Below are 108,328 nucleotides of genomic sequence, written 5' to 3' on the forward strand. Positions count from 1 at the left end.
AGGAAAAAAAATATATACTCTTTTATAAATAGTATATTGATTGAAATTCTTAACTATGATTAGCTAATTAATAATGATGATTGTGTGCTTTTAATGTGACTTTTTTTGTGGAAAAAAAAAAATTCAAGAATGTTAAGAAATTAGCTACACTTTTAGAATAGTATAGATATAGATATATAAATATATAATTATAAACCCCCCTTGTTTCCTTTACTCAAAGGTGGTATTAAAATCGAAAAGTTAAGATTGGTAATTTAAGCAATAAGGGCAAAATTGGAAAAAGTTTAATTTTGAACTTATTTGAAAATAAATTTTAAAATTAAGACTTTTTTGTTTTAATGATAATTTGAGCTTTCTTGTACAAGATAATCTTTCGAGACAACAAACTTAAGAAATGAAACAAAACCAAGTTTTGTAATCCACATGAGCATGTAAACTAAAAAGAACAAAGAATATATGTCAAAAATACTCTTAGAAAGCTCTCAATAGCAAAAATAATTTTTTTTTTAAAAACTAATTAATTAAGATAGAAAGAGAGTTTAAAATCTCCCACACGATTTTAGAGAGTAATCGCACAAGTAAAAAGAGGTTTTAAAATCGTACAAGGATAGACCTAGAAGTTTGGGTAAAAATAGGAAATAAAAAAATTACCAAAATCTATTTTTTCACATATTTAGAAAAAATGCAACCGGTTGGACTTCAGAGTGCAACCGGTTGGACTTTTATTGAGTCCTGTTTTCTCTCAGGAAGTTCAACCGGTTAGATTTACAAGTGCAACTGGTTGGACTTTTTCCGAGAGCAAATTTCATGCAAAAAACATGTAGTTGGTTCAAGTATAAAGTGCAATCGGTTGGACTTTGTTGAGTATTATTTCTAACCTATGCTCTCCTGCCTAACTTTAAACATACTCACAATTGTTCCTCACTGACATACCTATTCTAAATGATATTCTCATCGAATCGAAGTATGCGTGCACTTGTTGTTTCGCTTCCAACATCGAGACTCATAAGTAAATACAAAATTACAAATTGATCGAGGTTTTAACATCAAAACTTGCCAATTACAAAATTTATATCTCACAATTACCAAAGATGCTTCCGAATGGTACTAAACACAATTCAAATCAACAATGTTGTTTCTGTTTTGGATTAAAACAAAACTACGAAGCAAAAACAATTGCCAAAAAAATCCTAAGTGAACCATTTCCCAAAGTGTTTAAAAGACTCTTCTCTGTTAGGAGGAAGGAGTTCAAAAAGTTCACCTTCAATTCACTGTAGCCTTATTATCAAAAGAGTAAAGGAGGATCTCCTAAAAAAAAAGCTTATATGCTTTGCAACCAAGACTTTAAAGACATGGACATAATTAGGCCTAGTTTGGTATACATGAATGTAATGCTTATTCCTACCATTCATTTTTTTTTTTGTATGAAATTTAAGGTGGGAATGAGTATTGCCTTAGAATGAAAATTCATTCCACACCTAAACCGATGGAATGAAATTCTTGGTCATCACCACCGCCATTGTCGCCGCCTTCCACCACCATCGCCATTACCGCCTTTCGCCACCACTACCGTCCTCGATCGCCTTCCACCACCACCTCCGTCACCGCCATCATCTTCCGCCACTGCCACCACTTTCCACCACCTTCCACTACCGCTACTGCCTTCTCCCACTACTATTGCCCCCTTCTACCACCACCACCGCCGCCACCTTCCATCACCATTGTTGCCTTCCAACACTTCCACCACCACTACTTATTATTTCATTCTCACATCATTTCATATTTGCAACTAAACAATATAATTCCATTTCAATATTCTATTTTATTCATGCGTACCAAACTAGGCCAATGTTTTCCTTGCTCCTTCCATCTCCCCATGAATTAAAGTCACTTGTTACCTTAATCATAGGTTGGATCTAATTAGAGATTTTATTTCTTTAAATATAGTTTAAATGATAAGGTTAATTTAATAAAACATATCTTAGCAAACCTTAATTACTAAAATATAAATACTAAAAATAACCTCATAAAAAAACAGTTTAGGCAAAAGTAATTATAAATATGTTAATTTTTACTGTTAATGAATACATGGAGACCAAATTAATCTTTACTACACTCATGTAAAACGTTAATTGCACTAATATAAAATCTATATTTAATAATGTAAAATTTTTACTTAAGCAAATTAAGCATGGACTATGGAGCATGGAACTATTCAACTAATGCCCATAATTTTGAATATGAACAGCCGCCCCCGGATCCTATTCTTATTTTGTGACCGGAGCCCTTTACAAAATGGAATCTAAAAATGAGTTGCTAATCCATTGAAATGGGGAAGCTAAAGACCTCACTATAGAAGTGATTTTTGAAGTCCAGCGTTGTTTTTAGCTCTACGCGCTTCTTGAAAATAGGATAGCAAAATCAGTTTCTAATCTTCTCCGGGATGAGTTGTTGGGCACTAAAGAGCATTGAACATTTTACTTTGTTTAAGTGAGAGTTTTACATTCTTTAAGTGAGAGGTTTACATTAAATTAGTGTACTAAAGGGTAATTTGGTCTCTATGAACCGTTTAAATTAACATATTTGTAATTACTTTTGCCTAAATTATTTTTTGGTACAATTATTTTTGAGTGTTTATATTTTAGTAATTAAGGTTTTTTAAGATGTTGCAAATATCTTTTTTCTTGGGCATGGCAAAAAATTAAATCCTTCATATTAGACATTGAATATGTATCAATCTAATAGTTTCTTAACTAGTTTGTGTGATAATTTGAAACAAGAAATTAGACATTTGTTTTTAAGGCAAGAATGTTAGATTAGAAGTTAGAAGTATCAAGGTTCGAAGCCAGACTCCTAAGAACAACATGAGCAACTCAATCACTGTGCTAAAAAAGCATTGGTAGAAATTAAATATTCTGAAAAAAAAAAAAAAAAAAATATCAGTGACAGGGATGTTAGAATCACAGGTCTGTTAATGGGATATATGGTTAATTTTTTCATTTTCTTGTGCCTTTGAGCCTCTCCGCGAGAACAAATATCATTTTAGTTCAGATTAAGCAATGCCTCTTACATGTTCTCATTGCTAGTGCGAAATGGTACATTTTCAAATTATGAGGCATCGTTTAATTTTTTTGATAAACCCTGCATGAAAACAAAACGGTACTCATTATTGGTTTTTTATATACCATTTGAGTTCAAATTTTTTTAAAAAAGAGAAAAATTTTGACCTAAATTTTGATTGGTTTCAAACTAGTTGGGTTATTCAATAATGGAGATATGTCATATACAAACAAAAACCTCTTAGCTACATGAGTTAATTTTTGGTTTCCTGAGATTTAGATTAGATGAAGTTTTTAAGCAAAATGCATATTATTAGTATTTTTCTTATAAACTCTCATATTTTGTAAATTATATATTTTTCTTACGAATTAACAAGGTGTAAGTTGAACATGGTTCACTAACTATGCTGATATGTTGATATATTATAATTAGGAACATTGTAATTCTATTTAGGAAGGGTATAAATAATATATTCAGTGATTTAGAAATAAAATAGAATTGTTTTTATATGATTTATTGGTTCTTAAGAAAATTTATAAGACTTTTTATTGGAGAAACATAAAAGATGATAATAATTTTTCGTTTAAAATATTACTTAAAATACTCAAAAATTAATAATTATTATTTTGAAAATTGACAAATTTGCCCTCGTATACCAGTCTGAAAAGTCCGAAGAAAACGTGACTGTCTTCAAACATCTCTCTGCGACTTCTCTCCCCAAGAAACCTCCAATTGCAGCGTCAATGGTTCCTCCACCAAATCCCAGTAGTTCGTTTTAACGCAATAGAGAATCGAAAGGTTTTTTTTTTGCATAACGCCTTTTAACGACGAAATTGAAAGCTAGGGTAAGTTTCATTTTCAATTTTTGCTTTCAATTTTCTTGCGATCTTTTTTGTTTGAAACTTGTATTGGGTCTTCCAGTTTTTGATTATCAATTCCAGTTTCCAAGCTTAAAATTTGCAGCATATTAATAAATGAGACTTGTCCTCCTTTGCGTTAATTTGCAATGCAATACTTTATATGTTCTTTTAATGAAAACATTAAACGCGCGCGCACACACAATCAGTAGAAAATTTAAAGCCATGTTTTTTTAATCAAATTTTTATGGCAACAGATGGGCGAGAGACATTTCTTTAACCCTTTTTTACAGAGAGAGAGAGATTGGATTTTGTGGGTTTTTGTATGAAGTCATGTATAGGTTTTAGTAGAACTATCAGTTAAGGCTCCCGTTATGTGAATAGTGAGTACGCTGCATTGTCGCAATCTTGTAGCATGGTTTCTCTGGTGCCGATGTGTTCAATTAATTGCAAATATGTTAGCTTCCTCAAACTTTTTGGTTAGTGTAGCCAGACTTGAGTATTAGCTTAAAATTTAGTTTGTAAATTAATTTCATACAGTCATCTTGGCATACAAGAACACCAAGTTCTACTAAAGAATTATAGAGATGTCTCCCATTTTTATCCAATAATTCCGTAATTGGAATCAGATTATTAGTAATTTAATTCTTTATAAATTGTATTTGTTGATTTTTCTGAAATGGTGCTAAATTGTTTCAACTTTGGACATCTGAATTTTAATTTTTTTTATTTTTATTTATTACTGTTGCCTTGTGTTTTTTTTTTTTTCTGAAATGGTGCTAAATTGTTTTTACTTTGGACATCTGAATTTCAGTATTCATGTGTAATGGATTGAACTAGGAGAACTGTCAAGTTTTATGTTGCATATTCCTTTTGACTTTGATGGTTTCCTTCACAGAAACCAGAACATTTTGTTTTGTAGGAGATTCTTCATGTAGGAAACACAAGCTTCCCGGCCCCTGAAAAGACATTTTTTTTTTCCGCCTTTCTTATGACATAGGTCAGTTGCTTTGGTCTAGTGGAAAGCCCCGAAAATAAGCTTCTTCTATGGGCTGGACAGAGTAGGGTTCGGTTGGACAATTGTTATGTTGTGGTTTGGTTGAGGTATTGATCCCTTGGATTGTGGCATGTCCTCCCATAAGATTAGAACTGAAATAATATAAGGAGCTACAAGCATAGTAATCACTAATCAAGTTGTCAAACACCTTTGTATGGAAGAGTCACTTTGTTTAACTTATAAAAAATTTAGTTTTTCATATTCTGTAGACAATTTCATGTCAAAGATGGACCACTTTTTGAGTAGAATGAAATCTAAATGAAAGTACATATTCATTAGTATTATTCCAAAATATAACTACTAGAGTTATTGAAACCAACAAACTATAGGTTCTGATTTTCTGGGCAAGACAAGAATTTCTCTACTTCAAATTAGCATTTGCTATTTATTAGCAAATCGCTATTGTTTGCATTTTATAAAAAAAAGTCACTACTGCTTGCATTTTAGTCATGTATTTGATGTTACGATAAAAATATTTGTGTAGGTATCATTACTAATGATACTAGTAGAGTTAATTGTAAGGATCCGGAATTAAATAAGCTCTTCTTTGATTTGTGCTTTGAAGAAGCAAATAAACGACGGATAGTGTGGTGGAAGTCTTAAGAAAGAATCACGGGACAAGATAAAGAAATTATTGGCTAATTTGGCTGAGAAAAAAAAAAATGATGAAAAAGTACTCGAAATGGATTAAGTTGATGAGAAATATTGAATAGGGGGATGACCCAGTAACTGACACCAAGAACTGGTCTTTAAGTTTCCATTTTGGGCTTACCTTATATCCATTGTTTGAGGATGATAGCAAGTATTTAAAGGGTTATTCCCACCCCAGAAGAGGGAGGGAACTTTCCATTACGTGTGTGTAAAAGAATGGAAGAAGGCATCTCCCCTGGTACATGTTAGTCTAGAATCCAACAAAAGTCTCCATGCCCAGCAGCATATTGTGTGGAAGTGAAAATAAGAAGCGGCATAGGTACAAGATTTCAAGGTTTCCTGTTGGTTTCTCCAAAATTGATATAGTTCTAACTCTTAACTCTATTTACTTGTGACCGCCATGTGCCATGAGTTGTTGGCCTTGATGGGTGAGTTAGATCATTACTCAAGGCTCGAATATGTCAGAGTATGAGCAGTGACTGACCTAGAAGGAGGAGAATAGATCTTATGAATGTTATTTTGCACTTAACTAACTTTCAAAATTAACATGTATTTTTATTTGAAATTTTGTTAGTCAATTGTGATGATTGATATTTGAATATTCCTAAAAATATATATATATATATATTTGAATTATCTTTATTCCTATTTATCTTTAATTTCTATTAGTCGTACCACAATCATGCATGAATAGAAAAGTAAAGTAAACTAGAGAAGAGACAAAATTTTACATGAAAAATCCAAATAGGAAAAACAATGGGACCTAGTCCAGACAAGTACATCTATTATTTGAGAAAGAAGTTACAACTTACAACTAGGTTGATAGTTCCCTCACCCTAGAACCCTTTTTACCTCTCAACACAGACTGATTTCAAGCTTTCCACACAAGTTTTCCCGCCTTCTATCCACTCATAAACAGACATCGCTCCTCGTGAATCCGCTTCTTTAGTGATTGCTCTCCCTTTCTGGCCTAACAATTGATCAGTTGAATTTGTGAATTCTCTTTGATAAATACTCACTCACATGTGATGTTGTCTGAGGAAATCCTAGATTGAGTAAATTAGGAATTCTCCTCTCTTAAGGTACTTGAACAACTCGAGACATTTTGACACAATAGAACTCTAGTTTTGAGTAGGAAATTTCCGACTCATGACTTATATACGTAGCAGGCCTAATCGGTTCACTTAAAGCTTGGAAGCATTTCAAAAGCATTTACTAAGTACAGCATTCCCCGAGACAAAACTTTTCATATTTGTAAAAATAAACCCAAGCAACAATCACGAAGCAGGACAAAAAGTAAACACGCTACATACAAAGAACACAAAGATTTATGTGGTTTGGCAAAGCCTACGTCCATAGTGAAGATCCGGCGAAAGTTTTCACTATGCGAAAAACAGGAAATTACAAGTTTCAGCCCCAAATCCTAGCTCTGGCTTTCACTCTTTCTTCTACAATTTTCAGTCTCTTGATATCCCACTCCAAACCCTAAATGCCCTTATATATTGGGCTATAAGAGAGTACTAAATATGGTCCACAATCCGCAGAAAACTCAATCAACGGATCGTAGGGTTGAAACGTGACCTGGAACCAAATTCAGGCCTCAACATCACAAAAGCTAATAAAAAAGTCCCTTTAATGTTTCTTATTTCCGTTAGCTACCTTAGATAATATAAACAAGGGCATCAAGCTATCTGTGTTATCAACATGAAGTGATCTGTTAGCCACCTTAGACGATAATCTACGTTTTCCTAATTTATCTGGATTTTCTTTAACCCTGATATCTCGGCACTCCTTGCTGTCTAAATAATCCTGCAATCTGAATCCTGGAATTTCAAACCAAAAATAGCCTTCAACCTCAATGAATTCAAGCATAATTCCACCCTTATAAATCAATCATGAAACCCTAATCATTAATTCCATAACCTAATACCTCCTGATTTATCCAGATTTATTTTAGCCCTAAAACTTCAGCCTTCCTTTGCTGTCCAAATAATCCCACAATCTGATTTTTGGAATTTCAAACCAAAATCAGTCTTAAACCTCAATGAGTTAAGGCCTAAATCCACCCCTAAAAATCTACTCTTACCATCTCAAGCATAACCCTAAAAACCAAAACCCTAGTGCATCATTTTTGATAATTTATTGGGCAGTCGTCGTTGTCAATCTCAAGGTTCCACCTAATAGCAATGGACTGTGGGGCTCCACTTAACAGATAGAATCTCTACCGTGAAGGAAGCAAATTACAGTCTGCAATCGCATAAATTTTCAATCCCAAAAGTGCCATAACCTTTAACCATCAACATAAATTTTGGAAAATTTTGCAGAGGTAGAAGTAGAGTCTAGACCGGCCAGATGGCAAAGAGAGAGAAATACCAGAAGTGGCTGACCAATCCTGAATAATGCCCGCCAAGCTAGTGGCTGCAAACCCTATGATAAATGCAAAAAATAGCTAGGAATCTGCCTTACGGCTCTAACCATTACCAAACTAATTAAAGTAGAAATTTAGAAAAATAATAATAATAATAAATAATATAAATAAAAACAAGAAACAATAGCACAAATTAGCTGGATAACCCACCTCATATCTGCAAATCTGAAAGTAATAGAGACGAGCATCTCACTAAAGGGGCAATGGAGGAGAAAGTTATCGATTGTCTGTCCGTTGACATAGGAAAAGAAGCAAATATTAGGGGAACGATCAACAACTCCCTTCCTTTCTGAAGCACATAAGAGGTACCAGTACTCTTTCATATGAAAGCTCATGTAACAGCCTAATTCTTTGGAGGAATCTAAGAAAACTAGACCCACCTAAAAGCAAAGCATACGCATGGATAGTTGCATTGTAACAGGATGAAAGTGTGGGATTTACAAGCAAGGATCCAAATGATTACTCAAGGTCCCAAATCCTCTCAGCATGAAACAAGCTAGAATGACAACATCAAGATGCAATGAGAAAGGTTTAAAACCTATCCAAATCCAAGGTATTAGCACTCCGCCTTTAAAGATTGCGTGAAATAACCCTCGAAAAATGGACAAAAGGAAAAAGAAAAGGCTGAAAGGATTACAAGAAGAGAGAGAGGCTAAGGAAAATGAATGGAAGAAAAACCTCGGAAAATAAGAAGCAGCAGAGGCACAAACTTCCAAGGGTTCCCGTGGGTTTCCCAAAATGAAATATTTTTAGCCACAATCTTGTAAGCCATATTACTTGCAACCCCTTTGTGCCCAAGTTGTTGGCCTAATGCACTAACTTGAAGCACTTCAAAAAACATTTGAAGCACAAACATCTGCTTGGACAGAGAACTTTTCATATATGCAAAAATAAATCCCCTTCTACTTATCCAAAAAAATAAAAATAATAAATCTCCTTCTAGCCTCCTTTATTATCATTAAAATTTATAAAAAATCCCTCCGATGTCCCTCAACTCTTTTAGCCACGTTAGATAATTTAAAGGACATGAAGCTCACTCCTGAGGGAGAATTATATCTCTAAAATAATATTTGAAAAATCTTGTTTCCTCATATTTCATTCCTACGTGAAGAGAATCACTTGTATAATAATATTGGTTATTGTTCAAAGCCACTTAGTCTGCTAAAGAATAACACTTCAACAAATAAAGCATGGTGATCACTAGAACTTGCTTCACTGATAGTGTTCTCAGCATCATTATATGTCTTGGTGGAAGCTACTTTCATCACTTCCAGTCAGAAATTAGAGAAGCAGTTGTATAAATATAGTTATTATTGCTTGATCCCATTACCAAAGTTATGTCTTTCTATCAACAAATAAAATCCATGCAACAAAAGGATCTCATCTTGACTCAACCTGTTTCAATAAACACTGCCATGGCCTACATAGGACATAGTACATCTAGCTACCTCTTTGAACAATGTAATTTGAAGTCCATCGATGACAAGTAAATATGGCTTGCAGGATTGTGGTAAAGACCACAGGTGTTAAAGGTACTCCTAGGCTACAAAAAAAGCCACAGGCTTGCAAATTTGTGCTTTCTAATTTTGTTTCCTTTACTTTTCTTTGGTGGGGTTTTTTTTTTTAAAAGGTTGCTTTCTAATTTTGTTCTTATGGCCACTATTTGGTCAGTTTGGGAAGAGAGGAATAAGAACCTTTGATGATTTCTACTTTGATTATTATTTTTTGCCCCCGAATGTGTTTTTTTCTTTTTATTGATAACTTTAAAAACAACACTCAAAGAAAGATTGGCAAGGGCATACCCTAACCAACCAAACTGAAATAAAAACCATACAAAATGATTAAAACAAAACAAGAAAATGGAACCAAGATCCTGAAGATTCAGACCCACAGATTGAGCCCCTTCCAAGCAAGCCTCAACAGCAATCTGGTTGGCTTGCCCTTCGTGCAATCTTTTATTCCTCTCTGTAGGTTCCAGAGGATCATGAAAAAAATACATCTGCAGAGTTTTGCTCAAGTATGATTGGGAGAAGTATGAGCAATAAACCACTGCACCATCTCAGCCATAGGCTGCAGCGAAGGAGCGTCTCACAACTGCAAAATGAAATGAACTAAAAACCAAACCTCTCTAGCTAAGTAGCAGGATAAAAACAAGTGATTAAAAAGTCTCCCTCTCATTCCAAGTATGACATGTAGAAGTTAGAATCAGCCCCCCTCCACCCTTGAATTACAAAAGGAGGGATACTGTGCTTCATTTTCCTCATACACAAAGGCACGAGTTCTATTAGCAAGTAGTACATATTGGCTTACTGGATATTGTGCTTCATTTTCCTTGTCCACAATGGCGTGAGTTCTATTAGCAAGTAGCACCTATTGGCTTACTGGATATTGTGCTTCATTTTCCTCGCCTACAAACTATTTCTCTATTTTAATCAAGAAATCTATCGTCATCTCCATGCACATCTTTCCTTTAGAATTTTCTCACTGCATTCATTTTCATCTTCTTTCTTGTCATTTGCCCTTTTATTGTTTTTATATAATGAACATATTCTTACAAGTTTGCTGGTTATGGTTTTGAAATTGACCTCTTTGTGGTTAATGTACATGTTAATTTGTTGGTTTTCTCTTTTTTCCCCACAACTTTGAGTCAACCTATTATTTTTTTCACTCCCTTGGATTTGACAATATATTAGACACATTAATCTGTCAACACAGAATTGCAGGCAGTGTATCCTTCTATCTGTATTGATCACTCAAACTAGATCCTCTTATCACCCTCTTTTACAGATGAATAGATTTTAGAGTAAACAAATCCTAAAATGTCAAGTGCTTCACCAGCCATTGTAAAAACAAACCCCATTTATATGCAAGCATCAATTTTTACATTATCAATTTAAGTATTGACCTTTAAGGCCGTGGGTCGTGTTACAACGTTCTGTTTCTTTTTTGCAGATTTTGAACTAAAATCCTGGACTGAATTCCAGCCACATGGAGGAGAGGAACAGAGAAAAGAAAATTTAAATATTGCAGTTTCTGCATTTGGTTATGTAAACAGGAGAAATGTGATTCCTCATTTAAGCATTACTTAACCGTGGGGTTAGCTATAGATGGCCAACAACCAAAGTTTGATCCAAGCTGAGTTCTCCATTCTATATTCTTTTTCCCTTCTATTGGTATGTGGTCATAATATTTTAAGAATTAAATAATGAAATGATAGGAAAAATGTTTTATTAGATTTTCTCTCTTTTTTTTTTTTTTTTTTTTTCTTCATCGCTGTACTTCATTTTCTTTGAACCAATGTGGACACGGCATTCTTAGAGCAGCCCTAGTTTTGTCATCAAATAGCCATCTTTCCCTTTATTCTCTTTTTCTTTTTTAAAAAAGTCCATTTCATGATATAATCAAAACATCAAGCAAGTGCAAGGTGACTAAACCAGTGGACACCTTTTTTTTTTTTTTTTTTTAAATAAAAAAACAAAATTAAGTTGATTTTTTGGCTGTTCTAATCGAGCTTCAAAACTTGTAATGTATCAAACTTTTTATCTCTTCTCTTTGTAATCAGTAAGCTGATTTTATATAATTTCTAGTTTTTAAAATATTGAGCTTCTGACATTGTGTGAATTCAGTCTGGAATGCAGGTTTTCACATTTTGTTATTGGTAATGGACATTCAGAGTTGCATAGAGTTAACTGAAACCCTTCATATGCTTCCACCTCCACCTGGAAGTTTTGTAGACCGTGAAGAACTTATCCAACATGTTGGGGAGTTTGCTGTATCCCAGGGATATGTCGTAACTATCAAGCAGTCTAAGAAGGACAAAGTGGTAATACTTGGCTGTGACAGAGGAGGTGTTTATCGTAATCGGCGTAAAACTGTTGAGGAGATCGCTGGTGACCGTGTCCGCAAAAGAAAAACAGGTTCTCGCCTTACGAATTGCCCTTTTGAATGTGTGGGGAAAAAGGAGGATGGCTTGTGGGTGCTTACCGTTAAAAATGGTTCACACAACCATGAAGCCATGAGGGATATTTCGGAGCATCCTTCTGCTCGTCGCTTCACAGAGACTGAAGTTCTGTTAATTAAAGAGATGACAGATGCTGGTTTAAAACCACGCCAAATTCTAAAGAGACTGAGACAAAGCAATCCTGAGCTTTTATCAACACCAAAGCATGTTTACAACGTTAAAGCTAAGCTTCGACAAGGAAATGTAACAGGTTGATTCACCTTTCTAACTCTTTCATGATTTTGCATGCTCTCTTCTTTTTAAGCAAAATTTGTGTATAAACCTCTATATAAGACATTGGTGGACCTGGCAAATTTATGTATGGTTTAGGTTGCTAAACTCATGATCAACGTATGCCACCTGATCTGTGTGACTCTTCATTGTTTATGCATGTCAAATTTAAAGTTTGCAGAATCCTTACAAGGCCATTAATTAAGGTGAGATCTATGTCAAATTAATTAGATTGATGATCTCAATGCTTTGAGGTGATGATTAGTTTTGTGGTGTTGATGTGTATGAGGATCAAGGGTTCAGAAATTTATAGCATATCTTGATCCAAAATTTATTGTAGTTATGATTGGACTGGGAATTATTGTGCTTTAATAGCATTATCCCAAGGCTCTTCTCTAGACTTAGAAATTTCATCTACAAAGCCTTGTATATCTGAGATTTGAATGTTTTAGTTTTCCCACAATGGCAGCTTGGTCAATTAAAAAAGATAATATTTTAAAAAGTTTGAGCACACATGCTCAGGCTAGTTAGCTACTAGATTTGCATCACAAGTATGCGAGGCTGAATGAGTTTGTTTTGGCTTTGGTCTTTTAATAATCTACCTAAACAGAATAAGAACAAGGGGCTGTGAACTGTCCATGCCATTGAAGCACTTGTTAATTGTTAGTCATACTTATTTGCTCCTAGTGATTTGTGGGATGATACCTTATGGTGGTAGTTGTTTTGTGACTGATTGTCATGCCTCACACTTAACGGGTGGGAGTGCTTGTGCTCTAGGTTGAATTCTGGATTTACGCTCTATTTTTTGCTTCTGCTTGGACTGCCTCTGATGACACGTTGAGAATGACTTATCTAGACTAGGGCGTTATAGTTTTAAGCAATATTTGTGAAAAATGTTTCTTTTGCTTGTGGTATCATCACCTTTTGGTATGCAATTTTGGATATTGTTGGGATTTTGGTTAACTCAAAAATATTGAAACATTTTGGCATCTTGTTCTTAAGAGGACATGCTTTTTGGAGGATGAATAATAGGAAATGTTTAATATAAGGCCAAAATTGGTGAGAGCTAGGAGATTTTGTGTTGGTTCTTCTGAAGGGTGTTAATGTTGGTTAAAAGGTTCCTATTTTTGCTTTTAGTAGGTTCAGCCATTATAATGACTGGCAATTTATCAATCCTGCCTGCTCTTGTAAAACCCTAGCTAGCCCTCTGTAAATAATCAGCTTTTCTAGATTTTGGCTTTCATCCTAAGAGATTATTGCATTCTTCTGTTTCAGTGAGGAGATTCAAGTCATTGAGACCTCAGTCATCTGCTGTGGGAGATTCCCAAATCTCAACCAGTACTGTGCCATCTTGGAGGCAGCGCTACCCTCCGGTAAGCTTACATATGACTTGAATGAACTTAACTCAAATCTTAACTAGTTGGGGAAGTACACAGAGAGAGAGAGAATCTAATAGGATTTATACTCTATCCTCTCTCTCAACAACCTCCAACAACACCCCCCCCCCCCCCCCCCCCCCCCCCCCCCGCGCGGGGGGTCCTCCTCACGTGTGTTGGGAGGTGGGTCTATTTTGAAGTTATAGTAAAGTAGTACTTATTGTTTATCTATCAGAGGGTTCCGAATCTCATCGGCGGTAGATTTGTTGATTCACTATCAAAAATATCAATTGACGTTATAAACCCTGTAAGTACAGAAAATGCCCATTAATTTTCTGTTCATTTTCCTTTTTACAGTTTAAGTCAATCATTAATAACTGAATTTACCAATCAATTGTAGGCAACACAGCAAGTTGTTTCTCAAGTTCCTTTAACTACCAATGAAGAATTCAGAGCTGCATTATTTGCAGCAAAACGGGCTTTTCTGTCGTGGCGAAGCACACCAGTTACCACTCGTCAGCGTATCATGTTTAAGTTTCAAGAACTTATTCGGAGAGACATTGTAAGTGTGTTGGAATCTCAACTATTGTTTTCACTTAATGTATAATATCTCATTGATGGGAATCATTGGTATGCTTTTAGGATAAACTTGCGTTAAGTATTACTTCAGAACAGGGTAAGACGTTGAAGGATGCATATGGTGATGTATTTCGCGGGCTTGGTAAGTGTCTTTATCATCTTTTGTTATTTAAGCAGCTCTAGTGGGTTTTTAAGTTCAATTGGTGATGGGGATGGCTTCTAAAATTTTGGTTCTCTTTCTTGTAGAGGTCGTGGAACATGCTTGTGGACTGGCAACTCTGCAAATGGGGGAGTTTGTTTCAGATGTATCTAATGGAATTGATACCTACAGCATTAGAGAGCCACTTGGTGTTTGTGCCGGGATTTGTCCTTTCAACTTTCCAGCAATGATTCCATTATGTGTAAGCCTAACATACTTTTTCCATTATTTTCTTTTGTTTATTCGTTCTTACATTTTCCTTACTTTCAAGGCCATAGTTTTTGTTTGGAGGATACTTATCCTTGATTAGTCTGATGCTAGATATGCATTTATGTTTATCACCCATGAATGTGCAAGAATGTATAGTGAAGTCTTCTTTGTGATCAAATTTCATGGGCAACCTCTGTATAGTTTTCATCATGATTCATGGTTAAGCTTTGTTAATTTCTTATTTTGATCTTTTGGTGATTGATAATCTTCATCACCTGCAAAAAGAAATAAAGATCAAAATCTGTATGTTGTGTCAATTTTCTGCAGATGTTCCCAATTGCAGTTACATGTGGTAATACTTTTATCCTAAAGCCATCAGAGAAAGATCCAGGTGATTGTCATCTGCTTCCTGTTCCTGTTTTGCATTATGTCCTCCTAGTGCATCCTCCTAGTGCAATAACTTATGAATCCTAAAGCTAGGATTTCTTAATCCTGTTTTGCATTCAATAACATGATAATTAAACTTTTATGTGTTTGCTAGATAAATCCTAGTGTCCCTGCTTTGTTTTTTTCGCTTTAATTGTTCATGCATTTTTCACTTGCTAAGTGAAACCAAAATAATTTTGTGCCTCTGTGACACCAGCAGTGTTACCTTGGCTATATTTTTAAACACAAGCACTATGCCTAAGAAAGTAAGAAGGCTTGCCAAATCAATGGATCACCTCTTTCTGTGTTGGCAGGTGGATATTTTGGGATCTTATCTTCTTTATTTTTTGCGGCCTGTTGTGCACTGCCTCAAATAGCCTTTGACTTGCTTTCTAGTTGGTCAATTTACGCAGTAAATAATAGAAATAGAAGAGTATGGAATGGGATGCAGGTTGCTTTTGGGGGTTCTGTTGAAGAAAAGAAATATAAGTATTTTTGAGAAAGTGGAAATACTGGTGGCAAGATTGAAAATTTATATTCTTATCAACCTAGTTTCTTAGATAAGTGGTAGATTTAGTAGTTTGCTTCCATTTGTGGACTTTTAGGATAGCCTAAGAATGTGTATTTTTTTTTTTCTTAGTCACACACACATGCCTCCATGGAGGCTTGAACTCCTGACCTCCTTTTGGAAAGTAAGGGCCTGATACCGTTAGGCCACTGGCCCATTGGTCCTAAGAATGTGTTTTTAGTTTTGAAGATGTATGACATTAGGGCGCACGAGGGATAGCCTAACAGTAAAAATTGTTGTCTTCTTTTTTCTTTTTCTTTTTCTTTTTTTTATTAAAAAAAAATAATAATAAAACACTAAATTCAAATTTTTGGGAACGTCTGCAACACTATATTCTTGTGTTTATGAGATTATATTTTTAGTAACTTAGGCAGAATAGCAAGGTAATGTCAAAGATTAGGTATTTGTCTGCTCACTCATCCCAGCACCCCACGTATGTGGACCAACAGTAAGTAACAGTGTAACACCTTCAAGCACAGCACTACGAGGGAATGGTTGTGAAAACAAAATTTGTGAATAACCAATCATGAAAGGTTTACTTTGAATCAATATCCTTGATTCATTTATTACCTTAAAAGTTCTCTCTTACGTAATTTTTTGTAATATTCCCTCATTGAATTTATGCCAGTTACCGGTCATTAGTATATTTCCTTGTTCCACATGCATTTCCTAAAACTTAGTACTTCTTTTTCCCTTTTTTTTTTTGTTAACATTTGGTTCTTTTTTAGTAAACCTTCATAAAACGTTTTGTTCATGCTTAAAAGTTAATATTATGTTATTTGATGTTGTTTCAGGGGCTTCCATAATACTCGCAGAATTAGCATCGGAGGCTGGTTTGCCTAATGGTGTCCTTAATATTGTCCATGGCACCAACGTAAGCTCTGACTTCATTCTTGACAAGCAATTGCTTACTTTATTCACCTTCCCTTCGGTATGAAAACTTCACCGGGGGTTGATGTGTCATTTTAATTTTTTGTTGATATTCACTTGGGACTCGTGAGCCATCGTATTTTTTGATTGAATGTGTCACTACTACTACTACTTTTAGGTTTGGTGCATTAATCTTATGCACAAGCTGCTATTGTCTTCACATGTTTCCATGTGACTTAACTCTTTTTCTTTGCTTTTGAGCAGGACATTGTCAATGCTATCTGTGATGATGATAGTATTAAAGCTATATCATTTGTTGGTTCAGATACAGTAAGTTATTTTTCAGTTTTAAATCTCTGTTCAGTCGCTGTAAATGTCTATGTATGAATACAAAATGAATTTGCAAGTTTTTGTCTGCTTCAACACATCCAGAACATATTGAATTTGTTAGTATTTGAATGATGATTTGTTGAAAGTGAAAAGAAATAACAGAAATGAAATAAAAACACTAAGACTGTTTGACTCAAGTGATGAAGCTGCCAGTTATGAGTTGTCAACATGTTCACCACAAGTTGTTTTCCATTTGAACAATAATTGGTCCAACATGAGGAAATGTATTGTTTGAACAGTTACTTTGCTGAAATGGAAAGCTGATTTGTTAGATTAGAAAGAGTAGATAAAAAAACTAGAAGATGTGAGATGTTTTTTCTCCTCATGAATTGTTTAAAGTAGTTCCCCCCTCTCCTCTTTTGGTCTTTGTATGTGCATGGAGAAAGTGTTGAATAAAGGAGGGGCTCCACCACTACATAATTACAGTGGGGTCCTGACTTTGATGTCTTCTGTATTTCTGAAAATACTCTTGATGAATTTTCGTATTGCTTATGAGGTGGTTCCATGGTCATGCATCATCCTATCTTCCCAAAGGGTGTCCACTTAGTTCTTACTTGGTCAAGAACTGGGAGAGTGTTTCATACTTTTCTTCTCTTTAGATCGATCGTAAGCACAGAAGAATATGACACTAATATCGTAGGTTGTTGGAGTGTGGAAGTGTTTTGCTAATTTCTGAGTAGAGAATAAATGGGCTCTCTCTCTCCTTTAACTTATAACATATGAATAACTTATAAGAACACTTGAATTTATTATTCTACAATAGTTTTATAAAGGAAGTACTGCTTCTCTTTTTCTTCCCTTTAATTACATTCACTGGTTAATGCTTGCAGGCGCAAAACAGTTCCTATATTATTCCCTCTTCGGATAGTTAGTCATTTGTTGGCAAGTTTTTGTTCAAAACTTTGGTTGTAATGTGTATCAAATGTTTTTAAGTCGTTTGTTTACAGCCACAAGAAGACGATGGAGATGGAGATCAGCAAAGAACACGCTGAACATCTGTCAAATGATTGTAAAACTTCTTTCCTATAGTAGATTGTTGATGGCTGAAGAGGTCTCCTGTTTTTTTCCTTTCTAGGGTTTTTCTCGTAAAAAATCTTGTGGCTCTGCTACTCACTGCTTATATGCATTCGTGTGATTGCAAAAGAGATACTTGATTAACTACTTAAGTGAATTTTAGATAAGGATTAACAGAGAATTAAAAGGTTAGTTGAGAATTGATATCCAGTAGACTTAATCACGCCCTTCTAGGTCTAATTAACCGTGTGTATTCTGAAGTCTGACTCTTAGAGCATTTGGTAGTATTTTGAATTTCACATTCCCATAACTTTACCAATCCCCAATCGTCTCTAACCCTTTCTCTCGCCTTCTGAAATATATATTAACACTTGAAACCCTTAGTATCGCAGTATAGAATTTTCAGCAATTGATTCCCTGCAATTTCAGCATATTACACTTTCCGAAAGTTGACAATTCCAGACTTTCCCTTCCAAAAAACCAGTCACCTCTTTGCACCAATCTAAGTCCTAAATTCACAAGTTTTTCATAACCCAATCCTTTGTCTCACATTTTGGCATTTTGATTAGTATATGAAATCCTTAATATTGCTGTATAGAAATTCCAGCAATTGATTCTCCACCTATATACTACTTTTTCCCTACTTTCTCATTATAATATATTTTCATCTTATTTGAAATAAATTTATTGCATGTTTGACTTGTAGTGACTGTGTCTATAATGCAATTTTCTTTTTCTTCTTCTTATTTTATTTTTTAAAGTTGGACACTTTGTAGTGGGTTTATTTTTTTCCAAAATTGTTGGACTTCGCTACTTTTAGAAGTATTTATATTATATAAGACTTGTGTATCGGGAATGTCTAAGATGTGTCAGCCAAGTGCTGGGATGTGGCAACTAAGTGTCCAGATTTTCAGAATATGTTGGAAGTGTCTATAGTTCAAATTAATGCAATTACCTTTCCGTGAATTTGTTTTTAATCATTATCTTTTGATGGATGGTTTACCTTATGTACAACAGCCCGCGTGACATTTCGTTTGAGTTTCCCCTTTGTTTTTTAAGTTTATTGTAGATCTTCTTATGATTACAGCATTAGTGTAATTAATCTTGTGTTTGTTAGTTGTAAATTTACTCAACTATTATTTCAAGGTTGGCATGCATATATATGCCAGAGCATCAGCTAATGGTAAACGTGTTCAGGTAAGTGCTGTTCATCTTTCTTTGGTAACAATCATGCAATTTTCTTTTGAATATAAGCAAATGTGGTTGCTTCTATGCCCACAATTGTTGAAGTTCTTTTAATTTGTTTGGATGACTGTTCTCTTTAGTCCAATATGGGAGCCAAAAATTTTGCAATTGTCTTGCCTGATGCAAGCATGGATGCTACTTTAAATGCTCTAGTTGCCGCGGGTTTTGGTGCTGGAGGGCAAAGGTGTATGCCAATCAGCACAGTTGTCTTTGTTGGAGCCCCAAAGTCATGGTATTCTGTTTTGTTCCCGTCTTTGTTTATTCATGTTTTTTTTTCCCCGCATTTGGTGTATGTTCAGTTCAATTTATCGTGTACTTCTTTTTGGACCTTTGTTTGATATTTGTCCATTGCACTCGACACTTGAAAGGCTTTCAAGCTGCCACAATCACTTTTTCTTTTGTTTTTGTTTTTAGTTTGTTATTGCTATAGATATTAAAAGGCCTATGGTAAATGCAATACATGTTGCATTATTATTGTTAAATCAAGACTTCAGATTGAAACTCAGAGCATGAAAATAATTATTCTAGGACAATAGTTCAACTATCTTGGTTAAGTTAAAGGCATGATAAGAGGCTTGCTTTACATCTCTCGAGAACAGTCTCATTTGATCAGGCAATCTATACAGAATGACATTTTGACTGAAACATCTCTTGGGTAAAACCAGTAAATAACACATGTTACCTCCGGTGTTTGCTAATGCTCGCATGTGCAAATATCATAACAAAATTGTGTCAGTGTGTTCTCATATGTGTGTGTGTGTGTGTGTAAGAGAGAGAGAGGTGGTGCTACTCTGCTTTAGAGGGCTTGATAGATAAAGTTATTATATTATAAGTTTGTTAAATTATGACTTATATAAGTAATTGAGTTTTCAATAATAGTTGAATGAATCTAACGACTTTGCTGTCTCGTTGTTTTAAGTTTCTTTCACCTACACAGGCTTGTTATGGAAGTTGTGTAGGCATGTGTCTGGTAGATTGTGGGACACCTAATTGGGAATCCTAGATGATTGATTATATAGCCTTGAGTGATCTAGGCACTCAACTAGGCATAAATTTACAACATTGATACTGTGGTCTTTGGGTCAAGTAACAGTTGACTTTAGGCAATAAAGGTTAGTAGCAATAAATTTTTTGAAACATGAGCACATTTTAAAAGAAAATTGTTTTGTACTTTACGCATGAATAAATAAACAAAATTATGCTGGGTCCATTAAATTCAACAATGGAAATATTGAAGAATACTAGAACACAAAATGTAGTTTACAACTGCCGTATTAGAGTCGTCTTCTTTTTCTTCCGCATGCTCCAAAGGATTGCAACTTTCAAAAACAGAAAAGGAATGATTCGAGCATTGGATAATGAGCACCTTATTGGGAGTAACAAATGAAGGCATAACGTAATATACTTAGATATGAAAAGAAACCGATAACAAATGAAAGAATCAAAAGGCAGTGTAATGTAACTCATTATTTGAAGTGCAACTTTAAACTTCTCATTCCTATAGGGAGTCACCACTGCCTGGAATGAAAAGATATATAGTAGAGATCTTGTCTATACCCATGGTTCAAATAAAGGAAGCATGCAGAGGACTAGAGCATTCAAAGTTCTTTTCGTGATAAATAATCATTTAAAAAATATATCAATAACTTCAATAATCAACTGGCTGAGAGGAGCAAAATTAGCCGTCTCCTCCCTTCATCTCGTCTAATTTGCTTTATGTAGGAAAGCCATAAGACGACAATAATACCAGTTTTCATGGAAAGAAACTAAGGGTTCGTTTGGTAATGTTTCTATTTCCTGTTTTTTGTTTCCAAAAGACTGAAAAACAAGTCAGATAAATATTTTTGGTAATATTATTTTTATTTTTAGAATTTGAGAACATGTTCATCAAAAGCCCAGTTTTTTTTTTTTTTCTACTTGTTTCTCACCAAAACACGGGGAATATGTTTCCAACTTATACACACCTCTGTTGTTTATATCTCTCTCCTCAAACCCTTTTTCCCTCATTCCATTCTCTCTTCTTCTCCATAGCTAAAAATGCCATGTTCCTCGTGAGACTAGATGAATTTAGTTCCATCAAACACGCTCAAATTTTCAAGAAAAGCAATTAAAACTTGATTAAAATCTCTTCGATTTCAACCCAAAATCCATATCAGATGAAACAAAATAAAGATCCAAGCTTAGATTCAAAAGCCCATGAAATCTTCAAGAAATTTGTCGTTGGTGCTTAGGCGTATTAATCTGGGTGCACACTTTGGATCTGTCTTTTCTTTCCATTCTTTAATTCAATTGAGTGACTAACTTGGTAATAGAAGGGAGACTGAACCAACCTGCTCTAGGTCTTTGAAATCCAAATCATGCCTTTTACCGCAAGAGGAATATATATATATATATATTTATAAATTAGAATTCTCTCACTCCAATTTTCTTGTAGGTTTACAGTATTTAAGCAATTATTTCATAATTGTATGTATACATATATGTGTATATAATATGTAATGCAGAGTTCTATAAAGTGATCTTCAGAGTTCTATAAATGATCTTCAGAACAAACGGTATGAGTCTGCAAATTGTTTTGAACAATAAATATAGGTTAGAAGGCATGGAGAAGAATGTGAATGAAGATCTGACCGAAGGTTTTTTATTTATTTTTTAACAGTGAAGTGTTGGCTCTTTATGAAACAAATATACATTACTAAACATGTTTAGTGTTTCTTGTTTACAAAATTCAACAAACAAATTAGTGTTACCAAACATTATTTTGTTTTTACGCAGAAACATGGAGAAATGGAAACGCTTAGAAATAGAAATAAAAAACAAGGAACAGATAAACGTAAACGTTACCAAACGACCCTTAAACTTTAGAAGTTTTAGCCAGTGATTAATACTCAATGATGGTCACCTCCATAATCTTAGTTTTCAATTGTGCTGGTTGCTTCTTTCTATACCAAATTCTCAATTTAGCAGACACGTGTACTCACCACACACACACCCCTTCCAGCATGAATACTGCAGCCGAGAACTATTTCCCTAAGGGTCTAGAACTTGGGGAATAATTGAATCAAACACCTGCACAGCAGCGGTTGAGAACTATTGCTCTAAGGTTTCTTAGGTTGGGGAATAATTGAGTAAAACACCTACACAGCAGCATCCACATGCATACTCAGAAGTCTGATTGTTCATTGATTTTGGACAAGAGGACGATTGTGTAAGGAGGAGGTGGTTGTGGTGAGGGAATTCTTTATCTTGTCTTTTCTCCTTTGTAAAAGATGGGTCCAATGTGTTCTTTGAGGTGTATGGGCTGTTTGAAGATGCCAACGGGAGGATAAAACAAGGTGTTGAGGGGAGAAGGATGAGATGGGTGATGTATGGAGGAGAGTTATGTGGTGCACTTCCCAAGTGAAAGATCGAACAGTTTAGGTTGAAAGTGGTGATGGAGGATTTTCCAACTTCATTGCTACTACTAGATGGATCTCTAGTTGCTGTTCCTAAAATCTGGGGCTCACTTTGTCTTGGATAGACATGGCTTTGTTCTTGGTGGAATTGGAGGGGAAATTTTAATATATGGCTCAATTGACTATGATTGACTATGCAAATGATTTTTGGGGGATCATATTCCTGTTCTGTTACAGTGGGAGCCTTAAAATAGGTAAAGGGCTTTTCAGATTTGGTAAGATGTGGTTGGAGGAGAAAAGAATTGGGGAGCTTGCAAGTGACGGTGGGAGTACAGAGTGGAGGGCTCTAGTTAAGGGTTTGTATAAAGCATATTGCAAAGGTTGAGGCTAAAGGGTGATGGGTGCTGTTGTATAAGAATCTCAGAATGCGCTTATAGGGACCTTTAGATACTTGATGCAGAATTGATGGCCAGTGAGTGTTCGGATTCAGAGATCAGAAGCAATGATCTACTGGTGTGTAAGCTTAAAATGGAGAAGGGTGGCGGTTTCTATCCCATTTCATGGACATGGCGTGTAACTCAACTAAACTCAGCAAAGCCTTTTCCCAACTATTTGGGGTTGAACTTGAATCATGTTTCATCATTCCCCTCTACACCCATATTTTCAAGGCATATGAGAATTTGATAACATCTGGAGTTTTACAGAGTTTTATTTTCATTAGTGGTACCCCTGTATTTTTCTTTAGGAACTCGAAGATCTAGACAGGGGGACCTACTTTTTCCCTCTTAATTGTGGTTTTGTAAGCTTCCAGTCACATGATGGGAAGGGATGTGGAGGTGGGGTATTATTTAAGTGTTTCTAATTGCTGCTGTTATTGAAAATTCTGTAATAGTATCTCATCTCTTATTTGGTCATGATACAATTATGTTGTACGAGACAGTGGAAAATTAGCTGACGTATTTGAGGTGCCTTCTTTTTATTTCCAAGTGATTTTTGGTCTGAAGATTAATTTGGTTAAAGTGATTTGTTTTGTTGTGAGATGCAGAAAGGGATGGCTTGCCAGGTATTTCGTGGTACAAGGTTGGTGTGCTTCGTCATTCAAAGCCACTGGGGATTTGCGATGCAGTGATAGACAGGTTTAAGAGGAGACTAGATGATGGGTGAGGCAACAGCTGTCAGAGGAACCTATTCTGATTATTTTGTCTAGTTTGCATACATAATATTCATCTTTATTTCCTGTTCTAGTGTTGGTGGTGAGGATGTTAGAGAAACTTCAGCAAGACTTCCTGTGGTGTAGTGTGGAGGATGAGTTCAAATACCATCTGGTGTGTTAGAAGACTTTGTGCTTTTTTATGCAGGTTGGAAGCTTGGCAGTTTGAGCTTTGTGGTTTAAAATTTAATATTTTCTGTGTAAATGGTTGTGGAAGCATGGGAAGAAATCAATAGCTTGTGGATGCTAGTAGTGGAAGGGACATTTGAGATTTGGAGAGCAGATCGGCACATTATAGAAGTGTGGATAACTTATGGAATCATGTATGGAAGAGTATTCAAAAGGTTTGGGATGAGTTATCGAAGCACATAAGATTAATTGTGGAGATCAGACAAAGTTAATTTTTGGCTTTCCAGTAGTTTGAGGAAGTTCATTTGCATCAAACATTTTTCAGATCTTAATAGGATTGAGAGTTGGATGAGGTGGTGGCTTTCTATGACATTTTATATGATCAGTTCATTATTCAGGTTGATCAGGGTGCTAGGAGTAGATTAGGTGCAGGGGAGCTTATTTGAGGTGATATTGTACTCCTGGGTGTTTCAAGGAGTCAGCAAGAAGGGGTTCCTTGAAAAGGCATTTGGCACCAAAGTGGCTATTCATGCTTAGCTGGTAGTATTTCGAAAAATCTTAACCATTAAAAATCTTTTGGAGAGTATTAGAATTAGAACTTAGTGTTGGCAAAAATTTCCTAACAAATGCCGGTGTTTATATATTTTATTTTTAGCTTTTGGTTAGAGTTTCAAATTTTAGTATAGTTAATAAGTGGTGGTACCTATATCCAAGAGTAAAATTAGAATTTGAAGATACATCAAAGGGTGAGGTGAAAAGGTAAAACCACCTCTTGAATAATTATCTCACCCATTAGGGTTCATAATCATGAATTCTTATAAAATGACTCATTTTGGGGAACCTTCAGACATGTTTTGATTTGTGAAAAATATGTTTAAAATGCATAAAGTTGTTTTTGGTATAAGTATATCTAAATAAGAATATTCCACAAAACATTGAACCAGTGAAGTGACTGAAGTCCAGAGAAAATTGATTGAAAGAAGGTCGATTGGTCGAAGATAGAGTCAATCAAGAGTCTGAGATACTGAGGTTATCGATAGATCTAACCTTGTCTAGTAGTTGTCCATTGATAAAACTATGTGTGAACAATTTTTGGAAACACTCTAGATCATAAGCCTAGAAGGTTTAGGTTTTCCTGTTCTGATTACAAGTTACAATTAAGAAACCCTAATTCCTTTGGACTCAAAACACTATATAATCACATTTAGGCTCTCACAACAGACCGAACATTCATAGAGATCTCTACACACATTATTGAGAGATCATATAGAGTACATTTTTGTTTTCATCATCTAGCACGTTGCATATATGTTGAGTTATTATTCAGAGTGTCGATCATCTTGTGGAGCTTATATCGTTATCAACGCCAATGTGTCTCTACACAACAAACACGCATCCTGGACGATTAGTCATTGGAGATTAGATCATGTGCCTGGAGACTCGAGTGGAGAGTTTAGTGGACCAGTCTGTGTCAAGAGGTAACTAGGGGTTCTGAGGGTTAGGAACTGTTAACCTAGTTGTAATATCTCTTTCTCATTGTGGATTTGAGCTGCCTGGACTAGGTCCTGTGGTTTTTCACCACTGAGCCTTTCGATTGTGCACTCAACAATTGGTATCAAAGCATATCGGTTGTCATGATGAAATGTGTTGCATGTGTAAGAAGGGGTGAAGAGACGATGAATGGTTGGTGCTACATTGTTTGGTAATGGAGTATGTAGGAACACTCTTGCTTATGGTTTGGCATGCAGCTCCGTTGTCTTCGATAGAGTATATGCAGCAAGGAATTAGAGATCGTTTGAGTGGTGGAATATTTTATTTGAGCTATTTAGGCTTTTTATTTATTTATTTATTTTATTGATTTTTTGTAGGGTTTTTGAGAGACAGAGTATAGTTTGTGTGAAGTTTATGTACATGGGTGCACCTTCTTAGGTGACATCTAATGATTTCACTTGTGAAAAGAATTGTGGTGTTACTTGTTAGTTATTTACAATGTTCCTTGTCACATCTAATATTGTTATTGTCTCCAATAATAGTATGTCCATACTTAGTTTATTTATTAAATTAACAGTTCTAGCATTATCCATTTGGTAGAAATTTTGCATTGTTTTTTTCTTCCCTCAACCAGTTTTTTTGAGCCTTATTTCTCCAACTAATCTTCCCTTTTCTTTCCAGGTTTTTGAAGTTTTACTACTGTATATTTCAGTCTCAATGTCATTTCTGATATTTGCATTTCACCTACTTTATTATCCAACTCCTTTTTTGAGGCTAGTGTTTCTTCCATTTGTTCAATCTTCCAGTATTTCCCCAAATCTACCCATGGTCTCTACTTTTGGAGGCTTTCACATTATTTTGCACAAAGTGGCTGCTCTCATATCATAGTTGAAGTTGCATTCTCACACTTGTGTAGAGCAATATTCTTGCAAAGTATAACTCTCTTTTTCTGTAAAATCAAATGGGTTCAAAATGAATATCTGCTTCTTGAGAAATGATATGTTCCATTTGTTGGAGCATTAGTCATCTAAACGAGGAATTTAAAATGAGGATTATGGTAATACATAATTTAAGTTTCTTAGGCATTTTATTTTAATGTTCTGTGTCTCAGAAATTTTACTTACCTACCCCCCGCCTCCCCCTCTTTCCCCTTTTGCTTACTAAGTTAGGTGAATTAATTGTGGTGCTTCTTTGTAATTTAGTTTCACGGTGGACGCTAGATGAATTGGAGTAACATGAGGGTCTGTTATGGCCTTTTTCAGGGAAGATAAACTAGTGGAGCGTGCCAAAGCACTTAAAGTAGATGCTGGAACTGAACCTGGTGCAGACCTTGGTCCGGTGATAAGCAAACAGGTGCATACATGGTTAAAATTTGTTTCTAATTTGAATAATCTTTTATTACTTGTACATTTCGTGATGTCCACAGGAAAAGGAACGGATATGCAAGTTGATCCAGCGTAGTGTTGATAGTGGTGCTAGACTAGTGCTTGATGGCAGAAGCATTGTGGTATATGTTCCTATCATTTATTTTCATTTTTTGTGTTTTTTCTTTCTGATAATATTAGAGCCTTCTTATCGTACTTTATTACATTTATAAAAGTTGCTTTGCATTATGCTATTACTATAGTGAAATCCAGTTAAACTTTTTTAGTTGTGAAGAATTATGTCTGTAATCTGTCTTTAGTATGAAATATGACTATGATTGCACTGTCATTGACTCAAGTGTGACTGTGAAGCATTAATCTGATAGTACCAGATTCTCATATGATAAAATCCATGACTTTCTTTTTTTGTTTTTATTTATTTATATATATGGGTAGGTGGGGAGGTAGGGGTGGCTGGGGGAAGGTAGGGGTTAGGCTAAATGAATATATTTTTATGCCATTACTGCTACTTCTTTACTGTACTTTTTAGACCTTTCTATATGCTAATCCCTCAATTAGAAAATTGCATGCTTTTTGTATCAGATTTTGTGCATTGTGCATCTCCTCCAACTTAAGAAACCTGGTTCTTGATTGGGAATCTGGGTTCCACTAACCAGACCAATATCTACTTAACTTGATACTTGGATTTCCTCTTAAATTGGTAACATGGTTGTAGCGTTCACTGATCATCTGTTCCTCTTTTAAGTTGCTGGACAAACTAGTGGTTGAGTGGTAAAGCAGATTATATCACATGGGGGAAGTCTTATTATTAGTTGTCAGAAAAATAAGTATTATGGTGTAATTATGGAGATGAACATGTTGCTTCTTTACTTTCTGTTTCAATTTTCACCTCCAAGCCATGTTTGGATGCCCGTGATTGAAATGGGGAATGAAATTTGTAACTGAATTCAAGATCTAGGAAGGGTCGATTCCAACTTTGATGTTTGGGTGAAAAATAAAGGGCGGAGTTATAATCTGAATAGTCAGAATCCATATAATGTTAAAATTGGAATATCTGCAGCAGATGTGGTCATTGGCTGGTGCATGGTGCACCTGAGGTTGTTGTAGATGCCAGGATCTCTCTCTCTTGCTTATACTTCGATTTCTACATGCATGCGTTCCACAGGCATTTTGGAGAATGCTGTTCTTAAAATGTGCTTTTCCTCAATAATGGGTCCCTAACAATAGAATAACAGGATATTAGAATGGGATGCCAATCCGCCCCATACATCCTGTCTGCCAAACATACTAACTACTATGTTACATGGAGTCCTAAAAAATATGCTTGAAGTACCCATGTTGGACACACAACACTGGATAATTCAAATGTTACATTATTGCTTCAAAATGAGTGAAGTAGCTATGCTGAACACAATCTTAAATAAAACATTTTTTTACTATAAAAATTAAAGAAAAATATTAAATAATTTGAATATTAGCTGTGTCCCTATGTCCTTCGTTTTGGAAATTCGGGACATCTGGCACTTAGATGCATACCCGCACCCTATAGATGGACTTGTGTGTAACATAGCTATAGTATGAAAACCTCATCCTTGTGAGATTCTCTTTTGCCTGGTTAGTTGACTAGATGAATATAGTGATGTAGATAAACCTTGTGACACTGAAGCGAATCAATGTTGGGCGTATATGTAAATATTAATAATGAATAGTATGAGAGAATTATCAGCGTATAGTTTTTTCCTTGAATCTAACTGCTACATCATATGGTATTTTTGGTGGTTTGGTAGTTTTTTTGAGAAGGTTGTAATAACCTGTCTAGGTTGATTGATTTTCATATTTCTGTCAAGTATTCATGCTCATCTGTTTTAACTTACTATGGATAATACATATATAATATACATGTTGAATGATAAATAGGTACCAAGATATGAACTGGGCAACTTTGTTGGTCCCACCATCTTGTCTGACGTTTCAGATGATATGGAGGGTTATAAGGTATCTTTGACCTTGGAATTTTTGTGAAATCCATAGATGAAACCTGAATATTGAATACGCTTATCTTGGTCTATACAGGAGGAATTTTTTGGCCCAGTTCTTCTTTGCATGCAGGTGGCCTATTTATATTGTTTCTCATAGAATCAAGGTTGTTTTCTAATCATGGAGATGTGTTAACATATTATCCTCATTGCCTTCTTATGATCAGGCTGACAGCTTAGATGAGGCCATAAACATCGTCAATAGAAATAAGTACATCTCACATTTAATTTCTCTTGGATCTCTTGAAGGATTGTGTTTTGCTTTATATCTAAGTTGCTCTTGTGGAGCAGATGTGGCAGTGGAGCTTCTATATTTACAACATCTGGTGCAGCCGCAAGGAAATTCCAAACTGAGATTGAGTCTGGGCAGGTAAGAATCCGTTGTTAGTCCCGCAGCTGGTTTAAAATACAAAAGAAGTAAAGAACTGATCTTTCATAGTTATCTTAAACCCAAAAGTACTTGAAATATGTTTGTTAAATGTGAGGGGTTTTGGACTGAATTTTTACCATTTCCGGATAGACATTTGATCCAAGTTTATGCTCTGTTTGGCAACCACTTCTGCTTCGTGTTTTTTTGCTTCGGATAGTGCACTATAGTGAAGCAAAACACGGAAGCGTGTTTGGTAATGTTTGCTGCGATTTGAATACTACTGAAATGTTTCCGAAAAAGAGGCCAAAACCGGAAGCACCAAATTGGTGTTTCCGGTTGCTTCCGCACTGTAGCAAAAACACTGTAGCGGTGAACAATACCAAAAAAAAAAAAAAAAAAAACTCTTAAATGACCTTTTTAACTTGCCATATTATTTTTCAAACTTGCAACATTTTTGCTTCCAAAATCTTGCAACAAATATAAAGTCACCAAACATGCTTTTGATTATGATTGAATACGCTCCAAAGCAAAAATGTTTCTTCTGTTTTGGGTGAAAACAAAAGCGCAAAGTAAAAGCGGTTGCCAAACAGAGCCTTAATTAGTTCAAAAATCAAAATACTTGCCCACATTTGTGTTTTGATATATTAATCAATCATTTTACGGCAGCAAAGGTTTGCTGTATGTTATATAGAAACTCTATATAAAATCTCCGACTGGAATTGAGTTTTGCAGGTCGGCATAAACGTTCCTATTCCAACCCCGCTGCCCTTTTTCTCTTTTACTGGCTCCAGGGCATCTTTTGGAGGAGATCTCAGTTTCTATGGTAAACATACCAACTCTGTGAGCATGCTTCTTACTTTGTGACTGCTCTAAAAGCGGTCACATCAAGTGTACTGGACATGGTAAATTTCCCGGGTGTTGAACTTGAGGTGTTGTGAATTGCAGGCAAAGCTGGATTTCATTTTTACACCCAGACCAAAACAGTGACTCAACAATGGAAGGATTTTCAATGTAATGATGGAATGTCTCTGGGGACTCAACAATGGCGGGATTTCCCAATTAGCGACGGAGTATCACTTGGGGCTCAACAATGGAGGGATGATTTTCCAAGTGACGGAGTTTCCCCGGCACTGCTGACCTCTGATGGGTCACAATACACCCAAAATGACTGACCTTTTCTTTTTCTGGAACTGGAGCATGTATTGTGAACTCTTTCTAAGTAATGTAAAGGTTCTTCCCATTCCATTCCACTTGATCTCTGTTAGTTTCTTTCTTGTTCTCGTTTTTCCGGTTTTATTTCGAGCAGAAAACGACTGTTGCCTTTCCCCTTGAAGAGTGAGTGGGATGGACTCTGAGGAAGTAATTCTGACTAGAAGCTTATATTTCCAACCCATGATTATGGAAAATATGAAATTATCATTGTTCAAGAAAATGAGAAATTTTGCAAAAAGCAAGGTAATATATTTACTATGTACCAAGAACTCAGCAGCAAAACTACATACTGAATTTTGTCATAAAGATTTGACATATTTTTAAGCTAACCTAGCTCATGTGGGTGATAGCACAAATACTTTTCTGAAGAGTGTCGTAGTGTTAGTTAACACGACGTAGACACGTGTCGTAATTTTATTGACCACGGCTTAAGCACGTGTCTAACATGGTTAGAAATCACGTGTTGTAATACTATTGAACATGGCTTAAACACATGTCTAACATGGTTCAAAGTGTTCTGTAAAAATTTGAATATTATATATATGCTAATTGTATATGGCTGGAACTACATGGACACCACAACAACCCATTTGGGAATTGGAACACTTTTAAAACACGGTAATAGTTTTTTTATTTTATTTTTATTGACTAGAAACTCACTCATTTACTTTGCTTCTTTATAGACTAGAAAACTTACCATTCATTTTGAGAGGTAAAGAAGATATTACTGGGTCACAACTCACAAGGCCCTAAATACGGTAATAGTTTAGTAATTAATCTGATTCTAATATAATTTTAAATAATATAAAATTTTGAAAACAAAAACTTTCGCTTTCAAATCTCCAAGTCATACAGGTATGTTCTTGGATTGGCTAGCAGCACAGCTCATGGAGTAGCATCTCAACAAATTATAATGTAATATGCCTAGATAGAGATATCACATTATCACTATTGTTTTAATGGATAGATAACATATTATATATATGTGTGTGTGTGTGTGTGTGTGACGTGTCACTCTTTCAACTTGTATCTTTGTCACGTCCTTGGATTAGTCTGTTTCTTTGTCATGTCCAACACATAAAGTACAAATAAAGAAAAGGGAAGTTCTATTCAGTAATTTTATAATCGAAGATAGATAATAAAAACAAAACATTTTAGACTCGATTTTCGTGTGATTATACCAAAAGTTTCGTTGATAGAGCAAAAAGACGATCATATCCAAGAAATCAACCATTGTTGTCGAGTGATCGTAACCAGGTCCAAATCAGTAAGCATAAGTAACAAGCATATTTCATGTGATTGTTGTTTTACGATAAAAACAAAACTAGATATTCAATAAAATTGAACTGGTTAGTACAATGTAAATTTTCATTTATCATCATTTTCAATAATTTCTACATTGAAAGTAAATTGATATAGATGGTAACTTGGACAGTTCAATCCAAACTCAAACTCTACCTTTTTTACTATTGTTATCATTTTTATTAAGCAAAAATGCAAAAAAAAACCCCCTGAACTATCACGAATTCGCATTTTATCCCCTTGAACTACAAAAACGAACAAGTCAATATCACAACTATCAAAATCGTGCAAATTAACTACTGAAACGCAATTCCGGCTACTTTCCGGCCGACTTCATTGTAAATTTACAAAACTACCCATTGTAATTAAAAAAAATACCCTCAATGCCCCTCTGTTCTCAAGTCCATCTCCATCATCTTCTATTCTTCTCTCTCTCATTCAAATCTCTCTCTCTCTCTCACACACACACACACACACACTTGCATATACATCGGTGCTAGATAAATGGCACAAATGAGTCTTCCCCAAGGATTCAGGTTCTACCCAACTGACGAGGAACTTGTTGATTACTATCTAAATAGGAAAATAACAGGCCGTGTGATCGAGCTTGAAATCATCCCAGAGGTTGATCTCTACAAATGTGAGCCCTAGGATTTACCAGCTACGTACTTACAAATTTACTTGAATATATATATATATATATATATATATATATATATATATAATTTGATTGACTCTAAATTAAATTGAGTTGAAATCTGATATATATATTTGATTTGGTGATGTGCATGTATAGACAAGTCATATTTACCTGGCAAAGATATGGAATGGTACTTCTACAACCCAACGGATAGGAAATACCCAAACGGGTCGAGGACTAACCGGGCAACCAAAGTCGATTACTGGAAAGCCACCGAAAAAGATCGGGTGGTGCAGTCGGAAAGGCGGTGGGTGGGGATGAAAAAAACACTGATTGCCTGGTTAGTCCTCCGCCGTTGAACAAAACATTGATTTATTTATAGAATGTGTGATCCTCCGACAAGCTTGTATTCGATCTTTCCCAATTCTTCACCTAAACCACCATCTCCGCCATGGAACCCCCATCCATGCTTTAATGGCGGCGCTGAAGCAGCGAGGTTGCCTGAGCAGTAACAGTAGCCACACACACACACACACATATATATATTGACATATATTCCGACCTCTCCATAGCCCATCGCCGGCCCATGCCGCCATCGCCATCGCTACACCAACAGGCCGAACCAGTCCTCTCCACAGCCCATGGCAGCCCATGCCGCCATCACCATCGCTGCACCAGCCGCCTCTGATATGATTGGATTAAAACCGGTAGTTTTTTTATCAATATAAATATATGTAAGTATATATATATATATATATATGTGTGTGTGTGTGTGTGTGTGTGTGAGTGTGTGTGGCTACTGTTACTTTTTTTCATCAATATAAATATATGTAAATATATATATATATATATATATGTGTGTGTGTGTGTGTGTGTGTGTGTGTGTGTGTGTGTGTGTGATTGCAAAACTGGTGGTCAACCACCTATCGATCTAAATGCTCCACCGGTTTTGGAGTCATCGAATTTTGCTAGTATGTTTGGTGTTTTTGTGCTCTCTTTCTTCTTCTTTTTTCTGTTGATAGATCACAAAATTAAGGGGAAAGGAAGGAGGAATTGACTAATCAAAGAAGCCTCGTGGACGGACGAAGGGAAGTTATAGAACGGGGCTGTGAAGGTTCGCGGTACCGGCGGGAAGGAGAACTCGGCTGTGAGCTTCTCTATGTTTACCTCATTACGTGGCAGAAAAGTTAAAATGAATAAATAAATAATAATATTCATTAGTATTCAAGGGTAATTTCGGAATTAAAAGAAAAAAACAGTCACGTGCTGGCCTTGTGGGCCAGAAAGTGGCCGGAATTGAGTTTCAGGGGGTTAATTTGCACGATTTGTGATAGTTGTGGTACTAATTTGTTCATTTTTGTGGTTTAAGGAGGTAAAATGCGGATTCGTAATAGTTTAGGAGAGTTTTTTGCATTTTTGCTTTTTTATTATTCAAGTATTATTATTATTATTATTATTATTATTAAAATAGTTTTTTTGTTTAAAGAACAGAATTAGAAAACAATACAAAATTTTATTTTGTTGACAATTCTCTGAAAATACAGTTAAAATAGACATGCTTTCAAATAATGGTTTTTGAAAACAACATTTTGTTTTTTTTTTGTCAAAAAAATTAAGTAGGTTTTGCTTAAGTTCTCATCTTAACTAAAAACTCCTCATTCCATTTGAGTTACAAATCAGGTCAGGTCGGGTGATTCGCAGTTTGATCCAAAAATTTAAGTTAATTCTATTTATCATACCTCATTTTTGCTCTCAAATTTGCTCCCGGAATCCCACGTGACTTAATTGCTAACACCCAATCTATACAATCTATATATATTGTTATAAAAAATAAAAAATAAAAAAAAAGAGTCCTATACATACTCAAATCACTTTTCAATCGGAATGACAAGACTTCCCTCATAGCACTTAACTAATAATACTACAACCAATCAACTCAAACCTAATTGGTCATTGCCTATATTCTAATTTAATTAATTAATTATCTTAGCAAATGTCACACGTGACAATATGAATATATAAGTTCAGTAATCAAAATGCAATTTTGATTAAAATTTGACTCTTTTTTTCCATTATATGACCAAATTTGACTTTAATGCCTTAACTGACCAGGACATGCCATGGCCAGTATCTTGGAAATTTCACAAGATTCTTTATATTCTCACCTAACATCTTTTAATTCTTGACTTTCCCCGTCTTCGCAAACACTCCGACCAAATTGTTGCTTCTAAAGTTTGGCAACTTATAAATGGTGGTAGACCATACATTCCAATTTGCATGTGACTTGAGCCTCCAATGACTTTGGACAAAATTTTGAACAGGTTTGAATATTTTTTTGATTCGTTTGGAACGTGCATTGTTTTAGACATTTTATTTTTGATTAAAACATAAATAGTATTTTTACTGTAGGAGTGTTTTAGAAAAAAATTAAAAACACATTTGGGAACGATGTTTTGCTGTGGAAACTTAGGTCCCGTGTTGCGCTACTGTTATGGTTTTGAGCTATGAACAGTTGTCAAGACAAGAAAAAATAATTTTCTAGTGTTTTGGTTTTGTGCCATTGTTCATGAAGTGTTTTAGCACCGTGTAAAATAAAATAAGGTCATACCAAATATGCTTTCGTTACCAAAATCGACATTGTAGTAGCCCCAAAACAAAAACAACAGAAACAAAACGCATGCCAAACGGGTGTTCATTAGCCTTAGTGATACAGAATTCAAGGCTTGAACACATCCGATTAAATTTGAGAAAATGATATTCAGACCTATTTGTTAGGTTTATTTGTCGAAATGAAATAATTAAGGCCACTAAAGACCTAAAGTATTTTGGATTATCAATGGTGTTTAATTGTTTCACTTTGACAAATATATCTAACAAGTGAACTTGAATATCATTACTCTTAAATTTATATAAATAAGAATAATATTATGAAGATGCAAGAAATTCAATTACCTTTCTCTCTCTAGAATTCTTACACTTCCACAGAATGAAAACTCCCCCCCCAAAAAATCTCCCTTCTCTCTACTCGTACTGTCTATTTATAGACCATTACAAATGCTCTAACTAACTTATTACATAGGGCTCTTATTCTTGGGCTTTCTTCCTTTTGGGCCTGACTTCATCATGTAAGTCTCAGACGTTGGGCCTAACTCGCATTATTTTCTTTATGGGCTGAGTTCAACTGTTCGGTCAGATCCTTCTTTCGTGGGTGTTGGGCTCATTATGCTACCCTTTTTGCTTGGGCTCGGATCTACCACTCAACCTGGTGCTCTACCCGCGGGTCGGGTCTGGTCCAGTCCATCTTTGATATCCTCAATTGCCCCCATAATTACCCCCTAATACATAAGGGGGTAATTATTATCAGCGGTCAATCATGACGTTGACGGCTCAAGAAGATCTCATGGGAAAATGGATGGTCAGATCTAAAACCGATGCTTCGAGATTACAAAGAAACTCCTCGTTTTCCTGACGCTTCGGCCTTCCTGCCTACTATGTCTTTATAAGTATCAGAGACGTTCCCTCAATCTTTTTTTACTGTCGCTATCTTGTATCGCTGTTTGCCAAATCTTCGCTTGCTTTTTTTTCAAATCAAATCAAATCTCCTATGGCGAACCTCTGCGAAAGCTCCTTTTTCCAACGATCTTGCAGTACTCTTTGATGTTTTCTCCCTCTGAGGTTAGTTTTGTTTGCCTTTTTCTTTTGGAAGATCTCTTTTTCTCCCTTAAAATCCTCATTCATTTTCGCCATGCCTGTAGATCTAGATGTTCTTCGCATGAAACTTCATCTCCCTGTCGATATAGAAATTAGAAATTGCCCTAAAGATGTGAATATCAGGACTGGTGTTGGCCTTCTTCCCGGCGAAATCTTGTTTACCCATCTTCAGTTGAATATCATTAGGTTCCCTTTGCATCCTTTCTTTAACTATGTTTTCAACAGACTAGGGATCTCCCCTCTGCAGGTAAATCTAAATTTTTTTAGGATCCTATCCGTTCTGCTACTACTGACTCGTGACAGAGGTCTAGATCTTGATATCATAGATCTTCTTCTCTGTTACAAGGTTAGTAAGATCCGACTTGAGGAACCATTCTACCACCTCTACCCGATTGAAAAGATGTCCATATGTAAAGACACAATCAAGTTTGAAAAGGGTTGGAGAAACAACGTAATAGGGGTTAGTGTAATACCCCTAATTTCAAAAGGATAGTCTTGGTATTTAATTTATTGTTTAAATTGGAATTTTTTTTTTTTTTTTTATGTGCATTGGTTGATTTATTATTTAAATTATTCTTTAATTGCAGTTTATTCTTTATTTGCGTTTTATGTGTTGTAATTGATTCGTTGTTTGATTATTTATTTTATGTGTTTTAAGTGATTCGTTGCTTGCTTATTTGATTTAATTAATGGGTTTTATTAAATTAATTATTTATTAAGTATTTAATTTTTGAACAGGGTAATTATGTAATTCCCATTAACTAAGGTTTTAGATACGTTTTAGTTAGGGTTTTTGGAGCCGTCTCATAAATATCTGATATGTATCTAAACTGGGTTACTTTGTGGGCTGACGAAGTTAGGGCTCTGTGGATTAGGGTTTTAATCTTACAATTATAAATACCTCAGTATATGTTAAACCTAGGGTTACATATTGTCGTAACTTTTACACGGAAAAGTCTGCCAAATAGAGAGAGTTACAGAGGGAGTTTTGGTGAGAACAGAGCAGTTTGTGAGAATTTCGACTGGGGTTCCAAGGTTTAACCAAGGAGAAGGAAGGAGCAGAGGTTCTAGGAGGTTAGACAAGTTTCAGTGGATGTCAAAAAACTGAGACCAACGGCAACAAGGGTTTGTTTGCAAACCTATTCAGGCAAGTTCTATCTTCCTCTTTCTCTTTGAGCCGTGTTCTGTGCACCTAGATATGCTCTAGGGTTTTAAGGAAATTAACAACTAAATCATTCATGTATGTTATACATCATATGTATGCTTTGAATTATTTCTGTGATGATTTCTGCAATATCTGTTACAGTGCATGCAAGTTGGTTCAGTTTTATGTCCTTTAAGCATGAGGGTTTTTGTTGTAGTTTTTGTCTCTGTTTTTTATTGCAACTACTGTAAACTAAGTATGGAAAGACTACGGGAGTTATGTAAATCTCATAGGAAGGTTGCTATTTCTGTTTTAGATCTCTGTTGCATTTTGCTTCGTTGTAATCCATGCATGAGGTTTCAGTTTTTGCATAGAAATATGTTTAGTTCCGTAACAAGTTTACTTCTTTTAATTGATTTAAATTGCTGTAATCAAGCTTGGGAGATGATATTAGGATAGTATTGAACCTCTAAGATCACTGTAAGTAACCAACAGAGGGCTAGGAATTAATCGAGGAAAGAATACACGGACATAATGAAGCAAAATTCAAGCAGAGAGTGAACTAGCGTTGGTAATACAAAAGAGGCAAAGGAAAAGGCTCCATGGATGGAGGGAGCCGGCTCCCTCCTCTTTTCTAGGTAAAGAGCCGGCTCCATGGGGCAAAGGAGCCGGCTCAAGGCTCTAAAAGAGCCTACTCTTTCCAAAAATTGAGCAGGCTCTCTTGGAATTTGATTTTTGATTTTTTTTTTTTTTTTTTTATTACGAATTACTTGCTACTGTTGGAGGGTTGTGAGTCTGGGACTGAGTTGGAAGTAAATGGAGGAGTTTAACATGTGACTTGGGTGTTCTTAAGGGTTCTCAGTGCATGGTTTATACAGGTAGACAAGTCGAATGCATAATACAAATTTAAACCTTTTTGAATATGAATAATGGATGGAAAAGATTTAAATTACTTATTTCTAAATTAGTGATTTAATGAGTGTAGCATAAATTTAAAACTGGTTTAAATGGACATTAGGGTCTTCTAGTGAATAGATTTGATCCTAGGCATGTTTCAGATTTTGGTTGCTAAACTACTCTGTTATAAATATGTAGTTGCATGGTTTTGAACGGAATGGTACATGATTTAATTGCTGTAATATTACACACTGTTAAGCAATTAACTGAATTTTTGGTTTGGAATTGGATTATGGTTTGGAGGTGGTTGTTGGAATATTAAACTTTAAATGGATTAATGCTTGGTTTTAGTTGTTGAAATAGTAATTATTTTTCTTCAATTCTTTGGGAAATAGTCTTGGACTGTAAATTACTAAACTGGTATATATATTGTAATTTACACGGATGTGGAGGATTGTATGTACCGGTATGGGACGGTGACATACTAGGGATGGTTTAGCTCAAAACGCATAAACCTAACCTAATGGACTAAAGGAATGGATTGAAAGATATTGAATCCTATTTGTGACTAAGTCAGATCAACTGCAACTAAGTTGGGTGACTTCCTGGATTAGTGGATTGTGGTGGGTCATATCAACTGCAAATAAGTTGAGTGACTAACTAGTTTGTATAAAGTGTGTCCGTTTAATAAGTAATTGAATGGCATACCTGGTTTTAGGACGAAATTTAGATATATGTGTATGGTACCACGAGATGAGCTTGAGATTCATACTCGTTGGTTAGGGTGCGTATATGCAATGGATGCGTAGCTGACTATAGTAGGTTGAGGTGTACCCTGTTAGGTCTAGGTACTCATGCCCACCCTTGGGTGCGTTTTCGCATGTTACCTTCTATTCAGGTTGAGACCCCTATTATAGTCTAGTGAATGTCCTTTAGTGTGGATATATATATGTATGGACTAATTAGATATTGTTGAGATATCTAGGGTGTATCTGCGTATCGGGTCATTGTTTGGATCGCAGTTAGATTAGAACTTGTTCGTGGGCCTGACCCACTCTTCTATTATTTTTTTTCAGGTGCAAGTCGGTTCCAGCCTTAGAGCTTGATCGTGCTTGTTGGGGACAGTCTCGCGTTCATCTGCTTACGTAGGATTTCTCTCGATACTTCTAGCTTGATGTTTTCAGTTTCAGTTCAGTTGAGATTTTCTTTAGGGGTCCACTGTTTGGATTCCCAAGTTGTAACCTTGAAAGTTTTGGAGGATTAAATTAATATTATTTATCGTTAAAGGATTTTATTTTTCTCTTGGATTTCTTTATTTAAATTCTTAAATTTCTATTCTGTGTTCGATTTAAAATACTTTAATTGTTTGATATTCCCTCGGGTTTGGGCCTGGGCCTGATCAACCCGCGTCTGGGATCCGAGGGGTATCACAGTTAGGGGGGCCTGGTCTTTTCCAACTGTAGAGGATTATCCAATCTCGAGCGCCTTTAGCGAGTGTTCTGTCTCTTCATATAAGAAATTCAAAACTCATAAGAACGATTGTCCCTGTGAAATTTGTGTTCCTCGCTTTTGTACTTTCTTGTGCCATTCCTTAGGCATTATTTGTGATGACTTGAGCTACAGTGTTTGCAGGGATAGGGATAATTACTTGAAGAAGTACGTTCTGAATGACATTCCTTCTTGCTCAGACCTCTTTACTTCAGACAACCTTCTCTCAATTTCAGCCCTCGGCAACACAATGAGCTAGCTCCAGATTCCCTCCTTCAGCAGGATGAAAAACCCTCCCGGAGTCACTATTGCTGCTGTTGCAGCAACCTCTTCTCCTGCCTCGGTCTCTTCTTCTGCCACTATTTTCGACACCATTCCGAACGTAGTGGCTGTTGATCCTGCCGTTAGTGTTCCTCCTACCAATCCGAACACATCTCCTCAGGTCAATACTACTTCTGTTGTTATTACGGGTGCTCAGGATAAAGAGCGAGGCAAAAGGCCTCATCTCGACAGTGCAACCAACCTTGATGATGCATCTCTTACAAGGAGGATCCGAATCTCTGGGCTAGGCACACTCTTGCATCGCCCAATCCGTTCACCTGCCCCCTCTAGGCCTGTTACAGATGCTGCTTCAGCTTCTGCTTCTGCAACAGCACCATGGACTCTTCGATTCGTCCGAACAGATGGGACATTCGTGAAGTCGAACGAGACCATGTTCAAGGATGGTCAGACCACTATGGCATACTACAGGAACATGTGGACTCCCAAGGACATTGATACAGCCAAAGGTCTGTCTCAGAAGGAGGTGTTTAGCCGCTTTACCTTATCTGCCATGGAGGTAATTTTTATCTCTTAGTCTGCAAATTTTCACATAATCTTTATGCTTGAGCTCTTCTGACCATGTGATCGGTTTAACCAGTGTTCATGCATATCTTTGCAGACTTTGTTCAGTATGATGGCCATGCAGATGTAGGTCGAAATGGGGAACGCCAAGGCTCGTAAGTTCTCTGACAGCCTCGAGGTGGCCCATAAAGAAAATAATATCCTTGCCACCAAAAACACCGAACTGTTGGCCCAGCTTGGCAAAGTTGAAAAAGAGAGAGACGCTCTTAAAAGGGAAACTGACTCCCTTTAGGATGAAAATGATGCCCTTCAACTTGAGAAGAACGTTTGGCAGATCGAGCGCGATTCGCTCAAGGATGAGAAAGCAGAACTCCAGTGCCTTCTGGCTGATGAGTAGTCCGCTCGGATGGCCTTCGTGAAGAGGGCCCTGGATGAGCGTGATGCTCTGCTCAATACCATCAGCAAGGTGAATGGTGGCATGTTGGCTCTTCACACTCGATTTTCAAAGGTTGGGGCTCTCAGGTATGCTCAGGGGTACCGAGAGGGTTTCTCCTACTGTGTTCTTGCCGAAGGCTAGATCGGTTCCACCCCGGATGAAGTTGATAAGGATCTAGAAATTGATCCTCCAGGAGTCTATGTTGATCTAGACTCCACTCCTGCTGAACACATTTTTGATAAGTGTCAGGAGATTGCTTCCTCTAGGGTCACTCCAGCTCCCTCTGTCATTCAACCTCTGGATGCTCTTCCTCTGTCCATTATGGTCCCTTCCTTAACCTCTACTGAGGTTAGGCCTTAACAGAACGACTCAGTCATTCATCTCGACTCCCCTCCTCATAAAGATGGGACGACCAATGAAAGTGAAGAGACGAGTCAAAGCAATCAGGAGGCTGACAGAACAGAGGTAGCTAGCTAAGACTCTTCTGATACTTTTATTTCCTACTTCTTTGTAGTTATGTTATCTGTATATTTTATCTTTTGTAACCTCAAAACATATCATGAATGAGATGACAAAAACATTGACTTTATCTGTGCATGGGTGGTAACAACCAGCTTCACATTTATCTATAGCAAATGTTTGGCGTTCGGCTTATAGTGCTAGCTGCCACTTACTTTGCTTAAGTGCCTGGTGCTCGACTAGAATGCCACTTGCCACTTGGCTTTTTATTTGTTAGCAAGTGTTTAGCGTTCGGCTTATAGTGCCAGCTGCCACTTACTTTACTTAAGTGCCTAACGCTTGGCTAGAATGCCACTTGCCACTTGGCTTTTTTATTTTTTAGCAAGTGCTTGGCGTTCGGCTCATAGTGCCACCACTTACTTTGCTTAAGTGCCTGGCACTCGGCTAGAATGCCACTTGCCACTTGGCTTTTTATTTCTCAGCAAGTGCTTGGCGTTCGGCTCATAGTGCCAGCTGCCACTTACTTTGCTTAAGTGCCTAGCGCTCGGCTAGAATGCCACTTGCCACTTGGCTTTTTATTTCTTAGCAAGTGCTTGGCGTTCGGCTCATAGTGCCAGCTGCCACTTACTTTGCTTAAGTGTCTGGCGCTCGGCTAGAATGCCACTTGCCACTTTGCTTTTTATTTTTAGTAGATGTTTGACGTCCGGCTCATAGTACCAGTTGCCACTTACTTCGATATTTTTACTTAATCAAGCTCTTGAAGAGGAATATTACTTTTATAAATCTCGGAAACTTGTACACTCGCTTGTATTCAATTGAAAATGAACAGAATTCAAAATTGAAACTCAACTTTTTATTGATAATACCTCTTCAGAGATGTGGCATTCCAAGGCTTGTTAACCAGCCTTCCGGCTATGGTCTCTAGGGTATATGCCCCATTTCCTATGACTTCTGTAATTCTATATAGGCCTTTCCAAGGTGCCACCATTTTCTTAACCATTCCTACCTTCTTCTTTAGAACCAGATCACCTGGTGTAAAGTCTCTGCGCTTTACCTTTTTGTTATGGCTATTCATAAGCGTCTGCTAGTAGGATGTGAGCCTTACTGCCGCTGCATCTCTCTTTTCCTCCAGCATATCGAGGTTAAACCTCAACATACTGTCGTTATGCTCTCGGCTCCATGCTAAGCTTCGAACAGTCGGAACCAAGTGTTCGACCGGTATAACTGCCTCCGTACCATACGCAATGGCGAATGGGCTTTCTCCGGTCGATTGCCTTAGGGTCATTCTATAAGCCCATAAAACGTTTGGCAGTTCATCTAACCATTTTCCTTTCTTCTCTTCAAGCTTCTTCTTGATGCAAGCAAAGATTGTTCTATTTGTGATTTCTGCTTGTCCATTGGCCTGGGGGTGACTTACTGCCGCCAGCTTTTGATTAATTCCATATTCCTCCAACAACTCTCTTACTTGCTTGCTGTCAAGGTTGGTCCCATTATCCATGACGATTGACCTCAGAACACCAAAACGACAAATAATATTACTCCAAATGAACCGTCTCACATGAGTCTGAGTTACGCTTGGGTATGGCTCTGCTTCCACCCACTTAGTAAAGTAATCTATAGCCAGCAGCACATACTTGTTCTGAGCTCTTGCAGTTGGCAGAGGACCAACCGCATCCATCCCCCATTGTGCGAAAGGCCATGGTGTGGCCGTTACGTGCAAGTCCTCAGGTGGTTGGTGGATCAGTGGTCCGAACCTTTGGCACTTATCGCACCTTCTGGATAATTCTTTCTCATCCAGCCATATGTTCGGCCAGAAGTACCCTTGCGTCATTGTTTTGTGCTCTAAAGACCTTCCTCCTGAATGGTTTCCACATACACCTTCATGAATAGCTCGCAATATCTGCCGAGCCTCTGTGGGGGTGACGCACTTTAAGTACGGCCCAGAAAAAGATCTTCTGTATAACTGGTTATGCACTATAGCGTACTTTGCAGCATTCGATTTGATTTTCCTAGCCTCATCTCTTTGCTCAGGCAGAGTACCATCCCGGATGTAAGTTATGATCGGATCAATCCAACTGGGCTCATATGGAATAACATTCATTTGCCAAGGATCTGAGCCCGAAGGTTCTTTAAAAATGGATGGCTGGTTTAATATTCCTACTGGAATCACCCTTGCCAATGTTTCTCCAGAACCCGAGGCACTACATGCTAGCCGATCGGCATCCTCGTTATGCTCTCTTGGTATTTGGATGAATTTGATTTTTTCAAAATTTTTGGCTTCCCGCATAACAGCAGAATGATATGCTTCCATCGTTTTATCTTTGATTTCATACTTGCCATTCACCTGCCGAACAATTAATTGCGAGTCACTAAAGATAGTCAAATTCCTGACTTTCAGCTCCTTGGCAAGCTTAAGTCCTGCCAACAGTGCTTCATACTCCGCTTCATTGTTGGTGGCTCTGAATTCAAGCCGGAGCGCTTGACTTAAGGACGTACCTTCCGGTGTCTGCAGTTTGATTCCAATGCCTGCCCCCATCTGATTTGAGGATCCATCAACAAAAAGTTTCCACAAGCAACCACGAAGGTCTTCCTCCATGTCTTTTGAATCACATTCTAGTAAAAAATCAGCCACCGCTTGCCCTTTGACTGCCGTTCTGGGTTCATATGTTATATCAAATGAGCTTAACTCTATGACCCACTTCGTCATCCTTCCTGAGAGGTCTGGTTTGTGCAGGATTATTCTGATAGGGAAAGTGGTTAGAACGATGATATGATGGGATTCAAAATAATGCCTGAGCTTTCGTTTCGCATGCACTAGCGAGAGTATCACCGGCTCCGCCTTTGAATAATGCCGTTAGGCCTCAGTCATCATTTTGCTAACATAGAACACTGGATATTGCTTCCCCTCTGCACAACGGATCAAAGCGCCACTTGTCGCGATGCTGGATACCCCGAGGTATAAAAATAGCTTTTTGCCTGGTTCTGGAGCTGATAGGACCGGAAGGTTCTACATATATTCCTTCAGAGCAGTTAATGCTAGGCACTGTTCATCCCCCCAAACTTGTCTGCCATGGCTTCGTATTGTGTCAAAAAATGGTTTGTAGCGATCTGACAATTTGGAAATGAACCGGCTCAATGCAGCGATCCGTCCCGTAAGTGTTTGCACTTCTTTGACTGTCATCGGCTCGACATTCTTAGTCAGAGCTCCTACTTGGGCAGGGCTTGCCTCTATGCCTCTATGATTAACCACGTATCCCAGGAATTGGCCAGAACTCACGCCGAATGAGCACTTGGTTGGATTGAGCTTCATTCTATATTGTCTCAACACATCAAATACGTCTCGTAGATGTTTCAGATGGTCAACTTTCTTCTTACTTTTTACCACCATGTCATCAATGTAAGCTTCCACGGTCTTCCCTATTTGGCCCTTGAAAATTTTGCTAATAAGTCTTTGGTAAGTTGCTCCGGCGTTCTTCAGTCCGAATGGCATGATTTTGTAGCAATAGGTCCCACGTTCGGTAACGAAAGAAGTTTTCTCTTCATTAGCAGAATCCATGGGGATCTGATTATAACCTGAATAAGCATCTAAAAAGGTTAAACGCTCATACCCAGTAGTAGCATCCACCATTTGATCAATTTTTGGTAGCGGAAAGTTATCTTTCGGACATGCTTTGTTCAGATTGGTGAAATCAATGCACACTCGCCATTTCCCATTCTTCTTCTGCACCACAACAACGTTTGATAACCAGTCAGGATAATACACTTCTCTTATAAATCCTGCATCAAGCAGCCTGTCAACCTCCTTGGCTATGATCCGGTTACGCTCGGGAGCAAACCGTCGCTGCTTCTGCTTTACAGGTCTTGCATTGGGATTAACGTTCAAGGAGTGACAGGATACAGAAGGATTGATTCCAGGCATGTCTAGGTGGCTCTATGCAAATACATCAGCGTTTTGAGACAAGAAATTAACTAACTCCTGTTTCTCTTCCACGGCGAGTTGTTCCCCCACTTTGGTTGTTCGTTCCGGTCGGAACCGATCGATCTGCACATCAACCAGGGGTTTTTTGGTCAAGTCCACTAGCTCCTCCTCCCCACTCTGCTTGGGGGGAGGCTCTTGTAATTGCTATCTCGGGCTTGCCGAATAGATGGGAGCTTTCCCTTTTCCAACATACTTCAGCGTTACTGAATAACATTCCTTAGCTGCAACTTAGTCCCCATGATTGTCAATCAACCTGGTTCCGTCTGGCCCCAGGCATCGCATTATTTGATGCAGAGTGGATGGAACACCTTGAACTCTGTGGATCCAACCTCTGCCCATCAGAAGGTTGTAAGAGGGATGAATCTCGACAACTACAAAGATCTCTATCAGAACCCTCTCTGTAGCGTGTACTGCTACCTCCACTGTACCGATGGGCTCCACTCGTTTTTCATTAAACCCTAGCAAGGGATTTCCAGTAGGCTTGAGCCGGTCCGGTTTGATCTCGAGTCGATCAAATGTGTCCCTCGGCATGACGTTCGCACTACTCCCAGGATCAATCAGAACTCTGCGTACCAAACATTCGGCTACTATCAAACTGACAACCAATGGGTCCTCATGAGGGATTTGGACACGCAATAGATCTATTCTGTCACACTTTATCTATGCTGATGCGCTCTGTTGGTACAGATTGTTGACACTGTTTATCCTCCTCTTCATCCGTGCCTGGCGAAGGCGTGTTCGAAGCAGTTTATTTGACTCCTCAGTAGGCTCAGGCCGACCATGAATTGCATTGATTATTCGAACTGGTTGCGTATTGTGAGAGTTCGACTTCTGATTCCTCTTCACGTGCTCCATTGGTCGGTTCTGTTCTACCGCCGGGCCTTGAATATAACTTTCGAACTCCCCTCTGGCTATCAGCATCTCTACCTGTCTCCTTAAGTTCCTGCATTCATTAGTTTGATGGCCAAAGTTAGAATGAAATGCAGAATGCTTAGACTGATCCCTCTATTCGAGGGGTTGTCTGATCGGTAAAGGAGATCGGAACTTATCTTTATTTTCTTGGTACAGCCTTGCTAAGGTGACTTTCAATGGAGTAACCAGCTCTTCCTCCCTGGGCCTCTTCTCATATTTCCACGAGGTCTGGCGCTATGGCTGAACCTGCTTTTGTCTGATCTTTGCTTTGGTTTTCTCCTCTGTGGATATGACGGATATCTTCCGAGCTTTAGCTGCCTCTTCTTCCTCCAAGCGCACAAATCCATCAGCTCTTTCATTAAGTTCATCCATAGTCTTCGGCGTATTCACGACCAAGCTTGTGTGGAATGGAGTGCCACGAGTCATGGCCAGTATGAACGCTTGAACCGCGGTAAAAGAATGACATTCAATCACCATACTCTTAGTTAGGTTAAACCTGGTTAGGAAAGCTTGGAGACGCTCATCCTCATGCTGCTTCATTGTGAATAAGCTCGAAATGTCCTTTGCTGGACGCTTACTTCCATAATATTAGCTTATGAACCGATCACACAAGCTTCGGAAACCATCCACTGAGCCCCTCGGCAGGTTCTTGAACCAATTGAACACTGGTCCAGCTAGACTTATAGGGAAGCACTTGCACATCAAGGAATCATTCTCAGTGTTCAGAGCCATTTTCAACTGGATGTGATACACACGATCAATCGGATCGGTCGTTCTGTCGAACAGAATAAAAACGGGCATGGAAAATTTCCTCGAACTCGGGGCATTCAGAATTTCATCTGTGAACGGTGAATCAACCGTTCAAGCTGCTGAACGGAGGGCTTTATTTTCCCTCTGGAACCCCGCGATCACTCTCTGATCTACAGATCTCCTCTTTGAGCTGCGATAGTCGAACGTCGCCATGGAAGGCCGATAAGTCAAATCGAATGATCTGTCCTTAATAAGTTCTTTGTGCCACGGCGGTATAGCTTTGTGACGATCAAACTCCATTGCTTCCCTTCGGCTAGTCGCTTCTTGACGTGGATCGAAAGTCATGGCTTCGTTTCGCCTGATCTGCTCACGCCGTGGATCCACGTGAGTTGATCCTTCACGATCATCTACACGACAAGGATTTGGCGGCAAATCGTTTAGCCGGACCTCATCGCAGTGAAGATCTGTCTGATTGTTCCCTACCTCTTCGCCGTGTTGTGCCGCATCGGTACGTGCAATTTCTTCTCCTGCCGGGAGCGGTCACTGAATCACCGGAACTTCTTGATGCTGCATTTCAGTCCTTAAATCTGCATTCTCTCTCCTGAGAGCTTCGATCATGCTCATCAACTCATCAAGTTTCATCTGCTGGACATTTTCTACCGTATTGGAGTTCTCACCCCCTACCATGATTCCGGAGCGAAGCAAAGGCATGAATCACGAATTCCTAATCAGATCTGAGCGTCACCGATGCGAATTCTGTCAGATCTGGACTCAACTTCACCGAATCGTGGTCGCCGTTTGCTAGATCTGAGCTTTTCTAGTGTTGAACTCACCGGATCTGATTGCAATTGAATAAATCGCAGTTGCGTAATTCTGAAGCAAATGCCTCAAAATCAACAATACTCAAGAATCTTCTCTGAACAAATTACAATCTCACTGATCTAGATTCAACTTCCAGAAATCAAACTTTTTGTTCACGAATTTGCTTGAATCAACATGATATTGATCAAGCTCGAATCGATCGTCTTCGTCGTTTCCCACAGACGGCGCCAATTGAAAATGCAAGAAATTCAATTACCTTTCTCTCTCTAGAATTCTTACACTTCCACAGAATGAAAACTCCCCCCCAAAAAACCTCCATTCTCTCTACTCGTACTGTATATTTATAGACCATTACAAATGCTCGAACTAACTTATTACATAGGGCTCTTATTCTTGGGCTTTCTTCCTTTTGGGCTTGACTTCATCATGTAAGTCTCAGACGTTGGGCCTAACTTACATTATTTTCTTTATGGGCTGAGTTCAACTGTTCGGTCAGATCCTTCTTTCGTGGGTGTTGGGCTCATTATGCTACCCTTTTTGCTTGGGCTCGGATCTACCACTCAACCTGGTGCTCTGGTCGGGTCTGGTCCAGTCCATCTTTGATATCCCATATTATCATCTATATAATGACTATATAATGACGTGGTGATAACATCATCTCTCGTTCAGATCATCAGACATCATTTCTTTTATTTTCATTTATTTTTGAATAATTTTATTTATTTATTTATTATTATTTATTTTTAAAAGAAAACTTCACCGGTGAATTCGATAATTAGACTCCCATTTTTCTTGCTTAAGATGTTATTACATATGAGGTTCAAAGCATCAGGAAGGGGAAGTAACGCCTGGCTTCGCCGTTAATTTTGTAAACTTTTGTACACAACTACTACAATTTTTTAGTAAGAAAATTTAAAAAAATTGCCTAAGCTATATGCCTAAAAAATAAGCAAACATTGAAAAGGTACAACGAATTTGCAATTTTAAAAGGGCAGACATTGCAACTCTTAATTCTCTTCTAGTCTTTATCGAAGTCTAAAATTATGGATTCTAAGTCAAAAGGTCATGCCTTTTTATTTCCCCATCTGGCACTTTTCTATGCTCATACTTTGAATATTATTTTATACAATGGCATGTTATGAGTTGGGAAAATGATTTTGTCGCTGAATTTGATGAAAAATTCACGTGTCTAAATATTGTCATTTATGAGTTTTACTTTAGTGCTGATAACATTGCAATATGTCACGTGTGAATATCACATGTAGAATTTAATGACCCTATTAGAAGAATTTAAAGTTTTTAAAAAACTTTAGATTTAGAAAAATGATTCTTACTTGATAGTAAATTGTTAGATTTGTATTTTTAATTGATTAATTATGTAATAAATAAAGAAGTTGAATCCTCCACTTAACTGATTTTAATATTTAGTATAAATAGTCTATCATTATTCTCAACTTTATTACATGATTAAAGATGAGAATTTGAATATATTTATACCAAATATTATGTTAAAAAAACAAAAAAAAAAGTCAAATATTTAATTGGTACTAATGACATGTCCCTTTTGCTCTCTGATTTTTCATTCTCTGAAGTCACCAACATTAAGTGGAAACACAATCAACATCAGAAATTGAATAAAACATATTTGTACCGTTGTGGGCTAAAGGCATGCAATAACTATAGCACTATTAGTCTCTCTCTCTCTCTCTCTCTCTCTCTCTATTATGTATTATCTTTTGTTTTGAATGGCATGATCTCTGTAAGGAAAGAATTGAGAATTCTAGCTTATTGTAAATACGACTGTGCTGTGCTTTTAAAAAATTAAAATAAATAACATATAATAATTAGTTATTTCTTACATCCTATGTTTGGTAATGGTCTATACGTGTTCCACATTGATCGCCCAATTTTTTGGTGTCACACAATCTGCTTTCCTAATATGCTTAAACCACACACAATTACATTCACAATAGGGATTAGCTGACTCCGTTTTTTTTTTTTTTTTGTCAACCGACCAACCATATGGTCTTTACACGGAATGCAATCCAGCTCACTACTCCAATTGTAATATGTGTGTGTGTATATATATATATATATAGAGACACACACACAGGTATGGGTACATATATGTGGGAAAGTCTTTTACTAAATTTATTTAAATAGGGAATGATATCTTTATATTTAATAACTTCATAATAATATCATCTCCACTCAAATAAAATAGTTCAATGTATCCAACTTTTAAGTTACTTATCATTATTCCTCTCATGAACAAAAGAACCGTTCAGAGTTCAATTTAAGTGTATAAGTGAGAGTTCAAGAGTTTATTTTGGGAGATATATATACATATATATCAATGAACTTTTACTGATTATATTTGTGGAGAAGTGTAAAATCATATAGATTAGATGTTCATTGTGTATACTACTGATTAATTTCGCATATAAACACACAAACACGTGTATATATATACACACATATACACTAAGTTCCCTTATTCCTTGTTTAAATTAAACATTAGTCTAATAAACATACAAAACAGCTTCCCACAGGCAATGACGCCTTCAACAAGGACACCATAGAGTATAGAAACACACACACACACACACACACACATATATATATATATATATATATATATATATATACAGTTATACACACACATCTATATATATATATATATATATATAGGTTGCTTTTTCAAATAACAAACACCTTCCCGGAAATTTCCAATGACTTAATGCATGAAGGAATGACAACACAATGGACAATATGAACAAGCAATTTCTTTTAGAAGTTTCCTTTCAAATGCATGCCTACTAGTAATTATATACATTCTTTTTAAATTTTTATTTTTTATTTTTTATATTGACATGTTATATATAAAAGAAAGAACTATGTGAATACAAATAAAGGAGAATTATTATTATTTTTTAAAAATAAAAAATAAAAATTCATACTAATAAAGGCTTGTGAGTTGTGGTTTGCTTTCTCCCCTTTTAAAGTGAAATGTAGAGAATTGATACTTTTTCGCTTTTCAAAATAGACGATAGAGGAGATTTCAGTCTTTATAAGAGCAAAGCAAAACTTTTCAAATAAAATTCAAATTGTTTTGAAAAATCACACGTTTTTACATCTTGAGAATAGTATAAATAAGATGATAGTGCGCGGAGCTAGCTCAATGTAAATTACATCACTCGTTTTTATTGGCGTGAGCATTTATTTTCATACTAATGGTCTAATTGTTTTGATTGATTATTTTTCTTTGTATTTCTAACAAATGTAACATCAATCTTTTTCATCAATACGTTGATTTTTATTTTATCCTTTCGTGTTTTGTTACACATCAATATTTCATTTCAACCATCAAAACATTCTGCTTCTGAACTGTCCAATATTTGGTCTCCATGAAATTTAATTGGTTTAATAATTTGTCATATAAAAATTATCTTTCCATTGATAAATACTCACTGATTGATATAATGATACTTTGGAATCATTTCTACATTTAACTCATTCTCATTTAATTATACAACTATATAATTCATAATTCTTTTATCTTTTTTATTGACATCGTTTTTTTTTTTTTTTTTTTTTTTTTTTTTTTTTTTTTAAAATTAATAATAATCTCGTATCAAGATTTGGATCCTCTATTGTACGGCACATTAAATCAATGTGAATGTGATTATTTTGAATGCCAATTTATTGTATTGTATTTAATCAAGTCGCAACATTAATTAATGGTCGATGCAAGATAATTTAATGGGACCTTGAAATAAATAGTGTTTACATTTATGATTTGTAGTTGCGATAACGGTGTAACAAATTCGGATGATTATTAATATAAATCGACCAAAATGATTCATAGAAGAATGTAACGATAAATAATTACAAATTGACTGATATGTTACACAGCAAACCACTCTAATGTCTAATTTTAATAATCATGTATGGTACACTATAATCCAAAATGGAGCACAGTTTCTTGTAGAAAGAAATACTTGTTGACATTTAAAAGAAATTGTTAAGAGTTCTTTATTACTCCTTCAGTCCCAAATTAAATGTCGTCTTGTGAGTCATAGTTTTTAAAGACGACATCTAATTTGGGACCTTGTGAGTCATAATTTTTAAAGACGACATCTAATTTGGGACAAAGAAAATATATGTTAATGAAAAACTACTTACCAAAAATATATATATTAATGAAAATCTAGTGGGACCGCACATTTTCTACTTGCATGTTATATTATGCATGTGATAGAATATCACGTGATAAACGTCCACGTAATGACCCGAAACCTCTAAATAACTATTAATTTTTTTTTTAATTACCGGGTAAAATTGTATGAACTATGTACATTTTGTAAATTTTTAATTACAAATTTACCCTTATTGGCATAATTATTTAAGTTTTTATAGAGACAAAGTGGGTGTAATAAAATATTTAAATATATTTTTAATAGAATGACTTAATTTAATAATAACAATAACTATCACTAATAATAATAATTAAGTAATATTTCTTTTGTATTTTAAAATATAAAAAGTCAATAATTTAAGTCCCTAACGTGACTAAAAGTGAATGTGTCATATGAATGCAAAATAATAATAATAATAAATAAATAAATTGGTTGGATGAAGAAAGAAGGGAATTTTTTTTTTTTTTTTTTTGGTGTTTTCTAATATTACTATAAAAATACCTATTTTCTATATTTTTTGGGAGAGAAAAAAATAGACAAAATTTTGAAAAAAAAATGTTTAAATAGGCTGTTTCATTAGAGAGCTCTCTTGAGTGCATTATTAGATTTATGGGTGTTTTCAAATTCCATGAAATTTGGTGAAATTTGATGAGATATGTAAGTTAGTTTAGTTTAAGTTTTTAAATTCCTCAATATACCCTCCTCTTTGGTGCAACTTAATAGTGTAGTTTTAATTAATACTCGGTAATATTTAAATAGTAAAAGAAATAATGATAAGTAAGTTTACATACATTATCTTTGATTAGGTCTACTTATTATTCATCAACATGTGACCCAAGTATCATCCATTTTCCATTTTGATAAGATTTTCTAAAACACGTGAATTCACCTTTTTGCCCTCACTACTAACGAAATTAATCAGTCGTTTGTTTTTCACAACATAAATAGAAGTTAACACAATCCTTTACGTTATTCTTTCTTAACGTCTCTCTCTAGATGCCCAAATGAAGTTACTTTTAAAAAGGGCAATTTAGTAAAAACAATTAAGGGTTAAATTTGTAAATTCATCTCGCCAAACACGGACGATTCCTAAACCCAAGCAGTTTATAAAGAGCTCCTCTGTAATTGGTATCAAATCATCTCTGAATTCCCTCCCAACTTCCACACACACCAAAGCCAAGAGCCCAAGAACTTCCTCTCTCCCCTCCCTTTTCTCTCTCTAGAACCAATTTATACATATATATAGAGAGAAAATGGGTGGGAAGAGATTCGCCGTCCTCCTCTGCGCAGAAGATTCCGATTACGTGAAGAAGATCTATGGAGGGTACTTTGGGGTGTTCGTGAAAATGCTGGCCGAAGAAGGCGAGACCTGGGACATGTACAGAGTCGCCGGCGGCGATTTCCCCGACGAGGAGGAGATCGGCGACTACGACGGATTCGTCATCACCGGGAGCTGCAGCGATGCGCACGGCAATGATGTTTGGATCTGCGAGTTGTTGAGTCTGCTCAAGAAATTGGATTCCATGAAGAAAAAAGTTCTGGGTATTTGCTTTGGCCATCAGGTATTTCCATTTCCATTTCCATTTCCATTTCCATGCTTTTCTTTTCCGTTTCCATTTCATGTTAACTAATTCTTACAATTGGATCTTTTTTTTGGGCTAAGTTTTGTAAGTAAGAGCTGTCTTCTACCGTTGTTTAAGTGCATGACACTTGTTCAGAAAGTTTTGTTTGTTTGGAAGGAAAATATTTTAAAACTTAAATCATTTTTATGTAAACTTTCTTTTGTGTGAAACTAATTAAACCTTTATTTTTATTGATAAAAACTACACCATTGCTTCTTTTTTTTTTATTTTTTTATTTTTTTTATCGAAACAAACAGAGGAAAATGTTAAATTTTTTGGATTGTTGTTGGATTTGTTTAATCTATTTTGTTTCTGTGCCAACTGCTAAGAAATATATATTTTTCCTTTCCAAGTAACCAAGTTTCAAATGGACCAATATGACCTTTGAGATTGCCAATTCGACTAAAGGGTATTGTTGTCTATTCATAATTTATTCACATGTTTAAACTCTTTCGTTTTTGTATTTTTCCCCCTTGCAAACTCTTCGAACTTGTGATGGGACTTTCAAATTGACCAATATGACCTTCGAGATTGCCAATTCGACTAAAGGGTATTGTTGTTTTTTCATAATTTATTTGACAGTAAGTACAAAAATGTCAAGCATAACGGCGAAAGTTAAATGAAAAGTTAAAAGGAACTGGTGTTTCCGTAAATAAAGGTTGACGTGCCTCTCACGCGCCATGTAATGCGCGTAGGCTTAATCCGACCAGTTGTGGTGGTGGCCGGTGTTGATCTACCAAAGATAGGTTACAGTATGAGTGGTCCATTCACCGTATGATTCTGGCGTGTTTTGGATTGCGACAGGTAGATCGTTGATCTGTGTCGTACTTACTGACATGGTGGTCCCATATTAGCTACACGAGTTTTCAATGGCTTCTAAAAACAGTTGTAAAATGCCAGCTGGTTTAATGGATATTCAATATTTATAGGCATTTGTCACATCTCAATTTTCTTATGGCAGTGCTAGTGATATTACTATCACTTGCATCATATTTCAACATCTCCATACATAATAGTGTTAAAAATAAAATAAAATAAAGTAAAAAAACTGAAATTCATACTCATCGAAGACTGAAATTCGGTCGCTCAATATTAGCTCAAATGGTAGAATCTCTAAAAAAAAATGTTGTGAGTCTGTGACCGACACTACCGTGTCGGTTATGACTTTCGCTAATAATTTATATTCGGGTCATGGGCAAAGCACATTTGTTTTGTGATGTGTATGCTCCTGTCAACCTCATTGGAGTGACTAGGATGCAAAATGAACCCATTTCATCTTGGGGTCTAATCTGATTTGAAGTTTACTTTTTCGAGATTGGACCTTCAAATTTACATTTGAATTTCGAAAAAAGATAAATTGTCTTAAATATGGGCTAGGTTTGGTTATATGTATAGCATAGTCTAAATTAGATTCGATTTGATGAGACCGTATCTTTCAAGGATATGGACCATCAACCATAGTATTTGGGGTCAAAGTTTCATGAATTTGCAGAAGTGGGATCCATGCAGAAGATTCACTTCATTAGGGAATGAAAAAGATTCTCCTTAATGAGGCATCGATTCGTAATATTTTTTTAAGCTTTTGATATTGTTACACATCTGTATGAATTGGTCGATTCAAGCTCACACTGATATTCGACGAGTCTGTTACACCGCGATTACGAATTATATTAAGGAGTAAAACATGCTCGGATGCTTAAAAACCGACCATACATTCCCTTATTGTTTTGAAATTTTCCAAATTTTTTAAAAAAATTTTATTTTTTTGGACCACTATCAAAGGGTAAAGGACTTGAGAAAGGACCACACATTTCTCTTACCATTAAAAAGGGTAGCACATGTTAGGTGTCTTGTAGCACATTGTAGGGTGTCTAGTGCAACATTTGAATTTGGTTACATTCTATTTGTGACTTGTCAATGTGTAGGCCATTGTACGAGCATTGAGAAAGCTACATGCATTATATACCACATTAGAACAACCACTATAGTTTGCACACAACCCATTAATCCATAGGTTTATGTGAAAGGGACGAACTAGTTGCCAAACACATGACTTCTTTTGGTTGGACACTAGAAATAAATGTTTTATAGTCGCACCTAATAAATAATAATTATTCCCCTTTCTAAATCTATACCATTTTTTGATACACTCAAATTATTAAAGTTAGCCTCAACACATTGAATTATTATTTATTGTACATGATACATATGAAAAGGACTCAAAAGTGTCAAATTACCCATTTACCCTTGCTTCAAGAACAGATATTTTTGAATAGAGAATTTATCAATTTTTTACTAGATGAGACAGAGAATATGCTATGTATGCTTTTTTGCCCTTGTATCAAGAACTTTATTTTTTGTTGTGCCAACTACACAAAATCAAAGACACTCATTTGTACATTTGTGGCATTAGGTGCGACAAATTGTATGGATCAAGAACTTTGCTTTTTGTGTTTTGGATAAAATAATTGCATTGCTGTTTGTGAAGCCATTTTTATATGTTATCGAAAAAAGCCCCGGGGCCCTCCTCCTCACACACACACACACAGGCTTTTGTGCGTGACACTCGGCTGTTGTCGGCAGATGAATGCCACCGCCATCCTTGGAGGAAAAAGGTGGTGCCTAAATTGACATTTGGAAGTGATTTTTTTTTTTTTTAATCAGCCAAAATTTTGGACTTTGGGTATGAAAATTAACCCTTATATGTTAAGTCGGTTCTAGCATTACTCTTTGACATTAACGTAAACTCAACTCAACAAAGTATATATTTTTTTTCAACACGCATATTTACGTCTGTATACACAATTTTGACCAACGGCTTTGGTTCTAGCATTACTCTTTGACATTTACGTAAATTCAACACAACAAAGTATTTTTTTCAACACGCATATTTGCATGGTGTGTTTGTGTGTGTAGATGAAGTTTTGCTATTTTCATATCTTGAAGAGTTGAATAAACGTCTTTCCATCGCTGTATATATGTATATTATATTATACACATGATTTGGTTAATTAACCAACACCCTTGTTGGGTAATTAGTGTTGTAACCTCAAGATTTTGTTGTCATATTCAACACACGTCGTGTGCATTATATTTTTGTCCCCCAATAACGTGAGTAAGATAAGGACGCTAACCCTTTGTTCCTGATTTGCTTTTCAAATATATGTCATCTCACATAATAAGATATCATTTTTAAGTAACAAGCTAACAATAGAACCATGCCTATCATATGACATTTTTAGGTATACAATGTAACTACATTTGATATTTCTTGGGCATTTATTGGTAACATGTCTTTCTGGAATACAACCACTTAGGGACCACACTACCTGCCAACTGTATGAAAGTGAATTATTGATATATATCTGTCATTGTGTGTGTATATACACATATGTCTCTGTTTATTTGATATCAAGTAGAGCCAAAGTAATTTGCATAGCCTTAATCACAATGTTGGTTGACTTTGGTGCAGTTCTTGTTTTGTTACTTGCAGTGTTACACACACTATTGTATGTGAAATGTTTCAGGAGCAACAAAATGTTTTTGTTTAATAGAAATAGAACTTTGTTGTTGAAAACAACTTGTTATGATATTTGAAAGAGGTGATTATATAGATATTGAGCCGTGCATTGGGGGGTAAGATAGGCCGGAACACCTCTGGTTGGGACATCGGTGTTACAACCGTTCATTTGTCATCATCGTCGAAGCTCTTCACATCTCTGAAAATGCCTGCTCTGCTACCGGTGATTGAATGCCATCGCGATGAGGTGCGTGTTAAGAAAACTGCAGCCTGCATGCTTTCATTGAATAGTTACTTCAAATTGTGAAAATGTTCCAAACTAACGTACTTGTAATACACTAGGTGTGGGAACTGCCACCCAAGGCAGAGGTAATCGGGTGGTCCGATAAGACAGGGGTTGAGATGTTCAAGTATGGTGATCACATTATGGGCATCCAAGGTCATCCCGAGTACACTAAGGACATTCTTTTGCACCTTATCGGCCGCCTTCTCCAGCGCAATTTCATCGTGGTATGTCAACCGTCCAATTATGGTATAGTCCGCGAAACAGACGGCCATGAATTGATATACTCGTGTCTTTTATAATATGCAGGGTGCTTTTGCTGATGAGGCGAAGGCTAGGGTGGAGAAACATGAGCCAGACAGGGAGGCATGGAAGAAATTGTGCATCAGCTTTCTGAAGGGTTAGATTGTGATGAAAAACTTCAAAAGAAAAAAATAAAAATAAAAAAAGAAAAAAGAAAAAAAAAAATTTGGGGAATGGAATTGTAAATATGAACTAATTTGGGCAGTCGGTTAGAGGGGTGCCTTAAGGCAGCGAGCATGTAGCACAGCTGCATTAGGCACAATGGATGTGGAACTTTAATCATCGTTGGATGTAATCATGTCACATATCCTGAAATTGACAAAAGACCAACTAAATTATTGAATTTAAGTTGTTTCCCATTCAAATCTATTGTGTATGGTTTCAAGTGTTTGACTGAATTGTTATGAATAAAAATCTATTAGCTAAGGAGATTATAACCTGAAATGCGACCCTCTTTATGATTTGAGATGAGTAGATACAATGTCCAACACTCCGACCGGACCGGACTGTGAGTGACCAGAGTAGTGATACAATGTCCGAATGGACTGTGAGAGTGACCAGTGATGCAATGTCCGACACTCCGATCGGACTGTGTGAGTGACAAAGATTGTGGAAGTTGTCCTTTCACAATTACTGGAAAAAGAAAAATATTTAAATAAATTTTGGGGAATTGATTATACGGGGTCAAGTACAGGAAAAAGAAAAATTTCAAAATGCTTTCTGTTGTCATCCTCTAGTTTTGAGTTTACTCTGTAAATTACAGGAAAAAGAAACTCTATCAAGTATTTTTTAACTTTAGCTAGGTAAATGAGAATTTTATAAGAATTCGGTGGGGGAATTTAGTATCTCCATAGCCGGAGTGTTAAGTATATAAAAATTCATCAATATAAACACAAATGCAGTAACAAGTCAGTTCGTATTCTCTATCTGGCAGCCCTGTAGTTCACCAAACAAGAAGCCATCTACCATTTTAAGAAGCGTAGCCCTGTAGGGGTACAGGAGGCTGAAACAATGATGAGAAAGGAAGTAGGCCTGATACACTGACAAATCTGTGAATGGGGTACCCTTCTCTTCTTCCTCCAACACAACATGGATTCCAAACTCCTTTAGCTTGAGCTTACTACCAAACCAAAAAACCATTGAAATATTCACTTCATCACCAGCTTCCATCAATTGATTCCCAAAATTCCAATGGCTTAACCATACCATCTCCTTGCCCTCATCTGGAACGCCCATGAATGTTGGGCTGTATATCCACTTCACATCCTTTGTCCTATTACTCACTTTAATCATGCATAACTCACCACGCCCATAATCATCCATAGGATTACCAGAATGTTCATCAGTCTCTGCATAGACAACACATATATTCAAGCCTTGGATCTTCAAATTAGGACATGAAGACACCTTAAAACATATTGAAGGTTCCATGCTCTTAATGCTGTACCAGCCTGGAACTTCGTTACCAGGGAGAAAAGTGCTAAATATACCCAATTCATACGGTCCCTACACCATCGAAATCATCATTTTTAACTCTTACGAATATAAGTGTGTGAGAGAAAGAGAGAAGAGAGAGAGAGAACTCACCTGAAGGGGAACTTTTCTTATAGTTTCCGTCATGTTATTGAGCAACCACACTTCAATGTTTGTCAGCAATTCCAAGTTGGACAAGCCCAAATTGTTGATCATTACTTCATCAAAGTTTCCAATGGGTTCTAACTTGAACAACCCCTGAACCTCACGTAGTTTGTAACAGTCATCTATAAACAAATCAAGAGAATCCAACAGGTTTGGTAGATTTGTTATCATTTCCAATGAGCTGCATTGGTATAATTGCAACCTCGTTAAACTCATTGGAAGCTCCGGAAGTATCTGGAGTGTTTTGCATTTGTTTAGATAGAGTTCCTGGAGCATAGTGAGACACTTGACGCTCTCTGGAAGGCTACAGATTGGGTTTTCACTTAGATTCAAGTACTTCAACAGGGATAGGCTGCCAAGATCGTTTGGAATAGCATCATTTGATAGGTTGCAGCCAACAAGACTCAAACTTGATTACGAGCGAGGTAAAGAAAACAATGAAAAGCTGATCGATTCTGGACTTCTTCTTGGTCCCAATAGCAAATCCCGGAAGTGTGAAGGCCATGATCTTACCCCAGTAGTCATGGAGGGTGATTGATTTATGCCAATCCCATCTGCAGGGAGCAATTTCAAAGACTCCATCTTGCCCAGCACTGTAGCCAAATTCTCAAGCTTTAAACAATGAGATACAATGAGTATTTGAAGAGATTTTAGCTGGCCAATTTTCGATGGAAGCTTCCTAAGATTTTTGCAACCTTTTAGATTCAACAGAACTAGTCTCCCTAATTCCCCAATTGATTCATGAATCTCAATCAAATTTATGCAATTTTTAAGAATCAATTTTTCGAGACTGGGGACTTGTGAGAAGTCAGGTGTGTTGGAAAGAGCATGAGAATGGCTGAGATTAAGGATTTTCAAGAATCCGAGCAACTGTTTAAAAAGATACAAAATATTAGTGAAACACACTTGACATCCCAAGAACTTTACCAATGCAACACGCAATGGCCCATTTAGAAATGAGTTTAAATGAATATTGATATTAATCACCAAAGGAAAAAAAAAAAAAGGTAAAGGAAAATAATTAGTATCAGACCTTGTTTCCATTCCAAGCTTGTTTCAAGCTGCTATTGCGCATGTCAAGGGCAACCAGACTTTCCAGATGAAGGCCATTGGGTATAGATTCTAAAGGGAACCCATACCAACACAACCATTTCAACTTCATAGGGAATTCTTCGTAGTCTCCTTTGAGCCTTGCATTATTTAGCTGGAGTAGTCTTAATCTGGGCATCCTTGAAAATGCATCAATGTGCAAATCTACTTCATTTGATGTGGAATTTGATCTCGTTGAGGTAGAATTTATAGGGAGCCAAGAGAAGAAGCCTAGACGACGCCGCTTCAATGAATTGTTTTCGGAAAGTAATGTTGGTTTGTCAAGAAAATCTTCTGAATGGTGTCTTTTTGCATTATCTAAACCAAAGAATTTCTTGCTGGACCTATCTTCCTTAGATGCATTCAAGTTGAGAGTGAGGCCTTCGATGGAATCTGTTCCCTGATAAGAGGACTTGAAAAGTAAGCACACCAACAAAAAAATATACAAATACACATCATGAGAAGCATATTTCTTACAGTTTTGTCATTTACTATGCTAAAGGCGTCCTTGTGATGCCACAATCTGCTGCGTTTCCCAGGTTCCTTGGGTGATTCTTGGCGTATGATTTCTCTCCCCATGTCCCGAAGCAACTGATGCATTGTCAACTTGTTATATTCATCGATAGTTATGAGGCATCTATCAATGAGATTGTGAATTCCAACTTTTGGGTAGAAATCACACCCATCTAGTATTGTAATTATGAAATCTTTATCCTTTCCAACAAAGAAACAAGCAATGTCAAGGAACAAATTTCTGTCATCGTCATCTTGTAAAGAATCAAAGCTTATTTTAAGTTTCTTTAGGATCTGACAATTAGGAAGAACTTCCAATTTCTCTAATGTACTTTCTCACACATCTACAGGTCTACCAGATAGGGAAGAACCCAACACTTGAAGAGCTAAAGGAAGCCTTCCGCAGTATTGTACGACCCTTTTTGACTTCTCCAAGTAAACTTCAATGGGATGGTCTTGTCCAAAGGCATGCCAACAGAAGAGCTGAAATGATTCATCATCATTGAATTCCTTAACTTTGTGCATCTTATATAGTTCATGTGCCTTCAACAATTGCTCATGTCTAATTGTTAGGATAATTTTACTTCCTGGATAAAACCAATCTCGCATGATGAGTAATGCATTTAATTGGTCTAATTGATCCACATCATCAAGAACAATTAAAACTTTTTTTACTGCAAATAGCATCTCTAATCTTAATGATTCCTTCGTCAACACTGCTAATTTTTTCTTTTCTCCCTCTTAGAATATCTGAAAGAAGTTGTTTTTGTAAACTAACCAAACCATTGGGTTGTTCTGATATTTTTCTAATATTTGCAAGGAAGCTGCTACCTTCAAATCTGTCAAAGTTTAGGTTATAGACAGTTTTGGCAATGGTCGTCTTCCCAATTCCACCAATTCCACATATGGTCACTATGCCAACATCCGTCGATCCATCTTGTATCCACAAATTAATGTCTTTTACATGAGAATCTATTCCAATTGGGTGTGGACAAACACTCAAGACCGTGCGATTCAATTTGTTCCCAATCTCTTTAACAATTTTTTGAATAAAACTTGCCTCCTGCCTACAAATTGCAATGGAAATGGATAAAGCCCACTAAAAACATCATCTTTTAAAATGAAACAACAATTGATGATTATAAAAATAAAATAACACAAATTATATGGTTTTCAATTTTGGCCTTTACGACTCATACAAACATATAGACTGCCTAGTATTATGACAATCTCGAATTGACAGAATTACATAGGTTATGTTAAGGATATATGAAAGAAAAAAGATGAGCATGTTCGCAAAATTCAAATAAGAAAGTTCACGAAAAGGGATTCATGTTGTCCACAATCCTATTTCCTTTCTTTTGGCTTCATCTACTTATTTCCAGAAATTTTGTAACTGCTGAATTTATTCTTTAAGCACTTTAAACTCGTACCATGCTATACTTCTTTGTATCTTAATTCCAGTTATGTTTATAATTTGTATTCTACATCATTGTAACCTTCACACAACTTGAGTTGTAAAATAAAAATGATTAAATGGGTAATTATTTTTAGCCCTTTCATGCTCAGTCCATCTTTTCTTTTTTCCTTCTATTTCAAACCTTTTGAATAGAAAACTTCTTCTAATCTTCTTATCATCAAATCTCTATATCTGTGGTCTATTACATTCAATAAACTCAGATTATTAGTAACATCTAAGCAGTTTCATATAAGAAGTTTCTAGACTCAACATCCAGTATTTGGAAACCACTATACCAGAAATTCTCAAATAGGACAGTAATATAACATCCCATTTTTATATCATACGCATATTGGATAGCAAATCTTCTACATCTACTTGAATTATTCTCAGTTTTGGATGGTGTCAAACTTTCTTATTGTATTGATAATTTGGCTAAAACTATATAGTATATAAATTCATAAAACGTTTTGATAAATAATATATAGACAGTATCATTGATGTGTCAATACATTTCAACTAGTTTAAAACATTAGCATTAAGAAATAACGTGGATAATGGGTAAAATTAGCATCTAATGGCAATAATAAATTGAAAGTATTCAATCAACACTATTAACTCTTCAATTAAATTACCCATCTTTTATAACCATCCCTGCCAAATCTGCAACTTCTCTCAAAGCTGCCTTCCACCTCTTTATCCTCTCCAACCCTGCCTCTTTTCTTTCTTCTTTCTCTGCCTTAAATCGCTCTTCGTGTGTGGCAAATGCTTCAGCAAAACTCTCTGTCTGGTTTCTTACAAGGGATGGATCCACATGATAGAAGACAGGCAGAATCATATGACCAGTAGTCTTCTTGTGCTCAAGGATATTCAAAAGCTCATCAAGACACCATCTTGACGATGCATAGTCTTTTGAGAAGACAATTATTGAAATTCTTGACTCTTGGATTGCCTTATTTAGTTCTAGGGTGATATTCTGTCCTCTCTCCAGTCCATCATCATCCCTAAATGTGTGTATTCCTGCATGTAGTAGAGCTGTATAAAGATGAGCTGTATAAAGATGATCAGTAAAAGTATTCCGGATGTCTTCACCTCTAAAACTCAAGAACACGTGATAAGAACATCGACTTAAGGAGGCTTCTTGGGCTCCCATAGCAGCCATTGAACAACCCTCTAAGAGATCAATGAACAAGGATATATGTAATCTGTACAGGCACAACCAATATTTGTGTACGGTGTCAATAATAAAATAAACCAACAATATTATGTACTCAAATAAACGAAGTCAATTAAATCTCATATGCAAACCAAAGTACACAAGGAAATCCTAAAGGATAGGCGTTAATGAATTGCAGATGAGGCAAGGGTTAAATGGGAACACACATAACAAAAAATCCAGAAACAAAATGCTTCAAAGTGGCTTCAAAAAGGTTTTAGCACAACTCAACTCAACAAAATTTTATCTCTATCATTTCCATCAACGGAGAGCATTGCTTTTCTTTACTAGCGCAGTTGTTGGTTTTTGCTGCACATTACCAAAGCCGTGCTAGTAGATTTTCTTGATTTTATCTTTAATTGATGTTATTTTCACCTTATCATTTCTTATATTGTCCTTTGTCTTGACGTAAATCCATCTCAACATCCACGTCTCAACGGTGCTCATTTTATGAACAATTAATTTCTTAATTAACAAACATTCTCTCCCATGAAGCATGACTACGTAATAACGGTTGTGTTTGGAATCGACGCTTTGGAACTGTAATTGGAGTCCAAGGCGTTGATTTGATGCTCTCAAACATAGGAAATTTCCTTGCAACTTTATAGACTCAGTTGATAACACAATACAGCATACACACTCTTCAACTTAACCACCATCATCGTTGATCTTCCCACCAATTAAGAATTGAGCCTAGGTTCTTTTGGTATTTCTTAATATGTTTTAATAAATTTATTTATTCAGTATCAATCAAACTTATTTACATTCCATATGATCTTCTCTTTGGATATTAAAATTATTTACATTCCGTACCTGTTTTAAATTTATTTGAATTCCTGCCCGCATAAACTTTTAGAACAAATTGGTTGTTTGTTCTGAAAGAGGAAGACAGACATCGACATGGGTCAACCTATCAAGAGGAAAGAAATCAGACCCAGTGGTTAGTTTTATTCAGGCTACACTTTTATATATACAGTTTCAGCTTTTTTTCATGGATGCGTATTCTTACAACAACAATACAGAAACAAGGCAATACATACAAAATAAAATTGATCAAAAACTATGGTATTTCAATGGTATAAGAGTTACCTTTAATTAGCAAAATCCCCCAAGAACTGGATTGATCCCCTCACTGAAAGATTGAATTTGCTATGTTGACTTTTGAAGGGAGAGGAAAGGAGCAAAAAGGAGTGAGAAAGAGAGAAGGGAAAAACTCAAAAGATAAAAAGGAAGGAAAGGAAAGGTTAGATCACACAAGGGGAGCTTCCCTGCAAGTGGGCAACCAAACAGTGGACATTGAATGCGTCAATTCTGGAAGTCGCAATCTAATCAATATGCTTACCAGCTTTGTTAATATGATATTCAGGGTGGGACAGGTTTTTGACAATATTAAGAGTCAGAAGCTTTTGAATCTCTCTGTGGAGGTTCCTCTCTTTTGAAGTTACGTAGTGATTTCAATTTTCACCAATTTTTATTTTTAAAATTTTTTGATTTTTTGAGGGTATTTTTGTCTTTTCACGTTTTACGTGTTGAACACTGTGAAGTGTGCCGGTTGTGTCCGAGAGTTGGTTGAGGGGTTTCATTGAGTTCAAGGTCTTTAAAATGCAAAGGTGACCATTTCAACATTTTTTTCGTTTTCCAAGCCGGATAGTCCCGAGTGGGACCCGTTACTGAAATTGTTGAGTACGGAGGTTTTGGTTGGGTTCAATTGCATCATGTTAATTTTAATTAATGTGTTGTATGTGACTATTTTTAATAGTTGATGAATATATAAATTTGTGGAGGGAATTAATGAAAAAGAAAAAGAAAAACCCTCCCCCCCCCCCCCCAAAAAAGGGGTTAGAGACCACCCCTGGTCTCTCATTTTCTCTTTTCTCCTGTAAGTCTCTCTCTCCCACTCTAAAAATTCCATTTTTCTTTTTCTTTTGTTTCAAAAATTTCGAAGTTTGATTCCTCTCTCATTACTTAGTATTTTTAAGTGCCGTTTGCGGCAAATTGAAACCCACGACAAGGTTTACAAGTTGATCGGAGCAATTTCATGTTTGGTGCACTCTAGGGAATTCGAGACCTAGGGCACAATTGGGGATTTTTGCCTAATTTGAGGTAGGGGTCTCTAATACACGGTTCTTTTTATGCTTTTTGTGAATTTCTTTCTTATAAATTGTTGAATTGCATGTTTAATTAGTATAAATTCTTGAAAATTGTTTAAATGCCATGTATGAAGTTTTGACATGGTGTTATTTGATATATTATGCTTAAGCATGCTTATGTGAAATGAAATTTTGTGATATATGCTCGAAATGTTAAAAAAATGTGAAATGAAAGCATAAGTAGTGTATTTTAGTGATTTAATTATAAAAGCATGTGTAAACTCTTATGATTGAATTGAAGCATGAAGCATTCATACATTCAGTGGGAAAGAAAAAGGGGGAAAAAGTGTTTTAAAACGAACGAAATTGTTTTGGGAAATTATTTTCTAAAGGTGTTTGCGAAACCGGATGCCTAGGAGGCGCCCAGTGGTCCGTGATACTGGTGTAGTCTAGAAGGGAGTATGGTTGAACTAATTAGGCCGGATGCCACACCTTGGAGGTGCCTTGTGGTCTTGGATAGTTAGTCAATCCTCCTTTCGTGACGCCTTGGAGGTGCCTTGGGTCGGATTACACTAACGGTTTGAATGTTGAAACGGAAATGTTTCCTGGATATAGGGAGCGACATTTGCATGACATTGCACTTCATTAGAATATATGGTGTGTATATGTTTGGGTGACAATGGTTATATACTTGTTGTTGTAGTTGTTGCCATGCACCCCTATGTTATGATTCCGTTTTCTTTTACCTATTCCTTACGTGGATTCACGGGGTATGAGAAGTGTGTCTTAGACACTTTCTACTGAGCGTTTAGCTCACCCTATTATTTTAACATTTTCAGGTTCGGAAAAAGAAGTGACATACGTCAATCCACCATAGCCTTAGCTTGGAGTAGGAAAATGTCTCTTTTGCTATCTTTTGTATTTGGGTTTAATTTTGTAAAGTGTTGACTAAAAATGTATTATTTTGCAACAAGTGATGTAATTGGGTTCATTTTTGTGTATGGTCATTGGGAAAATGTAATTAAGTTTTAATCACACTAAATCCTTTAGTGTATTTTTAGTAACGTGTGTCAAATTATGTTATCACTGTTGTCATTGTATTAAGTGTTAAAATGTAATTAAATATGTATGTGAGTGTAGTGGCGTGAGTGGTTGGTTATCAAATGTTGGTGTATTTTGGTTTTCTTTAGACAGTGAGTAATTGAGTGTGGATAACTCAAACCAGTCGACGTAAAACTCCATATGTCGACTGAAACACCTGAACTAGTCGACGTGTAGCATCCCACACGTCGACTGGTATCTTGGCAGTAGCTTTTTCACTGTATATGTCCTGAACCAGTCGACGTGTAGCCTACCACGTACACGTCGACCGGTATCTTGGCAGTGGGCAATGTCACTGTACACGTCCCAAACCAGTTGACGTGTAACTCCCCATACGTCGACCGGTTCCTGTGTACTAAACATTTGTGATTTATTTTCCCATTTTGCCCTTGACCAATCACTAAAGTGTATTGTTACACATTGTAAGGTCCAATAAAATATAATAATTATATTTTAATCATGGGACTGACTATATTGCCCCGGACTTTATCTTATTTATTACGTGGTACAAATAAATGACTATTTTACCCTTTGAGTCTCAGACCATTAGAATTGTGACAAATGACCATTTGTCCTTGTTGGACTTTAATATACAAATTTAACGTGAAAGGACCATATTATCCTTGGATGATTTTGGGTTGGGTAATGACCCGTTTAATGATCCGAATCCAGTGAATTTGGGTCGTTACAAATTTGGTATGAGAACTTTAGGTTCGAAAACCTAATTAAGGACGACAGGTAGGGTTGACCTAAGAATGACTTGAGCTGATTTAGATGCATTGCATGTTAAAATGTTTATCGTTTTGAGAAGTACGCTTACTTGCTTAGTTGCTTTTGTGTTTACGGTTTTGAAAAGCATGCTTACTTGCGTACTTGCTTATTTGCTTATGTGATCACATGTTAATGTGTTTAAAATAATGCGTACTATTGCCATGATGATGATAGAAATCATGTTAATTTTAATATGATGACAAATATGAAGAATATGGTGATAAAAAGTGGTAGGCATGGTGTGTGCAGTTCTAATTTAAATGTTAATATAGCAAGTAGTGAGCACGGTATGTGCAAATGTGTTTGTATGGTATTGTGATGGTCATTTCAGTTTGGTTTATGCAATCAATTTTTTTTTTCTTATGGAAGACGGGGTGTTCAAATTTTTTTAAAGGAAGGGACACGATTGTATCATGATTGGGGTACGGTATTTATATATGTATGTGTTTATGTGCGTTTACACAGTCGAGTATGGGATGTTTGTGTGAGTTTTGGCCTAAGTAGATGAGGAGCTCGGTTGCTCCAAAATTGATGGCTGCCAGTTCTTATCGAACAAATGGTTTGGTCTTATTTTGGACTTAGGGTATGAAAATTAACCCTTATATAAAGTCGGTTCTAGTATTACTCTTTGACATTAACGTAAACTCAACTCAACAAAGTATATATTTTTTTTCAACACGCATATTTACGTTTGTATACACAATTTTGACCAACGGCTTTGGTTCTAGCATTACTCTTTGACATTTACGTAAATTCAACACAACAAAGTATTTTTTTCAACACGCATATTTGCATGGTGTGTTTGTGTGTAGATGAAGTTTTGCTATTTTCATATCTCGAAGAGTTGAATAAACGTCTTTCCATCTCTGTATATATGTATATTATATTATACACATGATTTGGTTAATTAACCAACACCCTTGTTGGGTAATTAGTGTTGTAACCTCAAGATTTTATTGTCATATTCAACACACGTCGTGTGCATTATATTTTTGTCCCCCAATAATGTGAGTAAGATAAGGACGCTAACCCTTTGTTCCTGATTTGCTTTTCAAATATATGTCATCTCACATAATAAGATATCATTTTTAAGTAACAAGCTAACAATAGAACCATGCCTATCATATGACATTTTTAGGTATACAATGTAACTAAATTTGATATTTCCTGGGCATTTATTGGTAACATGTCTTTCTGGAATACAACCACTTAGGGACCACACTACCTGCCAACTGTATGAAAGTGAATTATTGATATATATCTGTCATTGTGTGTGTATATACACGTATGTGTGTGTTTATTTGACTAATGAATTGTTATCAAGTAGAGCCAAAATAATTGCATAGCCTTAATCACAATGTTGGTTGACTTTGGTGCAGTACTTGTTTTGTTATTTGCAGTGTTACATACACTATTGTATGTGAAATGTTTCAGAAGCAACAAAATGTTTTTGTTTAATAGAAATAGAACTTTGTTGTTGAAAACAACTTGTTATGATATTTGAAAGAGGTGATTATATAGATATTGAGCCGTGCATTGGGGGGAAAGATAGGCCGGAACACCTCTGGTTGGGACATCGGTGTTACAACCGTTCATTTGTCATCATCGTCGAAGCTCTTCACATCTCTGAAAGTGCCTGCTCTGCTACCGGTGATTGAATGCCATCGCGATGAGGTGCATGTTAAGAAAACTTCTGCTTTCATTGAATAGTTACTTCAAATTGTGAAAATGTTCCAAACTAACGTACTTGTAATACACTAGGTGTGGGAACTGCCACCCAAAGCAGAGGTAATCGGGTGGTCGGAAAAGACGGGGGTTGAGATGTTCAGGTATGGTGATCACATTATGGGCATCCAGGGTCATCCTGAGTACACCAAGGACATTCTTTTGCACCTTATCGACCGTCTTCTCCAGCGCAATTTCATCGTGCTATGTCAACCATCGGATTATGGTATAGACCGTGAATCAGACGGCCGTGAATTGATATACTCGTGTGTTTTATAATATGCAGGGTGCTTTTGCTGATGAGATGAAGGCTAGGGTGGAGAAACATGAGCCAGACAGGGAGGCATGGAAGAAATTGTGCATCAGCTTTCTCAAGGGTTAGATTGTGATGAAAACCTTCAAAAGAAAAAAATATAAAATATAAAAAAAGGAAAAAGAAAAGAAAAAAAAAAAAGAATTGGGGGATGGAATTGTAAATATGAACTAATTTGGGCAGTTGGTTTGATGCGTCTTTAGGCAGTGAGCATGTAGCAGAGCTGCATTAGGCACAATGGATGTGGAACTTTAATCATCCTTAGATGTAATCATTTCGGGTATCCTGAAATTGACAAAAGGCCAACTAAATTATTGAATTTAAGTTGTTTCCCATTCAAATCTCTTGTGTATGGTTTCAAGTGGTTGACTTAATTGTTATGAATAAAAATCTATGAGCTAAGGAGATTATAACGTGAAATGTCCCACACTCACTCTTTCTGATTTGAGAGAAATAGTGATACAATGTCCGACACTCCGATCGGACCAGACCGTGAGAGTGACACAATGTCCGACCGGACTGTGATAGTGACAAAGATTGTGGAGGTGTGTCTGGTTGAGTATTTTGACATTTTCATTTTATATCAAGAACAATTTGACTTTTGGAAAAAAGGAAAAAAGAAAATATTCAAAATATTTTCTGTTGTCATCCTCTAGTTTTAAGTTTACTCTGTAAATTACAGGAAAAAAGAAAATCTATCGAGCCTTTTTAAACTTTAGCCCGGTAAATGACTATTTTTGAGAATTTTTTAAGAAGTCGGTGGGGGAATTTAATCTCTCCATAGTCGGAGTGTTAAATATATAAAAAGTCATCAATATAAACACAAATGCAGTACCGGAGGCTCTATATGAAAAGAAGCCTTCTGCGGTACCGGAGGCCAAAACAATGATGAGAAAGGAAGTAGGAACCTGTGTATCCCTTCACCTTGTACACTGACAAATCTGTGTATGGGGTAACCTTCTCTTCTTCCTCCAACACAAATTGGATTCCAAACTCCTTTAGCTTGAGATTATTACCAAAATTCAAAAAAACCAATGAAATATTCACTTCATCACCAGCTTCCATCAATTGATTCACAAAATTCCAATGGCTTAACCATACCATCTCCTGGCCCTCAACTGGAAGGCCCATGAATGTTGGGCTGTATGTCCACTTCACATCCTTTGTCCTATTACTCACTCTAATCATCCAAAACTCATCACGCCAATAACCATCCATAGAATGCCAAGAATGTTCATCAGTTTGTGCATAGACAACACATACATTCAAGACTTGGATCTTCAAATTAGGATATGAAGGTACCTTAAAACATATTTCAGGTTCCGTGCTCTTAATGCTGTACCAGCCTGCTGCAACTTCACTACCAGGGAGAAAAGTGCTAAATATACCCATTTCATACAGTCCCTACACCATCGAAATCATCACTTTTAACTCTTACGAATACGAGTGTGTGCGTGTGTGAGAGAGAGAGAGAGAGAGAGAGAGAGAACTCACCTGAAGGGGAACTTTTCTTATAGTTTTCGTCATGTTATTGAGCAACCACACTTCAATGTTTCTCAGGAATTCCAAGTTGGACAAGCCCAAATTGTTGATCATTACTTCATCAAAGTTTCCAATGGGTTCTAACTTGAACAACCCCTGAACCTCACTTAGTTTGTAACAGTCTTTTATAAACAAATCAAGAGAATCCAACAGGTTTGGTACATTTGTTATCATTTCCAATGACCTGCATCCGTATAAATGCAACCTCGATAAACTCATTGGAAGCTCTGGAAGTATCTGGAGTGTTTTGCATTTGTTTAGATAGAGTTCCTGGAGCACAGTGAGACACTTGACGCTCTCTGGAAGGCTACAGATTGGGTTTTCACTTAGATTCAAGTACTTCAACAGGGATAGGCTGCCAAGATCGTTTGGAATATCATCATTTGATAGGTTGCAGCCAACAAGACTCAAACTTGATAATGAGCGAGGTAAAGAACACAACGAAAAGCTGATCGATTCTGGACTTCTTCTTGGTCCCAATAGCCAATCCCGGAAGTGTGAAGGCCATGATCTTACCCCAGTAGTCATGGAGGGTGATTGATTTATGCCAATCCCATCTGCAGGGAGCATTTTCAAAGACTCCATCTCGCCCAGCACTGTACTTACCCCAGTAGTCATGGAGGGTGGTTGATTTATGCCAATCCCAACTGCAGGGAGAGTAGCCAATTTCTCAAGCTTTGAACAATGAGATACAATGAGTATTTGAAGAGATTTTAGCTGGCCAATTTTCGATGGAAGCTTCCTAAGATTTTTGCAACCTTTTAGATTCAACAGAACTAGTCTCCCTAATTCCTCAATTGATTCATGAATCTCAATCAAATTTATGCAATTTTTAAGAATCAATCTTTCTAGATTAGGGAATTGTGAGAAGTCAGGCGTGTTGGAAAGAGCATGAGAATGGCTGAGATTAAGAATTTTCAACGATCCGAGCAACTGCTTAAGAAGATACAAAATATTAGTGAAACACACTTGACATCCCAAGCACTTTACCAATGCAACACGCAATGGCCCATTTAGAAATGAGTTTAAATGAATATTGATATTAATCACCAAAGAAGAAAAAAAAAAAAAAAGGTAAAGGAAAATAGTTAGTATCATACCTTGTTTCCATTCCAAGCTTGTTTCAAGCTGCTATTGCGCATGTCAAGGGCAACCAGACTCTCCAGATGAAGGCCACTGGGTATAGATTCTAAAGGGAACCCACGCCAACACAACCATTTCAACTTCCTAGGGAATTCTTCATAGTCTCCTTTGAGCCTTGCATTATTTAGCTGGAGTAGTCTTAATCTGGGCATTCTTGAAAATGCATCAATGTGCAAATCTACTTCATTTGATGTGGAATTCGATATCGTTGAGGCAGAATTTATAGGGAGCCAAGAGAAGAAGCCTAGACGACGCTGCTTCAATGAATTGTTTTCGGAAAGTAAAGTTGGTTTGTCAAGAAAATCTTCTGAATGGTGTCTTTTTGCATTATCTAAACCAAAGAATTTCTTCCTGGACCAATCTTCCTTAGATGCATTCAAGTTGAGAGTGACGCCTTCAACGGAATCTGTTCCCTGATAAGAGGACTTGAAAAGTAAGCACACCAACTAAAAAATATACAAATACACATCATGAGAAGCATATTTCTTACAGTTTTGTCATTTAATACGCTAAAGGCGTCCTTGTGATGCCACAATCTGCTGCGTTTCCCAGGTTCCTTGGGTGATTCTTGGCGTATGATTTCTCTCCCCATGTCCCGAAGCAACTGATGCATTGTCAACTTGTTATTTTCATCGATAGCTATGAGGCATCTATCAATGAGATTGTGAATTCCAACTTTTGGGTAGAAATCACACCCATCTAGTATTGTAATTATGAAATCTTTATCCTTTCCAACAAAGAAACAAGCAATGTCAAGGAACACATTTCTGTCATCGTCATCTTGTAAAGAATCAAAGCTTATTTTAAGTTTCTTTAGGATCTGACTGTTAGGAATAACTTCCAATTTCTTTAATGTACTTTCCCACACATCTACAGGTCTGCCGGATAGGGAAGAACCCAACACTTGAAGAGCTAAAGGAAGCCCTCCGCAATACTGTACGACCCTTTTTGACTTCTCCAAGTAAACTTCAATGGGATGGTCTTGTCCAAAGGCATGCCAACAGAAGAGCTGAAATGATTCATCATCATTGAATTCCTTAACTTTGTGCATCTTACACAGTTCATGTGCCTTCAGCAATTGCTCACGTCTAGTTGTTAGGATAATTTTACTTCCTGGATAAAACCAATCTCGCATGATGAGTAGTGCATTTAATTGGTCTAATTGATCCACATCATCAAGAACAATTAAGACTCTTTTACTGCAAATAGCATCTCTAATCTTAATGATTCCTTCGTCAACACTGCTAATTTTTTCTTTTCTCCCCCTTAGAATATCTGAAAGAAGTTGCTTTTGTAACCTAACCAAACCATTGGGTTGTTCTGATATTTCTCTAATATTTGCAAGGAAGCTGCTACCTTCAAATCTGTCGAAGTTTAGGTTATAGACAGTTTTGGCGATGGTCGTCTTCCCAATTCCACCAATTCCACATATCGTCACTATGCCAACATCCGTCGATCCATCTTGTATCCACAAATTAATGTCTTTTACACGAGAATCTATTCCAATTGGGTGTGGACAAACACTCAAGACCCTGCGATTCAATTTGTTCCCAATCTCTTTAACAATTTTTTGAATAAAACTTGCCTCCTGCCTACAAATTGCAATGGAAATGGAAAAAGCCCATTAAAAACATCATCTGTTAAAATGAAACAACAAATGATGATTATAACAATAAAATAATACAAATTATATGGTTTTCAATTTTGGCCTTTACGACTCATATACAAACATATAGACTGCCTAGTATTATGAGACTCATATACAAACATATAGACTGCCTAGTATTATGACAATCTCGAATTGACAGAATTACATAGGTTATGTTATGGATATATGAAAGAAAAAAGATAAGAAAAAGATGAGCATGTTCAAATAAGAAAGTTCATGAAAAGGGATTCAAGTTGTCCACAATCCTATTTCCATTCTTTTGGCTTCATCCACTTATTTCCAGAACTTTTGTAACGGCTGAATTTATTCTTTAAGCACTTTAAACTCGTACCCTGCTATACTTCTTTGTATCTTAATTCCAGTTATGTTTATAATTTGTATTCTACATAATTGTAACCTTCACACAACTTGAGTTATAAAATAAAAATGATTAAATGTGTAATTATTTTTAGCCCTTTCATGTGCAGTCCATCTTTTCTCTTTCCTTCTATTTCAAACCTTTTGAATAGAAATCTTCTTATAATCTTCTTATCATCAAATCTCTATATCTGTGGTCAATAAACTCAGATTATTAGTAAAATCTAAGCAGTCTCACATAATAAGTCTCTAGACTCAACATCCAGTATTTCGAAACCACTATACCAGAAATTCTCAAATAGGACAGTAATATAACATCCCATTTTTATATCATATGCATATTGGATAGCAAATCTTCTGCATCTACTTGAATTATTCACTCAGTTTTGGATGGTGTCTTTCTTATTGTATTGATAATTTGGCTAAAACTATATATATAAATTCATAAAACATTTTGATAAATAATATATAGATAGTATTATTAATGTGTCAATACATTTCAACTAGTTTAAAACATTAGCATTAAGAAATAACGTGGATACTGGGTAAAATTAGCATCTAATGGCAAGAATAAATTGAAAGTATTCAATCAACACTATTAACTCTTCAATTAAATTACCCATCTTTAATAACCATCCCTGCCAAATCTGCAACTTCTCTCAAAGCTGCCTTCCACCTCTTTATCCTCTCCAACCCTGCCTCTTTTCTTTCTTCTGTCTCTGCCTTAAATCGCTCTTCGTGTGTGGCAAATGCTTCAGCAAAACTCCCTGTCTGCTTTCTTACATGGGATGGATCCACATGATAGAAGACAGGCAGAATCATATGACCAGCAGTCTTCTTGTGCTCAAGGATATTCAAAAGCTCATCAAGACACCATCTTGATGATGCATAGTCTTTTGAGAAGACAATTATTGAAATTCTCGACTCTTGGATTGCCTTATTTAGTTCTAGGGTGATATTCTGTCCTCTCTCCAGTCCATCATCATCCCTAAATGTGCGCATTCCTGCATGTAGTAGAGCTGTATAAAGATGATCAGTAAAAGTATTCCGGGTGTCTTCACCTCTAAAACTCAGGAACACGTGATAAGAACATCGACTTGAGGAGGCTTCTTGGGTTCCCATAGCAGGCATTGAACAACCCTCTAAGAGATCAATGAACAAGGATATATGTAATCTGTACAGGCACAACCAATATTTGTGTATGGTGTCAATAAAAAAATAAACCAACAATATTATGTACTCAAATAAACGAAGTCAATTAAATCTCATATGCAAACCAAAGTACATAAGGAAATGCTAAAGGATGGGCATTAATGAATTGCAGATGAGGCAAGGGTTAAATGGGAACACACGTAACAAAAAATCCAGAAACAAAATGCTTCAAAGTGGCTTCAAAAAGGTTTTAGCACAACTCAACTTAACAAAATTTCATCTCAATTATTTGATGTATGCTACATGAATCTCATTTCACCATTTTCTCTTTCTAGGCCTAATTATAACTTCAATGAAACTACACACTATCATAACTTTCTTACTACATGAACCCATATCAGTTTTGTCTTCTTTTCTCTATCATTGCCATCGATGGAGAGCATTACTTTTCCTCTCTAGTGCAGCTGTTGGTCTTTGCTGCACATTATTAAAACCATGTTAGTAGATTTTCTCTAATTTTATCTCCAACTGATGTTATTTTCATTTCCATTTTTGTCCTTCTTTGTGTTGACATCCATCCATCCCAACATACACATTTCAACAATGCTCATTTACCAAGGGCGTTGTAGCCTAATGATATCTCCTTTACCTCTCAAAATGAGAAGCGAGGGTTCTAGTTCCCGTAGGGGCAATTGGGATTGTGAGTTTCTTGCCAATGAGAAAAAAACCAATGCTCATTTTATGAACGTTTTATTTCTTAACTGACAAATATTCCCTCTCATCAAGCATGACTAGGTAATAACTATTATGTTGTGTTTTGGAAACTTTGAACTAAATTCCTCCAATTCCAATGGGCCAATTCGGTGCTCCCAGGCTTTAAAAATTTTCATTTCAATTTTTTATTGTGTTATTAACTCTTTCTTATTTATTTTTTATGTGATAGGAAGTGTTCCCTTAACTGTACAAGCCATGTTATCACTACAAATTTCTTCACTTCTTTCATACAGATGGGGCAAGAGATTCAAGTGCCCAATCAAAGATTACTGTGCTGTTTGAGACCATTCTGTGAGATATATAAATTTGTAATTGGCAAATTTCGTCGTCAAAACGATTCCGATCGAGTTGTAAAGTTTTGGTTCGATTTGTCAACATTCAAATTGGAAGCGGAATTAAAGAAGTGATCGTGTTTATACTTCGATACAATCCGTGATGATTAGAACAACACATTAGGAAGGTAAGTGAGTGTGAGAACAAATGCATGGTTTCAAAATTAAGGTTTTTAGAAAATTTTCATTCTGCCTAACTTGAACTGGTTCAACTTTTGGAAGTTTTTTAGCAACGTTCAAGTCTGGGCAACTTGAACCGGTTCAGCCCCACTTGAACCAGTTCAATCCTGAAACTGTTCAAGGCGAGCAGACAGTTTTGGTAACTATATTTCCTACTCTGTTTTGGCTTACTATTTTGGGTAGACTTTTGCTATATTGTCATGCACGAAATTAACTTCTTTTCCAAGTTTAATTAGATTTTTAAAACTCTATAAAAACATATTTTTCTCACTTAGGGTTACACGGCTTTTTGCATACAAAATTCTATTTTAATTAAGAGCCATCTTTGTGAGTTTTTTCAGTATATTTCATTGAAAGCATACACACTATATACACACGAGTGATTTAGGGTGTTGTTCTTATTCTGATCGAAGTATGAGTTTGAAGAAATCATCAATATCGATCAGAGACAAGCAGAATTCATTCCTTCTACATCGTAATCTGATTTGAAGGTCGATCACATTTTGAAGGGGTTAAGGCATTCGCGGAGTGTTGTTGATCTACCAACAATCCTTTTACAAGGTTCAAGGAGTAAGCCTGAAGTCGAGAGCTATTGAACAAGGGGAGTCGCAAAGCCAGGGGCATTCAACAAGTTGGGTCTTAGTAGAGTGAAGGGGTGTGAACCTGAGTAAAAGTTCGGTATACTTTGCTTCAAACATAGTGGATTGTTTACGCTCGGGACAATGCAAAAATTCTCGAGGTTTTCCAATTGGTTTCCTAGCTAAAATCCGGTGTCACTCAACTTTACTTGCATTTATTTTTGCTTTGTGATTTGATTCATTTACTTTTATTTTGGTAAATTTAATTTAAGCAAAAATCGGATAAAAGAGTAAGTTGAACCTATTCACTCCCCTCTAGGTTGCTTATCCATATTATATTCCACAATTATTCCGCATTGTGCAACTCACACCTTCTTTGGCCTACAAGAATATTTGCGACATGTTCCTTGTTGAAGGATTTAAATATTAAAGTTACACCCTCTCTAATAGCTTAAGCTTTTTAAGTAGATAGATGATAGTTAACATGATATCAGAACAGGTTTATCATTACCTACTCTATACTATACTCGTCATGGATCTCCGGATCAACTCGTCTCAAATCTCCAGATCAACTCGTCTCAAATCTCTGGGTCAAATCGTCTCGAACTCTCGACAACTTCGCATTTAGTTTCAACTTGGACACTCAAGTTAAAATCTCCGTATACCAACTTGAGAGAGGGGGGGGGGGGGGGGGGGGGGTATTGGAGAATATCATAGGAGTTATTTTAGCCTATGATAGAATATTAAATGGAATGATTTATGGGATTGATTTTTTTTTTTTTTTTTTGATAAGTAATAATAAATTAAAAATGGCGTTCAATAGGGGAACGCGTCCCGTGGACAAAGGAACCGGGGTTCAAGGCCCCAAAGAATCTAGAAAAGAAATTAAATCAACAGAAGAGGAACACGAACTTCTGTTCACATAACAAAAAAGAGAGCGAATGATACAAAGTTTATAGGCTTGCAAACTTGCTCCCATCTAACAAAATGATACTTGAACTCATCTCCCCTACCTCCCCAAAGAAAATTCCTTTGAATTTGTTCGATTCTATCAGCAACGGAGCATGAAATTTGGAACAAAGAAAGAAAATAAGTGGGAAGGCTTGATAAAGTGCTCTTGATAGAAAATATGGGATTGATTTTAAGAATTGTTCATCAATATATTTTTCATATTTAACAATTGTATTATTTCACCTATAAATAAAGGTGCTGAATGTAAACAATATTAAGAGAGAAAATAATAAAAGTGATGTAGCCTCTGGCCTTTGTGTGCCGTGGATGTAGGTCGTAGTGGCTGAACCACGTATATTCTTGCGTTCTTCATGATTGATTTCTCGCTACAATTTTTTATATTTTCAACATGGTATCCAAAGGTCTTGAGATTAAACCTCACCGTCACCCTAATTAAAAAATTGAAAAACATATGTTGAACCAAAAGAAGACTACACGAGAGAAGGCATGTTGAAGGATTTAAATATTAAAGTTACACCCTCTCTAATAACTTAAGCTTTTAGAGCAGATGGTAGTTAACATTTCTTGTATATGTAATTATGTGCTAATGGTTGTTTATGTTTCTAATGTATGTAAAAGACAAAGTCTATCATGAAGATGTTCTTATTGAGCTCACAATCTCACCGTTGTATTGAGAGACTCTCAATGAAACCATTTTGAGGTCTATAGATAAGTAAAAACTTCCTCGCCTTTCTCATGTAAAATTCATATGTAAGTATGGTTATTGGGTGCGCGTTTGTACTGTTCAGGCCTTTGATTATTTCTTGGTCATGCTTTGTTACTGGCTGTGTTATATTAGTGCCTTGGTATGATATTTTTTTTTTATTTTTATTTTTATTTTTATTATTATTATTATTTTTTCTTGGGATTTCGTGGCAAATAACACAATAAAATATTTTTTCCTCACAGACAGTTGAATCACACATACAATACACCCTAACCACTCTTCAACTTTGCAACCAATTAAAGAATTGAGCCTAGGTTAAAAGAAATATAAAATCTTTTGGTATTTCTTGTCCTTCGATATTTATTAAATCTCCTTATATGTTATCAGTTTTACTAAATATATATATTCAGTTTTAATCATATTTACATTAAATTTATGAATGGCTAATTCCTACTACCTTAAACTTTTAGAACAGATTCAATGCTTGATCTGACAGAGAAAGACAAATATACCAAGAAATCACATTAATAACAAAGAAACCATACCTACTTTTATTCAGGCTACACTTTTATATGTGGCTTTAGCTTTTCTCATAGATGCATACACTTGGAACAACAAATTCAACGGAAATAGAACATAGAAAATAAAAAATTGATAAATGATCCATGTAATAAACTTAAAATATTGAGCAATGGGTGTTCAATTGTAAAAGAGTTACCTGTAATTAGCAAAATCTTCCACTGAAAGAATGAATTTGTTATGTTCAGTGATGAAGAGATAGATGAGAGAAGCAAAGAGGAGTAAGAAAGAGGGGGAAGGAGTTGAAGGATAAAAGCGTAGCAGGAGAGGAAGCTTCCTGCAAGTGGGCCCACACGGTGTTATGTTTTTTCAAGTCAATCTGATTGACCGTCGGCACATGCATAGAGAAAAAGGCTGTGCCCCATTTGACAATCATACTTCACATTTCTGAAAAATGCCATCGTGATGAGGTGCGTGTTAAGAAAACTGCATCTGCTTGCATTGAATAATTACCACAAAAAAGGGTTTGCTTATTAGTTACCGAGTATGTTCGAAGCGTGTACTAATGTTCTTGTAATAAACTTAGATGTGGTCTTATATGACGGGGGTTGAGATATTCAAGTATGGAAATTACATTATGGTCATCCTGAGTACACTAAAGACATTCTCTTACATCTTATTAACTATATATTCAAGTATGAAATTCACATTATGGTCTCTAGTGCAATTTCATCGTGGTATGTCAACCATCTGATTATGGTATAGTCCGCGAATCAGACGGCCATGAATTGATATACTCTACAGGATACTTTTACTGATGAGGTGAAGGCTAGGTTGTAGAAACATGAGCCAGACAGGGAGGCATGGAAGAAATTCTGCATTAGCTTTCTCAAGGGTTGGATTATGATGAAAACTTCAAAATAAAAAAATAAAAAAATAAATAAAAAGAGGAAAAAGAAAAAAACTGAATTGGGGGATGGAATTGTAAATATGAACTAATTTGGGCAGTTGGTTAGAGGTGTGTCTTTAGGCAGTGAGCATGTAGCAGAGCTGCATTAGTCACAATGGATGTAGATAATCATGTCAAGTATCCTGAAATTAACTAAAGACCAACTAAAATATTGAATTTAAGCTGTTTCGTATTCAAATCTATTCTGTATGGTTTCAAGTGGTTTGACTTAATTGTTATGAATAAAAATCTATGAGCTAAGGAGACTATAACCTGAAATTTGATCAGCTAACGGTACTTTTTGTTTAATGTCAAACTTATATTGAAATATTTATATGTTGATTTCATCTTTATATTTGTGGTGACCTAAAAAATACCTCGATAGAATGTTCGGATTTTTGTCACTAAAGCATATAATTTGAATGAGTAGTAATACAATATCAGACACTCTGTGAAGACACTCGACCGTGAAACATATATTTAAATGAGTAGTGATATAATGTCGAACACTCCGATCAATCGTGAAAGTGACAAAATTATGGGGTGGTACTTTCACAATTATTGGTGTCGGGTTGGACATTTTAACAATTTTTTTTTTTTTAATTAGGTACTCACATACACATGTCTCCACTGATGCTTGAATCCCTGATTTCTCTTTGAAAAGTAGGGACTTAATATCGCTAGACTACTGGCCTGTTGGTCATTTTAACAATTTCATTTTGAAATAATAACATTTTGACTTTTAAAAAGAAAAGATAAAAAGTCACATCTCTCTTGTGAACAGACAAACAAATACAATTATACTTTCAAAATGTTTAAATAAATTTTTGGAAATTAATTAGATGGTTCTTTGCTTATTCTGGTTGATTTACCAAGGGCAGTTTCTATGATAATATACTAATTGCACTCTACTTTGAAATTCACTTATTAAAGCTAAACACCTTATTAAACACTTAAATTTGACTTTATGGTCTGAATTATTTAACCCGAATTTGACGATCTGGTGTATCGTCCTCTAGTCATGCATGGAGTTTTCATATCTTTCATAATTTTAAAGATAAATCACAAGTAAACACAGACAAAATAACTACGGTTGTTTCATCACATATCAAGAGTTTAATCATTTCATTATTATAAATAAATAAATAAAATTTGTCGTAACATTTTTAATACAAAAGTCAAACAATTAAAATACGATTCATATATATATATATATATATATATATATATATATATATTTGAAAATTACACACTGAATACCCTTCTTGGTGGCAACATTTTGGATTAGCATTAAAGGTTTTTTTTACTCATGAAAGGATGAAGAACTAAGAACGTTATTGCGGTTGAATAAATTTGCAAAATCGATTAAACTTATGGAACCATGAATAAATTAGAAACCTGCTTATTTTCATTGCCTTTGGGCAAATTTAATCATTTGTGAGCAACTCAAAATGCATTCCGAAAAGAAACTTAAAGAAGTTGTCATTGTAAACTTACAGACTAATTAAAGTTCTTGCTTTTAACTCCCTCCCTTATTTGTAGACATGCTCCTTACTAGTCAAACTTCTTAGACATTTTACCTACAAAATTCTCTATTATTTATAAATATTCTATTCTCTACAACTATTTACAAAAACTTTCCAACATATTATAGTCTTCCAACTCTCTCTATAATTCTCTACATAATTATGATGAAATACTCTAAAACTCTGTCTTAGTCATGCCATGTCGTGCCAATAATGCCATGCAGATGTTCTCAACGATAATGTGTCACCTGGCGTGGCGAAGCCTCCCTACAATTAAGCGGGGCATGACAAGCAGCGGGCACATGCAAAGTTGACCAACAGATCCTTCTCCACCACAGCACAAGGCATCGTTGTTCACTGAACAATAATATATATATATATATATATATATATATATATATATATATATATATATTTTTTTTTTGTAACGACTCGAACTCGTAGGTCCGAACCGCTAACCGGGTCCTTACCCGAACCCGAAGTTACCTAAGTCAATGACATCAAGTCCAGTGTCGGTACATCATTCTTACGTCTTAAATATGTTCCAAGAAAGCTCTAAGCAACCCCCCAAGGCTCAAGGTTAGACATACCAAAAGAAGGAACAAGTGCACAAAGAAGCAGCATTTTGGTTGACCGAAGTGGAGCTTTGGTCGTCCGAAATGACTCCTGTGCCGGTTAACCGAAATGGCTATTCCGGTAGGCCGATTGTGACCAAAATTTTAGCGAGGCTATTGGAATGGTCGGTCGACCGAAGTGCCCATTTCGGTCGACCAAAATGGCCCTGCGAGCTGAAAAAAATGCAGTTGGATTGCTATGAACATGGGAATGAACAAAAGCCTACTATAGAACTTTAAACTGAAGGAAACCTATCCAAGCATATGCAAAATCATTGAAATACAAATCATAATATCCATTTAAGTCCGATAGCGACATGATTATGCACGATTCTTCATAATCTTTTACAAAAGAACAAAAATTCATATAATTTACAACCCATGGTTAACATTTGTTTCTACAACATTATATAAACTACACTTGGTCTTTACAAAAGAACATAGTTCATACTTCTATACAAAAGAAAGCAAAATGATAGTTCCAATCCAGTCTAGAGTTGTGATGGATTGTCGTCTACCACTTCTTTTCCCGAACCTGAAAAATGTTAAAATAATGGGGTGAGTTAAACGCTTAGTAGGAGGCGCCTAAGACAGACCTTTTATGACCTCGTGAATCCACGCAAAGAATAGGTAAAAGTAAGCGGGATCATGCCATAGGGAATGCACATCAATAACCACAACGTCAAGTATATAAATAAATGTCATCCAATCACAAATACACTATATATGCTAATGAAATGCAATGTCATACCAATGTCGCTCCTTCATTTTTTAAAACAATTCCGTTTCACCGTTCCAAACCGTTAATGCAACCCGACCCATAACACCTCTATGGCGTCACGAGGGAAGGATTGTCTAGCTATCCCCGACCACATGGCACCTCCATGTCATCGTTCCTGCCTAGGTAGCTTAACCACGCTAGGGTCTCTCCCTAATTCCCTCTAGATCACATTAACACCACAGACCACTAGGCACCTCCTAAACGTCTGGATTTTTGCAAACCCTTTTCAAAATCATTACCCAAAAACAAGTTTCCATTTTCTTTCAAATTATTATACCCATTTCTTGCCCAATGTCATGCATGAATGCTTTATGTCTTTCAATGCCAACACAATTTACAATTCCCATACATATAACAATTTTATCATATATAGCAATTTAAACATATAAGGCATGCTTTGGAAGAAAATTTACACATTAAATTTCAAGTGGTCAACCTCACTAGGGATGGCAATTTCCTCCAACCCGCTGGGTTTTCGCCCCGCTCCACTCTTAATGGGGCGGATTTGGTAGCTCCATAAATGGGTTTGAGATGGATATGGTAAAAGAATTGAAAACCCGAAGCGGGTTTGGGGCGGGGGCGGATTTAGTGATGCCCCTACCCCACCCCCGCCCCGACCCCAATTGTGTGTGTGTGTGTGTGTGTATATATATATATATATATATATATATATATATATATATATATATATATATAACATATATATTTAATTTAAGTGTCCATTAATATATTTTGACTAAATATTCGTTAAAATCACTACTTACTAAAATTCTACAATTGTGCACGTGATTCAATCTTCAAGGATTCAAAATCTCAGTATTCTATTCTAAGTCCAGGAATTAATTCAACAGTTTCAACTTTACCGCAATTAAACGGAGTATGCAGGGCGAAGTCGGTATTTTGTCTACCGGAGTAGGGGCGGGGATGGTAAACCAATTATAAACCCGTCCCGGAGTTGGAGCGGAGTTGGTATGACGAATTTTTTAATGGGGCGGAGTAGGGTTTAGCCAACTCCACCCTAACTCCACCCTGTTGCCGTCCCTAAACCTCACATTGATAGCACACAACATTGAAGCACAAGACATTTTAAATCTAGCATGCTCTTTCCCATAATTTAAATAGATATATATATGAATTCAATTTTTACATAATATACAATTATCACACTAAATACACAAAACCCTCGTAACCATAAACATATTTATGTAATTTAAGCATGCTAAGGCCAAATTTAGAGAAGTTAACTCACTAAAATCAAAGAATGTGCATATTAGAAACCCCTACCTCAAAATAATGCAAAAAAACCCTAATTTATGCCCAAAAATTTGAAAATCCAAGGGTTGGCTAAATGGTGCTTGGCTTCTATCAAATTGACGGCCTCGACGAGCTCTCCGACTTTGCTTCAAGAGGTACTACCAAATTCTAAATAGGTTAGGCGAGATCAAGCCTTGAAAATTGAGTAAAAGAAAAAGAAAATAAAGGAGAAAAGAAAGAGAGAGACAGAGAGCCGGGAGATAGAGAGAGAAAATGAGGCCTTGAAATGGTCTCTTGGCCACTAAAGGAAAGTGAGTGGGGGAGATCTCACCACTACGCTAAAAATCCTACCTTTAAATTTTTCCACCACAAAATATATGCATATGCTCTAATTAAACTACAACCACACAATTCAACTTACAATCATACAATTATTCACAAAATAAATATGCATGATATGAAATGGACCCATGACACAGCCCCTATACACAACAATTTCGGTAGCGGGTCCCACCCGGGATTTTTCGGTCCGAAAAACGGAGAAATACCGATATGGCAACTAGTGCATTTCCAATAGTCCTGAACTCAAGAAAATGTTCCACCTAACTCTTAGACACACCCGGCACACCCCATGGTGTCCGGCATGCAAAATGAGAAAAGACAAAAATGCCCTCGCAAAAATCAGAAATTCTGAAAAAAATGAAAAATGGCAAAAAACAGGAACATTACAATCTCCCCAACTTAAAAGGATTTCGTCTCGGAAATCAAACCATACTTGGGTAAGGAAACAACACTGGATACTTGGAGCGAACCTCCTGCAAGTTCCCAAGTGGCCTCCTCAACTCCGTAATGCCTCCAAAGAACCTTCACCAATGGTATCGTCTTGTCCCTTAATACTTTCTGCCGCGTGTTAAGGATTTGAACTAGTCCTTTCTCGTAGGAAACATCCTCAATCAATGTCCACATCAACCCAACTCAAAATGTGAGACGGATTCGGCTCATACTTCCGTAACATCGATACATGGAAAACATTGTGGACCCTGTCCAACTGTGGTGGCAAAGCAAGCCTGTAGGCAACCTCTCCTATCTTGTCCAAGATCTCAAAAGGTCCAATGAATTGTGGCGATAACTTGCCACTCTTCCCGACCCTCATCAATCCTTTCTGTGGAGAAACCCGAAGAAAAACGTGGTCTCTCACATCAAAGGATAGCGGTCGTCTCCGCCTATCCGCATAACTCTTTTATCGACTTTGAGCTGTAAGCAATCTCTACCTGATTAACTTAATCTTCTCGGTAGTCTCGAGTACAATGTCGGGTCTTAAGGCGACTGTCTCAACCACCTCAGTCCAACAGACAGGAGACCTACAAGGTCTGCCATATAACGCCTCAAATGGAGCCATCTGAATGCTCGCCTGATAACTGTTGTTATAGGCAAACTCAATAAGTGGAAGGTGATTCTCCCAACTACCTCCTAAATCAAGAACACATGCCCGAAACATATCCTCCAAAATCTGGATAGTACACTCCGACTGGCTATCCGTGGATAGAATGCCGTACTAAAGTGCAACGGTGAGCCAAACGCTGCGTGAAGTCCTTCCCAGAACTTCAAAGTGAACATGGCATCCCTATCCGACACAATAGATACTGGAACTCCGTGCAGCCTCATAATTTCTTTCACGTACAGCACACCAAGTGCCTTTGCGTCATCCGTTGCCTTAATAAGTAAGAAGTAAGCTGTCTTGGTCAATCTATCAATGATGACCCATACGGCTTCATTTCCTCTCCGTGACCTAGGAAGACCTGTCACAAAATCCATAACAATCTGCTCCTATTTCCACTACGCTACCGGCAATGGCTGCAATAAACCAGCTGGTCTCTGGTTCTCGGCCTTCACCTGCTGACAGGTAAGGCACTTAGCCACAAATTGTGCAACATCCTTCTTCATTCCATTCCACCAGTACTGACGTTTTAAATTGTGATACATCTTGGTACCACTTGGATGGACTGCAAAACAGGAAGTGTGAAACTCCCGTAAGACATCCTCATGACAAATTATGGGAATAACTATCAAACCCCTAAATCGTAAACCTCCATCTGCATGTAAGGCCCAATCCTTCACTGTCTCACCACCAGAAATCAGAGTGTGGATAGTATCCAAATCCGAATCCTGTTTCTGTGACTCAATCACTCGTCCGATAAGAGTAGGCTGAGCCACAAGACTAAACAAGAATGCTGACTCACTGCCAACATCATCATTAAAACAATACAATCCTATCTCTGCCAAATCCTTAAGCATCTTCCATTTCTAAATAGCTAAACTAGCTAAAGTCCGATGAGATTTCTGGCTTAAGTCATCAGTTACCACATTTGCCTTGCCCGGGTGATACTGCAAATCAAAGTTATAGTCTTCTAAGAACTCAACCTATCGTCTCTGTCTACTGTTCAAGTCCCTTTGGGAGAAAAGGTATTTGAGACTCTTGTGGTCTGAGAACACCTCAAATCTCTGACCATAAAAATAGTGTCTCTAACACTTCAAGGCAAACATGACCGCCGCTAATTTTAAATCATGAGTAGGGTAGTTAAGCTCGTAATTCTTCAACTGTCGAGACCTGTAAGCCACTACTCTACCATCCTGCATCAGTACACAACCCAAACCATCACGTGAAGTATCGCAAAAAATCACATAACCCAAACCACACTTGGGTATCACCAACATTGGAGCCGTAGTCAACCTTATTTTCAACTCTTAAAAGGAAGACTTACAGGCTTCGTTCCATGTAAATTTGATTCCCTTCTGGGTCAATCTAGTCATAGGCGATGGCAAACGGGAAAAATCCTTCACAAATCTCCGATAATAACCCGCTAGGCTAAGGAAACTCTGGATCTCAAAAACATTCTTGGGTCACTCCCAATTCAAAATTGCTTTAATCTTTGATGGATCAACTGACACTCCACCTCCGAGACAACATGTTCCAAAAACTTCACCTCTTGTAGCCAAAACTCACATTTTTTATATTTGGCATACAAACGGTGCTCCCGTAGAATCTGCAATACTATACTCAAATGAACCTCGTGTTCCTCTTGAGCCCATGAATACACAAAGAATGTCATCTACGAAAACTACCATAAACTGGTCTAAGTAATCGTGAAAGACGCGGTTCATTAGGTCCATGAATGCCGCTGGTGCATTAGTTAGACCAAAAGGCATAACAAGGAACTCATAATGTCCATGCCGTATACGGAAAGTGGTCTTTGGGATATCCTCATCCCTAACCCATAACTGATAATAGCCTGACCTTAAGTCAATCTTTAAAAAACTACTAGCTCCCCTCAATTGATCAAATAAATCATCTATCTTTGGCAAACGATACTTGTTCTTGATGGTGGTATAATTTAACTTCCGGTAATCAAAGCACAACCTCAAATAACCATCTTTCTTCTTAGCGAACAAGATCGGTGCGCCTCATGGTGACATACTTGGTCGGATGAAACCTTTCATCCTCAAATCATTAAATTGCTTCTTCAATTCTTCTAATTCAATCAGTGCCATAAAAATCGGTGCGGTACCATACATCAAATTAATAGCAAACTCCACCTCTCGATGTGGAAGCAACTGTGTCAAGTCTTCCAGGAACACATCTAGAAAATCACGTACAACCACTGGGTAATCAACCTCATAAAACTCAACATCATCATTGGCGAAAAGGTTAGCCAAGAAGAACGTCTGCCGATCCCGACCTCTAAAACCATAAAACGAAGCAGTGAGAAGATCACACCGATCTCCCACAGAACAGAAACAATCCCCATCTAGGATACACATTGAAACTCTGCCCCTAAAGCAATCAATAACTGTCCTAAAGGATGACAACCAGTCCATCCCAAGAATGACATCAAACCCTATCATCTTGAGAAGGATGAGATCGAACTCCAGTACCCGTCCGGTAATGGTAATGGAACAACCCCGACAAACTCTACCAACTATGACTGAACACCCAATAAGCGTGTCAACGCAAAGTGGTCTATTTAACTAACTGATTTCCAATCCCAATGCCCATGCAAATGATGAAGCAATAAATGAAAAGGAAACACCAGAATCAAACAACACTCTAGCCTAAGAATGGGACACAAGAAACATAACCCTGACAACTGAAGGACTGGATGATGGCTCGGCTGGAGTGACTGCATACACATGACCATGAGTTCTTTGCCTTTGAGAACTACCTGTTTGATAACCAGACTACTAAGTGGGTGCACTAGAAGGAGCCCCTCTGCCTGGTCGAGAACTCTGAGCTGTCATAGTTAGCTGAGATGGCTAACGTGGTGGTGGCGGTCAAAACCCTGACTGAACTATGGTAGACTGCATCTGCCTCTGCTGTGAACCTACACCCCTGCTAGAACCACTGCCCCGCTGTGGACAATCCCTCACTATATGGCCCTGCTGGCCACACCCAAAACATCCACCTGACGCCACTTGAACCTGAGTGCACTGGGACTTATGGTGCCTCAACTGCCCACACCTGAAACAAACCACCTAAGCCTGAGTGCACTGGGACTTGTAATGTCCCGGTTGCCTGCATCTAAAACAAGTAACATTCGGTCTAGAAAACCCAATAGACACTGAAGCTGTGGGTGCGGATTTGGCTAATTGCTGTCCCCTGAACCATGACTGTTCATTCTTCTGCATCTTATGTGATTGACCCTCAGAGATAACACTCATACTCCTATTGTGCTTATAGGACTCTTTGATAGCTTTGCTGTCCTTGCTTTCAGCTTCAACCACTAAGGCTTTTCGCACTACTTTTGCATACTCTGTCGGTTCTGAGGCAGTCACAATTGGCCTGATGGTAAGATCAAGGTCATTAACAAATTTCTTACTACATTTCTGCCCAATAAGTTATTGAAAAAGGCCTAAGATTGTTAAACCAATATTTTGTCTTGTCTTTAAGGGTGAATGGAAAAAGTTTAAGCCTTAAGACCTTTTTCGGCATATCCGTGTATCTTACGGTGGAACATACTTCAAGAAACTCATCCAAATGCTTGTAAGGTTCTTCATTTGGAAGTCCATGATAGTTAGGAAGCATTCGAATGGTTTGTGGCTTGATTTCATAGTGGTGTGTTCTAAATGGTGGCAATTGAATACATGTGGGTGCATTATATTCATCAGACACATAGTGATCTCTTAAAGCAAGGGAATGATTAGCAATTAGAGGTGCAACATGGGCACCTTGATTGCCTTGAACTATGGGAGGTTGTGGAGCAAATATTGGCCTAGGCATTCCTAATGAAACTTGGCCTTGTTGTTGTGGTGGGTGAATGAATGGCCTCAACATGCCTAATGGTACTTGCATGTTATCATGATGCACATTGGGGTGGAGGATACCTTATTGGTCTATGTGACCAAGGTTTTCTACATGGTCCTCATTATGTCCTTTCATTGATAGAATGGATTGACTAGAACTACCTTTTCCCCTAGGGTTTCGAACAATGGATTCAAGATGAAAATTAAGAGGGACAAGAGTAGGTTTCAATGATCTATAACCATGCATGCACAACAAAACACAAACAAGTAACAAACAATCAACAATCACTTCACCTTCACAACAAATCAATTATCAAACTTCCTTCACATACAATAATCACATACTCCCATACTATCAACAATATGCAAAGAATAATAAAATTGCTTCCACGTGGGCTCACGATTTATCTAAGAATTGAAATACAAGCCTTCACGCGGGCCGACGATTTAACTAGAGATTGAGTTAAGAAATAGCTCACAAATGGTCCTTTAACACTTCAATTCAATTTTCAATTTTAGCCTTGCAAAATTTTTTAGATTTTAGCTTTTTCCTTACTTTTGCTTAGCTCTTTAAAATGCTCATTTGCTCACATTCTAGCTCAATGCACCTAGCCAAACAAGAACCAACACAATAACTAACCAAAATGAAAATGAAAATAAAGTAAAGACACGATCAAAAGAGTACTGATTCTTAATTGATTCCACAAATACAACGTTGCCTTCAATCAATCCCCGACAACGGCGCCAAAAACTTGGTGGTTTAAGCCGTGGTTCACCAAAAAGTTTGCAAAAGAGATGTTGAACTAAGATAAGTGTGGCCAAGTTTTACATTTATAATTTGTCACCACTACCTTTCACTAAAAATATAGTTAGGGCGAGTAGGGATTGTCCCAAGGGATTGGTGGGTCGTATTAGGTTGTGGAACCGAGATTAGGGTTAGTAGGTCGAGTGATTAAAAGATTGGTTGGTGATTGAATTATACTAAGATGCAATTTAAACTAAAGTAAACAATTAAATGCAATAGGGAGAAAATAAGAGAGAGAGATCTTAGGGTTTAGAGATCATCACTAAGCATAGCTTTTTTACACATTTAATGAATGATTAATGAGTGGGAAAACATGTATTGCAACACTAGTGTGTGTGTGTGGTTGTTTCAACAAGCATGTATGACTAATTAAGTATATATTATCTAAGCAACATGGTGGATAACAAAATATATCAAACTAAGCCATTAATCCTTTCTTTAAGCTCACAATCCAAACACATCACAAGGTTAGAGACATATGCTACTTGTTTTCATAAGTATGGAACATCAAACAACAAGCATGGATTGTTTTCCCATTTAACATCTAAACTACAACTACACTACAATTAAGCTAATGATATGAAATTAAACTAATTAAACTAAGGGAGAGGCACAATCCATCAAGAAATGAGTATGAACCATTAAATAAACCATAAGAGCATTCTATTAAGCATTATGTCTTGACAATCTCTAGATCTATAGCATTAATACACAAAGACATGCATCAACAACACAAGAAATAGAGGCAAATACATGAACATCTATTCTAGCATACATAGACATATGGATAGAGTGAAATGATCAATTGGAAGCATTAAACCACACAAATCATTGAATAAACAAGATCTATGTATATAAATATGTCAAAACATGTATCACAATACAAATCCCCTCAAAAATACATAAATTAAGATGTAGAAAGCATGCTTAGGGCTAACTCTAGCCCCAAGAGGATGTCTAGCCACTCATGGATGGTGCCCTCCAACCTTCAAGGGCTAACTCCATGGTAGAGATTGCTCCTCTTCTTGGTTGATGAAAGAACTCCAAGCTTATATCTCTAGCCTCCTCTCTTCTTTTCTTCCTAACTAAGAATATGATATGGAAATTATCTCTAAAGTTTCTCAAGTATATCTTTGTGTGTATTGGCTTATATTCCTTATATAGGTAGGTTAAAATGTCACCCCCAATGACCTGGGCTCGTACACCAATATTCCCCCCAATGATTGGATATGAGACAACTTTTAATAAGCTAGAAATTGAATTTTCTTGCACTTGGGGAAGTTTGATCGATCGAACTTGTGGTAAGATCGATCGAACATGGCTGAGATCTATCGAACTTAGCTGGATCGATCCTCTATGACGGTGCCTTTTTGGATAAAGACAAATCTGAGATATTTTGGGGAATGAGACAAAAGTGGTAGATAGGGTGGTACAACAGGATAAAATGGATTTTTTTCGATCGATCTGAAGAAAGTTGGATCGATCGAACTTTGTGGGATCTTTGGATAAGGACAAAAGAGCTTGGATCCATCTTGAAATGTCTAGATCGATGAACTTTCGATCAATCGAATATTTCCTAAGATCGATCGAACTTGCTGAATTTTCACCACTTACTTCCTTTTGCTCCTTTCTTTGATTCATCTCAAGATTGTTTCAATTATGCTCTTATTTAGCTGAGTTAGCTTATTTTGGGGATAAGTACCTGAAAATGAAAATAATACAAAATCAATCTAAAGCGGGAAAATAAGATAGATAAAAAGCTTAAGAGGTTTAAATGCGCACTTTTCAGCGCTCATCAGTGGGCTTATAAGAATTCAAAGTGAACAAGTACTGGAACTACTCCATATCGGTTAACATTGGGTCATGATGCTGTGTTGCCGATGGAGTTAAATGTAAAATCGGCAAAGGTAGCTTTGCAACACAATCTAATACCTGCCGATTACAATGAAGCTATGCTTACCGAGTTGGAAGACTTTGATGAAGTTCAAAAACTTGCTTTAGACCACCTTATGGTCCATAAGGCAAAAGTGATGAAGGCTTACAACAAAAGGGTGAAATTTAAGTCATTTGTGGAAGGTGACATGGTTACGGAAAATGGTCACCTACTTGGAAGGACCCATATTCGGTTCACCAAGTGTTGCACGGAGGAGCTTACAAGTTAAAAGATTTAGATGGCGAGGTGCATGAAAGGCCAATAAACGGAAGGTACTTTAAAAAATATAAACCAACTATTTTTTAACTTATGGAAGAAAAGAAAATCTCCAAATAAGTTAAAATAGTTTGGATTATATTTGCCTTTGTGTTTTATGCAAGTTCTGTAAAGATGGGATAAGTTTGTTTATGCAATGAATAAAATATCATCATATTTTAAAGATCAAAATATTATGGTAGCAAGGTTGTTCAAAAAACCACATTACGTCCCTAAAAAAGGCAAATTGTTCAAGACCATATTAAAGACCCATAATAGCAAATTGTTATAAGATCATAAAATGTTCAAGGTTGTTTAAAGTTGTGATAGAACTCCTTAAATTTGGTTTTAAGGCTTGCCCATGATACCCGGGTTTGATTGAGCTTCACTTTTGCCTGTTTCTTGGACTCCTCCAACCTTGGCATTTGTGTCTGTAGTGCTTTGAACCTGGGTGCAGCAACTTCAATTTGTTTCTTCAATTCTGCCACTTTGTTACCGAGCTGAAATTTATCCTGTTGAAGCTGAGCTAGTTCTGCTTGAAGTTTTTTCTCCCTGGCATCCAGATCAGCAGCCTCTTTCTTCAAGGATAGATGTAGTTCTCTTCCACATTTTAAAGACTGAGAAACAGTTATTTTTCTTAGTTTTGAGCAGCACAATGGTTGATAGCTTAAGTTGACTCGGCATAAGCAGTGATCATGGAAGGAACTTGAAGTTGGAAATTATTGAAAAAGGATTGATCCTTCAAAGAAAATCCTGGGTAACTACTCAAAAAAGAAAGGGTCTCGGTCAGTTCTTCCTTGAAGGAAGGGAATAAGGATAGGTCCTGTTGTAACATTTGAAGTAATATCTGCACAGCTTTAACTACTTCCAGTGGAGTTTCAGTGGTGTTCTCGGTTGGGATTGCAGGAGGTTCAGGATCTAGGGAGTCAACACAGAATCAAATAATGAGTCAAGGGTTGCAAAAGAAGAACTTGATTTAGCATTGGCAGGCATGCTAGGCGTAGTTGAATCTCTCTTCACCTGAGATATATATATATATATATATAATTTTTTAGGTTAGTACTAAACACTACAAGTCTAAAAGGACAGAGTAAGAAAAATTACAACTTACTTCCTTAGAATCTCCTATTTATTCTTTCACTGAAGCTGCAGCTAAGTGTTCAGCAGAGACTGGAGAAATTGTCTTTTCAGGGAACCTTTGTCCTTTTTCTATTGACATTTCAATCTTTTCTCCTTCAACATTATTCAAAGTAACCTCTGGACTTGTATTTTGTTCTGAAGATAATGGAGTTTTCTGAAAATGATGCCGATTTAGTCATACTATTTGAACAAAGATACAATATAAAAATCAGGCATCAAGAAACGTTACCTGGGGAGTTTTAGAGTCAGGTTTCCTTTTCTTGGACACCACTTCATCTTCATCTTCATCTACTTCATCATCATCAAGCGAGATGAAGTGCCTCTTGGCTCTTGATTTTTTAAGAGGTTTTCTTCCCACAGTTTTCCTCCTTATTTTTCCCTAGAATAAAAGTATTAGCAGATAAATGATATGTATTAAAAGAATGGTTATGACTATAGGCATTACCTGGGTAGCAGTTACAGGGGGTATACTTTGAATAGGAACATAAAGATCAAATTGGGTTTCTTCAGACTTGGTGGGTATCGATTGCTCTAGTATATTGGAATGTGTGCCTGGAGTTATGTTAGTAATCATATAAACAAAATACAAGTTTATATGAAAAGAGCAAAGATATTGAACTTACTCTGCCGAGAGCGAAATCTGGTCCTACCTGCAAGAGCAGTGGGGGGAGGACGAGTCGGCGTTCTGTCTGTTTCATTCTCTGGTTCAGGAGCGGCAGTAAGGTCAATGGATTCAATGGAGTCCACACCTTGGAAATTAAGGGAAATGAATTTGTAGGACCCAAGAAGATTACACACAAGTTGGCTGGAATCTGCAATCCTAGTGAAATTGATGTATGATGCCTACTAAGTCTCAAAGCTTGGATCAGTATGTGGTTCCTTAAGAAAGGGCTTATACTGAAATTCTTGAAGGCGTTGAGTAAATCGATTGGTTACATCCTGAATTTGTTCACTGCTTGAGAGCTTGACCCACCGATGATAATTCTTGTTATAAGAAAAGTGGGGTGGCACTGGGATCAGTTGGGTCAATCCAAATTATCGTGCTAGTTGAGCCGGGTTGTAGAATTCTACCCCAGTTCAGCTCTTGGGAAGATGGGGAGCAATGGTGTTACAAGGAATATCCCTAGTAATTAAGAAATGGCCCCAAGATTGGTTGTGAAGTTCAATTTGTTTTGCCGAAGAATCGGCAGTGGGAGGAAACAACCACGATGGAGCTAGCTGACATTTGGAGAAAGGAATAAATTGGGATTGAGTCCTGATTTTACACTGGTGATAGAAAAACTGGAAACAGTCATTAAAGGAGTGATCTTTGGGCTTTACTTTGGCACACCCAAATGACAGTAAAGGATCATTCGTGGAAAGCCGAATGGGGGGAGCTAGTTCAGGGAAGTATGCATGCAACCAGAATTGATAAAGCCAAAGGGGACCTTCGGATCTGGAAAAATTGGAAGTAATGAGGTCGGATAAACCTTTATACAACGAAGTAAAAGGAATGGAGCTAAGGCCATGGGCTTTCCTTTAGACAGTGCAATAACCAACTAGGTAAGTTCTTTGGTGATTTGGATAGCGGGGGCACACAACAAATATCTACACAGCCACAATAGCAAAAAACCTATGTGTTCTTGTTCATCTACTTCAGTCCCATCTTCCCCTAACATTTCTTTTAAAAATAGGCCATGTGACTGCACGTAGGGTTTAGACCCCTTTTTTTTTTTTTTTAGAAAATAAAAGGAAGTTTCTTCATCTTGGAGGAGATAATTGATTTCATCTCCTCCCGGTTTCAAAACCGTTAGAAAACAGAAATCCCTTAATGTAGGGGCCATCATACCACAGTGCAAGTGTAATGAATTGGTTGTGGGTGACCAGAGATGCAAAGAAGTGAAAAACAATGCTCGATCAAAGGAAAAAGGAATCTTACCGAGTTAGATGAGGTCAAAGATACCCATCCTTTGCCTTGCTTTCCTTTCGCTGCTGATACACGATCCACCCAGTTATTCCATTGGAGCATTGGTGGATGCCAATTTCTGACGGAGAGAGTTGGTTTGTCCTCTTCCGCTGTCAGATAGAGCGGTTTTGAGAAAGGAAGGTGTTGCTCGACCTGTGGATAAATCGAAGACAACGAAGGAGGGAAGCGATTAAGAAACGCTGGACTAAGTCCCGTAGCATTTTCTGTAATGTCAATTAACGTGGTGGTATCCAGTTCATTTTGATCTAGGGTTTTGATCGCTAATTTTGTAATCTGTGTATGTGATGTTGCTTCTGGAAAAAAGGGGTTTCCAAATTCAAATCACTTAGTTTTGGTTGTTTTGAAGTCATGGTTGAAGAAAGGACAGATGAATTTGCAGAGGATTTTTTGAGAATGAAAGACTTTGACAGAAGAAAGTTTGTTGATTTGCAATGAAGAGGTTGAAAGATGAAGGTGCAATGAAGGTGTTTTAATGGAAGAGCCGTGTGTGGTTAGAAGATTAAAGGGATTACTGTGATAATTAATGAGCGATATGGCGGGTTAACATGATCGACATTTTTGGGGAAGTGAATCAAGATACAATTCAAGGGATTATAAGGTGTATGCAAAGTTATGATGTAATGGGTGTTGTTTGAATTTTGGAAGCCGAAGGGTTAAAACGGCTACCAAAATTAGGGGACATTGTTGACACCCATTTTGGTAATTGGGTCAGGGCTCCAATTGGGCTTGATGAACAGTGACATAGTGTAATACCCTGATTTTAAAAGGATAGTTTCGGTATTTTTTTAAAATTATTTTAATTGCATTTAATTATTTAGTTGATTTCTTGGCTAATTGTTATTTGTTTAATTGATTTAATTATTTGTTTAAATGTGTTAATTTAATTATTTGTTTAAATTGAATTGTATGTGATTATGTGTATTTATTTAGGAATTTAATTGTTCTATTTGTATTTTTATTTTATTTATTTTATTTTTATATTTTTAAGGAATTGGATAGGGATAGTAGTAATAGACTAATCAATTGTACTGACATGGACTACTTAGATAAGGGGTTTAATGGGTACGGATAATTACCCATGTATATGTATATTTAATATATATATAAGAAAAATCCTTAAATAATAATCTGATACATATTTATATATTATATATAAAAAGGAATACACATAGATTATACGTAACCTATATTTAAGTTACCTTTTTAGTATTTAAATTTTATTTTATTTTATTTTTATTTTATTTTAGTTTGTCTTGGAATGGAAAAAGGATTAGGGTTATTTTAGTTGCTTATAAATATATAACTATAGAGTTGTGAAAGAGGTTAGAAAATATATCACGTACTATAGTTTAGAGAGAGAAAGAAAGAAGAAGAAGGAAGAGAAAAACGAAGAAGGAAGTTAGAGTTTTTATCAAATCCCTAAAGGCAAATTTTAATTCTTCTCTTCTCCTTTGATTCATACTCTATGCATGCTAGATTAATTCTAGGTTCCTTAAATAAATTAATTGGATCTAATTACATAGATTTATTTTGAAATTTTAGTTTATGGGTTTTAATTTTTTTGCCTAAACTTGTTGGTGGCTTTGGTTTTAATTTAATTAATTAATTTATTTATTTTTCATGACTTGTGTTAACATGAATTAAATTTGGTTTTAATTTGATTTATTTTATTCTCCCATGCATCAGTTTGTATGCACATGAGTAAGGTCAAATTAGTGTTTTTTTCAAGCTACGCATGCCAAACGAGGCAAGCTAGAAAGTGCATGAATCTAATTTTAGCATTTCGTAAAACTGTGTTTGGAATTGGTTTCTAATGAATTGGGCACGCCGATCGAGGAAGTCATTGACAATTCCTTTTGTTAACCACTAATTGACTCTAGAGGGGGGGGGGGGTGAATAGAGTCAATGGCCAATTTTCGCAATTTATGAAATTTGTTTTACAACAACTATTATGCAATGATTAATTGAAAAATTCAAGCAATATAAAGCACAAGTATAAAAGAGATAGAGATAGGAAGATGCAAACAATGAACTCGGTGATTTAGCGAGGTTCGGAAACTCCTACTCCTCGGCTCAAGATCCCCCTTGAGATTTCCCAAATTCACTAGATCTTCTCCTTAATGGTGGAGAGCAAACCTTCAAATTTGAAGCAAGACCTTGTTTCTTTTCCTTGCTAGGAGAACACCCTTCTCCTAGGCTTCTTTTGGGTCACACCAACTCTTACAAGATTGTAGCAAAGTTTGTAAATGAAATACAAGAATCTCTCTCAATAGATATACAAGTGTAAGCTCACAACTAGAGAATATCAGAATATTAATGAAGCTCAAGTTCTAGGATGAGAGAATGTAGTGATGGTTGAAAGTGAAAGCTCAGAGAAGAATTTAAATGGCTTATTGAATGCTCTTGAATGCTCTCTTGAATGTATTATTCAGTGGTGTAACTACTTCAGTAAATGAGCCTTCCTTATATAGATAACCGTAGCTTAATATGTCTGTTAGAAGTAGTTGGAAGACTTAAATGCAGAAAAGTGCCGTTGTAGATTCAAATTACTTAGAAGAGCCGGCTCTACAAAAAATTGGAGGAGGCTCCAATAAATGGGAGGCGGCTCCAATAACTGGGAGGCGGCTCCAATTCACAAAATGCATTCTACGACACACAATTTGGCTACTGGAGTGCAAAGAGCAGGCTCCTACATTTGGGAGGCGGCTCCAATCCTTGTGTAAGACTAAGAATGAAACACATCTTGTTCTGTGCACTTCCTATTATGAGAGCATGCATAAGTAAAGTTCATGGAAAGATTTTAGGCCTTCTAAAAACTGATTTTTAGAGAAAATATGCATGAACCTAAAAACTTGAGCTTTAGAAGATATTCAAATATGCTTTAACATTTAAATCTAAAGCTCTCACCATCCTATCTACCCTTTTCTCCATTCCCTGACCATGATCTTTTGAGCTTGATGAAGACTTGCTTTCTTCCTTGAAATTGTTTGATTGATCTTTGAAGTTTGAGTCTTTCTTTGATTTCTTGCAATCTTTGAGGCTTCATTGAGTCCATAGCTTGAGTACTTGAATGCTTGAAATGGCTCATCTAGCTCATTATATAAGATATGAACTATATATAACTCAATGAAAATATTAGTACATAAACATCATTAATGGTTTGTAATCATCAAAAATAAGCTTGACCTTTAGATAAAAATCCTTAGGCCAACAATCTCCCCCTTTTTGATGATGACAAAACATTGATGTGTTTATTGACAAAGTAGAGTTGTATTTGAAAGAGAGCTCCCCCTATCAATAAGCATATCTAAAGTATCATATCATGCTTGATTTCATTTAACCTTTTTACAGATATTTTTATAAATCTCCCCCTATCAATATGCATCAATCAAGATATATATAAAAAATAGAGTAGACACATAGCATAGTAGACACATAGCATAATAACACATCTTTCTCCCCCTTTGTCATCTCAAAAAGTCTACTTCTATGAAAGAGAAAATAAATGCCAATTCATGAACTATTAGAGAATGAGAATTTAAAGGGCAATAAAATAGGAAATATGTCATTTTATAGATGACAGAAGTCAAAACAGTAGATAAGGAAAATATGAACATAACTAGCAGATGTTAGACAAAAGCATAGATCATGATAAATACTTCAAAAGAAAAACGACATAAGTAAAAAACATAGCTAAAAGAGGCTTCTTCAAAACAGATAAAACAAGTGAGTGCACAAAAAGAGTTTTTAGACGAGGTGATATTGTTCTAAGTAGAAGGAGGAGGGGGTTCAAGGCCTTTTCGAAAGGCTTCAAAGTCTTCACTGATATGAGTGACAGTCATAAGCACTTCGTCAAGTTGTTGTTGGTGTGTTCAAGAGTGGTTTGTTGTTCTTAAAGAGTGGCTTGATTTTGACGAGAAACATTTAGAAGTTTCAATAAAAGATCATGATTTGAGCGATGTGCAACTGGAACATCCTCATCTTCAGCACTGTCATGGCTTTCATGTTCTTCCTCATCCCCATCATCAACATCCTCAATCTTTTCTCCACGAGCTCTAGCCTCTTCGAATCTTCTTTGCCTAGGATAAAACCACATACCATCAGGATCCCTTTTTAGCCCCATTGTGTCTAGATTGAAAGCATCAAGGATATCTCTTGGGCCTAGTTTGGCTGATTCACTTTTGTCAAGTGGAATTTTGTTAGCCATGAAAATGTGAGTGAGAACCATGGCATAGTGGAGTGGAGTGTTTTTCTTTTTCTTGCATGCCAAGATGTGATGAAAGATAATGTAGGCCAAGTCAAAATCTTTTCCATTTAAGACACACCAAATCAGAAAGATTTCCATGCGAGAGACTTTTGAGCGACTGCCGGTTTTAGGAAGAATGGAGTATGCAATAATTTTGTGGATCAATCGAGCTTCCATAGTCAATTGTTTGGATTTGACTTCTTTGATATTGATAGTGCGGAAATCATAGCTCATTTGGCGAATGGCTGCTAGTTTGTCAAAATCTTTCCCAGTGAACCATTTTTGAGGAGAGTAGAATTGAATACCATCATCCATAAAATGAAAGATTTTGGAAATGCTTCTAACATCAAGATCGAATTCCACTCCAGCCACATAGCATTGTAACTTCTCTACACCAGGCACTTTCTCAAGGTGGGTGTAGAATAACTGAACAAGTCTTGGATAATACTTGTTTTTCATCCCAACAAATGACCCAAGGCCAATAGCATTAAAGAGTTTGTAGGTGTTGAGGTTGAGGTCATCACAAATTGTGTGTGACAGAACCTTTCCTTTGGCCACTTTCCTATGAAGAAATTCTTTCTCATATAACCTCTTGTGAGTAGGAGTTCTATATAACTTTGTGGCAAAAATTTGAATTGGACTTGGAGGAGGAGTTTGTTCATTTGGGATAGAGTCATGAGATTGAGTGATCCTAGTTTTGCCACGAGAAGGATTCCTTCTACGGGAGGATGATGTCATGGAAACTCAGTAGGGACCTAAACAAGTCATAATTTAAAAACTAAACTTATATTAATTTTGAAAGATATGGAGGCATTTTCAAAAGACTTTGAACAAAAAATTTTCATATCTAGACAATTTAGAGAACAAAACAATAAAATAAACTATGTTTGAAAACCCAAAAAAATTGTGAGCAACAATGTGATTGTCGTTGGATTTTGAAAAATGAATTTTGAAATGTAGACTTAAAATGGAATTTTAATGGAATAAAATTAAAAAGAAATGAATTCACAAAGCAACCCCCAAAAAAAAAATTTGCTGAAAATATTAATTTTCTAGGGTTTGATAGAAAATTAAGTCTTGAGAAATGTTGAATCAATTATGACAATTCATGTGGAATTGGTAAAATATTATGGAAATGTAAACCCAAGAGGGAAATTCAACATAATCCACAAGAAAATGCTTAGATTCATGAAGCAAGACCAAAATTTTGGATCAAAATATGACATTTCTAGGGTTTGAACATGTAATGTAAAGGAGATTAAACCAAAATTTTGTTCAAAATTGAAAGGAATTCATGCAACAAAATTCAATTTAAGATGAGTTTAAAGCAATTCATGGAGTATTACATCAAAGCATGGATCAATACATATATATGATAGACGAAATAATGAAGAAAGGAGAACAAATGAGGTTGAAGTTTTTACCTGAGATGAGGAAATTCTTGCACAACAATGAGAGGAGAATGAATTAGGATGCAGAATAAAGGCCACTTGATATTATATGATGGATGAAGTCATTTTGAGACCTTAAAATTTGAAGCACTCATACTCATGGTGAAGGAGCTATCACGGTTTATACTCTCTGGAATTGGTGAATATAATGCCTAAAATGCTACTGCCGAGAGGATTTAAGAGAGACATATCAGATTGGAGCCGGCTCATGGGAAATTGGAGCCGGCTCAAGAGCTTTTTGGAGCCGGCTCTTGATTTTTTTGGAGACGGCTCTTGATTTTTGGAGCCGGCTCTTGATTTTTTTGGAGCCGGCTCTTGATTTTTGGAGCCGGCTCTTGATGAGTTTTGAGAGATCCCGAGAGTTTGGACATGGATGCAGGTTTTGGGGAGCCGGCTCATGAAATTTTGTGATCCGGCTCTAAAGATACCGAGAGTTAGAATTTGTGATTTTCTTGGATGCAGGTTGGAGAGGCGGCTCTTGAATGAGATGATCCAGCTCTTGTTTTCTATAGAGGCGGCTCTTATTTAGATTGGAGCCGGCTCTGCTGCTGCTACTTCACTGCATGACATTCTGCTCTGTGATCATTCCAATTTCTCTTCTGAGTAGACAGAATCTCTCCTCTTGGAGTGGTTTTGTGAAGATGTCAGCTAATTGCTTTTCAGTAGTCACAAAAATAAGATCAATATCACCCTTAGAAACATGATCCCTAAGAAAATGGTATCTAATTTCTATATGCTTTGTTCTTGAATGCTGAATAGGATTTTTAGAGATGCATATTGCACTTGTATTATCACACATAATAGGAATGTGATCAAAATAGAGTCCAAAGCCTTCTAGTTGTTGTTTAATGTAAAGTGTTTGAGTGCAACAACTACCGGCTGCAATATACTCGGCTTCCGCCGTTGATAGAGCTATGGAATTTTGTTTCTTGCAAGACCAAGATACTAATGATTGTCCAATGAAGTGACAAGTCCCGCTAGTACTTTTTCTATCAACTTTGCATCCACCAAAATCAGCGTCCGAATAACCAACAAGGTCAAAAGATGTATGTCTAGGATACCAAAGTCCCAAGAATGTGGTATAGCTCAAATAGCGAAAGATTCGTTTAATAGCACATAAATGAGATTCTTTAGGACAGGATTGAAAACGAGCACATAAACATACACTAAACATGATATCCGGTCTACTTGCGGTTAGATATAAGAGACTACCAATCATACCTCTGTATTTTTTAATATCTACATCAGTGCCTTTTTCATCTTTATCAAGTTTCAAAAATGAGCTCATTGGAGTATGGGCATGTTTGACTTCCTCCAAGCCAAATTTCTTTAACAAATCTTTAACATACTTAGATTGGCAAACAAAAATGCCATCAAGTGTTTGTTTGATTTGCAATCCTAGGAAAAAAGTAAGTTCACCCATCATGCTCATTCCGAATTCATTCTGCATACTAGAAGCAAACTTTTCACATATCACACTATTGGTTGATCCAAAGATAATATCATCAACGTAAATTTGAATGACCAATAAGTTGTTATCGATGGTTTTAGTGAAAAGAGTATTATCAATTTTACCTCTAATAAAACCATTAACAAGTAGAAAACCACTTAGTCTTTCATACCAAGCTCTTGGAGCTTGTTTCAAACCATACAAGGCTTTTGATAATTTGAAAACATGGTTTGGGTAATTATAGCTTTCAAAGCCCGGTGGTTGATCAACATATACTTCTTCTTCAATGATACCATTTAAGAAAGCACTTTTTACATCCATTTGATATAACTTGAAGTTCTTATGGGATGTAAAAGCAAGGAGCATTCTTATAGCTTCAAGTCTAGCTACGGGGGCAAATGATTCCTTATAATCAATTCCTTCTTCTTGATTATATCCTTGAGCAACAAGCCTTGCCTTGTTTCTTACTATGATTCCCGATTCATCCTTTTTGTTCCTAAATACCTATTTTGTGCCAATGATAGTTTTGTCTTTAGGCCTTGGAACCAAAAGCCAAACTTTATTTCTTTCGAATTGGTTAAGTTCTTCTTGCATGGCCAAAAGCCAAGATTCATCATTTTCGGCTTCATGAATATTTTTTGGTTCAAGTTGGGAAACAAAAGCTACATAATTGCAAATATTACTCATTTGAGATCTAGTTCTTACACCTTTAGATGGATCACCGATAATTTGATTTATTGGATGATTAAGCACTTGCTTCCAAGCCTTAGGAGGAGTGTCTTCATGAGAGTGACTTTCTTTTGGAACATCTTTGGAGAGATCTTTATGAGAAGGACCATTTAAATCAAGATTTTCAACATTCTTTTCAATCTCAACCACATCTTCATTTTCATCCAATGAGCATCTAAGAGGGGATAATGGTGATTCATCAAATACAACATGTATTGATTCCACAACCACTCGTGTTCTTTTGTTAAGCACTCTAAATGCTTTGCTACGAGAAGAGTATCCTAGGAAAATACCTTCATTTGATTTAGGTTCAAATTTTCCTAGATTATCTTTGTCATTTAACACGAAGCATTTACACCCAAAGACTTTAAAGTATCCAATATTTGGTTTCCTTTTGTTCCAAAGATCATAAGGAGTCTTATTAAGGAGTTTTCTAATGATGACTCTATTTATGACATAGCATGAGGTACTAACAGCTTCGGCCCATAGAGATCTAGGAGAATTATGTTCATTTAACATAGTCCTAGCCATTTCTTGGAGAGACCTATTTTTCCTTTCAACAACTCCATTTTGTTGAGGAGTTCTAGGAGCCGAAAGATTATGATTGTATCCATTTTCATCACAAAATCTTTCCACATCTTGGTTGTCGAACTCTCTACCTCTATCACTTCTAATGGACTTGATCTTACATTCTTTTTCGTTTTCAACTCTCTTACAAAATTTAATAAAGATTGTATGAACCTCATTTTTATGTGTAAGGAAAAATACCCAAGTGAATCTAGAGAAGTCATCCACAATGACAAATGCATAGAGTTTTCCACCAAGACTAGCAATTCTCTCCGGACCGAATAAGTCCATATGAATTAATTCTAGTGGTCTTAAAGTTGTTATATCCTTTTTCCTTTTAAATGATGACTTGATTTGCTTGCCTATTTGACATGCACTACAAGTTTTATCTTTAGAAAAATTAGTCTTTGGGAGGCCTTTGACCAATTCATTCTTAGATAGTTTTGAAATCAAATCCATACTAGCATGACCTAACCTTCTATGCCACAACCAACTATCCTCATTTGAGGATACAAGACACTTGACATCTTGATTGTGTAGTTCACATAAAAGTAAAGAATATACATTACCATTTCTTAGAGCATGAAAAACTTCAACATTATCCTTTTTGACAATGCATTTGTCCGACTTAAACAAGACATCATATCCTTTATCACATAATTGGCTAATACTAAATAGGTTATGTTTTAAGCCCTTAACAAGTAACACATCATCAATAGATAGGGAGGAGGAGATACCAATAGTTCCAATGCCAATGACCTTGCCTTTTGAGTTGTCACCGAATGTGACGCTTCCTCCTTTATGAGGTTTGATGGAGTGAAATTTTGATTGATCTCCCGTCATATGCCTTGAACATCCGCTATCAAGAAACCATTTGTCCTTGGATAAATATGGAGACTTCAAGCAAACCTACAAAAGGAATTTGAATAATCTTCTTTTGGTACCCACATTCTCTTGGGTCCATGAGAGTTAGGAAGAGGTGTATAAGTCCCTTTAATAACCCAAACTTTTTTTGTCCTACATAGCCTAATAGGACAATGATTGATCTTATGTCCTATTTTTTTACAATAATTACATTGTGGACTAAAAGAGGAATTTTTAACAAAGTAATTGTTCAAAGGTTCTCTCTTTTTCAATAAACAAGAGTCTTTGTTGTGAGGATCAAATCCAAGTCCATCCTTGGCATAAGCATTTCTTTGCTTTCCAAGTATGAGACCCAAATTTTCTCTACCTTTTGTGAATTTTGCTAAGGTCTCAATTTGATCTTCAATCATAATTTTTAATGATTTATTTTCAGAAATTAAATCTATTGAAACCGATTCTTTAGCTAATTCTTTTTCCTTTTTCAAAGCTTCATTTTCAAGTTGAAATTTTTCAAGGTTTTGAGAGATGATATTCTTTTCCCTTTTTAGAGTAGCACATTTTTGAACCATTTTGCCTAATTCATCATGCAATTCTCTAAAGGCATCTAGCAAGTAATTGTGTGCATCGACCAATTCATCATAAGTAGTTTCCAAATTAAATGAGTCATGATTAGAAATTACCTCATCGTCATCGGCCATGAGACAAAGATTAACTAATTCATTGAGTTCATCGTCACTTTCGGATCCATTTGAATCATCATCCTCCCATGTAGCTTGCATGGCCTTTCCTTTCTTTTTCCTTTCCTTTTCATTTTTATAGGCATAACAATCGGATTTGAAATGCCCCGGTTTTCCACAATGGAAGCAAGTAGGTGCTTCTCTTTTTCCTTGCTCACTAGATGACCCATTTCTTTTGAAGTTGTTGCTCTTTTGGAACTTCTTCATTTGAAGGATTCTTCTCACGGTTTTGGTAATGAGAGCAACTTCTTCTTCTTCTTCATCATGAGGAGCCTTATCAATTGCAACTTCTTTGGTAGTAGCTTGTAGAGCTATATCCTTCTTTTGAGTTTCTTCATCTCTATCATTCATTTCTAGCTCGTAAGCCATTAATGAACCAATGAGTTCGTCAATGGGAAGTGTGTTAAGATCTTTGGCTTCTTGGATGGCGGTCTTCTTTGCTTCCCAATTCTTTGGCAAAGATCTAAGGATTTTTCTTACATTGTCGGATGATGTATATTTTCTTCCAAGAGCTTTCAAAGGATTAACAATGTTAGTAAAACGAGAGTACATTTCACTAATAGTTTCTTTGTTATTCATGGTAAAAAGTTCATATTTATGGACAAGCATATTCATTTTGGATTCCTTAACATGACTAGTACCTATATAGGTAACTTCAAGTTTATCCCAAATTTCTTTAGCCGTTTCGCAATCCGAAATTCTATTGAATTCGTCTTTGCTTAAGGCACAATAGAGATTAGTGATAGCCTTGACATTACATTGTATAAGCCTACGGTCATTGAGGGTCCATTCAATATCGGGTGTTGGAACATTTTCACCCTCTACTATCTTGGTTGGAACATGGTCTCCTTTTTCTACGGCTTTCCAAACATCTACATCTATGCCTCTTAAGAATGCTCTCATTTTGATTTTCCAATAGTTGTAGTCACTTCCATCAAACCAAGGGGGTCTATTGTTAGATTGACCTTCTTGATGAAAATTTGTATTGGCCATGATCGTTCTCTAAGATGATTAATCTTTTTCTAGAGATTAGGCTCTGATACCAATTGTTAACCACTAATTGACTCTAGAGGGGGGGTGAATAGAGTCAATGGCCAATTTTCGCAATTTATGAAATTTATTTTACAACAACTATTATGCAATGATTAATTGAAAAATTCAAGCAATATAAAGCACAAGTATAAAAGAGATAGGAAGATGCAAACAATGAACTCGGTGATTTAGCGAGGTTCGGAAACTCCTACTCCTCGGCTCAAGATCCCCCTTGAGACTTCCCAAATTCACTAGAGCTTCTCCTTAATGGTGGAGAGCAAACCTTCAAATTTGAAGCAAGACCTTGCTTCTTTTCCTTGCTAGGAGAATACCCTTCTCCTAGGCTTCTTTTGGGTTACACCAACCCTTACAAGATTGTAGCAAAGTTTGTAAATGAAATACAAGAATCTCTCTCAATAGATATACAAGTGTAAGCTCACAACTAGAGAATATCAGAATATTAATGAAGCTCAAGTTCTAGGATGGGAGAATGTAGTGATGGTTGAAAGTGAAAGCTCAGAGAAGAATTTAAATGGCTTATTGAATGCTCTTGAATGCTCTCTTGAATGTATTATTCAGTGGTGTAACTACTTCAGTAAATGAGCCTTCCTTATATAGATAACCGTAGCTTAATATGTCTGTTAGAAGTAGTTGGAAGACTTAAATGCAGAAAAGTGCCGTTGTAGATTCAAATTACTTAGAAGAGCCGGCTCTACAAAAAATTGGAGGAGGCTCCAATAAATGGGAGGCGGCTCCAATAACTGGGAGGCGGCTCCAATTCACAAAATGCATTCTACGACACACAATTTGGCTACTGGAGTGCAAAGAGCAGGCTCCTACATTTGGGAGGCGGCTCCAATCCTTGTGTAAGACTAAGAATGAAACACATCTTGTTCTGTGCACTTCCTATTATGAGAGCATGCATAAGTAAAGTTCATGGAAAGATTTTAGGCCTTCTAAAAACTGATTTTTAGAGAAAATATGCATGAACCTAAAAACTTGAGCTTCAGAAGATATTCAAATATGCTTTAACATTTAAATCTAAAGCTCTCACCATCCTATCTACCCTTTTCTCCATTCCCTGACCATGATCTTTTGAGCTTGATGAAGACTTGCTTTCTTCCTTGAAATTGTTTGATTGATCTTTGAAGTTTGAGTCTTTCTTTGATTTCTTGCAATCTTTGAGGCTTCAT

At 36.5% G+C, this 108,328-nt stretch overlaps 5 protein-coding genes and 1 pseudogene across 10 annotated transcripts; 4 read left to right on the forward strand and 2 right to left on the reverse strand.

Annotated features, from left to right (window-relative positions):
* Positions 1-3,730: 3,730 nt before the first annotated feature.
* Positions 3,731-30,427, forward strand: LOC132300210 (methylmalonate-semialdehyde dehydrogenase [acylating], mitochondrial-like). Of its 5 annotated transcripts, none has more exons than XM_059797203.1 (21): positions 3,731-3,905; positions 11,006-11,226; positions 11,680-12,264; positions 13,560-13,657; positions 13,896-13,967; positions 14,061-14,222; positions 14,303-14,381; positions 14,486-14,640; positions 14,976-15,039; positions 16,437-16,516; positions 16,777-16,842; positions 19,063-19,113; positions 19,242-19,393; positions 26,649-26,739; positions 26,813-26,893; positions 28,689-28,766; positions 28,845-28,880; positions 28,975-29,018; positions 29,099-29,177; positions 29,910-30,000; positions 30,123-30,427. In XM_059797203.1, exons 3-21 carry the CDS (start codon positions 11,715-11,717, stop codon positions 30,347-30,349), a joined length of 2,256 nt encoding a protein of 751 aa, XP_059653186.1. In that variant the 5' UTR covers positions 3,731-3,905; positions 11,006-11,226; positions 11,680-11,714; the 3' UTR covers positions 30,350-30,427. The 5 variants fall into 5 exon arrangements, with proteins under 5 accessions (XP_059653186.1, XP_059653187.1, XP_059653188.1 ...); XM_059797204.1 differs by having other exon boundaries at positions 11,006-11,187; XM_059797205.1 differs by having other exon boundaries at positions 11,006-11,187; positions 11,692-12,264.
* A 1,768-nt stretch (positions 30,428-32,195) lies between these two features.
* On the forward strand, positions 32,196-32,690 carry LOC132301407 (NAC domain-containing protein 54-like). The gene is made up of 2 exons (XM_059798660.1): positions 32,196-32,331; positions 32,488-32,690. Exons 1-2 carry the CDS (start codon positions 32,196-32,198, stop codon positions 32,688-32,690), a joined length of 339 nt encoding a protein of 112 aa, XP_059654643.1.
* A 20,403-nt stretch (positions 32,691-53,093) lies between these two features.
* LOC132300214 (gamma-glutamyl peptidase 5-like) lies at positions 53,094-58,068 on the forward strand. Its single transcript, XM_059797211.1, has 4 exons — positions 53,094-53,533; positions 57,208-57,360; positions 57,456-57,623; positions 57,706-58,068. Exons 1-4 carry the CDS (start codon positions 53,225-53,227, stop codon positions 57,799-57,801), a joined length of 726 nt encoding a protein of 241 aa, XP_059653194.1. The 5' UTR covers positions 53,094-53,224; the 3' UTR covers positions 57,802-58,068.
* A 388-nt stretch (positions 58,069-58,456) lies between these two features.
* LOC132300213 (disease resistance protein RPV1-like) lies at positions 58,457-65,244 on the reverse strand (annotated as a pseudogene).
* A 2,836-nt stretch (positions 65,245-68,080) lies between these two features.
* On the forward strand, positions 68,081-70,230 carry LOC132301408 (gamma-glutamyl peptidase 5-like). The gene is made up of 5 exons (XM_059798661.1): positions 68,081-68,140; positions 69,098-69,250; positions 69,338-69,502; positions 69,534-69,536; positions 69,588-70,230. Exons 1-5 carry the CDS (start codon positions 68,081-68,083, stop codon positions 69,681-69,683), a joined length of 477 nt encoding a protein of 158 aa, XP_059654644.1. The 3' UTR covers positions 69,684-70,230.
* Positions 70,231-70,241: 11 nt separating this feature from the next.
* On the reverse strand, positions 70,242-79,877 carry LOC132300212 (disease resistance protein RPV1-like). Of its 2 annotated transcripts, XM_059797210.1 has the most exons (7): positions 79,738-79,877; positions 74,945-75,499; positions 72,790-73,891; positions 72,257-72,712; positions 71,109-72,089; positions 70,917-71,018; positions 70,242-70,808 (listed from the first exon to the last, which is right to left on the reverse strand). In XM_059797210.1, the coding sequence occupies exons 2-7, from the start codon at positions 75,454-75,456 to the stop codon at positions 70,458-70,460; spliced, it is 3,504 nt and encodes a 1,167-aa protein (XP_059653193.1). In that variant the 5' UTR covers positions 75,457-75,499; positions 79,738-79,877; the 3' UTR covers positions 70,242-70,457. The 2 variants fall into 2 exon arrangements, with proteins under 2 accessions (XP_059653193.1, XP_059653192.1); XM_059797209.1 differs by having other exon boundaries at positions 70,243-71,018.
* Between the last annotated feature and the right edge of the window lie 28,451 nt (positions 79,878-108,328).

Source organism: Cornus florida, unplaced genomic scaffold (genome assembly GCF_030987335.1).
Source record: "Cornus florida cultivar Cherokee Brave unplaced genomic scaffold, ASM3098733v1 CherokeeBrave_3.0.0_Hap2_Chr03, whole genome shotgun sequence".
Lineage (NCBI taxonomy): Eukaryota > Viridiplantae > Streptophyta > Magnoliopsida > Cornales > Cornaceae > Cornus > Cornus florida.

What these genes read in the sequence shown, in the direction of transcription:
- LOC132300214 (XM_059797211.1), top strand. Translation starts at nt 53,225, where the DNA reads ATGGGTGGGAAGAGATTCGCCGTCCTCCTCTGCGCAGAAGATTCCGAT. An exon ending in GTATTTGCTTTGGCCATCAG is followed by an intron (nt 53,534 to 57,207) that starts GTATTTCCATTT and finishes GTGATTATATAG; the next exon opens with ATATTGAGCCGTGCATTGGG. An exon ending in TTGAATGCCATCGCGATGAG is followed by an intron (nt 57,361 to 57,455) that starts GTGCGTGTTAAG and finishes GTAATACACTAG; the next exon opens with GTGTGGGAACTGCCACCCAA.
- LOC132300210 (XM_059797203.1), top strand. Translation starts at nt 11,715, where the DNA reads ATGGACATTCAGAGTTGCATAGAGTTAACTGAAACCCTTCATATGCTT. An exon ending in AACTTATTCGGAGAGACATT is followed by an intron (nt 14,223 to 14,302) that starts GTAAGTGTGTTG and finishes GTATGCTTTTAG; the next exon opens with GATAAACTTGCGTTAAGTAT. An exon ending in ATGATATGGAGGGTTATAAG is followed by an intron (nt 28,767 to 28,844) that starts GTATCTTTGACC and finishes TGGTCTATACAG; the next exon opens with GAGGAATTTTTTGGCCCAGT.
- LOC132301408 (XM_059798661.1), top strand. Translation starts at nt 68,081, where the DNA reads ATGAGGAGCTCGGTTGCTCCAAAATTGATGGCTGCCAGTTCTTATCGA. An exon ending in CTTATCGAACAAATGGTTTG is followed by an intron (nt 68,141 to 69,097) that starts GTCTTATTTTGG and finishes GTGATTATATAG; the next exon opens with ATATTGAGCCGTGCATTGGG. An exon ending in TTGAATGCCATCGCGATGAG is followed by an intron (nt 69,251 to 69,337) that starts GTGCATGTTAAG and finishes GTAATACACTAG; the next exon opens with GTGTGGGAACTGCCACCCAA.
- LOC132301407 (XM_059798660.1), top strand. Translation starts at nt 32,196, where the DNA reads ATGGCACAAATGAGTCTTCCCCAAGGATTCAGGTTCTACCCAACTGAC. An exon ending in AGAGGTTGATCTCTACAAAT is followed by an intron (nt 32,332 to 32,487) that starts GTGAGCCCTAGG and finishes GTGCATGTATAG; the next exon opens with ACAAGTCATATTTACCTGGC.
- LOC132300212 (XM_059797209.1), bottom strand. Translation starts at nt 75,456, where the DNA reads ATGCCTGCTATGGGAACCCAAGAAGCCTCCTCAAGTCGATGTTCTTAT. An exon ending in GCGTATTAAATGACAAAACT is followed by an intron (nt 72,713 to 72,789) that starts GTAAGAAATATG and finishes TCCTCTTATCAG; the next exon opens with GGAACAGATTCCGTTGAAGG. An exon ending in AAGCTTGGAATGGAAACAAG is followed by an intron (nt 72,090 to 72,256) that starts GTATGATACTAA and finishes CTTCTTAAGCAG; the next exon opens with TTGCTCGGATCGTTGAAAAT.